The sequence below is a fragment of the Mercenaria mercenaria genome, chromosome 2 (genome assembly GCF_021730395.1).
Source record: "Mercenaria mercenaria strain notata chromosome 2, MADL_Memer_1, whole genome shotgun sequence".
Classification (NCBI taxonomy): Eukaryota; Metazoa; Mollusca; class Bivalvia; order Venerida; family Veneridae; genus Mercenaria; species Mercenaria mercenaria.
In genome coordinates this window covers 103,239,450-103,383,628 of record NC_069362.1, presented here as the reverse complement: position 1 = coordinate 103,383,628, position 144,179 = coordinate 103,239,450, and the positions used below count along the sequence as shown (strand labels likewise).

Genomic DNA, 144,179 nt, shown 5'->3' with positions numbered 1-144,179 from the left:
TTAATGTCTCTGAGTGTTTTCTAGAGTAGTATTTTATTACTCTGAAGGTAAATTTTTTTTCTACATTAGGTATTTTGCTAAATTGCATAAATTGATCTATGCTAAAACAGACATCTCTGGAAACAAGATATAACTAAAACTGAACAATATGATGAAATAAACTGTTATCAATAAACTTGTGTTATTTGAGCTTTATCATATGAAAATATAGTGTAAATACTTATTTGAAGGAGGAATCTGTTTGTTACATACTTTACACATGTTACATTACCTTTCCAGGAATCTTGTTTTATGGTATCGTTATTTTCTCAGAAAATAGTAGAGGAATATTTAGTTATCAAATTATTAAATACTCTTACAAAATAGTAGAGTTCCATACTTCTCAAGCAATGAGATTTTTTTCCATAACTGCGCTTTGAAATACGTTACCACTGTATTTTGCTATATTTAGAAATATGTAGGAAGAAATTTGAATCATTGTTATCAATATCATGATATCATTGATCTGTTAAAACTTTAAAGTATTAATTCTAACATTCTTTCTTTACTTTTGTTAACCAAGAAATCATCTGAAACATTAATTACACATTCAATGTTCCTTTTTCATTTTGAATTAATGCATCTATCAGTTTACTTATACTATCAGTCTCTTAATAATGATATTCTTTTATTTGATGGTTTCAATATTGTTGTCAATAACTACATTTTACATTGATTATGTATTTTTATGTATATATTCTGTATATATTAATTATGTATAAATCCCTGCTAACATCCATACACTGATAATAGGATTACAATTTGGGGCTGCCTTACATGAAAAATGTTTTATAATGGAATATTTATCTTGTTTTGTGTGATTGTGAAGTGTATCTATGCAGTTATTTACGTGACAAACAAAGCATTTTGTTTTTGAGTTTGAGAAAAAACATGCATTGTATTGAGATATTTATTGGCTTATTAGTAAATTATTCACTGTTGAAAATCAGAACTGAACAAAAACAAAATGAAATATTCAGGTACTTTAAGTAATCTTTAGATTTAAACTTATGTAATTGCAAAAAGCTGTCAAGAATGTGAACAATACTAAGTGTTTGAAAACCAAAATTGTTAAGAAAACAATTACATAATGCTATTCAAACTTCAGTTGGCATTACTTGCGGAGAACAGGTTTGTACTGGTACAGAATCCAGGAACACTGGTAAGGTTAACTGCCCGCCGTTACATGACTGAAATACTGTTGAAAAACGGCGCTAAACCCAAAACAAACAAGCATGGTCCAAAAGGGCCTACAAGGAGACTTTTTATAAACATCACATGGCATTTAAAGACTTTTTTGTGATAGTAAATATCTTTTAGGATGATCCTTTGGAAGCATAACAACAAAACCAAGCAAAGTAACGGCTGATTTGATTTGATTGTGTCTGTTCGTTGGTTGTAGTGAAATATCAAATTGCCCTCATACCCCTAGCACTAGCGTAAACAGCGTTCTGTAACAGTGAAATTGAATGAATTAGTTAAAATCTGAATCTAAAATTAGATGAAATGTCTGAAAAATATGAACTGCACACAATTTGAGGCAGCAGTGTTACGAGAAAATCACATTCTGCACGTCTTGATTAAGATGTGACTTACGATGTTTTCACTTTAATGTTACCTAATATAGCATATTTGCTCTCTTGTTGGTTAGCTGTTATTAATAATATATTGCTTTATAACATTATTTATAAAATAGAAAACAATTGACAAAAGAAGATCATACTTATATGCCTGGGCTCTCAAAAATCATTTTATTTTTATGAATGACATTTGATTACACTTTGATTCTTGAACAATTTGTATCGTGCTCTCGAGTTTCTTGCCACAGTTTTGAACTTTTGATAAAGACGGGTCATGCCTTTGTCATAACCTTTGGTATGTAACTTAAATGATAATCAAATTTTATTTGTTATGATTGATGCATAGCTGCTCTTAGTAGTGTTTCTCTAAATGTTCTGGTATATCCAGGAATATTCCATCACATAATACAATTTTGTCCTTGTCTGTACAATTTAAAATATTAAAAGAATATTTTGTACATTCTGTCATTCTTGTAAATGTTTCAAAATGACAACAATAGTTTTCTTTATTTCATATCTATAAAGTTCTATATACTTCTTATATCTTGATTTAGTATCACTAAAACAGTTTTGTCAGCCTGGTAAAAGTTTTAAATCTAAAGTGTTTACTTAAATACCTGCATATTTTCTTTTGTTTGTTGGTTTTGTTTAGCACCGCTCTGCAACAGAAATTCAGTCATGTAATGTTGAGCAGTTAACCTAACAAGTGTCCCTGGATTCAGTACCGGAACTACTCAGTTTTCTACAGGCAAGTGCTAAGTTCTCTGTATTATACAGGTATAAGTCTATTGACTTCAGACACAATATCTTTATTGACTCGTCATGGAGAGCAAAGGCCTCATCCAGATATCTGACTCAAGACCCTAGGATTCGTCCTATCGAGCTAGGGTTGGTTTTGTATATGTTCTTACTATTTCTGAAATTAAAAGAAAACTTTTTATAGAACTTGATTTTTACTCACATGACTGCACATATCACCTGTATGATCATAATATTATGAACGCAAAGATGGATATTATTATGTTTTATTGAATTCCATCTAAAATTATAGATACATGGATGTTGCAATATATTTTTAGGCAGTTTCTGAAATAAAAGAAGAAACCTTCTTAAAACTTACCACTAACAGTTTAAATAAATCAGTATGTGTATGGCCAAATTGCTTTAATAATTGTTAGTAATGACGTCAACGAACCATATGAAAACACACAGACGTTATTGTTTTACCTAACGCCTGTACAATATGTAGCACAAACTTCTAGCTTTCTTTCTGCAGTGCTTAGACTTGATAAATAAAATGGTGATTGTGTTAGCGATACAATTATTTTTCGTATACACTTGATTGATGAACTGTACAATAGCATGAACATATTTAATTTAATAATTTAGTAAAGGCATATTTAGTATATTCATAAGAAATTAAGTGTTATTGATTAATAAAAGCTGTTTTACACTGAAGTAAATTGTTTTTCTGAAGCGAAAGAAATGATTGTTTTACCCGAAAGTGCAATAATGCAATTCCGTTCTTTTCAGAAATTTTCAGAATTTACTTTTTATCATATCTATACATTTTTGTTCTGTCATTTTGAATGCTACTGGTTTTTAACTTTCGAGCAAGCTCTATGCATAACTGATTTCAATTTCGAAGCATTTCATGAAACTGGCACACACAAGATTATTCATTTAACATGATCTGTTGGCAGTTTCATCGACCATAATATTTTGAAATATTATTGCTGATAGCGATAATTTGATCCAAACCACCCTTATGAACTCCTTATACCAATCATTTAACCTTTAGCCTGCTGCCAGCACATGACTTTGCCTTTGCGACCAGTGTAGACCAAGATCACATCCGTGCAGGCTGATCATGGTCTGCACTGTTCGCTATTTAGCCATTCAGTCAATTTTCAGTGGACACCTCTTTGAATAATAAATGGTACTGCCCAAGCGGAATGAATGACCAGTCCATTTTAGAAATTTAGCAGTCTAATGTTTAAGGGTAGGACAGGTGATCGATCACCATTTTGTTATCGAAGATGCGTATTGTTTTATTAATAATAAACTGTTTCTTTGTACAACAAACTTAATTTACTATCAACACGAAGTACTCTTTTTAATTGCCATTTCGCATTCAGTTTTGAATTCCTGCCCATTTCGACTTTTAATTAATGTATGACGAATAAATAATAATCATTAGTTTGTAAGGTGACAGGAGAAACTGCTGACACACCTTACGTACTGGTAAGCCCGTCCGTCCGTCATGACATTAGATGCTAAACTATTTCTACATTTCTTGTCGGAATTTGAACACACCTTGTGAAGTGGAAGGCCAACACTCATAACTCAAAACCTATATAGTGCAGATGATATTGACTGATTTCAATTAATTATAATTATGGCATGCATACGTTCTTAATAAAGGAATTTTAAGAACGTATGCATGCCATTATTATAATTTGTTGAAATCAATCAATATCATCTGCATTATAAAGGTTAATAAAGGAATTTGGGGGCCTCCGTGGCCGAGTGGTTAAGGTCGCTGACTTCTAATCACTTGCCTCTCATCGATGTGGATTCGAGCTTCACTCGGAGCGTTGAATTCTTCATGCGGGGAAGCAATCAAGCTGACTTACGGAAGGTCGGTGGTTCTACCCACGTGCCCGCCCGTGATGAAATAATGCACGGAGGGGCACCTGGGGTCTTCCTCCACCATCAAAGCCGGAAACTCGCTATATGACCTGAATTATGTCGGTGTGACGTTAAACCCAACAAAAAATGATAATAAATGAATTGGGTGTCATTGCCATTTTTAATTGTTCAACTTTTATGAGGACAGACTGTTATTCTAGTGTATAGTTATACTCTTTAAGTTGATGTTCTTCTATGGCTGAAATCGTATAAACAATCTACTTTCAGAGCTTCTAATTCACTAACATAATAGGTGTAATATCTCCTACAGACTGTCACTGAGTGTGAAACGTGCCAATGGCTGCATTGTCTTAATGTAGCTGTCTTTATGGAAAATATTTTGACTTCAACATGAACGTTTTGCACGAGACGCTCGAGTCAAGGACCTCATATTTGCCCGAATATTATATTTCACAGTTGTATCTGACATTTATTTGACATAAGACAGTTCAGGATTATTGAAAAATCATGTACTATAAACATAGCATTGATTAAAACATCACGACTGAAGTTGATTAATCCCAAATTAATCTAGACGATTCACAGTGCGCAATTTGTTGCAAATTGTCGTCGGTATCTGTTTCAGATAAAATTTCTAGACACACCATCGGTGATGATAAACCATGTGAAAGCACACAGGCATCTTTGGTATGTATATATGACGAGCATAGCAGTGATTAGAATTGTACAACATATTTCAACCCTGATAATTCATATTTAATTAAAATTTATTAACATTCAATTCAAAAAATGATACTAGTATGTAGAAAATCCAATTAAATTTTCAAAAGATATTACTGGTATTGTCATCTCATAGCATGGGAATTTTCTTTTTGTTCAGCACGATTCAATAAAACAAAACGATTTTTATCAGAAAACTTAAATAGTCTTTACCCGATGTGATGTTAACTTTTCGAGCTTTTTCGTATGTAACAATTAAGTACATGTAGTAAACTAAACCACTTTAAGATGACACGAGAATGAACCTGTTCATATCATAATAACAAATAAAAGAAGAATACCAGGAAGTGTTTTGAGTAATGAATTTTTATAGACATTGTTTCTTTCACCTCAAAATAATATTTGACGATGCATTTCTTTGCGTTATACAATTATTTACAGAAATGATTATAAAAAAGGGTGTGGGGCAATTACAATGTGGGGCAATCACAATTAATATGTAATGAAAAAAAAAACACCCAGTGCATTTAAATGCATCTGACAGCATTACAAATATCTGAATTAATCTACCTTTCATTTTAAGCATACACGATGCCGTTTAATGTCTTTCATACAAAAGACATCGTAAAATGATTTGTTTCTTAGTTTTCAATAAGCACCAGTAACTAAACCATATAGTCCTAACTTGAACAAAATATTAGCGAAAGTCAGTGTCATGTGAATTCTTTTAGTTGTTGCTATTTTTATTTTTATTTTAAAGCATAGCTGGCATCAATATGAAATATTTCAGCGTTAACATTCATAATTACTTGTGAAAGTATGATATGTCTATTTGTTGCTGCTATCATTTTGATAAATTTCTATCAGCAACTTCATCGCCAGTATTCCTGGCGGAAGATTCAAGAGCATCACGTATTCTATCACGCGTGTCTCTCTCTACAACAACAAAACGATGTGTGGGTGTCAATATATCTTTCTCTATTATGTGCAGATACACTCAGGACATGCTAGAAATAGCAAAACATCGTAACTTAATGTATGTAGAACAATAATTTTCAGTTCAGAAAGTTTCAGCCATAAAGTTTTTGTAGCCAGATATATATTTTGAAGCATGATAAATTGAAAACAATATATAGAATAACCCAGTAGATATATTTTACCAATGCCAGTGAACACAATGTGTTCTTTTAAGTAGACAATATTCACATTTTCGTTTCTTAATACATACAGTGTTATTTTGTTTGTTAACATTTCAACAATCTTGGTATAAAACTCAAAACAATATTTTAGATTCAGTTTAATCTCACCAATTCACGACATCAAACATTGTGAAAATAACTTTTAATCACATTTTAAATAGATATTGTGATATTTGAAATTGATTGCTCATATGCATCAACAATCTTTTATCCGATAAGAAAGTACTCGGTCCTACTACTATCTGATCCTGCTATGAAAAAACAAATCACTGAAAACTTAAGAGTGTGCATTTAGATAGGGCGCGTTACCAAAAATTATGCATGTATAGTTATTTAAATTCCGTTTATGAATTAAATAAAAAGGGGTACCTCTCGGCTAAATCGATACTATTGCTCAGTAAATGAATAATTAAATTCATGTCCGTATGATAACTACAGGGCTTGCTGTCTTATTTATAAATATTCATAAATATTCATAACTTATATTGATATAAATTTCATCATTATTTAAATATCACAGAATTGAAAAAGTTTTGTGTTTGTGAATTGCATAGGTTAAAGAAAATCTGATTTCAAAATATATCTTCAGAGAAACGTTTTAAATAGTGCGATTGTACATGTATGCGCATAACAGGCATCTATCTCGAATCTAATATGTCCAACTGAATTGTTCAAAAACTTCTACATAATCTGCATCAAGATACAAAGAAGTGAAATAGAAATCGTGCCATTGATATCCAATAAAAAGGAAATACCCATGTTGTTTCTTAGATAGAAGCATCACCAACAGTTGATATATTATAAAACATAAAATAACAAACTGATGCTAAATTTCAACACGTATAGAGTGTTCCATAGTGTGTGATACCTTTATTATATATTATTACCTGTTAAGGTATTAGACCTCCTTTCTGAAGAGTATTCCATTCCTACCATAAACCTACTTTGACTGAAATGTTCATGGCGGCGTAGGTTCAAGCCCCACTGTGACCATTTTTTTTTCTTTATTTTCCTTTTTTGCTAGCAAGGTTTTACTCCTTTCAGTACTTATTATTGTTTTAGTGTACAAAAGTGGAAATGTTTCATTTGGTACGCAATTTTTTGCTGTTCAAAGTGAATTTACCTCTGAAACAGAAGGGCGAGAGTTAGACATATTTAAAAATACTGAGTTACATGCGGTAAAGGTTCTCTATTTCGCCTTCACTCTTTAGATAACATATTGTGGAAGAAATGTAGGCAGGTTTTACTTCTGCCCCAATGCTATTTTTGAATAAAATGAGCAAAATTCAAAATAGTTCCGCAGGACTCGACCTTAATTTTTCAATGTTGGAGTTAGAATTCTGTCTCATTAAATCCGTTTACTTGAGGCACCCTAGAAAAAATGATATTGGCAGTTTTATTTTGTGTTTTATAATTGATTACCAATAGTCTGATGTTTCTTTCATCAAAATTAATGGTAAAATGAACTATGAACTATCTGCAAATGTTTTGGATAGTGGCCATCACTTTGAAATTTGTCTCTACTTGAGCTTGAGGAAATACCATAAATTATACAAAATTTATAAAAAACGGCACGGTAAAAGTTTTTTTTTTAAAAAAATTGCAACACAGTGCGAAACACGGTCAACTTTAAGAATATACCAAGCAAATGCCAATTTTTTAAACATTACTGGGTCCAATACCTTAATGCATTATATATGTATTTATTGTATTCTCTTCAATGTACATATTCAACAAAATACTACAAGAATAAAGTACATATTATTAAGATACAGTATACTGTCATTCATTTGTTAAATAAAAAAAAGACTTTTCACTTTTTATTAACAGTTTTCAATGAACTGTTGATAAGGCTATTTTATTTGTTTACTATAACCGCACACGAAAGAAACATGTGCGTGAAAGTCTGAATTAGTAAACCAAACTTTTCATTTCCATATTGAAAGGTTTATAGCAACATGCTATAAACTTTAAATTTACAGAATAGTTATGTCTGAACAATCTGCTCGTTTTTATAAAACAAACTCTATTAATGTCTTGCACCAATGTACCCATAACATGACAAAAGTCAGCCGTCTAATCTTAGTTTATCATTTCGTATTTTTATGAATTGTTAAACACATGCCTGCATAATTATACTATAACCTTTTCCAGTCTCTAACACAGAATGTGTAATTTTAACTTATAGCATAAATATATTGAATTTCTTAAGGTAAAATGCTTCGCTAAATTATATAACACCTAGAAAACTTTCGTACGGGTAACGGTTATCTCTAAGCGATCATTATGTAATTGATTCGTTTTTTCAACATCCATTTTCTTTTGTCATGTTGGCATACTCCTGATCAAGTTATGTGCGATCTTAATACTTTCTAAAACGCCGATCAGCGGAAGCGGCTAGAACGAACACTAAATACCAGAACTTGAAGATAAGTCTTTTACGTGTGTAGAATACGAACATTAGGTTTGACGTGATAACAGGTAGAAGAACATAATGACGCCAGATTTTGTCGTATGACGTCATGTTCATTACCTCACAGTGACTGTAGTTTAGCATATGAATGTTTTTTATCATATCATTTCTGATGCCATTTTTAGAGTGAAACTAACTAAGGTTAATAAATGCCAAAAAAGAAGTTAAAATTTACTGACGTCTTTCGTTTTAACTCGGTTCGTTCGAACACTCCCCTTCGGTGAGACAAAATGTCCAATCTCAGCAAATCACTGCACAGCAGTTCTACATCGGATAGCACGAGTACGGAGGGAAGAAACACTCGAATCGTACCCCTGAAAATCATAGTTTAGATAAAGCAAAAACAGATGCGAGTCAAATCTCATTTATCTTATGATGAATATTTGCTAATGAACAACAAACAATATTAAATTATCATTAATATTATTATGCAAACTCTCATATAAAAATATATGATTATTATAATTTTATAATAGAACATGTAAATTATATAAACGAAAAATTATGTTTGGAAAAACATTGATTGCCAAGAAAGTAACTGTTTATGATCCAAATATGGTAAAGGCGTCCTAGAAATGTCTGCCAAAAATGAAATTACACGGATTTGTCTCCTAGCATAGCTCCTGATCCTGCGAACCCTAATCCCTGTTACTGCTGAAATAGAATATTCCTGATGGAATTTCTCCTCAGTCCAGTGAATAAAGATCAGTGGAATTAATCTATCAAAGCCCTAAAAGAATAAATATCGACTAAATGGTCTCGCTCAACGGTTGGCTAGAATCTTCCGCCAAAGCAAATATCCATTAAACTATTGTAGGACTATTGGCGGCTGTAAAAAGTCTCGCCGTACTTGGATTCAGCGTTGTTATATTTTCTGGTCCTTTAGGATCATGGAGTCCATTCAATTGATGTGTAATAGTGTTCCGCTAAAGCCGGTGCTAGGGGCGTGAGAGGTGTTGCATTTTTCATAACCTTTCACGAACATACTGAATCAAACCAAGTCTGCTATTATTCTGCTTGGTTGCATAATTTGCTTCCAAATGATCTTTTTACAGATTTTATTTAATGCAGTTTGTCGTCCAGTATGATTATTAACAATCAGTTTGCACATATCAGCAGTGCAATTTTAAACACATCGTAAAACTATTAATTAAGAGAAATTAGATAGTCAATTAGGTGATATTCGCTCAACTGACAGTTTGGCGGTCCTACAACCTTAATCATTTTCGTCTTAATTTAATTCTTAAAATGAAAAGTGGAAACTTCACAGGTAGCCCAACACCACAAAAATGATAATGTTGCCGCCTCGGTTTGATTTAAGCTGTTCATGGACAGTTGTGGAAATGCAAGCTACCGTTCCGAACTCAATATTTGAACATGTAACAAGTATAAAAAAAACAGTTTAGAGACATCTACGGCAGTTTACATGGAACCTCCAACGACACAAAGTGTACAATCCCATGAAAAGCGGCGTATGGTCCCCACATAATATGATCGACACAAATAAACCACAGATAGCCAATGCATATCATTCTTTGAAATATTTTGATTGTGTACTATTTTAAACCGAATTCATATAACTGTTAACTTGTTAATTTCATGGTTATATAAACTGTTTTTATTTTCAAACATGGAATTTTAGTCTAGTAGATCTTCAAATAAAAAGTCCTATGATTCGTTTCTTTTGATAAGTACAATTCCGTATTCATAATATGTTTGCCTACAAGTTTAGTACGATTAAACTGTGTACTCTGAACACTAGCACGTCCTACTTTAAGAACTTTCAGAATACTGTTTTACTGGTTTGTTTCGGTATGATCATTTCAAATTGATAAAAATATATAATTTTTTTTTTAAAAAAATCGAAAATTTCTTACTAGTTAATATATTTAACACGATGTGGAGTACATCTTCATGTTATATGATAAACATATTTCTAAGATAACTTAAACATCTGAGGCTTTAATCAAACTTGGAAAGCTAACGATGGCTCGAACTAATCTGACAGGGCGGACGAATGACATTGAGGACATTGCTAAGATAATTTCGAAATAAAGCGTCCTGAAATTAGAAGACATTCCTTGAAAATTAACGTAGAGACTCCAATGCGAAAACAAAAATGCCTTAATGGAGTAGTAATAAAGACTAAAACAAGAGAGGTATGTTCCAGTCGCTGGTCATAACTTCGACATTAAGCAGAATATCTTATATCAAAACTGGTAGAACGTTGTATCTGACATCGCTTTGACGTAACGCAGTCCACTAATATTGAACAGTCGAGTATTATAAACACTACATTGATTAAAACGTCACGAATGAATTTGATTAAGTCAAAATTGATAAAGAAGATTCATAGGGCCAATTTGTTGAAATTTGTCGTCGGTATCTGTTTTCAGATAACATTTCTAGACAAATTGCATATTAAATAACCACCATCGATAATGACAACGAACCATATAAAACATACAGGCAGTATCTTTTTTGGGCTATCCATTTTGAATACGTGGCACGAATTTCTTTTATTTTCCAGCTTAGTAGTACTGGTTATAATAATACAACACATTTTTACTCTACCAGTTTATATTTACTAAACGTATGACTGTCTTTAAAAATCTTAAGTATTAATGATAGATAGAAAATGCAATTATTTTTCATAAATATGACCTTTATTTTAAAGTAAAGAAATATCTAATTAGACCTGATAAAAATAAAGTTTGTATTTTCAGCAGAACACTTGATCAATAAACCAAGTATTAATCATGATAAACTCATCATTGATTCTGTTCCTAAAATATTTCATAATATTTCCAATTATCTGTTATTTATATTAAACTCCTGGTAAATATGTCATATTAAGTTACAAAACAAAAAGAATAATTTCTGATCTAGATGAACACTCCGACTTACTGTGAACGTAAAAGTTTAAAGTTAGCTAATGCCATCAATAGTCATTTTGACATAAAGAAAGATTAACGGATTCCTGATTTATTTCCTAAAAGACCCAAATACAGAATTTCTTCTGATACTGACTTTGATGCTTAATCAGATAGCGGATTTCTTCAAGATTTCCCCAACTGGTGCACCCCTGTTGCAGATATTTTTTTGTATTGTGATGAAAGAGATATTGTATTGGAGGTTGCTCATCCTGATATTTTTGATCATGAAACCAAAATTTCAAATTATATTAATTTTGATAAAGTAATAAAACATTTTATTTAAAGAGGTTAAGGCCCGACTATATTAAGACATACTGCATGTTAGTTGATTAGTATCTTTTCAGTCGGACATTACGTTTACCTTTCTAGTTTTGTCAGCCGACGCCATGGCAGGCAGTAATTTTGCCGCATCGGGACTGAACCATTTTGACACATGTCTTCTATCCAGTTTCGTCGAGTCCTTGATATGATGATCTTTTTTTTTTATACAGAAGCATTCGCGTACAGGGCTTATATGGCTCGTAAGATTTGTTTTTATATAAATTTACAACTGCATATTTGTATTAAACATACCATGTGTAAGGGATTCAAGTATATGGGATTAATTTATATTTACACTGTTCGTTTATTTTGGAAGAGAGTCCAGGATTCAGAGTAATGCTCGATTAAGAATTCCAGTCTGAATGAGCTTCGTCCTGTGAACGTTGATTGTTTTGCTCTTTTTGTCCTGGTTGGTAAGTACTCTGTCCTTGCTACAATGTATTTCACTTTTGGCTTCGTATAAGACCAAATGCTTCGACAAAGGGTCTATTGACAGTATAACATTTTGCTGGCAACAGTAATGTCATGCAATATATAATTAGAAGATTTCAGAAAGTATCTGCTCTAACATGAGTCGTGAAAAATCTTTCTGGAACTTTATGCACTAGTTATTATAAAACATTTTAATTGCAATATGTTTTAAAATCGAAATACGTGTATATAAACCTTAAGGTATCCGACCCATAAACAGATAACATTTTGATGCCTGGTGACCCATCATATGAAAGAGTTATACCTGATGAACAACAATTAATAAATAAGATGACCATAAAGAATATGCAGAAATCACTACAGCAAAATTATAAATCTCACACTGTAATAACTGGATTTCTGTTGAAGTATCATTGAAATAATAAAGTAAAAAAATTATAGCATGTTTGTCATGTAATTTATATTTTTTACTTCAGTAAACGATACACTTTCAAATGATACCAAAATTATATGAGCTCACCAGGCAACAATATTTGATATATTTTAATAGCACTGTTAGACCTATATACAACTTGCTTATTTGTGGACCGGATAGCCTAAGTGACGCAGTTCTCTGTTTCAGCCTAATATATCAAGAAAAAAACGGGGGTTGAAGGCAACTAGGAATATTAATTAACAGAAAAGGTGATGCATAATTTCAAAGTAAACAACTTCTGTAATAATTTATTAAAACTACTGGCTGTTTACAACTGCACAATATACTTCTTTTGATCAAAAGTCGCACACTACAATTTAATTGTCTACGTGAAATATATATTGTATGGGCGCGAGTCTGCATGTATATATATTTAGTAACAAGCACACAATTCATTTCATGCATGCAAAATAAAATGAAATAGATCTAGTTATTCTAAAAGCAACATAATATACGCATATATACACATTATGTAAAATATGTGCCAAACCTTCCTTAAAGATAGTCCAGGTTGTCCGGACCGTTTGCTATTTTCAATTCAACAAATGCAAACTTCATTTATGCTGTGTACTTATTGTGTACATTAAGACACTGGAAAATCGTAATAATGGCAGTAATATAATAGACTAAAATTTTCATTATTCCGATAGCGTTAAATTATGACAGCTTCTTCCAAACCAGCTTCAAAGGCAAATTTACAAAATTAACGAACATTTTCCTTGAAAGATGATTGTTTTGTTATTATGAATAGACACTACCGTTTTCTTGTCATTTTCAGTCATGTGTTCTTTAAATCTGTTTGAGTATTTATGATTATTTGTTTGGTTTAGAGGAGTACTAACCGGAACCAAGACATTTAAATACATGAAATATATTCTCTGCATGGAGTGTAATAGTATCTGTTTCCTTAGAATATTTGTGCCATGTAAAACACCTTCATGCATACCACCAGAATCCATTTGTGAATCTATTGGCAATTTTAATCGTGTTCTAGAACAACACTGATATATAGTTTCTGCAATACAGTGTACTTGTGAACTTTTCATCCCGTGCTGTCCACACTAATTCTCCAGAACTAAGCTCTAACCGACGAATTCCACTACAATTTCCATTAAAGTTCTCCGATTATAAAGTCATTTAGCGTCTTTCCACAGAATGGTGGCGCAATCTGTATAGGCAGAAGCTCTGCAACACATATGTATTGTATTAAATGTTACTGACACAATTTCAATTGTCAGAAATAAACTACATTTCCTCCTATGCATGTAAAAACCTGATTAATATCTTTAATACAAAAGCTGTGTAACAGGTTTCCATATTATTGAATTGAGGCATTTGTGCAAATGTGATTTCAGAAACTACTAGAAGAAAGTATTATCAAGTTGATAAGATTTTAAATTTTCTGTGAAAGCATGTGCGGCAATAGGATCTAATTTTTAACATAAATTCAAATAACACACGAATGCTGTTATAGGTTTATTTCACGTTGCTTTAAAACTTTATCTTTTGGCATGTCAAAACTATAAGTGTTCCCGCCAGTAGATGAAGATCATTTTCCTATGTAAGAACGCATTATATCATGCATGTCAATCTCTTCGACATCAAAACGATGTGTGGGTGGCAATAGGATTTCTCGTTTATATAGAAATACATTTAGCGCATTCCCCATGATAGAAGCAACAGTAACATCGTAATTTTTTGTAAGTAAAACAATAATTTTCAATTCGGAGAGTTTCAACAATAAAGCTTTGATAGTCAGATACACTTGGCAGGATGACAAATTGGTATAATTAAGATACTTTTTTACCTTCGAAAACAAATGCTAGTGAGCACTGTGTGTTCATTGTTGTCAGCCGGTCAAGATAGTCGATCAGAAACTGTAGTTGTTGAAATAAATTGCAACCGAACAGAGCGAAAAGCATTATTTCTAGGAAGACAGGAAAGCAAATTGATCTTCCTGACACATGTCCAGTTAAGTACGACTATATTGTTTGAATTACTGTGTATTTGCAAACAAATGTCAAAGGAAACGGCCAGTGCAATAATACTCTAAGAATATGAAGGGCGACGGCTTAGATATTTACACTGTTTTGCAATGTTAAACCAGTAGTCTGTTCAGACAAATAAGTACAATATGCCTTTAAACAAGTACAGTTACATACATTTCAAACACCTCTAAAGTTAAAAAGAAGGATAAATTATACTTAACTGATAAAAAGCAACATAATGCTGGCTTTTCGTGCTAAGTAGTTCTTTAGAAAATCAATATGACATAATATTCTACATGAGCATATTATCGACAACTGAAACATCTTTTCACTCCGAAAATCATAACGAAACCCGCTTAGCTCAGTAGGGAGAGCGCATTTATGGGTCGCGTGGTCGTGAGTTCGATTCCCAGGAAAGGCGTGTGTTCTCTGTGATGATTTGATAAAAGACGTTGTGTCTGGAATCCTTCGTCCTCCACCTCTGATTCTTATGGGGAAGTTGGTAGTTACTTGCAGAGAACAGGTTTGTACTTTTACAGAAACACTGGTTATATCAACTGCCCGTCGTTATATATAACTGAAATACTGTTGAAAAATGGCGTTAACAACATTGACTACTGCGATAAGTGAAATTTGCCATTTAACTAATACAGACATTTATCTAAAATATGAAAGTTTATGACATTTATTGACATTTATTTCTGCATTTAGGTATTTATCCAACAATGGCTGTATTAAGAATACTGAAAAAAGATACGTGCATTACATATATATATATATATATATATAGATGTATGGAAAGAATAATATTTTATGTATAAACGAACTAATTACTTCCATCCAAAATATGAGTAACTTTCAGCGAGCAACTTTTCATATATTCACGTAGTTGATTATTATTTGAGCCGCGCCATGAGAAAACCAACATAGTGGCTTTGCGACCAGCATGGATCCAGACCAGACTGCGCAGTCTGGTCAGGATCCATGCTGTTCGCTTTCAGAGCCTATTGCAATTAGAGAAACTGTTAGCGAACAGCATGGATCCTGAACAGACTGCGCGGATGCGCAGGCTGGTCTGGATCCATGCTGGTCGCAAAGCCACTATGTTGGTTTTCTCATGGCACGGCTCATTTGTAGTTCAGAAGCAAAGTTATACGCATCTGAAGGACGAAAATGACTTTTTCTAGAGAAAATCCCTGTTTAATATATATCATTTCGAATTAAAAACGATATCAAGGATTATTATCCACACATTTGAAGACACTCAAGTAGATCTTTGATGTAATGATCCTCAAAACATTAGGGTATTAACTTGACAACAGATATGCATAGGTAAACAAGCTGTATAGTTTTATGACCTTAGGGCTTACTTAACGTTCTCTAGTTATACATTCTAAAGCATTTTAATTTCAAGGCCAATGTGAACTTCACCTTTAACCTAAACATCAATCGGTGTCATCTACGGACCATAGGCATTCATTCAATAAAATTTGGTAGCAGTAGATCCAGACATTCACCAGCTAACTATAGATGGGAAATTGTTTCTATCTCAGTGTCGTCTGACCACCTGCTGTCATTCTACGAAGTTGGACAGTCCTAGTTTAAAACAGTTTCTCGTTGTTGATAGGAAATAAATTTCGAAAAAAAATCAAAATGTTGTTTTGTTAAGCTTAAATTCACACCAAGTGCTATTAATTTAATTCTAGATCATAGCAACATTCCTCGTAAATTAATAATACGATTTTCATGTTTAAAACTTGCTAATCATGCATGCAGCTCTAAAGACAAATCCCTGACAATCAGCAGATTAGACCATTCCGATTGCACCGATGTCGTATCTGGCATCTCTCTGACATAATACAGTTCACGAATATTGAGGAATCGAGAATTATAAACAATACATTGATTAAAAGCATTACGATTGAATTTGATAATGCGCAATTTATCTAGAAAATTAACAATACCCAATTTGTTGCAAATGTCCATCGGTATCTGTTTCAGATAAGTTTTCTAGACAAATTGCTTTAATAATTGCCAGTGATGACGTCAACGAACCATCTGAAAACACACAGACGCTATTGTTTTACCTAACGCCTGTACAATATGTAGCACAAACTTCTAGCTTTCTTTCTACAGTGCTTAGAATTGATAAATAAAATGGTGATTGTGTTAGTTATACAATTATTTTTCGTATACACTTGATTGATGAACTGTACAATACCATGAAACTATCTAATTTAGTAATCCAGTAAAGGTGTATTTAGTATATTCGTAATAAAAAATATCAAGTGCTATTGATTATTAAATGTTAAAGCAGCATGCCTCCAGATTTGGCTAAAAAATAATCTTTCTTTCAAATTGAAGTTTGGTCTTATTATGAACATTAGAATTTGTATTTTTGTTTCTAAAATATTTGAAAAGTTCCAGATCAAGAAAAAAAGATGACCACGTCTGTTATGGAACCCCGGACAGCCGCGGCAATAAAGACATTTTCCCTCGTCGTAACCAATAGCGCTATAGTTGAAGTAGTGAATAATGACTTCAAAATGTAGATATTTATAATCGAGACAGTTTACATGGAGTAAAAGCGTGACAAACGCTTTTCGATTTTCATCGTAAAAAGTAGTAAAAAACAGCAAATTCGCATGTGTTTCCGTAACATAAAATTTGTCAGTAATTAAGTTTTAAAGCCTTCTTAAGAAATATAGCATTTATTTTAAGATATCCAAAAAAAATTTTTTTGTTGTCGAACGATCTGGAGGCATGCTGCTTTAATTGTACTGAGAAATTGCAAAACACTCAATTAAATTATTTGTCTGTAACGAATGAAAAGATTGTTTTATCCGACAACCTTTTTGAGAAATTGCAATAAAGCAATTCCGTTGTTTTCAAACTTTTTCAAAATTTATCACATTTTATCACATCTACACATTTTTCTGTCATTTTAAATGCTACGGGTTTTTCACTTTCAAGAAAATTCTATGCATATTGCTCGTTCAATTTCGTAGTTATTCATGAAACTGGCATACACAGGATTATTCTGCTGGTCTGTGGGCAGTTTCACCAACCAAAATATTTTGAAATATTATTGCTGATAGTAATTATTTGATACAAATCACTCCGTATCTATCCATGTCAAACGTATTTCTTAAAGCTGATGAATTATGAATTATGAAGTCCTTACTATAATGTTGAAAATTCATAAACCAACACAGTTTTGTCAAAACATGTTTCGCTTTAATAAGCTTCTTCAGTTGACAATAACATACACAATGATAAAGTCCTTACAAATAATTTAAGGGTAGGACACGTGATCGATCACCACTTTGTTATTGGAGATATGCATAGTTTTATTAATAAACAAGAGCTGTCTCCATAGGATGACACATGCCCCCGATGGCACTTTAAATGAATAGTTATGGCCGATGTTCGAGTTTAGGACCTTTGACCTACAGAGCCGGGTCTTGCGCGCGACACGTTGTCTTACTGTGTCACACATTTATGCGTAGTTATTTTAAAATCCATGCATGAATGACAAAGATATGGACCGGACACGCCCATCAATGCACTATCATGAAAAAGTGTGACCTTGACCTTTGAGCTACGGACCTGGGTCTTGCGCATGACACGTCGTCTTACTGTGGTACACATTCATGCCAAGTTATTTGAAAATCCATCCATCGATGACAAAGATATGGACCGGACACGCCCATCAATGCACTATCCCTTAATGTCTAAGTGTGACCTTGACCTTTGAGATACGGACCTGGGTCTTGCGCGCGACACGTCGTCTTACTGTAGTACACATTCATGCCAAGTTATTTGAAAATCCATCCATCGATGACAAAGATATGGACCGGACACGCCCATCAATGCACTATCCCTTAATGTCTAAGTGTGACCTTGACCTTTGAGGTACGGACCTGGGTCTTGCGCGCGACACGTCGTCTTACTGTGGTACACATTCATGCCAAGTTATTTGAAAATCCATCCATCGATGACAAAGATATGGACCGGACACGCCCATCAATGCAATAACCTTTAATGTCTAAGTGTGACCTTGACCTTTGAGGTACGGACCTGGGTCTTGCGCGCGCCACGTTGTCTTACTGTGGTACACATTCATGCCAAGTTATTTGAAAATCCATCCATCGATGACAAAGGTATGGATCGGACACGAAAAATGCGGACAGACCGACCGACCGACAGACGGTTCAAAAACTATATGCCTCCCTTCGGGGGCATAAAAACTGTTTCTTACCTTACTATCAACACGCAGTGCTCATTTCAATTGCCATTTCGCCAACAGTTTCGAATTCCTGCCCAATTCGACATTAATTAATGTATGACGAATAAATAAATACGTTTGTAAGGTGACAGGAGTAACTGCTGACGCATGTTATGTATTAGTAAGCGTTAGTCCGTCCGTAATGACATTAGGAATTTGAACACATCTTGAGAAATGGAAGGCCAACACTCACAATTCAAAACCGATATTGGTCGATTACAACTAATTATGATAATAGTATGCATACGTTCTTAATAAAGGAATTAGGAGGTATTGCCGTTTTTAATTGTTCAGCTTTTATGAGGACAGACTGTTATATTAGTTTATTCAAGTTAATGTTTTGTAGTGTAAAAAGAATAGCTGAAATCGTATTAAGAATCTACTCTCAGAGCTTCTAATTCACTGACATAATATGTGTAATATCTCCTACAGACTGTCACCGAGTGTGAAACGTGCCAATGACTGCATTGTTTTAATGTAGCTGTCTCTGGGGAAAATATTTTGACTTCAACATGAATGTTATGCACGAGACGTTGAGTCAAGGACCTGATATTCGCCCGAACATTATATTTCACAATAAGCGGTAGAACGTTGTATTTGACATTTATTTGACATAAAACAGTTCAGGATTACTGAAAAATCTTGTACTATAAACACAGCATTGATTAAAACATCTCGACTGAAGTTGATTAATCCCAAATTAATCTAGACGATTCACAGTGCACAATTTGTTGCAAATGGTCGTCGGTATCTGTTTCAGATAAGATTTCTAGACAAACCATCGGTGATGATAAACCATGTGAAAACACACAGGCATCTTTATTATGTATATATGACGAGCTTAGCAGTGATAAAAATTGTACAACTTATTTCAGCTCTGATAATTTATTAAAATTTATTTACATTCAATTCAAAAAGCGATACTAGTATATAGAAAATTCAATATTTTCAAAAGATATTACTTTTATTGTCATCTCATAGCATGGGAATTTTCTTTTTGTTCAGCATGATTCAATAAAACAAAAGGATCTTTTATCAGAAAACTTGAATAGTCTCTACCCGATGCGAGGTTAACTTTTCGAGCTTCTTTATTTGTAACAACTAAATAGTAAACTAAACCACTGATGACATGAGAATGAGCCTGTTCATATCATAATAACAAATAAAAGTAGAATATCAGGAAGTGTTTTGAGAAATGAATTTTATAGACATTGTTTCTGTCCCCTCAAGGTAATGTTTGACGATGTTGCATTTTTTACGTGCTTAACATTATTTTGATTGTATATAATAACCTTTAATGACTTGCTTCTGTATTTCTGTACAGCTAGAAAAAAGGGTATTGGGCAATAATAATCATAATGTAATGAATGAAACTATAAAATGAAACAGTACATTTAAATGTCCCCTTTTACTGACAAAGCTCTAATTCAGAGTCAAGCACTTGGAAAAGTCGAGCGTACTGTCATATGGACAGCTCTTGTTAGATTAATTGTAAATGTTACAGTTGAGAAACAATATTTTCTACCCACTGGTTTAACAAATGTTTTATGGTCTTACTGTGAATATTGTAAAACATTTGAGTTTTATTTTACACAATAATTTTAATAGCAAACAGATATTTTAGATTAATTGTAAAATCTAAGATAATATGTGTTGTAGACTATTATAAAATGTTGTTTTTTTAACAAATGTATATAATAGTCTTTTAAAAATCTTTATAGATTGGCTTTGTGGTACCATATAGATATTATATGTATTATATAAATGTATGAGATGAGACTCAAATAAAATGTTGAACTTCAAATGCATCTGACAGCATTACGAATATCTGAGTTAATCTACCTTCCGTTTTAAGCATGCATGATGCCGTATGATGTTTTTCATACAAAATACATCTTGAAATGACTTGTTTTTTATATTTCAATTAGCAAGTATCAGTAACTATACCAGACAGTCCTAGCGTGAACAAAAGTACCAGTGAAAGACAGTTTCGTGTGATTTCTGTAAGTTGCAAGATTTTAATTCTTATTAAAGCATAGTTGGCATCAGTTTGAAATATTTCATCGTTAACATTCAAAATTAATTGTGAAAGTATGATATGTCTATTTGTTGTTGCTATTTTGATAACTCTCTTTCTGCAACTTCATCGCCAGTATTCCTGGCGGAGGATGCAAGGTCATCACGTATTCTATCACGCGTGTCTCTCTCTACAACATCAAAAGGATGTGTAGGTGTCATTATATCTTTCTCTATTATGTGCAGATACACTTAGGGCATTCTAGAAACAGCAATAACATCGTTACTTAATGTATGTAAAACAATAATATTCAGTTCAGAATTTTTTTGCAGCCAGACATGATAAATTGAAAAAGTTATATAGAATTACCCAGTAGATATAGTTTACCAATGCCAGTGAACACATGTGTTCTTTAAGTAGGCAATATTCACATTTTCGTTTCTTGATACACACAGTGTTGTTTTGTTTATCAACATTTCAACACTCTAGATTTTAACAGTATTTAGATTCAGTTTCTTCTCACCAATTCACCACATCAAAACATTGTGAAAACAACTTTTAATCATATTTTAAATCAATACTGTGATATTTGAAATTGATTGCTCATGCAACTGTTTAAAGATAAGACTCCACGCTATGAAAATAAAATCATTGAAAATTAAAGAGTGTGCATTTAGGTAGGGTGTTCCACATGCGTTACCAAAAAATATATATTTATTTAAATTCCGATCAAACCTTGACATGTAGTTTACACATGAATTACGCTTATGAATTAAAAATGACAAGAGGTACTTCTCGGCTAAACCGATATAACTGCTCAGTGAATGAATACCGCCAAATTAGTAAATATACAACCAATTCATTAACAAGACAGTCGGTGCAGTACATTTTAACGCCGTCTAGTCTAAAATTCCATCCCGTTCAGTAACATTCAATACATTGTACTTAGATACCATTCAATACAACACTTAATTCCATCCATTTAAACATTAAAAGATACGTTAAAAACTTGTTGCGATACACTGGAATGTGAAATCGTCCGACAAGTTATGGTGCCATGCAGCCCAATGCGATGATGTTCGTCGCAACATACTAGGTAACAATTCTTCAACTGCCGCCACGTTAGACAGGTATAGTTTGATTTTGCGGGTCCAGTTTATAGACCCGTCTGCCAATTAGGGAAATCAGCATTTCCCTTGCCTTATTGAGGTAAGAACCACTATCAAACTGAATAACACTACCTAAATAGCGGACCGTTCCATTATTTAAATTTCAGAAACATCGCTGACCCCACTTACTGCATTGCATGGACTATTACAACGCGATATCAGTAATTATGTGTACAAATTTACTTGTCACAGGTATGCAAGTAATTATATTTACGTGCGTTTCCATATTAAATATATATTTTTACACAAAGGTATATCTATAAAGTTATATAAGCAATTATTTGTTCAATAATTACAACAGAAGAGAGAAAATTGAGCTTAATTATTCGGGATAGTCCCATCTTAACTTGGACATAATATTTTCGTATTTGAAAGGTAAAATGATTCCTGTGTTATAACAGCTTTTTGTCATGCAATATAACTATCATGGCTGATATTTTGTACAATTATTCATATTTTTGTACTTTTACATTTCAGGTGCAAATTTGAACTATTGGCTGCAGAATAATAGTGTAACCCTGCCTGCCTAAAAGTTGCCATGTCTAACTTTTTGTACTTTTGTTATCTCCTAATTTCTATTCAGTGTTATTTTAAAAACATATTCAGCAAAAGAATCACACTGATGTTACATTAAAGTATTAGTTAAAAGTAAAGTAAAGTGAATTCCTTTTCCTACATGACACACCTTTGGGCATGTTCATAGGCGTAGGAGCTGCCTGGGGATGTTTGCATGTTTTACAATATTATATCCCTTTTTGTTGCAGGCTTTTGGTGTAGTTTTTGTATGTAAGCTGGTATCTCAGTACACACTACTAGGAATGAATTGAAACTCCACACACTTGTTCACTGTGATGATTTACATTGCATAGGTTCCATAACTCTTCTTGGCTTTTTACCTAATATTCCCCTTTTTCGACATAGCAGTTTTTGGTTAAGTGTTTGTATGTAAGTTGGTATATGCTGTTAAGACACCCACGTAATACATCCCCGTTCTAGGTAATATATTCTGATCGGAAGATGTGCCTAATCTGTTTTACTACATTTACAATAGAGAAGACCAAATGTTTCAATATTTTGTTTTATAAGAAAAGCTTAGGTTCATATTTTCAACCTTTGGCCGACTTGCATATACTAACGGTGTGTCGAACGGTTTCATGAGCTGCGTGGCATCAACTTTTTATATGTTGCTCCAAATTACACAAAACGGATTCATGATGCTCCAAGTTGGACAAAACGGTTTCAATACGCATTAGACGGCGCCAAGTTTTAATGAATTGTTCAATTTTACACTGCACAAACTCATGTTGCGTTAAAAGTTTCACATTGGACTGCATGGTATCAAGTTTTTATACGCCGCTCTTAATATCACAAAACGTTTACAATATGTACTAGACGGCGTCAAATTGTAATAAGTCATTTCATAAAACACTGCACGCACTCATGTTGGTTTAAACGGCTTCAAATTGAGCTGCTTGGTATCATGTTTTGTCGGATGATTTCATATTTCGATGCGTTGCAAGAAGTTTTTCAATGCATCGTTTCACGTTTCAATGGGTGGCATAAAGTTTTGTATTAAATGGTTTCAAAATACAATGCATTGAATGCAAATATATTGGACGGGTAGAAGGCGTTTAAATGCACTGTACTGACTGACTTGTTAATAGATGGATTGTATAATTGCAAATTTTGGTAACCATCGCCCAAAGAAGTGTTCAAGAACTTTTTCATAATCTGCATCAAGATACGAAAAAGGACAACGAAATCGTGCCTTTGATATCCAATAAAAAGGAATTATCTATGTTGTTTCTTAGATCGAAGCAACAGCAAACAGTTGATATATTATTAAACATAAAAATTACAAGTTGAGGATAAATTTCAACAAGTACATAGTGTTCCATAGTTTGTGATACCTTTTTCTATATGATTATCTGTTTATACATATATATACCCGGTAGAGATGGTACCTAAGGCCACGTATTCAACGACAACAACAACAAATCAAGTGAAGCGCATATTGCTTATCTCACGCTAGTAATATTTTAACGTAGCACCGTTCAGTAAATACGGGAACTTTTGACAGCGAAACCGGCTTCGTTTTTTTTTATGGATTAGCTAAAGAAAGGTGATTGTCATTTCTTTTTAACTAACACAACTATTTCATTTCTACTAAAGGACGTCTGCATTCTATTAACACAAGTTTCTGTAACGGCAGATTCCGCAAGGTAAATGCGATTCCGCACGCCTCGGTCAAATATGCAAATTAGGTACATTTGTAAACACAAGGTGCGTGTCATAAAAAGTGAAATAACTTCTTTCGGCATAGTTTTTGGAATGGTTTTGGTGTGAACATCAGATAGAATATACATTTTTATACCGCTCTGTTTTAACTCAATCATTTTTAGGCCTTGATTATTCTTGGCAAACGTATTTTGTAATATGTTGAGAGATTCGATGTCGTGAAAATCTTATAGTCTATTTATATTTTTTCCCACGTATAATGTTTTCTTTCCTATGATCATACCATACCTGTAAATTACCGGCAGTAATGAATAAAATAATTGTCTTTGAATTATTTCGTTCGAAAATGAAAGATAATGCTCAACTTTTTTGTTTAAATCTTGAAGTAAACTATAATTTTGGTAAACACATCCGAATCTATGCGTACTTTGTTCACATAACTAAATAGTCCTAGAAGAGTTATCTGTCACTGGCTTCACTTTTCCAAGTAGGACCAAATTTTCAGATTAAATATTGCCTTTCAGCATGAAAAATGAAGTATGAAAGTTAGACCATTATATAGTTAAGGTACTCCAGTATTAAGTTTTCAACAGAAAATAATATCAGATGCAATTTGAAATTTTGGGTACCATCTCTAATATATATGTATTTATTACATTCTCATCAATGTTCATATTCAGAAATTATTACGATGATAAAATACATAAGATACAGTATATTGTCATTCATTAGTTGAAATACAAAAGACTTTTTTACTTTTTATTCACAGTTGATAAAGATATTTTATTTGTTTTCTATGGCTTTCAAATATCCACACAAGAAAGAAATATTCGGTAGTGACAATGTACGTGAAGATCTAAATTAATAAACCAAACTTTTCATAACTATTAAAAACCTTCCATAATGAAGTTATGTCTGTTAAAGTATTATACATGTGTGTAAAACTATTTACGGTCTCTCTGTAACGTATATTATAGTATATCCATGTGGTTTACAAGCTCTCGTTTTTATATTATAAAACAAACTCTATTAATGTCTTGCACCAATGTACCAGTAACACGACAAAATTCAGCCATCTTATATTAGTTTATGATAAAAATTATCATTACGTTTTTTTCTGAATTGTTAAACTTATAATTCTACAGAACTTAATGACCGCTTCAGTAGCCTAGTGGAAGAGCGCCCGCTTCGAGTGCGGGAGGTCGTGGGTTCGATCTCTGGTAGCAAACTACTACAGATTATAATTAATATTATTATGCAAACTGTCGTATAAATTTAAAGTATATGAATATTAAAAGTTTCAAATAGTACATTTTAATTATATAAACGAAAAATGATGTTTGGAAAAATTTGATTGTACAAGAAAGTGATCGATTAAATCGCAAAGGCGTCCTAGAAAAAATGAGGATACACGGATTTGTCTCCTAGCATAGTACCTGATCCTGCTAACCCTAATCTCTGTTACTGCTGAATTAGAAGGTTTTAGTTGGATTTCCTCCCCACTCAGGTGAACCAAGATCAGGGAAATTAATCCATCAAAGCCCTAAAAGAATAAATATCGACTAAATGGTCTCGCTCAGTTAACCTTAAAGATAAACTTTAAATAGGAGACAAAGGACAATCCGACCAATGGTTGGCCAGAATGTTTTGCCACAGCAAATAGCCATTAAACTATTGTAGGGCATTTAATGCCGTTTGTCGTCCAGTATATTTATCAACAATCAGTTTGCACATATCAGCAGTATCGTAAAACTGCTAATTAAGGGAAATTATATTGTCAATTAGGTGATATCCGCTCAACTGACAGTTTGCCTATCCTACAACCTTAATCATTTTCGTCTTAAATTAATTCTTAAAATAAAAAGTGGAAACTTCACAGGTAGCCCAATACGACAAAAATAAAACTGTTCATGGACGGTTGTGGAAATGCAAGCTACCGTTCACGCCTTTTAGTTCCGGGTTAAACAGAACTCAACATTTGCACATATTACAACCTTCACATAGTGTACAATTCCATGAAAAACGGTATATGGTCCCCACTTAATATAATCAGCACAAATAATAAACCACAGACAGCCAGTGTCCATCATTCACTAAAATATTTTAATACTATTTTAAACCGAATGCATATAACTGTTAACTTCTTAATTTCATGGTTACATAAACTGTTTCTTTTTTTACAAACATGGAATTTTGGTCTAGTAGATCTTTAAATAAGTCCTGCGATTTGTCTCTTTTGACAAGTACAATTCCGTATTCATAACATATTTGCCTACGAGTACAGTACTATCAACAAGTTCTAGATTAAGACTGGCACGTGCTACTTGAAGAATTTGTGTAAGCTTAAAACATATTAAGAAAATACTGTTTTACTAGTTTGTTTCGGTATGATAACTTCAAATTGATATAGATATAATAAAATCAGAATTTTGTTACAATGTTTCGCAAATTGTTTAGTTAATATATTTAACACGACGTGGAATACATCATGCTTATATATAAACGTGTTTCCAAGATAAGTTCAACATTTGAGGCTTTAATTAAACTCGGTTGACTAAAGCTAACGATGGCTCAAACTAATCTGACAGGTCCAGCGAGATCGAGTGGACGAATGACATTGAGGGCATTACTAAGATAATTTTGAAAGCGTCCTGATATTAGAAGACATTCCTTGACAATTAATGTTGGGATTGCCAGTGTGAAAACAAAAATGTTTCGATGCGATAATGAAGTAGTAATAAAGACTTAAACAAGAGAGATATGTTCCAATCGCTGAAGTCATATCTTTGACATTAAGCAGAATATCTTATATGAAAACTGGTAGAACGTTGTATCTGACATCGCTTTGACGTAACGCAGTTCCCTAATGTCGAGCAGTCGAGTATTATAAACACTACATTGATTAAAACGTCACGAATGAATTAGATTAAGTCAAAATCGATAAAGAAGATTCATAGGGCCAATTTGTTGAAATTTGTCGTCGATATCTGTTTTCAGATAACATTTCTAGACAAATTGCATATTAAATACTCACCAGCGATGATGACAACGAACCATATAAAACATACAGGCAGTATCTTTTTGGGGCTATCCATTTTGAATACGTGGCACGAATTTCTTATTTTTTAGTACTGGCGATAATAATACAACACATTTCTACTCTACCAATTTATATTTAATAAACGTATGACTGTATTTAAAAATCTAAAGTATTAATGATAAATTGAAAATGCCATTATTTTTTCATAAATATGACCTTAACTTTATCTTAAAGTATTGAAATATCTACGGTGGTATGTTTAGGACATGCCATTATTTTTTTAGGGTTAAATTATCTTGAGCGATCAACATCTTATCTCGAGCGATCAACATATTATCTTGAGCGAGCAACATCTTGTCTTGAGCGATCAACATCTTATCTCGTGCGCACGACATCTTATCTTGAGCGATCAACATCTTATCTCCAGCGATCAACATATTATCTTGAGCGATCAACATATCATCTTGAGCGATCAACATCTTATCTCGAGCAACCAACATATTATCTTCAGCGATCAACATCTTATCTCGTGCGCACGACATCTTATCTTGAGCGATCAACATCTTATCTCCAGCGATCAACATATTATCTTGAGCGATCAACATATCATCTTGAGCGATCAACATCTTATCTCGAGCAACCAACATATTATCTTCAGCGATCAACATCTTATTTCGTGCGCACGACATCTTATCTCGAGCGATAAACATATTATCTTGAGCGTTCAACGTATTACCTTGAGCGATCAACATATTATTTTGAGCGATCAACATATTATCTTGAGCGATCAACATCTTATCTCGTGCGCACGAAATCTTATCTCGAGCGATCAACATATCATCTTGAGCGATCAACATCTTATTTCGTGCGCACGACATCTTATCTTGAGCGATCAACATCTTATCTCGAGCGATCAACATATTATCTCGAACGATCAACATCTTATCTTGAGCGATCAACATATTATCTTGAGCGATCAACATCTTATCTCGAGCGATCAACATATTATCTTGATATCTTGAGCGATCAACATATTATCTTGAGCGATCAACATCTTATCTCGTGCGCACGACATCTTATCTTGAGCGATCAACATCTTATCTTGAGAGATCAACATATTATCTTGAGCGATCAACATCTTATTTCGAGCGATCAACATATTATCTTGAGCGATCAACATATTATCTCGAGCGATCAACATCTTTTCTCGGTCATCTTATCAATATCTATTAAGGACTTTTGTGTGAATTCAGATCATTAGTAAAAACAAACGGCTGCCACCGTTTGTGTTTTTATTTAGATTATACTTATAACCGTTTCACATGTTTGCAGGGTTAGAAATTTAAATACGAAACTGATAAAATAAAAGGCAGCAAAGAAATAAATTTAAGTCCTTGACAAAAAAATAGTATGTAGGCTTCGCTATGGAAGCCCTGGAGGGACAATTGATTTCCGTACTTCCAACTTCTGACTTCTAACTTTTGCACTTCTCACTTCCAACTTCTTGACTTCCTACTTCCTACTTCTAACTTCCACACTTCTGACTTCTAACTTCCGCACTTCTGACTTCCAACTTCCCGACTTTCGACTTCTGATTTCCAACTTCCACACTTCTTACTTCTGACTTTTGACTTTTTACTTCCTTCTTCTAACTTTCGCACTTCTGACTTCTAACTTCCGCACTTCTGACTTCCAGCTTCCTGACTTCATACTTCCGACTTCCAACTTCCACACTTCTTACTTCCGACTTCCAAAAAAAGAAAGTTGGCAGTCAGAAGTGCGGAAGTTGGAAGTCGGAAGTCAGGAAGTCAGAAGTCAGAAGTGTGGAAGTAAGAAGTGCGATAGTTAGAAGAGGAAAGTAAGAAGTCAAGAAGTCGGAAGTTAAGAAGTGTGGAAGTTGGAAATCAGAAGTCGAAAGGCAGGAAGTTAGAAGTCAGAAGTGCGGAAGTTAGAAGTCAGAAGTGTGGAAGTTAGAAGAGGGAAGTAAGAAGTCAAAAAGTCGGAAGTAAGAAGTGTGGAAGTTGGAAATCAGAAGTCGAAAGTCTGGAAGTTAGAAGTGCGGAAGTTAGAAGTCAGAAGTGCGGAAGTTAGAAGAAGGAAGTAAGAAGTCAAGAAATCGGAAGTAAGAAGTGTGGAAGTTTGAAATCAGAAGTCGAAAGTCAGGAAGTTGGAAGTCAGAAGTGTGGAAGTTAGAAGTCAGAAGTGCGGAAGTTAGAAGCAGGATGTAGGAAGTCAAGAAGTTGGAAGTGAGAAGTGCAAAAGTTAGAAGTCAGAAGTGGGAAGTACGGAAATCAATTGTCCCTCCAGGACTTCCATACTTCGCCCATATATTAAACGATTTTCCTTGTTTTCCCTTAATTCATACATGCAACTTTTCTGCGCGAATTTATCAGTCGAACTGAAATTTGTTGCTGTTCTAACATGCAGTATGCATCATTGGTTATGTTCATTTGATTTTGAAGATAGGATGACCAATTATATGCATTGCTTTCCCAATTGATGTGATAAACTTGTACATGTACTTATGGGAAGTTTAAATAACAGCAGAATAGGCGAGACCCTAATTAACAACTTGTCCGTATGTTTTACTGATGACCTAAATGCACACACAAAGGGCCTTAATATATATAAATAAGATGTCGTACGCTCGAGATAAGATGTTGATCGCACAAGATAAGATGTTAATCGCTCAAGACAATATGTTGATCGCTCGAGATAAGATGTTGATCGCTCAAGATAATATGTTGATCGCTCGAGATAAGATGTTGATCGCTCAAGATAAGATGTCGTGCGCACGAAATAAGATGTTGATCGCTCGAGATAAGATGTTGATCGCTCAAGATAATATGTTGATCGCTCGATATAAGATGTTGATCGCTCAAGATAATATGTTGATCGCTCAAGATAAGATGTTGATCGCTAGATATAAGATGTTGATCGCTCGAGATAATATGTTGATCGCTCAAGATAATATGTTGATCGCTCAAGATAAGATGTTGATCGCTCGAGATAATATGTTGATCGCTCAAAATAAGATGTTGATCGCTCGAGATAAGATGTTGATCGCTCAAGATAATATGTTGATCGCTCGAGATAAGATGTTGATCGCTCAAAATAAGATGTCGTGCGCACGAAATAAGATGCTGATCGCTCGAGATAAGATGTTGATCGCTCAAGATAATATGTTGATCGCTCGAGATAAGATGTTGATCGCTCAAGATAATATTTTGATCGCTCAAAAAAAGATGTTGATCGCTCAAGATAATATGTTGATCGCTCGAGATAAGATGTTGATCTATCAAAATAATATGTTGACCGCTCAAGATGATATGTTGATCGCTTGAGATAAGATGTCGTGCGCACGAGATAAGATGTTGATCGCTCAAGATAATATGTTGATCGCTCAAGATAAGATGTTGATCGCTCGAGATAAGATGTTGATCGCTCAAGATAATATGTTGATCGATCGAGATAAGATGTTGATCGCTCAAGATAAGATGTTGTGCGCACGAGATAATATGTTGATCGTTCGAGATAAGATGTCGTGCGCACGAGATAAGATGTTGATCGCTCAAGATAAGATGTCGTGCGCACGAGATAATTTAATCTTAAAAAAAATAACATATGTCCTAAACATACCACCGTAAATATCTAATTCGACCTGATAAAAATTAAGTTGATATTGTAGTGTAATAGTATCTGTTTCCTTAGAATATTTGTGCCATATAAAACACCTTCATGCCTATCACCAGAATCCATTTTTGGATCTATTGGCAATTTTAATCGTGTTACTTCAAGAAAAACTCTGCAATACAGTGTACCTGTTAACTTTACATCCGGTGCTGTCCACACAAATTCTCCAGAACTAAGCTCTAGCCGGCGAATTCCACTACAATTTCAATTAAAGTTCCCCGATTATAAAGTCATTTAGCGTCTTTCCACAGAATGATGGCGCAATCTATGTAGGCAGAAGCTCTGCAACACATATGTATTGTGTTAAATGTTACTGATACAATTTCAATTGTCAGAATTAAACTACATTTCCTCCTAAAAACCTGATTAATATCTTTAATACAAAAACTGTGTAACAGGTTTCCATATCATTGAACTGAGGCATTTGTGCAAATGTGATTTCAGAAACTACTAGAAGAAAGTATTATCAAGTTGATAAGATTTTAACCTTTATGTGAAAGCATGTGCGGCAATAGGAACTAATTCTTTAACATAAATTCAAATAACACACGAATGCTGTTATAGGTTTTTTGACATTGTTTAAAAACTTTATCTTTTGGCATGTCAAAACTATAAGTGTTCCCGCCAGTAGCTGAAGATCATTTCCCTATGTAAGAACGCATTCTACCATGCATGTCAATCTCTTCGACATCAAAACGATGTGTGGGTGGCAATATGATTTCTCGTTTATATAGAAATACATTTAGCGCATTCCCCATGATAGAAGCAACAGTAACATCGTAATTTGTGTAAGTAAAACAATAATTTTCAGTCCAGAGAGTTTCAACAATAAAGCTTTGATAGTCAGATACACTTGGCAGGATGATAAATTGGTATAATTAAGATATTTTTTTTACCTTCGAAAACAAATGCTAGTGAGCACTGTGTGTTCATTGTTGTCAGCCGGTCAAGATAGCCGATCAGAAACTGTAGTTGTTGAAATAAATTGAAACCGAACAGAGCGAAAAGCATTATTTCTAGGAAGACAGGAAAGCAAATTGTTCTTCCTGACACATGTCCAGTTAAGTACGACTATATTGTTTGAATTACTGTGTATTTGCAAACAAATGTCAAAGGAAACGGCCAGTGCAATAATACTCCCAGAATATGAAGGGCGACGGCTTAGATATTTACACTGTTTTGCAATGTTAAACCAGTAGTCTGTTCAGACAAATAAGTACAATATGCTAGTAAACAAGTACAGTTACATACATTTCACACACCTCTAAAGTTATAAAGAAGGATAAATTATAGTTAACTGATAAAAAGCAACATAATGCTGGCTTTTCGTGCTAAGTAGTTCTTTAGAAAATTCGTATGACATAATATTCTTCCAACGTCAGTTGTGTGATGCGATACATGAGCATATTATCGACAACTGAAAAATCTTCTCACTCCAAAAGTCATAACGAAACCCGCTTAGCTCAGTAGGGAGAGCGCAGAGTTATGGATCGCGGGGTCGTGAATTCGATCATCAGGCAAGGCGTATGTTCTCTGTGATGATTTGACAAAGGATATTGTGTCTGGAATCATTCGTCCTGCACCTCTAATTAATGTGGAGAAGTTGGAAGTTACTTGTAGAAAACAGGTTTGTATTTCACAGAAACACTGGTTCTGTTAACTGCCGCCCTTATATAACTGAAATACTGTTGAAAAACGGCGTTAACTACATTGACTACTGCGATAAGTGAATTTTTCCATTTAATTAATGAAGACATTACTTTATCTAAAATACGATAGTTTATGACATTTGAAGACATTTATTCTGCATTTAGGTATTGCATCCAACAATTATTATTATATACGCATTTGAACGACGAAAATGATTTTATTCAAGAGTAAATCCCTGTTTAAAATGTACTATTTCGGTATCAGGGGATTATTATCTACGTATTTACACCACCAAGTCTTTGTCTGTTTATATGTGGTTTTCTTTTCCAGCGAGCCGCTATGACGATTTGACGTAACAATTGTGACATACTAACAGTGATTTTGTTGAATGACAGCACACAGTTTCAGTAAGAAATTGGATCGGGCCCTGTAAGAATCTTAAGTAGACCTTTGATGTAATGACCATCAAAACATTAGGGTATTAACTTGACAACAGATAAGTATAGATATAAACATACTGTATGGTTTGATGACCATAGGACTTAACGTTCTCTAGTTATACATTCTAAAACATTTTAGTTTCAAAGCCAATATGAACTTCACCTTTAACCTGAAAATCAATCGGTGTTATCTGGCCGAAGACACCCATTCAATAAAATTTGATAGCAGTAGACACAGACATTCACCAGCTAGCTATTGATGGGAAATTCTTGCATACCAGACGGGGATTTCCGGTATTTTTACCGGTGCTGGAAAAATCCATCTTATACCCCGGGGTGTAAGATGACTCTCGTGCTTTAAATGACGTATTACAAACTACATATATGTAGAAGATTTATGTAGTTATTTATGTTTTATTTTAAAAAAAACGGAAAAAATCCAATACCTTGACAGTTCCTCTTTGTTCCTATTCAAAACACATTGTTTTATCAAAAATACATAACGTTACGCTGCAACTGATGAAACAAAACCGGAACTAAACATTGTTATATGTCTTTGAAACGTCATGACGTCTTTCCTGTTTACGGACGTTGCTTTCCCGCGCTTTGTTTAAATTCGCTGCTATAAGAAATAGATCTAAAAAGAAAGCTGTTCGGTTGATTTTATTTCCATTATAATTTCTTGATATCGTTATGGAAGAAAAAGATTATGTCACTGGTTATAGGTGCAGATGGGAATATCCGGCTCTCGGGTAACTGTTTAGGCGGTTACTCGACTGGAGCCTCGTTACCGCCTAAACAGTACCCCGAGCCGGAAATTCCCATCTGCACCTACAACCAGTGAAAAAATCTTATATTGTTTCCGTCTCAGTGTCGTCTGACAACATGCTGTCATTCTACAAAGTTTGAAAGTCAGTTTCTCGTTGTTGGTAGAAAATAATCTGTCACTTGACTTGCTGATCCTGAAGCTAAAAGGAGGACTTTACCACTATACTGAAGTTTGATCTAATATCCTAAGTTGTTTTTTCTTGAAAGAAGCAACATGTTATTTCGAAGGGCAAAGTAACCTTGGGCTATTATCTACCATTCAAACGATCATACTGAGTGTACGACATACTGAAATTTTCAATTTAAACCAAAGCCTCTTCAGTTTCCGAATGCAATTTCAGTCTCCGGCACCTACCCTAAAATTGGACATTTGAGTCCGCAGGCAAAATCTTTACCAATGCCTTTGATCACCAATGACCTCAAACAATTAAATAATTCTCGATCAACACTAATAATCCTGTGAAGTTGTTCATTTAACAAGCGTTTGCTTGTTATTGACAAAAATCGACCGACCAATTGCATCTTTTTCTAGGGGGAACGTAAATATGTTGTTTCGTTTCTATTGTTAAAACTGGAATACCTTTTCAATATTTTCTTAAAATGCCACATTATGAACATACATTTTCTGCAATTCATTTTATGTCTTCACAGTTTCATTTTCTTTATATCATAGTTTTACTTAAAGTATGCAACACTTTGATGTTATCTAGAATTGACATGGCTCCAAACATAATATGATGCACTAGAAAATTGGTGTCAAACATCTCATTGTTGCTGATCGTTTTGACTCGCATAATTCTCGATGTTTCAAATACGTCTATAAAACTGTGTTACATACTAGTATGAAATTCTTCATTAGTTAGTTTTACATTAGCTGATCAAATACGCAAAATAACGTCAAATTAGGATATGCCAATGCTTTATGAACAGAGTTGTGAATGACCAAAAACCAAAAGATCAAGAAAGGAAAATACAACGTTATCAGGTCAGTAATTTTTCCGCGTTGAAGTACTCGTAGGGTAATATGTATCCTCACAATAAATGATGCAAACAGTAGCATAGGCACACTACGTGAGCAACAATAGAAATACTAATAGCAGAACTATCTTAACATACGAACGATAGAAGACGTAGCCCATGAATATACATTCGCTATAACTGATCGAATTTGAATTATCAAATATGTTTTACTATTATTATTTCGATCTAATATGTCTTATGTAACAAGTAGATTAAATAGGAAAGGTATATCTTTTGTATGAAGGTGTAGATCAAATGTAACACCATTCTTTCTCGTTGCATGTATGGCGCAAAATAAAATGCCGGTTGCCGTATTCTAACGGAAATGGGCATGTATATTTCATATTGGAACTAAGATTATACCATCAAAGACTTTAAAAGAGAGGACATAATAAGGCAGACATGCGTCTTGTAAAATACTAATTTGTTCTAGTTACTGGGAACTGATCAATTTAACTTATTAGGTTTTTGTATAATATTATACAAAAGTGTGTTATTATGAAGTCACACACTAATTATCTCAATATGCTGATTATAAATCAAATTGGAAGCAATTTGTAATTTAATGCCGGATTCCATTATCAGACTCTTTCTTAATGCAACTTAGGCAAATATTCCGTCTGTACAAATACAAAAAACAGTTGCCAAGAACAAATCGCTGTTATTTTACGTCCATTTATCATATTACAAAATACTTCACTTGCTAATTAAGGTTTGCAACAAGGAACTTCTGATGTGTTGCACGTAGTCATTGCACTTATATAGATATCGTTAGTATAAGTATTTATAGCACGTAATGTGCTTGTAAATTGTCCATCTCTCTGAAAATAGCTTATATCTGCGTGTTGTGTATTTAATGAATCACCTTTATTTTTGATAATATGCTGTTACATATTAAAAGAAAACAGAAGAATGTGAAGTTTTGTTCTCAGACGCTTATGTTAAAAGTCATCTTAAATGGACAGTTGAGCACTTTTTATTAATGTCTGTTTTATTCTAGAATGCAAAGCTTTAAATCCCACAGGTCCGCATATTCCAAGGAAATCCGCTCATCGGACAAACATAGTGTATTCAATCTCTTTATTTCTCGAACGGTGACATCTGAGCCGTGCCATGAGAAAACAAATATAGTGCGTTATCGACCAGCATGAATCCAGACCAGCCGCGCAGTCTGGTCAGGATCCATGCTGTTCGCTTTCAAAGCCTATTGGAATTAGAGAAACTGTTAGCGAACAGCATGGATCCTGACCAGACTGCGCGGATGCCACTATGTTGGTTTTCTCATGGCACGGCTCATTTACTTCTCATAACGGAAACAGAATATGTCCATTAGAGGAAAGCCACAACAATTCTAGATCGGTCACCAGAAGTGGCGTAAATGACTTTATCTAGCTACAGTAGACTAATCCTGGTATCTGTATTTATGATATCTATAACATAAATTGCCTCATAACTTGAGCACTATGCGATCGTTTCTCTTCTCTCAACAATGTTTGATCAGTAACGTATTTATGACACAAGGTTTAATCCCGACTGCCATTCCGTCCCTACAAAACAAACAGCTTGGAGAGATTTCCCAACAAAGTGCTCTAAGATTGCAATTTGACTAATCGATTCTCGTCCGCTATACTTGATTCTCAGGTCCTCAAATTTGCCAGCGATTTCGAATTAATCCAATTTCTTACAAGATGCGTGCAAAATATATCGTCGGTCATGAGTTTATTATAGCAGGATGATCATTTTAGTTTGGGATCGTGGGTGGTTGTAATCGCGCTACGCATAATTAAGTCTATGAAATTCATTTGCTCAAATGTTTTGTTTTTATATGGAAACTGATTTATTATACATTATAACAAAATGTAATCTCATTTCAAATAATAAGCATTAATTATGAAAATATTTCTTGATACTATTTCTATTACATTGAATATCAAATACTTTATGACGTAAATCGAAATTTTTTTATCTATTGTTTCAAGTTAACGTATTGCAAAATCCGCCAATCAAATGCGTGATACATTTCATGTTACTTTTTCAGCATCAAAGAGGCGCGATGTACATTGGTTAATTACTGCAACAGTTTTTGAAATCGACTGAGCTAAATCATAACCACAGTGTTCAAATTACTCTTTCATCAATGAATGCCGAAGATATTTTCTAATAGTGTTATACAGTGAACATGCGAGCTGCGAAAAAGCTTGTTTTTCATTGCGTATTGAGAAGCAGAAATAATGCTTATTTGAACACGGACTTTTTCTTCATAAATTCTTTGATTTAAAGACACACAGATAGTGCCACATACTGCAGTAAAATAATAAACAGATGTTATTTTTTAATTTGTGGAAAAAAACTAGCGATATTTATGATAGAATTAATGAGACATGTATGATGACAGATACTCAGTTCGCTTAAGTGGGGACATTACAGAGTTGGGTGATAGTGAAGAAGTATTTGAGAGGAAATGTCCGGCGGAGCTTGCCGGTTTAAATAACAACAATTAAAATGATGATAATGGAAGACTTAGAAGAGTGGGAAAAATGGTGAGTAGTTTTAGAGTTTCCTTCGAGCTGAATTAAAGACGTGACATACAGATGTGCGTTAAGCTGTTTCTTTGTTTAAACTAGATCTAAACATTAACAAATTATCAAAAATCATATTTAGCTTGTACGAGCTGTATAAAACTGAAATCTATTTTTTTTAATAAAACGACTTAGCCCCGTGACTGACTGGAATAAAGAGATATATTTTGGTATAACTACTGCCTATAAAACTTACTGCATTACACAATTTCTACTTTGTGCTACTGAATGTGCTTTTCCGGTAAAAAATGAAATAAATCAGAAGCCTTTTGTGAACTCATCTTCATTTTTATTTCAAAATGATTAATGAAATCAACTCATATGAATATTGATTCAGTTCATACAATTTTACAGCACATGTAGACGATGTATGGTTTTTATGCATACAATTCTAGAAGAATGATCAGAGCTGGATGTTTGTAACCAAACGTATCCGTCTTACTTCATTTATTACGCACGTGCGCATTAATCTTTGAAGTTTAACTTTTATTTTCATTATACATGACGGTCTCTTTTCTGGTTTTAGAAAACGATGTGCTTGATTTATTTTCATGACATTTGAATTGAATATTTTTAAATGATTTAATAATTTTTGGAATAATAAATTGGTGCTGTAACTTTATAAGGTTTCAGTGATATAATGTCTGGAGAAGAAAGTATTTTAGATACAATCTTATAAATTGACTTTATGCTGTGTTTACTTTTTTAAGGAAATCTAGTGCCAAGGCTAAAACTAGAATGTATATTCAGGTAGAATCCACCAAAAACGATTTCAGGCCCATAGAGGAAAATGTGACATTTTTATATAATAACTATAAGGAGGATTTCCAAAATTAACAAATGCAAATACCTGTAGAAGAATTTACCTAGACCGATCAGTTATAGATGTGCCGAATATCTCTTCAAATACACACTATTTTAATGAAACAGTTATCTGAACATTGCCCCTGAATTATTTTGAGGACTCTCACTATTTTGTGTTACAATAATGTCGGTATAAAATGAAACGATACTGTCGTAGAAGCGGAGAGAGGCCAGGCTGAGCGTTGCTCCTGCATAGACATGCCCAGCTATTATGCATTGCCCCACCTAAGTTATATCTGTGCATGTTTTGTCTTTATTGCCCCGTTTTTTTAAACGCAATTTCAAATGACCATAGATCACTTTCACACTATGTAAATTATATGATAGAAACTATATTAATCATTCTCCGATAGAAACCATATATAACCTCCGCAAAAACTTTCATAATTCGACATGCAGTAATGCATCAGTAGTATGCTTGTCAATGTAATGGTCATTCAATTTATTCAAATATTGTGTCTTCCGCAAAGGATGGTATGTGGTAATTATATCAGATGGATAAAAGTCAGGAAAATGTATACATTGAGATAGGTAAATTAATTCAATCCCAGCTTGTCAATATTTTGGAAGGATAGTGTACCATAATTTCAGGAGAAAGAACTTTAGTGTGTATGAAAACCTTGATTTTTTTCCAAACTTGTAAAACTTCATTGGTATACACTGAGCAAAATTCAGTGATGCTATAATCAAGTTAACCACACGCAGTTCTTTTAATACACTTTATGAATTGCTTTAACAGAATATTATATCTAAAGTAAATTAGCAGTTGCTAAAATTGTATTTCTCTCTGAACAAAAAGACCCATTACCAAAAAGCATCACTTATAAAATATTTCAGGGTATCATGGCCTTTCTCAAATAATAGAATTTCGACACCTCGTTCTAATAATGCTGGCAAAAATTTGTAAGGAGTATTTTGTTTAGGTAACAAGTAAAAACAAATCTGTGGTCAGGTAAAGGTCCCGATGTCAAACAGTTTGGTAATTGGCACATTTTGAAAGGGCATATTAACATTAACCTTAAAACATAACATGGGAACATCACATAATGACAATTAGATCACAACAATGGCTTTACACATTGTTTTTGTCGTTCAAATAATTGTCCTGTTATGGCAGCAAACATTGTCATACACCTTTACTGTTATTGCGATATTATCAAAACAAATGATATGATGTCATTACAAATGAGTACTTCAGTAATTGAATAGGATTTCTGGAAGTTCTTTTCCATTTAAGTGCTTTAACCCAGACTGTCGATTATAAAAAAGTAGTGGAAACATTATTTCTTGTTTTATGTTTGTACAGTAGCATGGCCCATCAGCCAAACGGCGGCAAATAGTGGAAATTCACGTTTTCACAAAACAAGTAAACACTGTTAAATAACATAGTAAACGCATTTACCAAATATAAAAAGACCGATCTACACAGAATCAGATTATATTCTTTAGCACTAGGCGTAACAAAAACATCCCTTAGTCCATTTTTACTTGGTCGCGTTTCTGTGAAGATTTGTTCACGGGTCACGTTATGATTGTGTAATAAACACATTTGTTAAAGAAATAGACGTTTACTACGCATGTGCAGGTTTGGCAAGCAACCAGCACAGCCAGCATTCTTACAATAATCAGAATTCTATCAAAATATGTGCAATCTGATAAAAATGTTACAGCAAATGTAATAGTGAACGATAAAATATGTAGTAGAAACGTTATATAACCGACAGAATCCTAATTTGACTTATAAACAGATTAAAAACTCTAGTACTTTACAATTCGTGTCTAGCCAGTGTTCTCAAGACTTGCCAGGTTATAAGTTCTAAATACTCATTACTTGCAATGCTAACGTTATTACAGGGCATCAGGGTAGAATTCGACATACTTCAAAAAAAAAAAAAAAAAAAAAAATAATAATAATAAAGACATCCGATTGACAGAATATGCAAATACTGATTTTCTTTTCAAAAATAAAAACTCAAATATCCGGGTTATAAAAAGTATTTAATTACTTCCCCAAATATGATTTTTTAAATTTATTTTCGAACGTTTTACGTCTACGATAAAAACCATGGGTAGTCAAGCTACATGTTATGAAAGGTAAAATTTGAACTTCTAAACACAGACAACTGTCAGAAAACATCTACTACTTGTTCTCAGCAATTTCATATAAAATGCTTAAATGAAACTTCACTTTAAGGGGAGATTAACAGATATTTCAACGTTTAACCAGACATTACTCTGACCAAAAATGTATATATGCCATATTTGTAACATATTATGGCCATAGATCTTAAATAATAGAGATTTGTTCTAAAACCGCATTACATGCGTTACCGCTATTTGAATCAATTATCATACAAATACATATACATCACTCTGTCTATCCATTACTGTTCAGTTTGCTTTGGTTGACGAGAAAGAGAAAACAGTCTCTTTTCATATAAGGAAAAGATTGAACATAAAAATTCCACATTTATGTATTATTTTCATTTAAGAAATTCTTGAAATATTTTCAGACACTAAAACATGTACATCAAACATTTTATGTTTCCTTGATAATATAATGTGATTTTATTCAAACTATAGAAACGGCATAACATTAATTGTACAGCTATATTGACGTATATTATTATATATTAAGTTTAGGTCGACGTATCGGTTTCTTTTTCTACAGCTTGAATATTGCTGACATATGATTAAAATCAAAACAGTAATAATGCGCGTCAACAAAATAAAGCATTAACCTTTAGCTGATTCTGCCAGACCAAGATCAGCCTGCACACGGATATGCAAGCTGGTCATGGTCTGCACTGTTCGCTATTCAGTCAGTAAATTTTCAGTTGACACCCCTTCAAATAATGAATGGTATTGCCCAAATTGAAGACAAATTTCATTTAATACTGATCTGTAAAATACTATAAAGCTATTTAATGTTCTGACAAAAGCTTGTTAGTGCAAAAAGGGTACAGCGAGTATTAACAGTTCGACACCAATTACCATTGTCACGTTGTTTTGGCAAATGGAATGGTTTTTTGATTTACGACACTTCTCCTGTTTGAGTACGACCTTACTGCTTGAATAACTGTGTATTTGCAAACGCCGGTCAGCGGAAGTGGTCAGATCATTAAACACTCAGAGACTGAAGGACAATAACGTACAAGAGCGTAAGATAAGGCTATATGCGAATTGTAACATTTACAAAACAAAATCTGTTGCAAGTTTTAAGAAACGACACAATAACAATTTCACACAGCATCAAAGTGATAAAGAATGATAAATAATACTTGACAGATAAACGGACATGTAAAACTGCTGATTAAAAGGATGCCGATTTGTACAGAGAATACGATGCTTATCCTATAAAAATATATGTTTTAGATATTTCCTGAGGAAATTATCAAAACTAATTGCCTACGATTAAGTGTATAATTCTAGCGTTAACCCTATCGTTATACTCAAAAAATTATTTTAACATTCGCAACTGTGATCTGTTCTTTCCCCTGAAATAACAGATCAGGAGCTTACTTATTAACTATGGTCTTACTTTTGCATTAAACATAAATGTTTGTAAGTGCAGATCATTTAAACGGCATTTAATGGTTTGACCATTACATTACATTACATTACACTTTTTAGGTCAAGACTCTTACAGAAAACTGCATAATTATGTGTGTTATTCAGCTCCAAAGAAAATATATAAAATTGTTCCTAATGTTCCCATACGGTCTCGATCTTGTGAAAGTATGGTACAAAAAATAAATCTAGAGTCGCAAAGAGATTCTCTTTTGGAGTACATATATTGGCATTAAGGGTTATTGAAACCAGTAAAGTGGCATCTTGACAGCAACAAAGGAAACATTTCTGTGTCCAGGTTAACTAAATTAGTTGGCGTAATTGCACGTTGGACATACATCATGCGTCCCCATATTGGTTTACGCATGAATGTATACACAGAACCGCTTGATAGAAGGGGACTTTGGTTAAAAATTTGGATCGTAAGTATTTTATAGGCTCTGATGCGGTTTTAATCTCGAGAAGAAATTATTTTTCAAGTGGAATATATTTTGGAATACAAGACAAAGTAGACAGTCCCTTAAAGAACAGGGTCGGGGATAAACATGCTAGATATAAGTATGAGACTCGAAAAATAACATGTATCTACTAGTGTCTTATTCTATTGTAACGTATTTTGAAAATGTGTACTCATTTCTACAGCATAATTAAGATATCATAAATTATTGTTTTTCTTGTTTATATATAAGTAACAACATTGGTATACAAATATTAAGACGCCAAGCTCAGGCAGCTTCTGTTATTTGTATTTAAACATTCCTGTAATATTTCCAAACACCTGTTATTATTGCAAATGTTAATGCTTCACGTTGTCTATGTACTGCTCGTTGTTAATGTGTTTTATAACAATATACATTTTCACATCTATAGTTTGCTTGTATATTTAAACTATTTAGCAATTTATACCTTTAATTAAATGTTTAAATCAGAAAATGGACCAGTTCTTACTGTAAAACAATGCTCTCTTCCTTTCGCAATATTGTTTTGTTATTAACTGTCAAATCAAATAGTTGTTCAGTTCCAGTAAAAAAAATATCAGATTTGTTACATTTCAGTAAATAATACCATAATATTTGATAAAATCAGATAGCCAGCATATCTGATCATAGTGTCAGTGTAGTTCTTGACACTACGAAAATAGAGCAAAATGTGTATCGCGGAAACAATAAAAACTAAATTACATATTTTAGATCTGGAGCCGTTATGACACATTTGTTTCAAGGAAGGCGTATTCAACCGAAATGCACACGAAAATGGATTACAATGCGCAAAATCAAACATCTTGTGCATTATTATACCGCCAGTCTGTTTTCTTTTTCTGGTGGCTTATTTTTCATAACCTAGCAACGTTTGATCTTAATTTTATACCCAATTTGTCTGCCATACAGAGAACTATATTAACATATTCAAATAAAAGTGACTTTTATAAGTAATAAATCCTTCTCGAGCCTTGAAATCAAACTTTTAATTTAACATTGACTTAATTAGGTTCTTTTGCTGGAAATATAATGTTGGAAATGGTACTAGTATGTAACACACAGAATGTGACTTAATTATCTTCAGTAGTTCTGAAACATGTCACATGTTTATTCAATAATGCTACATTTTGAATGACAAATGGTGAATATTTTATTTAATCAGTTCGTTAGCATTAAACAAAGCCCACGGCCTACAACAAATACAAACAGTTTGATTCACTAATCGTAGCAATTTATAAAGCAAGAATTATTCTGTTACGTTGGCTTGCCTCCGTCTTTCGTACTTTTACAATTCAGTCTTTGAGAAGATTTTAGGAACAAAAAAGACACAGATAGTTTTCAGCATTATTTTTTATATCATTGTTTACAAATACTGTGAAGTCATTTAATTCCGTAGACACATGATTTCGTGGGTTTGGCGGAAATGGTTATTTTGTGGGGATAAGAATTAACGGATTTGAAACTTTGAACATGAAATACTTGTTAGTTTGAATTAAATTTCACGGATTTCCTTAACAACGAAATCTGTGACAATTAGTCCACATAGAATAATAATAATTTCATTTTACTGGGAAAATGAAATACAGTAACGTTCAAATAAATGCGTAATGGTGTTTGGGTGGGTGCATTCTGTGAACGCTGCATCTTAAAATTTGTGTCCTTCATTTTGATAAAGAAATGTCATTAAATTGTTGCTGACTTTACAGCTTGATTTGTTGTGAATGGGTTTAAGAAATGAAAACTAATTATGTTTTAGTTTCAAACAATTATAATTGAGCCGTGCCATGAGAAAACCAACATAGCTAACAGTTTCTCCAATTCCAATAGACTTTAAAAGCGAATAGCATGGATCCTGACAAGACTGCGCATTAGCGCCTGCGCTGGTCTGGATCCATGCTGGTCGCAAACCCACTATGTTGGTTTTCTCATGGCACGGCTCAATTATAGATTTATAGCGCCTTTAATTATTATTGTAGTCGATATAATCATGAAATGAGAAGAATGTCCGTGTACAAAACAACTAGCTATGTGACTACCAAGCAAACACAACAGTTCTGGTCAAGATGAAAGACAATCTGGCAGTGTGAAAATCGTATTGTGTAAAAATACGGTAGTGAAAGGTAAAATTCATATAAACAATATGAAAGACATTTGAACAATGATGATGAAATTTTAATGAGTTTAAAAGTCATAACTGATATTCCAAATTTACTGTCATGTTGTAAAACTGTGTTTAAATGGTAAATACCTATAACTGTATTTACAATAATTATAAATTTTATTCGGATTTGTTCTGTATTCGCATAATCCTTTGTTACATAAGAAGCTGTTTCAACACTTTAATGTTCAAGCATTTGCATTTTATAGATCTAACCTGCAGGCATGCTAATCGATTTCTTGTATGTGTGATTGTGGTAATGGATAACTGGCAATTTCAAGTGCAACACGCGCCATATTGCAAATTATAATATACACCAAGTAATTAAATGCAAGTGTTTTATGCATTGTAATTAATTTGGATAACAATATCTTTTTATTTACTGAGTTTATGTATTTCAAATAGCATCTTATACTTTTGTAGAACGCCTTATAATTCTTTTGATCAATGTCGAATAAACGCTTTGGCAAATCATAAGGAAAAACGATATGTACCTTAACTTTTTCAGGGATAAAAATAAATATCAGTGTCTGACAAGTATTTCAGGGATAGTGCCATGCGTTAGTGTGAGCGATCAGCTGCTAATGATCACGGAGTAAAACCTGGCAAGAGTCACAAAATAATGCTTCCTAATGAAATATCTGAAAAAGTAAATCACCAAATATCACGATCAATCGGATAGCATTGGAACATGTGTAATTCTAATATGCTTTTTTCCGTTAAGACACTCTTTTGCTATAAATTATTCCTTAAATATTCTTAATGGCGAAATGACATTAAATTAACTGGATACTCACAATTTTAAAAGAAATATTGCAGATGTATGGGGTGTCTTTTACAAGTGAACAGCACAATATATTACTCATGACCATTTTATAAGATATGTATTGAGTGTTAGCACTTAGCGTGGCTGGTGTATAAAAGAAGAGTAAACATTCGTGTTGCGGGAGACTCCGCAAAATGAAATTAAAATTAATCATTATAAACTGCAATATTCAGATTTGCGACTCAATCTTTTGCCTGCACACTGGATTCAGAAAGAACCTGAACATCAACAGATTCTTACATTTGCACATACAGGCAAACATGCCCCAAGCAGTCTGCAAGGAGAGGGAAACAGCCTTTTTTTACTTAAGGCAGTTGACTGCTTCAGACAAGTTGAAATTGGAATAGAAAGTCTGTTATGGAAGTAACCCAACTGGCTGCTTACGGCAAGTGATTGCTTAATATATGTTAAAGCTTGTAGTATGCAGAACTGACAGGCAAAAATTGATAAAATACTGACGCAGTTTCTTGATTATTTCTAAATATGTTAGAGGCATAAATGCAAAATGCCGAAATGCTTTCAACTTAGATTAACAATATATTCATGCTATGACAATAATGAATCCGCACATATGTAATTATCATTCATAACTAAGTTAAGACAGTTCATCAACTTGTCTAATAAAACATTCAGAGGTATTTCAGTGGTATCACAACATATCTTACAGGTAAAAGTCTTCGTAAATGACTAAACAATTTATGGCTAGAGCTGGATGGGTAATAATCATCGCCACTATGACACTACCTCGCAATATCCAAGCCGAAATCGCTAACAGAATGCACCGAATTGCAAACGAGAACGTCGATATTTTGTGTCACATAATACCGAAGAAAACTGATTTTTTTCTTGTATGCCACATGTTTCATGGCTTTTGTAACTTGCAACCCCTTGCCTAGATACATGTAAACTCTTTGAAATAATTACTGAAAATCGATAATACAAATGAAAAGTTTAAGTGTTTAACATTTATACTGGATGTACGCATTTAAGTACAAGTTTTCTTCTGTTGTAATATTTGTTGGAGTGCGTTTGGCAATTTTCAGTTATCTATTTATGTAATGAGTACCCGACATGTAGATTACAATTGCAGCAATCTATGGTAACTGACTTCTTTGTTAAGCTCATACATGATTCACATATATGTATAGGAAAGAGGCAAAACTGTCTAATAGGCTGAGGAGCAGTGCTTGCAAAATATCAGCAAACGCAAATTTAATATATTATGATTTATTTTTAAAACTAATGTACATAAAACTTATAATATACTTTTTGATAAATTGTAGAAAATAGAATGAAGTCATTGTTCATTCAAATTTATAGTCTGGCGTCAACTTCAATACAGCAGTATATTAGCCTTCGTTATTATAATCAAGTATGGTAAGCCTTATTGATGCCTTAAATTTTCAGAGTTACTTTTATCTCCATTTAACACTTCTGTGTTGGTAGTCACAATCGCTTGAGTTAAGCACCATTCTTCAATAGATAGAGTTCTTTATGTTGAAACAGCAATCATAAATCAGTCCATCAAACTATTCTTAATGCCTAGGGAATCGTAATTGACACTACTTCTGCTTAGAAGCGAAGAATATTTTAAGAAAAATCTTGTAAAATCGTATTTAATATTTTCTTGTATTTCTGATAGTGCGTTTACAGAGTGCTTTTTCTGTCTACTTTTGTGTACATGTATAATGAGGCGTATACATTCGCTTAATATCTATGGAGATTTTTATACCAGATTTATGGAGGCCTCCTTTCATGATAAATACGTTCAAAGGCACTTTACATAAGCCACACATAGCACTAAGTTCACCCCGCCATTCAATGTGAAAGTGAAATACATTTGATATTTGAAGTTGCATTGCTTACCAAATTTTAGTTGCTAAAGTGTTTATTAATTAAATAGATTAATTTTAATACAAAAAAAAAGACGAAAATACAAATGCTCTGTGCCCTTTCGTAATTATATTAAGCGTTGACGAATTCAAACAGTGTATGACAGATGTTCAAATAATACAGAAGATTTGACATTTATCTCTTCTCTATACAACAAAATACAGGTAAGTCATAAAAAACATGTTGGTTCTATGACGATCAAAATATGAAACCATTTGCTGTCCTTCAGTTAAGATCGCATTTTTTTTTGAGGAAGTCGGTGATTTAACCTAGGTGCCCGCCCATGTCTGAAATAATGACCGGATGAGCACCAGAGGTCTACCTTCAACACGAAAAATAGAAGGTGAATGCGATCTATTACTGTGTCTTTGTGGCGTTAACCCAAGAAAAACAAACCAAGTTCAGCTATAGACAACATTGAGTTTGGATTGTGTACAGTTCAGTAAATTTTTTGAAGATTAGATGAACGAAATGGTACAACATATAATCTGCAAACAGAACATGAAAATATAATGATTGACTTTTGCATGCATGATTTTATAACCTTCTGTTATCATGCACTTCAGTTCTTTTATTGCAAGTTTAGTGAATGGTTTATTTGATCTTTTCACAAGGTGTTGTTTGAGGTAGCCAAAAAATACCATCACTTTAATTCAGTACCCATGACCAGGTCATTTACGAAACAAGATAGAATTATTCTGGTTCATTTCGGCTCTTGGCTTTTATGTTGGTTTAATTTAGTATAAAAATGAATCCTTTGAGAATCACAAAATGTTTTCAGTAACAGAAATGCTAGAAAGAATTATTTGCGTTTATCAATAAAATGGCTTGTTTAGGAATATTGGAAAAATGAAATATTGCAATATTCAAACAGATTGGATTTGTTGAAATACGAGTGGCTCCTTTTCATGTAAGTTTCATTCTGTATTACTGGTATTTCGTTTATTACAAATGGCAAATAGTTTAAAATTCTTGTCGGCTCTGCTACGAGCTCTAGCACAGTTTCTTACAAAAGGACTGTGAAATCATTTAAATGTAAGTTATAATTCGGATATTCATTATATGAACAGTTATTATATATTATAAATTGCAAAGTAGCGATAATAATTTAATCTATACGTCAGTTTAAAATAATCCGTGTTTTGGATTTTCAGTGGACCTGATCTTTTTTTGTGGTTACACACGATAACGTCATTAGTGTTCATTCAGACAAGGAATCGATTGTCTGGGGACAGAATGTGTTAAATGAGTTAATGCATACGTGCATACGTTAAAGAAGTTACTTCTTGGAATACAGGTGATTAAATCTGTTTTCCTGGTAAAGTAACAGTTCTTAGAATACAGCAACATCCAGATGGGCGACTCATTCTGTTTAACCATACACCAAAGCATGCGCTTCTTTAAATACTGCCATATTTATATGGTTGTCACTCAATCTGTTCCTCATACTTTAAAGCATGCTCCTCTTTAACTAATGTCGTGTCCGGGCAAGAGATTCAATAAGTTACTAATACTCTAGAGCAGTCGCTTCTTAAAATACAGCCAAATTCAGGTAAATACAAAAATTTGTTACTAATACTTTAAAGCATGTGCTTCCTTATATACTGACAAACCCAGGCGGGTGGCTAAATTGGTTACATTTACTTTAATGCACGCGCTTCTTTAAATACTGCCATATCCGGGCGGGTGACCCTATCATAAAGTATGTTTTTCTTTAAAATACTGCCGTATTCGGGTGAGTTGCCCTATCTGATACCAAAATTCGCTTCTTTAAATACTGCCATATCCAGGTAAATGCCACAATTTGTTACTAATACTTTAAAGCATGCCCTTCTTCAAATACTGCCATATTCGGGAGGATGACTCCAATACTTAAAGCATACGCTTACTAAATACACACTAAAGTTTTACATTTGAGATAACTAAATGAATTAAATAGAAAGTACTGACACTGATATAATATCATTTCTAAACACATTAGATGCATTAATGCAAAATGAGATTTGGTTTGAATGTTTATTGAATGTATGTTCTTGCAATTATAACAATGACTGCACACGTATGTAACAGAGAAACACTTCTGAGACAGGAAATTAAATTAAACAATCTTCTGTCCTTTTATCAGCCTTTCATATTTTCGGAGATATTCTGCAGGATTCCATGTGTTATAGGTAGTGGAAGAATGTTACGTTTACGATTAAAATGTTTAGTTCGGACTGGAATCAACATCCTCACAGCGATAGCACCCATCGCCTAACGTATCAAATTACAAACACGGAAAAGCATACGGGATACGTGAGAATCATTTTATAGGAGCTCATACCTACAGAGACTGAGTCTTGTAATTAGCCATATCGCTGTATATTTTATGCAAAATACTCGTTACATTCTACCACGACGACAAAGGCTGGACTAGTTCCAAATTTAGCTTACGTTATCACTGCCTTATGCTAGATAACTGGCGTCTCACATCATGACATGTTATTACCTTCCTCCTACAATGTCTGTTAATATAAAACCTCAGCCTTTTGTCTATACAAAGCTCTCTATAGATATTCTTGACTGTTTGTACACGAATTGACCAATATAGCCATTTCTCAAAATGGTAACTAATCTGACATTCGACTACTTTGATACATTCAAATCTGGTGCAAGGGAAATGACATCAAATTTGTCCACTGACACGAGATGCCATATACCCTGAATGCATGTCACCAAAAGCAAATGCTTGCAATTCTTCAGCTTACGTCTTCATGTTTTTTTTAAATGATTTTCAAAAAGTAAAAGTTCATTTGAGAGATACTTTAGAATAGAACATACAACACACATTTACGAAAAACTGTAGACGAAAGAGTACAGGACAGTTTTTATGAATTTAGAAAGCACAGCACAATTGACTGAACCTAAAGTTTGATTATAATTGTATACTTGTATTCATTTATTTGAAACTTTATTATATTCAACAGTTCGGTTCTCGTATGCTTTCTGGGGTAAAAAGGGATGACAACTGCAATTTAAATTCTTTACAACGTTTAATTTTTCTATAAAAGCTAGTCAGTGGTTTGTTTATTATGCTTCTGATCAACATGATCTGTGATTATGACCTAATTTTGAAAAGTATTTGCATTTACTTCGAAGACAAGTCAATTGCGAAATATAGGCAGTCATGACGTAAATAAACTCCTAGTCAAATAAATAAAAACCAATAGCTACATGTTGTATATTACACGTTTGTGAAACAAACCTTGGTTTCGATTTCGAAAATTTTCTGCGACAAGTGTCTTTCCTACATTTTTCACAGATCTAGCATAATTTAGATTTGAAGTTAAGTTTAATGCCTTACAATCTGACTAAAGTACATATCCTATACGCTACGCATAGGATCTGAGAACGACCTATTCATTGCCTCGTTCTGACGACCCTTCCGCTAGCCAATCAGTGCCTAACTTACAACATCTTGCAAATCTACCTGTAGCCTTGACTTTTGATATTTATAATTCTTATGTCGTAATTTATCAGATAGCCGGTTAGCTCAGTCGGTAGGCCACTTGCTTTGTAAGCGAGGGGTACCGGGTTCGAGCCCTGGAATGATTGCACATTTTTCTTACTCTTTGACATTCGAACAAGTCGTCTGATTGGATAAAATAAAAATAGCAATACTGGAAATCCAAAATATACAGAAGACGAATGTGAATGGGTCGTTCTCAGATCTTCGTTTAGAAGATCAAGTACTTCAGTCAGATTGAATGCCTTATAACTATAATCAATTATATTACATGTAACGAAGTATAACACCACAGCAAACAATTAACATTTAGAAAGAGCCATCTTAGAGCTAATGGTTGTGGTAACTTGTCTCAGCTTGCACAGAAATAATTTTTTAGAGTCAAGATAAAACAGGTATTTGAATTCGAAATATTAAATACCTATATTAGGTCTGGAAATAATGTTAAGATAAATAGTTTTTGTTGATTTCTCACGCGTCAGTGCTTTCGAAAAATAAAAAGGTTTTGCGTGAGAATTTACGGAAAAGGAAATTTCTATGAATTCGAGTAAGCCCCAATTAATTTTGACAGTTTCATTTCTCAAAGACTCTAAATTGGTATTCAACCATATAAACAAGTATGATAAACATTATTCCTTGATAACTTTAATCAATAACTCACATGCGAAAGCTTAACTACTTTTCTTCGGTTAACATGTTCTGCAGTATGTCTGGATGGTTCATAATCATTTTGATTATCTCAAACACAAAAATTTTGTTTGCTTTATTGTTGAATTAAGCTCTGTTCTTTACACATATCTTGGATCGTAAGTTATTCAACAAGAATATCTGGATGTGGTACTCGTGAAAACTTCAAAATAAACGTTTCTTTTAAAATTAAAATCAAGCGAATTTCCCTGATTACACTTTGCTAATTTTTTCTTTGTGTTTCCACGTCAGTCATAAATCAGTTGATTTTTCTTAGAAGCAGAGCATAATTATGTACAAAAATCTATCTTGTAAATCGTAAAGTGTCTTTCCCTTTGCTTTAGAGGGTTCATTTATCAATGGCTTTACTGTCTCAATCTGTATATATAGACAATAAGAGACTATCATTAACAATTCTATATCATATTTCGACGAAAAAGCATTTTAGCTTATAAGAAAAGGTAGTATACATCAGGTATATTACAGGTATCTCTACGAATATGTAAATACCTATCATATAATTAAATATTCAGTTAGTTTTATGCGCACCTATTAGTGGAATAATTGATTTTCAGGCATATAACAAAACAATGATATAAATTAGAAAAAGTATAAACAATTGATTATAGAAGAAATGTATTCCAAAAAGGGTAAAACAATTAAAATTGGATGTTTACGGGGGATATTCGGAATGTATCAACGTGATGACAAGCAATTTCAACGTCAATGATACAGTTGAATACCTCTATCCGATATCTACACAGTGGTATATACAGTGGTATATACATGTGAATTCTGTCAAAGGTGATGAAACCTGGTTACACTAATTTGAATAGGTGACAAAAATTGGCAAAAGGCCAGTTATTGCAAAACGAATTTAATTGCAAAGACGGTTTTGTTCGCTGTATTCTTCTCGTAGAGAAGGCATAGCAGCACAGAAACCAATAAATTGCAGTCGATTTGTGACCCGAAGATACTGTCGTGGAACTGTTTTGAAAAAGATACCACAAGATAAGTCGACCAATCAAAAGTTTCAAACATGTACGACTGTTGCATGACAGTGCTCCAACAGTTGTTTAGAAATCGGAGAAAGTTGCTGTGGTACTGCATCCTTCTTATTTCAAAGACCTTGCACCATGCAACTCCTATCTCGTTCCAGAGTTGTAAAACTATATACCATAATTTCTTTCTTTCCGTTATGAATTGTAACTTTCCTTCAGCATTGGATATCGTAGAGAAACACCGTTTGATGAATATCAAGTAAAGCATTAAGCAATACATATAAATATGTTTTGTTGCATTGTAAGTCAAATGTTAGTTACAGAAGTGTATATTATTTTCAAGATATCAAAATCAGATGGAGACTCCAAATGCCTATTTTCTAATATTGCTCATTCAACAGGTTCGTTGAACACACATCTTAACATTTAGATATACTGAAGAAAGATTCAACCAATGAACAAGAGACAACAGACAACACTTTATTCCAACCCAAATCATATTACATGATGTATGAGCGAACAGATGCTCTCAATACAATTCATTGGTACGTGACATGGTGTTATTAATTTCAAATTGAAAATATGTTAAGAAATAGACTACATTTTCACTAATTGGACTGTTTTAGTTCTGAAACCTGTGCAGTGCAAGTCAGTTTATCATAGTGAATAAGTGTGTAAAGTTTCATTCCATTCTCATAAGTGGTTACTTAGATACAACCTTATATATATAAAAAAAACGTAAATAAATCATGACGTGAAAGCTCTACCTGTTCTTCATAAGTCGAGCTAAATTGAAGATATCTTCACGTCAGTGTGAATCTGGATAAGTATTTCTTTATTTCAATGCACTGATCCACTTATTTCGTTAAGGTGACGATATTGACCAACAACGTCATTAAATGTTCATGAAATGCCTGGCAATGTCAGTCTTGTAAGACTGCGTTGATGGCATTTCCTGTTGAGTTATCAGTGCCTATGTAATAAAGATGTGAGCGCGAGAATCTCTCTATTAACATTTACTATCCTGTTGAACATTTACTCTCCTGTTGAAACATCCCATCAAAAACAATAACAGCAGTTTTATACAAGATTACATAATTTTGTAGAAGATAAACATTTAATATACAATCATTACAAGAAAATAGAACATTTTGTTATGAAAGTATTTTCATGGCATCTTATAATACTTCAATTTTTATTATTATGTTTTGTGAATACTGTTTTTATCTTTCCTAGTTATATTTCACCCTCCCACCCCCAACACACACACCAAATGGGAAAGGGTTGATTCAGAAAAGACGGGCCTTCATTTGCCTTTAAATACTACTTTAATTTAGTGTAAAAAATGATTCCTTAGAAGGTTTCAAGGACACCAGTAACAGAAACGTTTAAGAATTTGCGTTTATCAATCAAATGGCTGATTTAGGGATATTGGAAAATGAAATATTTCAATATTCATTGGAATTGTTGAAATACTGCTGGCTCCGGGTTTGGAAGTCGGCTGCTGAAGATTTCACTTCGTAGCCTCTATGCGACAAACAGGTCTAAACAGGACAGTCTCTGAAAACCACTTTTCATTTTTGTTTGTATTTGCATTTATCTATATTCCCCACCGACATCCAATATGGGTTTGTTATTTTAAAGTGCAAGATAAAGAGACGCTCTGATTCCAGAATCTTCCCTAGTATTTTAGGGTGTAGTATAAAACACCCATACAAGAGACTCTTTATCCAGTATTTGTAATTTTTAGTTGGCGGATCTCACAACCCCTAGTTTTGTAGTCAGACAGTTTTACTGCACCACTGCGCCCGCTCTTCATGGATATTGTACCTGTTATACACTTGTCTATTCGTTAACAAATATTAGACTGCTTTGAAAATTACTGACATGTGATTGGTTTAAAAAGTAAAAAAAAAAAACACTTAAGTTCATAATAGCTTTATTCTGTGTTCTAAGGAAGTAGTTTATTACATATGGAAGAAACGTTTAAAATGGTTGCAAAATTTGTTGAGGGCATTCTCTTGATTTGATACGGAAGGGTTGTGAAGCTATTTATAATTTGGATATCTATTACATAAATACGAAATTACAAAAAAAAACAACACTAAATGCATTTCTACAAATATGACCTAAACGGCTACAAATTTTACGGGGAAAACACTTAACATTTTGTAACGGGAAGGCCTTTTAGAGTGCCATTTATCTCGATGTTATATGACGAACATGAAGAATTTATAGCATGTGCAGCCTAGTAGAACAGTAATACTGAAAAATACAAGTGTGAAATGAGATACACGGAATTGCAAAACAAGTAACGTATAGAAGATACATAATTATCATTTCATCGTTAGTAATACGACTGGAAAACGAAGTATTAACGGCCATATTTCTTATAACTAACGAAGTATCATTTCAAAACGATGCCTTGCACAGATACAAATTATATAAGCATTAACAGCAATTACAAGCAATACGTTCCTAGCAGTCAATTATGCAACTCGGCTGTTTATGTATTTTACACTTGCATGAGATTTTTTTTCTTTAGTTGCAGTCATTGCTACCAATCACTTTTATTTACATAGCTCGCAGTATATTTTGCAACGTATTTGCAAAATTATGCCAGAACGAAAAGGACTATAAGTACTTCCATGTCTAGCATACATGCTAGATTGCTGTCAGGTCTCGGTTGGCATCCTTCTACAATGTATGTTAATACCCAATCTCAGTCTTTTACATATGTATGGCTCACTCACTGAAGTAAATCTATGACTGTATATTCGCAAAGGCGACATTGAATGATATCTAATATCTTTTTCTAATTACATTTAAATTATAAAGATAACAGTACTCTGGCATTCCATTGAAATCGGAAAAAAACTTTGATAAGCTCAAATTCGTGCTTCCTGCGAATGCACACTATTCTAATTGAAATGTTTGATAAGCTCACATCAGATACATGCACAGGATATTACATGATATGTCCTTTAAGCTGAAAGCATCTCGCAATTTCCAGATTTGTGAAATGTGTCAGTTTATTTGTCCATGCTTATACAAACTACTCACGGCCATAAATTTATTTCCAAGATAGGCAAGCTAAAGAAGTTTTTATGCTTTTGTCTAATAACGAAATTTGCTCGTTTGTAAATTATAGGCATTTATGTGTATTTCTTTGACTTTTTAAAATTGGAAAGAGACCTTTAAATACATAAAGTGATATTTTTATATGTCATTAAGAATACTTTCTCCTAAACGTGTGTTAAATTTCATACATGTGTTCTTAAAATTGTGAAAGAGATTGGCAAACAAAAGATTCGGGGGAAGTTAGATGATTATACTGGTATGCAAATTCAAAATGATAGAAATTTAGAAATAGATTAAAACAAACATTAAAACTGACCTTTTGAAAATACACAAGAACAAATTTATATTTTATATTTTAATGTTATTGTACTTTAATAGCAGTCATTAATAAGTCGATAAACCTATCCTATATTCCTGGATAATTGGCTGGCCTTTGGAAACTTTGCCTAGAACTTGTCAATTTTCATGTAGATCTACGTCTCATGACGTGTTCTGTCTAGATTTGTATACACAGGGCTATGAAGAATATTTGTATATGTTCATTCATTAATCCAGTGTCAATTTGTCGACCTTATGAATTTGTTCAGTTGAACCTGTACGATAAGTAAAGTCATTATTATATATAGTGGATAATAGATACTGCCTTAGTAATGCAACCGACCTGTGCTTTAGTTTATAAACAACATTAATAAAATAATTTGAACGTGAAGATACTTACATATTTAATGATAATGCATCAAACCGGTTATAGTATCGTATACAAATAAAAAGTTAACCTTAGAATTACAGATCGCGACAGTTTAATGGGTGTCACTTAGTAAAGACCGCATAATTCCCATATTCCATATGTACGTATATAGTAAAATATGACACCTTTTTGAACAGTTGGAAAAAAAACCTGTGAAAAAAAGTTCTATTTTGATACATTTCATGTTTACTTATGAGTATTAGTGAACATTAATCTCTTATTTGGTCTTAATGCTTCTACATACAATACCAGTTGTCGGTTTTACAAGACTAAACATCAGTTGTTATGAGTTTCCTAATATTTAACAAAATTGCCATCCTCGCTACTGTCCATTTAATCAATTGAAAGCTTTTGCTCCTATCAGGCTTAAAATAAATAGAGGATATTTGTTTGTTTTGAGTGAATATGGAATATATCTCACTGAGAAGTGAGAAAATTTCAAATATTTTCACGAGCGCGTAGCGCGAGTGAAAATGTGAAAATTTTCTCACTTTGAGGTGAGATATATCCCATATTCACGAAAAACAAACAAATTTTCTTTTTATTTTATGCTCAATTACGCTGAGAAATGCATTTTTCAACTGTTTTAATCTCAGCGCGGGAAACAGACGCGCGTAAACAGACATGACGTCAGACGTGCTGTGACGTTATAAAGACGCATGCAACATAAAGTTCAATTTTGTTTTATATTTTGCTGCATAACGGTATGAAATTCTCTTTAAGTAAAATAATTTGAATCGAGAAATATATTATAAAGAACAAAGTGCGACTATAATTTTCATCCTGTTTTAAGCAAATGATTTAAAATTCATACACAATGTATGAGGGGGCGGAGCTCATATCTCTCACAGTGTGAAAATATAGATTTCATATTTTCACAGTGTGAGCGATGAGATATGAAAATATTTAACTGATAGAATACAGTATTTCATTAGTTAGCATAAAATAAATTACTTTTGTAGCACTCATAACTTATGAAGAAGAAATGGAGTACGTGACAAAACTCTGAGTGACCAGGCAGATAGCGATATCTGCCAAAGGACATTTAAATGTTAATATAAATATTATCTCAGCTGTCGAAAGAAAATAAGTTGTAATTTTACTTCAGTTTTTCACATTTTATCATACACAAAATGACTTTTGATAAAGAAAAATAGTACTCTAAACCGCATTTTTTTGGTACAATTTAAGTTTACAATAAAAAATAGCGTAAATGATCTGAAAACAAGCTTTCATTGAAAACCTATATAATTTCATTTTCTTATGAAGAAATGAGCCGTGCCATGAGAAACCCAACATAGTGGGTTTGCGGCCAGCATGGATCCAGACCAGCCTGCGCATCCGCGCAGTCTGGTCAGGATCCATGCTGGTCGCTTTTAAAGCCTATTGAAATTGGAGAAACTGTTAGCGAACAGCATGGATCCTGACCAGACTGCACTGATGCGCAGGCTGGTCTGGATCCATGCTGGTCGCAAACCCACTATGTTGGTTTTCTCATGGCGCGGCTCAAATACTGTATGAACTAAATATTGGTATGTCATTGAAAAGTTCTATGTTGCAGTATTCGTTCAATTCCAAATATACAAATGTTAGGGAAAATACGAAAGCTTTATTCCCTTTCTTAATATTCAGAAGGTTTAGCTTCCACAATAATGTGTTTTGAGGTTTGAATTAAGAATGCACAGAAATAGACACATAAATCCTCCCTGTCAAACAATGATACAGTAGAGTCAATACGTCCATTCAATTGCGATATTAAATTTAAGACCATTTATTGCCATTTATTGCACTTTCATACAAGAAAATTGTATTTGATTCACAGTCCTCCCAAACAATTCTATACAAACAAACGAACGAACGAACGGATGAACCAATTTATTTTCGCATAAACTATATAGGATAATTTATATCAATTAGAGTACAGACATAACTATTAAACGTTACACTCCCCCCGCCCCCTTAACCCCTTCCTGTTCCTTTAATTACTCTGTTTTGTTTTAGTAAACGACATTGAATTCAAATTTTAAGAAATTCAAAGTTCAATACGCATTCTGTAGACAAATTGAAAAAAGATATAATATTTAATCTTCAAACATAACGATGGAAATAAAATTAATAATCCTTGCATGCATGATATAATAAACCCGTTTTGAATCAATAAAACCAGCATGGTTTCGGGAAATCTTTACATTTTGCATCGTTATTTTTATATTGCGCGTTCAATTCGTTTTCTTTCAACCGCCTAAGACGTCGAACACTCTATACACTTATAACTGTTGCTGATGCATGTGAATTCCTTTGTTGGTTAAAACCATCCACTCGCATCCTGAAATCCACACCGACGCCGCTTTTCGCGAATGTTCTAGACTGCTTTTATGTTTTATTCATTTTGTCAATATTTTGATTTTGTGTTACTCATTGAAGCATGGTTTGTTAGTTTATATCAGTTGATCTCTTGTCCTATATATAACCATAACACGTTGTTATTCAACTCATTACGATTTTATTACCTTAATGATAACGTAACCTGTAAAAGAATATAGTATCTGATCGATTAGCTTAACCAGGTTTCCAACGCATGCATCGAATGGTGCAAATATTTCTGTACCTACCAGATTGTTTAATTATTAACCACAGTGAAACATATGTTGAAGTGAAGGTGTTGGAAGACAAAATAAAGCACGTATTAAAGCGTATTCTTAAACGTTGTTAAGTGTACATTTTAGGCAATAATGAACAGGTTAGAATGTTTGGCTTGTACCAGAAATAAAACTTTAATGAAGAAGTAAAAGATAATATGTGAATGTTGTGCTCATTTACTGAAAACTATTATAGCACAGCAATATAAAATACAAAATTAGAAAAATCCCACTTTGCTGCATTATGATTATATGTTTTAATTTAAGTTTTTGGAGTGTTTATATAAAAAAATGAAAATGTTTTACATGTAAATAACAAAACATCAAAATAGTCCGTCTTACTGATAAGTGTTTTACAGATGTACTAAGAATGCGGAAACATGTGCAACTGTAAGAATCATTTTATCATCAGATTCAGTTATAACCACACAGATATGAAATGCATCTACTTTGTTACAAAAAGAAGGAAACTCTCTTAAACAACTTTCAATAATTTTACTACCAACTTGTTGGCTTCTGTTCTTCTTGTTTGTTAGGTTTTATTTCAAGAGAATAAATGGAATTGGTATTATGATAGATGTTCAAATTCAATAAATCGTCTGCTGATGAAGATGAATGAGTGGATATAACATTTAATATGCGAACATTACAAGATGATGAAAGTAATAACTCTTGCTTGCATGGTACAATTAAATGGCTTGAATCAATACAATCAGCATGGTTTCGGGTCGTATTCAGTAGAAACATACACATTTCTTCTATTAAGTTAAATATTGCGAGGTCATTGTTTCGTGCGAAGAAAAAGCTGCAACAAAAACTCACAAAATTACAAAAAATCACTTAATAAAGTTTTCATCTGATGATTATCGAGTCATATGCATTTTTGTTAACTTCTTTTCCTTAAGTTCGGATCTGCTCAAGAACATACTTTATTGTTCTAAAAACAGCATTACTGAGCATTGTGAAGATTCTCGTATTTTGCATAAAGTATGATCACCAATGACCTACAAGAGTTTATGTAACAATCATTGATTGAATTATCAAAATTAAAGATTACAAAAAGCTAACAATATTGCTCCAGATATATTTCAAGTCTGATTGAAATCGAAACTCAAATTTTTAAAAACATTCGAATTTCATTCTGGTATCGAATGTCGAACTAGCCTGACAATCGAAATATAAATTTTGAAATAGCTGAATTTCGATCTTGCATTGACTTTGATTTCGAGCCTGCTGAAACTATTCAAAATCTAGCAATGCATTTCAAGACAGCTTAAACATCGAAATTTTCAAGAAGTTGGATATCAAGCTGGTATTGAATTAAGATCCCGCTTGAAGACAGTAATTCAAATTTTCAAAAAAGAAATCGAACTGATAGCGGACATTGAAAGTTGATCTAGCTCAAAATCAAATTTTGAAAAGCATTGAATTTCAGCCTAGCTGCTTAAAACTGCTTATTGACTGTAAAAAAATCAGATTATGTTGCTTCTATTATTCCTCAAACTGCACATTTATGCAGTTTAGCAGGTCAGACAAATTCCGTCTTTACCGTTAGGGAACTTAAATTCTTTGAGAATAGAAGGAAGTATGTGAGAATGTTTGAGTTTTACTGATAACGAATAAGGACATATACTCATTTACAGAACACTAAAGATATCTATTCAGCCTGTTCAAATTATACTTCTACTAATTATATTTGTTTTTCTTATGATCATGATAGTGGATCAATTGACTGACATGGGACAAAACCAGTGAACAATTTTGAGTCCCTGTATAAAAGTTTTACATGCAAAGTATTTTTGATGTAATTCAAGGTTAATGCATTATTTAGCATGAAAAACATGATGGCTGCAATATTGTTTTTTTTTTTCTTTTTTTTTTTTGTTATATTAAAACTGTATATATTCATAACTCATTGGTTGTATATATATATCTTATATTGATGATGAAGCAAATAAAGTCTTCTAACTTACACCTACTTATGGCAAGAAGCAAGCACCAAAACAAATATGTCACCTGTGTTAACTGCAGTTAGAAACTGTGTTTTAGTGTACACTTTGTGAATTGCCACGCGTTTCTAGTTGCATAACACGATAATTGAAACAATTTAAAGCAAACCCTAGAAAACTGTAGTTAATATGATACAATAAGTAACTGAATTCATGTAGATGAATAAGCCGTTCGCGATTGTCTTAAAGTGTAAATAATAAATCACTTATTTCCTGGTTAAAAAGAAATTATTTCAACACGATTTCCGTATTTTACTACATATTTTATTCTACGTAGGCAGGTGTACTAAATACGCAAAAGACCATTAAATTAATTTTTAAAATACAATTATCATAACATAGAGAATATATTGAATATTGGCATACCGTTCATAAAACTAGAATATTTATATTTTTTCATAAATTTAAACAAAGTAAAGGACACCTTAGTGTAATACAAAATTTGATTCACTCGTGCGAAAACTCAATGGGTCTGAATTTTACATAATGATGAATAACATCAACGTTTACAGCATCACATATTTAGTTAGGAAAAGTATTTATGCAGGAATTCACTATAATAAATTACATCTACACCAAGAATAGTCGCATAATTTACTATTAATTGTAATAATGCAATGAATTACGCCTACACTAAGTTAGAACACTCGCATATTTTACTAATTGGATTTATGCAGAAATTCATTACAATGAATTACACCTACACCAAGTTAGAATACTCGCATATGTACTAATTACATTTATGCAGAAATGGACTACAATGGATAACACAAATTAGATCTTTTTGATAAATTAATTGTACCTATATTAAATTACGGGTGTGAAGTGTGGGGCTTCCATAATGGAAACGCAGTAGAAAGAGCACATCTTCAGTATTGTAAGCGTCTGTTAGGTGTCAAAAAAACAACCCAAAACGATTTTGTGTATGGTGAATTAGGTAGGGTACCATTGCAAAATTATAGATATTATGCAATAGTTAAATTTTGGTTAAAAATTTTACAATCAGATTCTAAAAAATATATCAAAATCATATATAATATGTTGTATCAAGATATTACAGATAAGCCAAGGACGAAAAACTGGTGCTCGTTGTTAAGAGATTTGTTATTTTCACTTGGATTCCCTGATGTTTGGTATTATCAAACAGTTGGTGATATGAATATGTTTCTTTTTTTGATTAAACAACGAATAAATGATCAATTTATGCAAAATTGGAGAAGTAGACTAAATGACTCTAGTAAAGCACTTTTTTATAAAAACATTGCTGATTTTAAATTTCAACCATATCTCGATTTAATAAATATATCAAAATTAAGAATAAGTGTAGCTAGGCTACGATTATCATCTCATAGACTTTGCATTGAAACCGGCAGATGGAATAAACCAGTCAGTACACCTTTAAATGAACGTAAATGTATAATATGTGATAAATTAGAAGACGAATATCATTTTGTGCTAGAATGTGTTATATATTCTGAACTTAGAAAACAATTGTTACCTCTTTATTACTGGAAACGTCCAAATATGTTTAAATTCATAGAACTGTTGAATTCGGAAAATAGCCGAACATTAAAAAGTCTTGGAAGTTTTGTTAACAAAGCATTTACTATGAGATCAGACTTTTATTATAAAAACACATAATTTAGAAATATATATGAAACTAGTTATATGTAACTTTAATGTTATGTAAACTAGTTATTACTACCTGCACATTTATTTCTGCAACAAACACGCGTTATTTTCCACCGTCTTTTCTTGTCTTTTTCGTTTCGGACAAGATAGACATCAGAGTGGAATATGCTTTTTATTGACTTTATATAAAAATGATCGTTTGATTAGTACGTGTATTGATAATAGCGTAACATATGTTATAGTAATCAAATACTATTAAATATGTTTATCAAAAACCACTTGTGAATCTTACTTATAAGGTTTATTATGCAGTGGTATAGTATAGATCACATTTATAAATTTTTATAAAGTGCCTCAATAGTTCTGTTGTTGCAACATAATATGTATAAATTGTAAAATTCAGTGCAAATATGAAATTACATTATATGTACATGTCCGTCATATTCGTATTATTTGTATGTACAATGTACTAAAATTGCCACATGGGTCTATGACCTAATGGATATATGAAATAAACTTTGAAACTTTGAAACTTTAACACATTTAGGTTTGTTTTTTTTTAAATAATAACTGGAGTTTTTATATATCACTTCCTTAGAATTTCCCAAAACTATTAACATCGATGATAAAGATATTTCCAGTAATAAATGGTTTAATTGTACGAAGGTTTTTTTGCAGTCTAATACAACTCAAAGAATAACATTTTCGTTGTAAATGGAAGGCTTCAGAAATAAAAAAATGTACTTCAGTCGTTTGCATTACTACTCTCATGATATCTTAATTTCAATGGATGATAGATATTACCAATAAGATATCTACAAAACTAGAGCCCAAACCATTTGAATATTTTTACGTCAAGAACATGTTACGATTTCAAACCTTTTTTTTATCGTAGTTGTACTAAACGCTGTTTTTCTTAAGGCTATTCTTTCATAAAGTATTTGTCACCAAATCCTCGAACAAAATAATTGCAATTGATACTATTGTAATTACGTTAGCTAAAAAGATTTCAGCAATATGAAAGTCGCTTCGAAGATATTTCATAATAGTCAACTATCAAATTACTGCTAACACTATAGCCTAAGTTTTCATTAGAAACTTGAAATAGGTTTAAAGGATAAAACCAGTACTATGCTAAAACTCCCATATGGATTTGGTGTCAATTTCTACAACGTCGCACGTAATAAACAGTTATTTTCGTATACGGTTGTTACATTTAGAACATATGAAGTCGCACGTATTCACGTTATTTGCAATTCCTACATTTACTGGCGTGCGATGTCGCACGTACTTTTCATGTACATTTTTTTTTTCATTTGAACGAACATAATAATGTAGCAAGGGGATGGTGTTCAGTATTCAGTAATATAACATGTTCCAAATGGGGACAGCACAAACTTCGTCACTATTGTATAAAATGGAAATTAAAAGTGTAACAATACTTAAATCTCCTCCGTATCAAATACTGTTTTCAAAATAATTACACAAGTATAACAGGCAGATATTATTTTCGTTTCAATTTGACAAAAACAGGTGCAGTGCTTCACTGCTCAATCAGATGCCCATTTGATAGTTAAGTTAGAGGTATTGCATCTGTATAAATGTGTTATAAAATCAAATTGTGTCTTATTTTGCCTGATGACTAGACTTTGCAATGTTCAGCCACTAAAGCATACGCTAGTTTCCATTTCAGTATGATATCAGGTGGGAGATATTTCCGTTGCCTGTAATGACAAACAGTTTTAACCGATGCTTATGATAGAATATATGTGAATTTTCACAAATCTACAATTTAAATATTACATATTAACTGGGTATCGTACAGATGAAGTCCGATGCTTGCTAGATTGACTCAAAACTTAACAAATTAGAAAAAAGTATTTTTTCCCATTATAATTATGAAGGAATTGCTACTGTTAATAGATGTATTTTGTCTTGAAGTATTCGAGATATTGCCAAATATTATGAAACTATGCATCTGCAAGCATAAAAGTTTTTAGTTATGTGTTGCTTTAAACCAAAGAGTAAATGCGAACATCAAATTTGGACTCTACATAGCTGTGCAAGTGTCAGTTTTTCTTGTGGGATTGCAATTTGACAAAATATACATAAAAATCAAGTTAGACTTATGCAAACGACGACAGGGAAACTTTCAATGTTGCATTGTGCCTCTCTAAAGACATTCAGGAGTGATTGACATACTTGTTATAACGTCGAAAATTACAAGATAAATTAAGCAGACCGCTGATATGGTTTGATTTTTACGTGGCAAAAACGTGTTGTTTGAGTACCAAAAAATAAAACAAGATGATATTCTGTTCTTGCATTATTGTCATCGTTACAAATGAATGACATATGCGCAACTTGAATGTTCCCAAACACAACAAACAAATTAAATTTTAAGCTTTCTTGACTTGTAAAGGATTTATCTAAATCGTTTCTTGCTAAAAACGAAAGTATAATAATCCCCTCCTTTTATAGTGTATTTGTTGGCCATGTCATATAGAAATAGTTTTTCTTTTTATCTTCGAAACCATAAGAAGACCGGCTACAATGTAACATAGTTTTGAGATATCACTCATTACAAATATTGAAAAATTATGTCTACAATGGAAGTGACACTTCAAGTTGATAATTCTAAATTCTACAAACGTAATAACATGACACAACGATAAAATTTCCGGACGTATACAAAGAGGATTTTCAAGTCATTTGACTTTTTTCATTTTCTTCGAAAGGTATAAAATATTGTTTTATTTTATCAAATGAATAGAAAAATATGTGCTTGATAAAAACTTTAATTTTCTGTTACTCGACTATTTGACAAACGACATTGCATTAGTATATATTGAAGACTTAATTTTCCGATTATCTAAACAGTTGTATGTTTTATTGTTTATATGTATAGTCAGGAATATTTTGATATTGCAATAATGTTAAAAAGCATGCTCTTAATCATTTTCAAGTTTAGTAAAATAAAATAGCTAGGTGGATTAGTATCAATTATCTAAAACCAAGGAAATGCTCATATTGGTCGAATTTGGAAATTTACGGTACATTCAAGCAACACACATAGCGTGTTTTCTTTCTTCTGTAATACTCACTAGAAAGTGGCTGATTTATACAACCTCTGTACGCGCAGATTTTATATTTAGAAAAATAATATTGAGAAATTTATTAGCTAACAGTTTTTATATTTATTGAACTGCAAAACGTTCAGCTTCTAACATCAGAAATTTACTGAAAATGCATCAGCGAACGTTTGACTTGTTTATTGATAGAATAATTTTATTCTTCTGATATTGACACAAAAATAAGCCACCCACACAATCAAAACGGCTAAGAAGTGATCATCATGTTATCAAAACTAGCTTACACAGACATGGACGGAGTCTTAACGGTTATAGTTACAATCTAACGTAGACGTAAAACAAGTTTACATTTTTAAATCTCATAGTTTTTAGGTCTTTTTCATAAATGTGTTGTACAGAGAAAATGTTAGAAAGCAAGCGTGTTAAAATATGAAAGATCGAGTTCCCAGTTCGAGTATAAAGCCATTTAAAATATGAATTAAGATCTAGTACTTTTATTTTGTGATATAACAAAAGTGTTTGTTTCTGGATGCCATTCAACATTTTGTGAAATGTTTGCAAACAAAAATTAATTTATTTGTTGCTGAAAAGCCAATATTCTGTTTTCTATATCGCTTTTGGCAGCAATACTAAGATAGTATAAGATTATAACATTTACATATAGGAAACGATACTTCCAGACAAGTCCCTACGTAATATCTAAAAATTCGCTATAAATGTGGTAACGAGTATTAAGCAAGTTACAAATTTTTAATTATATTTTTTCGAAGAGATCCGAATAAATTCAGATACTAAATCCTCTGTAGCAGAGAGATTCTTACCGCATCCAGGGAATTATTTGTTCAACATCGCTATTTTTGTCATTTAAGCCACCTATCTAAAAGATGTCTTTCTAATACCTTGAATTTGCCAGTGAGATGTCTAGGTTCTGAAATAGTCACATGCCATTCAGTTGGTTTGACGAAGTTTAACCATATATAGTCAGAGGTACTAATAATATGTGGCAAGACAACATCGTGTCCATTCTATTCCTGAGAACTACAAAAATATTCGTCATGGTCTATGTATCAGGCTTAATACCAGTCAGTGTTTAAGTTTAATTACGGTCCATCCGCCCTTTCAGACACAGTGTAACATAAGTGCTACGTAGAGTATAGACCGCATGGTCTGTGTATCCCATCTTAACAGCAATTTCTAAAAAGCACTTGACAACCGTGACCGGATGTTTTCAGACGTTTTCATCAAGAACTTACTAAATAATGAACAATCCTATATATTTCTGTACTCTAGAACATAATGTTGCAACGGAGTTGTAGATTATAACTGATATGAATGAGTACAATAAATTTGCTCTAATAGAAATGCAATCTCCACAGTGTGCATTTCTATGAGAATTGTACCTGTTAATTTGACATGCATTACAAATTCATTAGGCATGTACTAACTAACTGCATACAATAATGCAGCTATGTTCTCTAAAACATGTTCAATTTTTCATTTTTATATGAATCTCAACAGTTACGAAAAGTTACAATACATACCCTTGCTCTGAAGAGCTGTTGTTAACGACTTGTTCCGAGCTTCAGTAACACAAAGAAATCATATTATCAGCAAAATACGTAAAATAATATTATTAAAATGTATTTCAGCATAAACTGCTGTCGTTTTTGTGGGGTGAGGGGATGGGGGTGTAAACAGGAGTGTAAATGGTTATTAATACGCGCTGTTAACACATCTTTTTATATATGCACGTTACGTGGCAAAGCGTAAACGTATATTCAAAAGAAATGACTTCAATAGAGCGAGTTCGTTTCGTGTTGTATCATCTGCAGGACCCCTCTGGATACGTAAGTATTCTTGCCATAGTGCAAAATACCGAGGGATTGCTGGTGCTCGGCTACAACAAATTCATTGTGATTCTGCAGATGTTATAACACGGGCGTTATTCCTGCATTGATGAAACTAGATCTAATTTAGAAATAAGTTAAGATGAATGGTTATTTGCAATGAAAAGGGATCATCTTTCTTGTGTTGTCAGTGATTATGGATGGGCTTGTATTAATTAATTATGAACATTGATCAGAATGCATTATTACCGCTATTGTAGAGATACAATTATAAAATGAAGTGCATGCTTTTAAAGATGAACTATACACTTCGTATTTTTAAGATAGAGTATGCAACCTGAAACAGCTTTCTATCATGGTATCCATTTATTCTAGTTCTAACAAGCTACTGTTACAAGTTCTTTTCACATAATCTTGAACTGTAGTAATGATTGCAATTAATTTAGCATTTACTTTCCACAACTCGCATGCTACAAAAATGCTAAATGGAGAGGACTTCAATAAGCCTATTGGCTTCCAGTCCAATCCAAAATTTATGTATGTAACTAATTATTTAAAATGTACATATTGGGAAATAAAAATATGTTTAAACCAAAAATGCTAAAGGAATTTAATTCAGTAAATAAAACATTCAAATAAAGATCTTTCTCAGGTGGAATACAACGTTACATTCGTTTGACGATGAAAATCTCTAAACGACAAAGTGGTCAATATGTAGGTTGTTACCTAGAGGATCTAACGTTGCGCCACAAAACATACTTCTTATGGGCAACGTCCGTAAATATGTTCGAATCTCATATATCGACGGGACGTATACAAACAAACGAGGTCATTTCATAAATCCAGGGTTCAACGCAATAAGGGCGTATCTACATATAATTATTATATGTAGATACTCCCTTATTGCGTTGAACCCTCGAAATGGACAATACTAATTCATAGGAACTGGAATGTTATATACGTGCATAGTTTCATCTGGCATCGAAGTGACTGTGAAAAAGCCGCACACCATTCGTACTGAAATATAAAGCAAAGTATATCAATTGCATATAATTACTTTGCCTTTTTCAACCTTAAAGCGTGGCTAAAAATAGCAAAATTTAAAAAACGGACAAACCTTTTTTTTACATTCAAGCTGTTTTAGTGGGAACGAGTGAGTTCTTTAAACTCTTAAGTTGTCTATTTTCTGTATAACACTTTTAACAACTATATATGTTATATATAGTAAAATAAATTGAAATCTTTATATCTAATATATAAATAAAGATAGAGCTTCTGTGTAATTGCTGTATGTGTGCACAAATAGTTAACCGAAGAGTATTTATAACTAGTAAATCATGAATGCTTGACATGGGTTTAATAACATAACTTGAACTGGCTTCTAATGTTAAATGCAAAAAACAAATCAAAACACGGACCAAAAAAAACAAACACAACTGGGTATACTTTATTTTGATTTTTTAGCTTTTGCATTATTTTTATATTTCTTACTTTTTCGGGGCATACAGATTTTAATTAATATGTACAGACTACGTTTGATATGCAATAACAATGTGTTACGAGTTTGTATAAAGACAAATCGAATAGAATATCTTTTTGAAATGCATACGCGAAAACTGATAGATTTTGTTATTGTCTTTCCTATCAGTATGATTATGTTTAACTCATCTTGATAGTTGAAGAACTATTTAAAGATAAACCATCCTGTAAGTTAAGTATGACATTATGACTGCATTGGCGTTAATGAATTTTAAATAAAAACCTATCTAACTTAAAGAAAGTCAGTACCATTACTTATATGACTGCTGGCGCACACAATTATATTTTGAGTCAGATCTGTTGTCCTGCTTAAAATGGTCATATACAATTTGGTTTCATCTCCACATGAAAACGCAACAAAATGAACAAAATATTGAGATAGACAAGTTGTTGACTGGTAAACAAGATTGTGTCCTTCGGATTATTGACTTGCACCGAAATGTTATCAGATTTAGGTAATGAGTCATTGTCTAGGTAAACGGACCCTGGAACATGAGAATATTACTGGTGTGCACATCAGGAACTTGAAGTCTAAATTTAATAGATTTTTCCTGTATCAGCATAAAACGTCCGCATAAATGCAATAGAATTGAATGGTATTTTTGTAGCTTCTCTGTATCTGTGAGAAAAATATTCAAATTACAGTTTGTGAACTCACATTTGGTTAAACTTAGGGACATTTCAATATTGATATAAATCGTTTTCATAGATCAGTAGAGAAGAAAATGAATGGTTTCCTAATAGTCCGGACGAAAATACCTCACAACGAAAGGTTTATGCAGAACAAAGAGAAAATGGAAGTATTCATTCCCACACTTAATTCATTCAATAGAAGATTTCGCAAGCATAAAACAGAATCCAAATCGCAAGATATTATTTTAGATGCATGAAGTATAATACCTGCGGGGATAGCGTTGAACTCGTACCTGCAACAATAGCTTGTTACCTTTCGTTTGCAGAACTCACTAGAGAGTGACTGATTTATACAACAGACTTTTTTATATGTGTATGTAATTGTTGAGAAAAAAAATACTTTTCAGCAGTTCAAAAGAATTATGCCTTTGTGCTTGACTGAAAAAAAAACACAACACTTTTTGTCACTGCCTTCATTGTGTATCTGTACATGCGTATAAGATGACATATATATATGAGACCAACAATCTGACATGACTCGTCAAGTTAGGAGATTGGGAGTGTTTGCTCACTCTGATTATTACATACTCATTTAATAACTCTGTTAAGTTTCAGTAGAACCTGAAACATCAATATTTTTCCATATTGACGTTCAAATTTCATATCGGATGTGTGACGTAATTTGTGACGTCAGTTTCATGTATGTCGTCGCGTTTAAAAGTTCTTTAACGACGATTATTTTAATTTTACTCAGGCTTAGTAACAATTTTTTATTATTCATATAATAATTTTAAGCGTAGATGCGTAGGTAATAAAAATATTATTAGATTTGCATCAAGAAATATGAACTCGTTCTTTCGCGGAATAAATTGCGTTCCTAAAGTCGCGCAATATTTCCACTGCAGAACTCGTGCATATTTCTCCATACAAATCTAATAACCTATAAGTATTAACTGATGACATTACCTCTAACGCCTTTTATTCAGTGCTGTTAACAATTGTGACAGAAATTATCAAGAAGCTTTAGTTTTAAACAAAACATGTGTTTGAAGAATGGGGTTTAATTCTAGAGAACAGGCTTAAAACCTGGAAAAGGACACTGAATCCAGTAAAACAAGCAAGGAAACATAGATTACCTGACATCAACTGACAAAGAGTTGCACGCAAAAAGGAAATAGACCAGGAAAAGTATACATAAAAATATAATTCTCTCAAAGTTGGCGGGCTCATTGTCGATTCACGGTCTGGATCTTACACATATACCAAACAACAAGTTAATAATATGCTAAATGGCTCAGAAACAAAGTGCCAAGTCAACAAAAAGGAAATGTTTAGATAACTGACATTATGTGAACTACACACCTTTCAACTTAAATCCAATTTTTGACGTAACTTTGCTTTTCATTTAAGTTTGAAATAAAGTACGCAACATTAGGGTAGGTAAAGACTCCCGTAAAGCTAAGAGCTCTTATGCCCTGTTCTGTTTGCGCTGCCTGCCTTCTTTTAAGTCATTTCATTCGTGTATATATTGTTTGTTAGGCTTTCTTAAGATTAGTGCTGAATGGAAAACTGTTGTAACTCAGACTAAATAAAAACCAAGGTATGACATTTTCCGTTCAGCTCTCGATATACAAGTATTTAACATTGAAGTCTGTGATTACCATTCATTTCTGAAAAGATTTGATCAAACCGCGACTGTCTCATTTTGTAATCCTTTTTACTGGTGTGCAACTTTTTTCTTTTAATGTAAACAACCACTGTAATAAGGAAGTCTGAAATTATTGAACATTGACGAGGTGTGAACTTATATGTTTATTTAACAAAGGTTAATAATATAGACGGATTTGTGGATAATCCTGCAGTCTGCCATGAAATCTAACAGACATTATTTCAAGTTACAAAATATGCTCAAGATTAAAGTTTGCTGAAATACTGGTGAGATCAGAACTGTTTTCCTGTGTCTAATATCTAACAAAATATTTTCACTTTAATTACAAATCTACATTAAATATGGCGTTATGTAAACCCTTTTCATTTTAGTTTTGAGATATGCAGTTATTGTGCTTTTATATTGATTTAAGCAACAAACTAATATTATGTTTTCAAATTTGCAGTTGTGACATATATTTAGACAAGGTCATCGAACTTAAGTTCATTTAACACCTTCTATTAATTGTAAAGTTTCTCTCAAATTTTAGAGAACAAAAGGCATTTAAGATATTCATTATGTTTTAAGTTAAAATAATAGTTCGTCTTGAATCAAATCTTGAAAATAACATTGATCAATATTCAATCGCGCAATAATATGTATCCTTCGTGGGTATCTTAGAAACTTATTATACAAGCAATGACGCAAGAAAGTATAGTAATTAAATGTAAAGTAGATCCCGAGCAATCGATCAGTTTTCTTCACACCCAAAGCAAAGCTGACGAGCTGTTCAACAAATTCTGTATATTTTCAATGTAAAAGGCCGGCGGCAATCGATCACAAATTTTGATTAATGTAATGGTCAATATTTTTGTTTAATTTCTGTGGCTAATCAACAGATTAGGTCGTAAAGATGCTTTTACTAATCAGTCTTTGATCAAAACTTGTCAACGGGAACTAAAAGCACCTTAGGGAACTGTTCGTGAACATTGCAACGGGTCTTGATTTCAAACAGTAACACCGGATATTTCAGTGAGGGGGACAGTTTATTGACGGACAATAACACTTAATAGGCGAACGCTAGAATTTGTGTCTTTTTTTTTTCTAAACACTAAAGGGAATGCAGAATCACGTACACGAAAATCACATTGAACGGTAAGTGACAATTTTGATTACAAAGAGTTGTGAATGCGGCTTTGAAATTAAATGATACGTCATCATTAAATGATGTCTATTTGAAAACATCTCAGAATTATTCCGCAATTAACAACGTTTTATTCAGAATATTTTCTTATCACATTTTGTTCTTTTTCCAGAAATATTCTCTTGTTAATGAAACTTTTGTTTTATCGGACTAATCAAAACGAGTAGAAACAAACTTTTCATGAGTTCGATGTAGCTGTGGGAATACAACCGAAAGTTTTGGCGATAACAATTAACATAGAGGCATTCCGAACACTTTATCAGAATGTGATGAATGTAACAAACACTTGTGATCCCCGCAATTGCATGTTTCTTCCAGATAAATGGGGCAAGATTGAACGGGAAGATAAGCTTCCTACATAATGTTTTGTGTTTAAAGTAGATACTATATTTGTTAGAAAAATATTCATTTTCTACAATATGCATTTTATGCAATATTGGTATTATGTATGTATTTGAAACACGTGTACAATATGAATGATATACGCAACCCTATACATGGCAACAATAGTTTACACGGTAAAGAGAAGAAGAAGAAAAAGTTAAGTATGTTTCGAAGCTCTATGTAGATTTATTTCGACATTTGTCAGTATGAATGCATGCATTACAATACACTAATGGGGTTGATATTTTTAATCAGTCTGATCAATAAAACTTAATGTAATTATGTTAATGAAACAATTCCAGACAATATTTCCGGGTGTAATATTTATTCTTCTTCCGCCGATTAAACCCTTTGATCAAAAGTCACGAATTTTGTAAATTGAGGAAAGTTGCTAATACATACGATTATACCTCAACAATATTTTGGCAATCACTCTAAAAACTAAATATTGCCAATGGTGCAACAAGATCAAATTTAAACAATATTTCCAAATATAAACAGAAGATTTCCATTTAATTTCTTTCAACTATTATTCTCTTCAGGCCACAGTTACAAAAATACTTTACGAGTACGCTATATCCTCATTGAGATGTGTTGAAAGTAGTAAGTTCAAATTACGTGTGGCAAGGCATGGAATAGTCAATGTTAACAAATATCTGACACGTGTATCAAAAAGTAAATTCCATCAAAATATAAAACTTCACAATTTACCGTGGAATGAGTCAATTTTGGAGAAAAAACCTGTTCAAACTGAAGAAAATTAGGACAATTTGCGACATTGACAAATGCACTAGATTGTTAGGACACATTACAAAACAGTGAAAGAAAGCGGTCCCAGACGGATACTTGTTAGTATACCAAATTGTAAAGTCAACCGAACTAAATATTACAGTTATTTCTTTGTAAACTTATGTATCGTTTTTTCTTTTGTTTTTTTTATTCTGAAAAGTTAAATGCATTTCTAAAATTTGAGATCTTATAACCTATCGCGACAGCAGTCGTTTATTGTCAAATGGTGATCATAAGAAGTCTCCCATCCTGTACTATTATTCGTCTGGGTCTTTGAGGTCATGTAGCCCATTTAATGAATCTTTTTAATTTGACCTCCGTTAATGAGGAGGCTTTAGGGGCTTGTGGGTGTTGCAGTGTTCTTTACGTGTAAGGAACAGGCGTATTTAAACCGAGACCGCTATTTTTTTTATTTAGTATCGTTCTTTCAGTTTGGTAAATTTTAAGCTTAATGTTTACTTTTCTGCTGTCAAAATTGTACCGGTAATCTTAAAAATGTACATCTCAAAGATGTTTCACCGTATTTGGATTTAGTGTTGTTATATATTCTGGTATTTCTTGAGATCATGGAGTCCATTCAATATCTTTGTTATAGAATTCCTCTAAAGCCGATGCTACAGGGTGTCAGGGTATACCACTTTCCATTACCTCACATGAACAGACTTAATCAAACCGAGTCTGCTATTATTTTGCTTGTTTGGATTCTGTGCTTCGAAAGAATCTACTTATAGATTTTGATAACTATCACAATGTGGCGGCTGTAAAAAGTCTCCACGTACTTGGAATCAGGATTCAGGATTGTTACTTTTCCGGTCCTTTGCGATCATGGAGTCTTTCAACGTTTGTGTTATAAAATTCCGCTTAAGACAGTGTGTGAGCGATGTTGCACTTTCCATTACCTCTCAAACCAAGTCTGCTGTTATTTGCTTGGTTGTATTATATGCTTTCAAACGATCTTGTTATCCCCCGCCAACGAAATCGGGAGGGGGGTATTGAAATGGCGTTGTCAGTCCGTCAGTCCGTCCGCAGCCATTTTTGGATTGGTCAATTTTCCATAGAGTTATTGCCTTGATTTCATGAAAAATGCCCAAAAATGTCCGTCCGCAGTCATTTCTCAGTAACCATCAGGTAGAATTTCATAAAACTTGAAATAAACATGCACCAACATACTGCGATGATGCCCGTCAAGTTTTTTTATCGAATTGGTCAATTTCCCTTCTCAAAAATCCATGTCTGCAGCCATTTCTCAGTAACAAGCTGGTAGAATTTCATGAAACTTGAAATAAATATGAACCAACATACTTCGATGATGCCAGTCATTCTTTGTTCAATTGTTCAATTTTCCTTAGAGTTATTGCCCTTTAATTGTTTAAAAATCTACAGATTTGTACATTACAAACCAACCCATTGGTAGAATTTCATTAAACTTCTTTCATTCTTTTCCATGAACATTTAGTATATTAGTATAAACATGTGAAGTTTTGTACCCACACCTGGTCACCACCTTGCCTTGGTCACACCCCCCTCTCCCCCCCCCCCCAAAAAAAAAAATCATTCCTTTTTATTTATTTTTTTCAAACCCTCCATGAATATTTATTATCATGCAAACTTGTACCGTTCCCCCACCTCACACTCCAATCGGTCTTGCCCACCACCCCGATCATGCATCCCCATCCCCCACCCATTATTTATTTACTTTTTTTTTAATTTTTAATTTTTCATCAATATTTATAATTAACAGGTGAAATTTTGTACCCTCACCCGGTCACCCCGCTGCCCCCTCCCCCCAAAAAAGCATTCATTTTCTGTTAAAATGATTTTGACTAATGAAATAATTTGCTTCTTAGTAACATCCTTAACATTTTGCCGGGAATATTTTTTTTGCCATTCCCCACCTCAAGCCCTTTCGGCGGGGGATACCAATTCATCGAATTTGCTTGTTATAGACTTTGTTCGGCTTACAGGTTATGATTTTTTTCGGGAACCCTGTACATTATTAGCTACAATTGAATTCTAGATAATCGAGTAGTTTCATATGAAATAGTAAGAATATAATATTAGGATCTCTAAATTTAATTGTAAAAAGTCCTACATTGTGGCCAATGTGGCGGCGCTTTAATCTTTAAAGTAACTCCTTTCAGCTGCTTGTGTAATGGTATTTGTACAAAACTGAAATTCATTTTAGGTTTCTTCGTCCCCTAGTGCGCGATACTGAAGTCAGTAAGAATGTTGACCGACCATTTTTCTTTCTGTCCGTCCGTCTGTCCAGAAGTGCCAAAGATTTATTGTATGATATTAATCTGAGGCGACCTACTGTAAAATGTGAGTATACTGATTGAATGTTACTTCTGTTATGCATTTATAAGCACGGTGGTTCTTCTGGCTAATCATACAGTGGTTGCCAGCGCAACATTTTTGTTACTACTGCTGCGCAAAGTAAGTCCATTTTCTAGGCGGCTTTTCCTACCCTGTATCCAGTATTATAATCATAAGGTTTTAAATCGACATAATGATTATGTGAATTAGAATTTATTACAAAATCGCAAAATTTTCCTTTTCTTGACTTTTGTTGTCTCTATGACCAAGGTCATATGGACATCTGGAAAGCAAAGACGCCAATGAAAATGCAAATTTATATCGGAAAATGTCCCAGTCGTTCCCTTCGTAATAATGAAAACTGCAAATTCTTGATGTGACATTGCTTTATTTAAGCGTCAGAGACAGAAGCAATTATTCACGACAAGGTCTTATTACTGCAAAATAATTGGAAGGACCTCCACCTCCCCCAGAAAAACTGTTAGACTATTTGCACTTGTATTTTAGCATATGCAACAGTGCCTAACAGAATTACGTTATACTATGCCGTTTGTTGTCATGGAATACCGTTAATAACAAGTCATTGTCCAGCAAAAAAGGCCCCTACCTGAAAGGATATTTGTCATAACTGGTGCCATATGAACAACATTTTGATATTGAAATATAATTGAAGAACCCAAATATTCTCCACATAAACTACCATATATAAGACAGGTAAAAAAATATGTGTGCTTTGAAAGTTAACAAAATAACTATCCTTTGTTAGTGACGGATGACATACAGATAAATGAACAGAATATAATGATCTGTGCATTTTACATGATGCTATCTATGTCCCAGATTTTTTTTAAGAAATCTGTTGCCCTTCCTAAATTATGATAGTATCCACTATTTGTTACTGACAGAAAGACAGAGAGAACGTAAAGAGAAAATTAAACACATGTATCGTGCGTATTCTTTACATTGTGTTCTACCTATTTACCACTTTTTAGTCTTACTTTTTACTATTTGTTGCTATAGCAACGATTTTTATTGCCATAGAAACAAAGTGAATGAACATACATATTCTTCATATTGCAGTCTATCAGTGTATCAAGTTTCGTGACAAAGTATTTTATACTTTTAGTTGATTATAAAATTCACCATTTGTGACTGACAGAACGACAGACTGACATACGGACAGGTAAAGGGCGAAAAAAAAATAATGTTCATATTTTTATGCCCCCGGCATATATCGATTGAACTGTCCGCTGTCCCTTCGTACGTCCGTACGAACCACATTTTACCCTTTGGCTTAAAGCCCACTTAATATCCCGATTAACTTCATACAATCCATGTGGCAAGACCTACAAACTGACCTATATATAAATGACCTTGACCTTCATATTATCTTTACCTTTATACTTAGATCCTCAAGAAACATCATCTTTGGGCATAGACCCGGGGAATGATTTTGTGTTTTGAAAACTAAGCTCCTTGTTCACATTCTTTTATACCTATTTACCAGAATGCATGAGAAAACTTCTTGAACTTCAAAAGTTATCGAACAAACTACGTTGTTGTCACAGCAAGAAAATAAAAAGGTGTACATTTTTACTATATTGCTGTCAACCTAAGTATCGAATTTCATAAAAAAAATACCTCCTTTTTTATGATATCGCATGGTCTGACTTTGTCATTTTTGACATATTTTTGGACTATTGGTTGTCATAGCAACCATATATTGCCATATCAAAATTTAAAAGGACCTGCATATTTTCCGTAGTACCAGCTGTATGTGACCTAAGCTTATGCATACTGAGTTAAAAGGACTTTGCAGATTCTTGATAATATATTTTAAGCTTTAAACTCATAATTCTGTAAGCTCCTGGACAATAATAAATCGAAAAATTATATATTTAGAGTATCCGATCCATAAATAGGTAACATTTCGATACCTGGTGACATCATGTTTTTGGTATCATTTAAGAGTTGAGTTTGCTTTAGAAGATTTACTAAACAAAATGACCATAATAATATGCACGAATCATCACATTCATGTATTTTGACTGCAAAATGATAAAATCTTACACGGTAATAACTGGATCTCTGTTGAAGTATTATTGAAAATTATTAAGTAAAAATTAAGAATTCTAAAACATATTTTTGTCATGTAATTTATATTTTCCTTTTCAGTAGACACTACACATTCAAATGATACTAAAATTTTATGAGCTTACCAGGCATCAATACTTGATATATTTTAACAGCACTGTTATACAGAACTTCCTTTCTTGGGGACAGGATACCTTAATTAATATATACGGTTTTTTCCGTGTTTTTTCTTGTCCGAGATGAATTTTAGGGGGAAAAAACTAAAAGTAGATAAATTCTTGTAACGGCCATGAGGTCGTCTACGTCTTTTTCGTCAAGATAAAATAAATCGAATACCTAAATTAAAATACTAAAATACTAATTTGTCATCTCATTTACTATTTTAATCCCATGTAATTAGTTTAGGATGTAGTTTAAAAGTTCAGGATGATGCTGATCAAAGTGCATCCGCCATGTTCTTTGGACACCAAAATCAGAGCTAACTTTTCATTACAGGATTTAAAACATGCGGAAATATTTTTTTTTGTCGAATTTTGAATCGAAACTGCGATCATCGGATAGGTAATAGTCGGAACCTACACTTATATGTTGTTGTCCAGGTTTGAAAAAAGATATCGCCGTAATTCGAATATTACTGCTACACGCCGTAATTTACGTAACGCTGATATGTACGCGAATAAATACAAAAAAAAAACTGATGATGGGTAAACAACTTAAACTGCTTGAATTAATAAAAAACAAAGACAAATATCAAACAGGGAATGCCACGTACCAAAATCGCAGCCTCCCCAAAACAAAACCTACAGCACGCAGACGCGCACACCACAAACACACACACCCACACACACACACGCGCGCACACACACAAAGCCAACACACGAGGACAAAACGAACAAACAAAGGAACACAGTGGGGCACCGCCTTGGAACGGTCAGTGGCAAAAACACAACTGGGGAGCTTAAACCGGTTTATGGTGCGCACCCAACCTCACTCTTACCCCCACCATGTTCCAAAGACACGGGACAGTGTAAATAAAAGTAATCCCCTCCAGGTGAATCTCTAACACACGTAATGGAAACAAAAAGGCATGGCATGTAAAACACAAAAATGTTCGTGTATAAATATATAAAAAGCAAACCTTTAGAACCAAAAACGTATGTACTCAATGCCTTTTCAGAAGACAGAGCAACAAGAGAAACACCCTTAAGGGTCCGACGAAACATACTGGAATTATGTAAAGTATATAAACACCTAAATTTCATATATAATCAACTATCTATAAGTTCACAGATAACAGAAGAAATTCAAGTCTGTTTTTTTCAATTGAATATTAAATGTACAAAAATTCAAAGAGCTGGCGAGAAAAGGGAATTTTCCTGAAATATATTAATTTATATTGATCAAGAAGTACACCCCTTGAAAAATTGTTATATTTTACTTTAAAAGATGTTAATGTATCCAGTCTCTATCCAATATTGTAATCTTATCACCGATTAAGAAAATTTCTAAAACAGACAGATTGTTGTTAAATAAAATAAATAAAAATGTACAAAAAAATGCAATTTGCAGAAAGTTCTCTTTCATCAGTCTTATGGCTAGGTTAGAGTAATCCCCGACATCCTGCTCACCATAAACAGTGGAAATTGTTAACAGAATTGGGTACCACTGTTTCCTCCAAGACGAAGATTACATTTGACATAAGGTGAACACATCACTCAACGGTGTGTAAGAAATCTCATAACACTATATTATATAGTGTTTGCAAATGGAGTTTTATCATTCACAATTTACGCAGGAAAGAGGAGAATAACCGCAATCGTTCGAAATAACCAAGAAAATGAACTGAATTGTCGTAATACTGTCCATCTTCCTCTCGCTCTTATTGAGTTTGAAATGGCATAGACGTTCTTGAAATTAGGAGAACGATTTTTATGCATGACCTTCCCTATGTACTACAGTGGAAGACGATGCCTGCCTCAATTATAAAGAAGATATATTGCACATTCCCGAGACAAATTCGTCAAAACCCATGCGTCAATGCCACGTTCCATAATTAAGTCGGAAATGTTTCGTCTCCATCTAAACACGCGTCCAGTTAGATGGCCGAGATTAACTTACTGGTACTCAATCAATCCTGGTTTTCATTTTTTTGCGGCAACAGGAGTTTCATATTGGTGAAAACAGGTTTGGCAGAATAGACAATATGCGATGATGAATGAGTACAAAAACAGCCATAGGCGACTTAAAAGTTTTAATATTGCCTTACAATTCCCAATTAATTTAAAAGTCATAAAGGAGTTATGATAAATGCTATTGTGTCAAAAAAAAGGGGTTTTCAGACTGGTAAATATATCACATATTTTCTCATTAATAATGATTGGCCATATTTCAATGAATTTATATGTCATTGAAGGATCTTTTGTTTGTAACATAAAACTTTCTCTAATTCTAGGAACACAGTAAAGTAATCGAGATAACTGTATATTGCTTTAAATTGGTCAATACATCTCTGTGTATTGATCACTAATTAAAACATTTGTTTAATGATAATGTAGTTCTACTAACAGTACGTAGCAACGTGTACATAAAACCGGTGTTAATGCTATTCAAGGCGGGTATGACACTACAGGATTTTCCTGAATAAGTTTATGTGATCAGACATTATACTTCTCATAAATTTTGTGAGTAGAATCTGAATTTGTATATTGCTTAGGTAATATGCAAAAAAACAAAACAAAAAAACATCAGAACAACTCAACTCAACTGCTAGGGATCCATATCAGCCTTTCAATATTCCATTTAAACAGCTTCACAGTTTTAAGGTCTAAGAAGCAGTAATGAGGTTTAAATGACTTAAACATGTCAAATACATTAAAGAGGATAACCTTGTTTTGTACGTTACTAAAAGTGCAAGTTATATTGTTTTCGTGGCAACAGGCTGTCTCTAAGCTGGCCCATATTCAATAAGTAAGAATCAAACCAGACTGGAATAACAGGTGGTTTCAGCTGCATAGTGATCTCGTAAATGTTTTGTCTATGACGACAAAAGTAATCAGTATACCCACTGCTGGTATTGATTTTCAAATTTATCTTGTTTAATGTATTTGACAGTCACCTTTGGTATCACCGAAGTAGGAATATAATTGCAAAAAATAAACAAGTGAACATTAAATTTGTGGATGCATAACTATAGTTAAAAGTTTAGTAGGTTTCTCACCACTGTTTTTGTTGGCTACGATGCATTTCTTGTGATTTAATGAATCTAACTAGAGTTACTTCTGAACATATTGTAAAATTAAAAGAGCACGTCATCTGTGTGATTCGTAAAAGTGCTTCTAAATCTATCAAAAATATTATTGTTTTGTGTTCACGACAGTCAAAATCAAATTTGAAGCTGAAACAATTCCCAGCCTTCTGAAACTGATTTCTTTGAAACTGGTCTTAAAACAAAGTGAAACAAGTGTACAATCCACACTTAAATCGTGTGAAACAAGTGTACAATCCGCACTTAAATCGTGTGAAACAAGTGTACAATCCACACTTAAATCGTGTGAAACAAGTGTACAATCCACACTTAAATCGTGTGAAACAAGTGTACAATCCACACTTAAATCGTGCGAAGCAAGTGTACAATTCACACTTAAATCGTGTGAAACAAGTGTACAATCCACACTTAAATCGTGTTATTTTTAACACTTTGTCAGTCAGATTCCATTTTAATTTGCTATTTTCTATTTATTATCATCTACTGCCAAGCCAAGAGACAAGGATCTAAAAGCCTTCAATACCAAACTAATGTCATATGTGTTAGAAACATTAAATACCAATATAATACAGACAACATGAAGGTTATTATGAAATTGATATTCTAAAACTTTTAAGATTTTTTTTATATAAACAAGGAAGGATTTTACCATGTATTGTCTTGAAGATTAGAACACGTTTTGCAAAATGACCTACTTTTGGCTATTCCTGTTTACTCCCTCGTATTCAAAACCTCATTTTATTCCAGATTAGTATCCCTTCCTGGTGTAATTCGATCGAGTTAGATGGAAATAGATTTTAGTTTTGAGTGCTTTGTTGACATCTGAACTCAAAACCGTGTTTTATTTGCCAGTAAAACACGCAAAACTAAAATATTTTTCCCAATTAACATATGATTTCAGTTTCAGCAAAGTAACCTCTTTTATTATACTTATGGTCAGAAAGAGTAGGCATACTGTTTAGGATTTTCGCAAGGATTTTGTTAGATTGAGCGAAATTCTTTAAAAACTTTGGACGAAGCATCGTTGTAGCTATATGCAACATTGGGTTAATGTCCTGCAATGACAACAACCATAGAAGCAGTTCTGAAATTGCTGCGAACCGACATGACAGCATACTAAACATTCTTTTGCCCCATGTGAATCTGCCTCATTGCACGTGTTATTTTCGGTACACCATGGAACTATTTCCTCATATCTTCTTGCACGCATAGAATGTTTCAGATAATAGGAACTAGATTACAATAATTACCTTCAGTAAAAAATATAGCATTACCGGTTCATAACTTGCCATGCACATGCATGGTGTATTAAAATTCTTTGCGCTGTTAGAGCGATTTATTAAACGTTTCATCTGTGAAAAAATGTTGCGAATTCGAATAATCTGACATTTATCTTCGGTTAATCGAAAAATACCCAAGGGCTATTACGTTCTTTAGCTTCAATAAGAGATAAGTTTTCTTTCATTGTTTGCTGCGCATCTAAGATATTTCTAATTAAAACTTGTTAGTTATTAAAGCAAATTTATCTTTAGTATACTTTTTATATATCATACGTATAACCTCTGTTACATCTGAGCATTAGCACTTCCGGTATCGTTTACACTAATACACCAATATGAATTAAAAGCCTAATCCTATATCTAAAGAAAATCTATGAGAACGCTTTCCTTTATGAATTTTCTTAGCAGATTGAATGAAAGTTTCATTAATAGTATATGTTCGAACTTAATCCTTATATTTACACATGTGTTCAAAACCTCTGTATGTAAAGAAACTTCAAAGCTCCGTTTCTCAGTATGTGAGGTCTGACTTTATAAAATGATTTAGCAAAAATTACGTCATATTTCCGATTACTGTACATTACTAGTAATATACAGCGCTGAAATGATAATCTATGTTGGTGATTTGCACTATCGTAAACAAGGATTTCAATCCATGTTCAAATCGGGGATTTCTTTTTTTTTTTATGTCGTTTGATGAGATTTTGAAAATTATATTCAAATGCTTGTTAACAGGACATGTGAATAAGTTACTCAACGAGGTTGAAAAAATTATAATAAACATAGATCAAAGGATTTACCATGCATTATTTGATATGATTTCAGATAAAGTTCGATCACAATCAAAACGTAAGTTGACAATGTTCGTGGGTTTATTTCTGAAGTATTTTCTCTGTAGTTGAGTGATATTTTTAAATTGTTCTGGTAGTGTTTGACTTTTCGCCAAGTAATTATTGAGACCAGCGAAGAGAGAACTTGTTGTTTGTAACAAAATATTGAATTTCCTCTATGATGTTGGTGAATAAATTTGTTTTTCTACCATTCTCAAGTTCCTCAGTAGTAATGAAATCATTTTAAATAAATCTAAATCATGATGGGGGAAATTTGCACTTCTACAATTACCAGACAGCGGTCGGCCAATTTCCTGTTTTGTTGCTTTAGCGTCAAATGAAAAATACCATATTTGAACCTCTTCCGATGATAAATTCTGCCTTAATCAGAGCCAGAAATTCATACGCTAAGAGAATCAAGTCAGTTGTCTAAATTTCTGTTGGCTTCCAATGTGGAAAGTACTAAAACTAATGTGAAAGACTTTCTTAAATAAAATGAGATTAACTATTAATTGAATTGGCTTAAAATAGAGGAACGTTTAACACATAATGACACCAGAGGTAGAAATGAATGGAGGGAGAGGTTGGAAATCAAGAGGCGTTCTTCGTTCGTCAAGAAAAAGAAAACAGGTTCTTTACCGTTTACCGTAAGTAAACTTTTTCGTGTACACTGGTAGACTTACTCTATTAATTGACGCACTGCTAAGTGCGAAAAAGATATAAAGTGAATAAAGCAAAGCTATAAATATGTGAAAACATACAGAGGAAAATCTTAAAATTATGATTGCACTTGAGTTAAAAAAGTTGCAAGCTTTTTTTCAGGTTGTCTTTTAATAGCCGCTTTTCCATTTTAACATCTGGTACTTGATAATTGATTACTGTATAATATACTTTGCATTCGGATATGTAAAAGGTCGGTAAAATCAAAGACAGTATTTGAATTTTCATATATTTCTATGAATTCAACTGTATTTTTGTAACAGCAAAATGTCAGAATGATTCATATAAGGTATGTCAATCACAATAGTTTCATGAACTTGAAAGTAGGTAAATATGACATATGTCTTTGTATTGAAAGTAAACCAGATCTAAGATATTAGATCGAAGAAGATAAACTAAATAAATGTCTATATTTTCGGCTTGAAAAGAAATTCATTTGTTTTGAACCAATGAGTAGCTCATTGGAGAGATACGGAACAATTGTATACATTTTTAGATTGTGTTTATCTATAGTGGCCCCGCAATTATTATCGGTAAATTACGTAATTCTCCGTATGCAATATCGGCATTCTTCTGTTCTTACGGAATGCCATATGCCCGTTGTGTTATGAAGAATGCCGATTTGCCTCACGATAATCCGTGATCACACGGAAATTTCCGAGTGTCATTGCAGGTCGACTACCTTAAGGTAAACAAAGAGAGCAATTTTTTATTTTGTAAATCAATGGGTCATTCGTGCTGTCTCCTTTTGCTTAACTTCTCACATCAACACGCTGTAATAATAGCTTGTCGCAGAGAATGTTCCATTAAACATCCTATATTTATGCTTGTACCAATGTCTATATCTGTATATAATCAGTCATGTTTCAGAATGGTTTTATTTGATCTCAGCAAAAGAGGTAGTTAACGTTTAGACAGTGCTATAGTTTCTTAGGAAATAGAGCTATTATCCTATTCTTTACTCAGTAAATGAGTTTCACTCCATTATTTCATTTATTTCATCATGTCACGTGTTAACTCATTTTTACAAGATTAGTTAAGAAAGCCAAATCAACAGGTCTCATTGCTCAACGTGCCTAAAATAATTGGCTTTATTCACGCTGCCAAGAACGCGGTAACAAGCAATTGTTAAGTCTCCGCTGTCAATTCTGTAGGCAGATTTGATTGAAGTTCTATTCTAGGGATTAAAGAATTTCTTCCTTACATTTTGATACTTTGATAAATGAATCAATGTCTTTTATATAATTATGAATAAGATTCTTCTCTAACATGGTATTTTATCTCTTACCAAATCGACCTATACGTTGTTAAAGAAAGGTTTATTGTATTTGTATCGTTTTATGTAAAATATTAATATTATATAAAGAAAATGGTGGCAACGTTACTATCACCAAGACAGCTTGTCTGAATGAACCTATTGTGTTATCAAACTCTGCATTATTATATCAATAGTTCACTCTTACAAAGTATAAACACGACGTACTATTGCGGGACAAACACCTGTGCAAACCCCTGTGTGTTTCGATTATAAAGAATAAATGAGAAAATTGAAGAGTCCGAAAATGGACAGGAATCTTTTTTTAAGTATATACGTATATCAAATTTGTAACTGTATTTAACTATAACCATAGATACAGTGTAATTTTAACGGAGCGACTAATAAAATCTTCATTTTAAAATAAATTTTAATGATAAAATATATCTGCTTTCGTAAAAGAATTGATAGTTTTGAATAACTCATAAATAAAAAGAAAGCTTTAATTGCTATGGTGTTTATGATTGCATTATTAATTCATAAACCCGAATTTTATGCGAAATGAATTGTCAGCTTCTTCCTACAGTAAAGAATAATGTTAAAACGTTTAGCATACAAAACGCAGTTGGAAGCAGCCGTATAAAAATCTGAGCAATGATATTTTACAAATTATTAATAGCTTTACCAAATGGCGAAATCTAACATATTTGCACTGCGAAAAGACGTATAAATTAGCTGTACAGGTGATGACATATGCGAAATGTATGGTGTAATTTTCTAAGAGTGTTAAATGAAAAAGAAACAAGAACCAACTGGTATAATTAGTCAAACCACTAGTTAAGACAAATGCATTTTAAGAAAAGCATCTTCTTTATTGCATGCCTCAAATTAAACAGCCTAACATAGAACATATACAGTTCTCGTTCAATGCTTTACTGCGCAAATTAACACTGGTATTAGGAAGAAAGCGTTACGAGAGTAACATTTTCAATTTATATAAGTATTTAAATCGCAATGGATTCTGGGTAACATCGACGTCAGACAATGTAATCAATGTTGTCAATATATGTGTTGTAACTAGTAAAATAAACAATATTTGACAATTTGTTATCATTACTGAGGATCAGCGCTATAACGGTCATTCTTGTCCATGCCGGTTTTTAACAATTTTTGCCGTATTGCCCCGGTTTATACCGTATTTTAATTTTCACAGTGTGTAGTGGTAACTGCGCTGTGAATTCTGACACAAAATGGTCATATATCGCCTAGGTGTTCTGTCGGTGACGGATATATAAATATTACGCTGAAACAAACAAATGCCCTCTATTTCTACATAATTTAATCAAAAGTTTATTGAACGAACAGTAGTGTTTACGGTCGTGTAAATAACGTCTGCGTTGAACACAAAACAAAACGTACGCATACAGGAACACAGTGAGGAACTTGACAGAAATACCACTGGCGTGTTTAAACTGGTTTATTTTGCATATGCCATCAATCCTAAAAAAAATAAGGACATATATAAAACAGGGAATGCCATGTTCCAAAAACAAAGCCTCCGCAAAACGAAACCCGCAGCACTCAGACGTGCACACTACAAACACACGCATACAAAGCAAACACACGAGGACAAAACGAACAAATAAAGGAACACAGTGGGGCATCGCCTTGGAACGGTCAGTGGCAAAAACTCCACTGGGGAGCTTAAACCGGTTTATGGTGCGCACTCACCTCACTTTTACCCCCACCATGTTCCAAAGACTCGGGCCAGTGTAAATAAAAGTAATCCCCGCCAGGTGAATCTCTAACACACGTTATAAAAACAAAAGGCATGGTATGTAAAACACAAAAATGCTCCTGAATAAATATATAAAAACAAACCTTAAGAACCAAAAACGTATGTTCTCAATGCCATTACAGAAGACAGAGCAACAAGAGAAACACCCTTAAGGGCCCGACGAAATAGGCCAGAAGACAGATATCAAAACAGTTCAGTCTTGGTGGGATTTAAAAACTGCTTATCATAGAGTCCTTCCCCTCTTCCGTCAGACGCAATCAAAGAGGGAAGCGTAGTGTCCAACTGTAAACGGGTTGAACACTAAACATGCGGTATGTCTCAAAACAGTTTGGTCGTAACCTCTTTTAATAAAACGTTCGATAATTTTACCAAATACAGTTGGAAAATTACCAAGACCCATAATCCTTACCACATTCTAAAGTTACAGGACAGTGTAAATAAAAATCACCCCTGCCACCAGGCGAGTCTGCCTTTCCACCAATACTTAAAATTCAGACTTGCGTACGACCAGATTTCTTTGGCTGCTGTACTTATAGTCATAAAATGGCAACAAAAAAGCAACTTATTTGGACAATACCCTCTGGAAATTGCAGAGAGGTAATCCTTATCCATATTTGACAGTAAAAACACCATTTAAGAACATGAGAAGGGACATGTTCGCGGTCTATACTCTACTGGGCATTTATATGCTTCATTGTGTCTGAAAAGGTCGATGGACCGTAATTAAACATAAACACTGACTGACCGACACCAGGCGAGTCCCTAAAACGCACAACGGTGACAAATACCTGGTCCAAGGTATGTGCATATTTTACTGAGTATAGGCACTGAGAGCCTTTATTGTCAAAGTTATTTCAGTATTTTACAGTAAATAGACAAAAAATAAAATATTTTGAAGCTGAAGTTGAAAGATTTTCAATTGTATTTGAATTCATACATTGCTTTTCTATTTCAGGGGTAGCGAATACGGTACGACGGCGGACCATAAAAGGTCATCAGCCATGCCCTCCCAAGGGTCACTCTTTACAAATTTTGAGGACGTTCAGGTAAGAATGTAACCTTAACATATAGCCTGCTGGCGGTAAGTGATTTTGCCTTTGCGACCAATGCTGACCATTCGCTTTTCAACCAGTTAATTTTGAGTAATCACCCATTCGATTATTAAAATTTTATGGTGCTGTCCAAGTTGAATGGTAGACCAGTCCATTTTAGAAATTTAGTAGGGTAAAGGTTAAGATAGAATTAAACCTTTGAGTATGTTCTTATAACCATCATAAATTGATTTTGTTTTTATTTATGTTCATTTTTCTCAAAAAGCGGGTCTAAATTTATAATTTTTATGATGATACATTCAATGTTAAAAGGTTAGTGTGGATGCAAGTGAATAGAGAGTATGGGCATACGGAACTACAAGTGGTTGAATAACGACTGAAATATTATGAGACTTGATATCATTAGTTATTACATGTGTGTGTGTGTGTGTATTTTCTGTGCATATCCTGGTGCCGTTACCAGTATAACTGATGATATTGCACTTTTTGTAACATATCGTCATATTTCGCATGCATTCATAGATTGCTAATTAATAATGGTATGCTTTGTCTAAAGTGATATACGATTTTATTTTGTTATCACTGCGCAACTGCAGAACATATTACTACAAAAACAATCACTGCACTTATCATTTGTTTTGCACAATAATTAACCACAAAGCTATAAATTTTCTTGACCCGGGGGATATAGTTATTTCCGCATTCGCTCACAATGTTAACATAAATCACACAGCTGAGTTCTATAGTACTTGGGCTGTAAACACTGGCTCCCACACTTTATGGAGGTGAGCTGAAAAAAGAGCCAGTGATGCTTCCGAGGCGGCGCTAATGACCGGAACTACACGAGAAATGTAAACAAAGACGGAGGGTGAGTTTATTTTTCACTTTCTGTAACAAAGTCTTTATTTAAAAGAAGGGCAATATTCCTCTCAGATTTTGTTAAACTTCTTATGTATGCAGGTCGATCTGCAGAGCAAAGGCATTCTTGACGAGAGAACTTTTGAAAGTTCTAAATAGGACCTAATTAAACTGAAAGTGGACATATGTCTATGTATTTCGACCTAATTTACACAAGTCGGAGATTTCAAAGTTATCGTTCGGATGTGGTTGAAAAGAGTGTCTTAATACTGTATAATCTACGTGATTTGTTGGCGGATTACTACCGTCTATGTGTATTTTTGCACTGGCGCCAGATCAGAAAGAAAATGCCTCTGTACATATTATACCCTACCCCTAGGTATTCTATAAGAACCATGGTCGTGAACGGGAAAATATACTAACCCGTTTCAATCGCGCATTTCATACCTAAAACACGCAGTGGGGTAAATGTGTACTATGGATATCAAACAAGTGGTAATTTATCTTCCATTGTGCACCGGTCACATTTTTCAATACATCTTATCTTATAAAAACAACGCGTAGTTTATAGTAATTTCAACATTACACAAAAAACTTGCTTGAACTTCCCTGGTGAAGTTCCGTTCTAGATTACAAAACCATTCTGATTGGCTGTTGTAAAAATGTATGTCAATCGTCATTTTACTACACGTGTTCGCTAAAATGTGAAAATGCAGCAAAATGTGCAAAATGAATAAAATATACAGAACAGACGCAGACCAATGTACGATTTCAAATTAAAGATCATATACAAGATGAATTTCATTCATCATTTCGAGTTTTAGTGTAAAATTTTGATTTTTTTAAAATCTGTTTTTGTTTGTTTACGTTTCGCCAAACATGTGCGCACTGCCGTGACCTCTAGACCGGATGTTCATTAGGGAAGTTCAAGCAAGTTTTTTCTGTAACGTTGACGAAAGCATAAAATATGTTGATAATCTCAGCAATATGGAATATTGAGACAATGTGACTGGTGCACGATGGAAGATAAATTATCGCTTGTTCAATATACTAGGTACCCATTCACCGAACTGCGCGTTTAAGTTGAGAAATGTACGATTGAAACGGGTTAGTGCACTTTCCCGTTCATGACCATGGTTCTTATAGAATACCTAGGGGTAGGGTATAACATGTACAGAGGCATTTTCTTTCTGATCTGGCGCCAGTGTATTTTTGGCCAAGAAGATTTATTTATTTTGTTGGGTTTAACGTCGCACCGACACAATTATAGGTCATATGGCGACTTTGCAGCTTTGAAAGCGAAGGAAGACCCCAGGTGACCCTCCGTGCACTATTTCATTACGAGCGGGAACCTGGGTAGAACCACCGACCTTCCGTAGGCCAGCTGGATGGCTTCCTCACTTGAAGAATTCAACGCCCCGAGTGAGGCTCGAACCCACATCGATGGTGGGCACGTGATTTGAAGTCAGCGACCTTAACCACTCGGCCACAGAGACCCCCTTTGGCCAAGAGGAGGAGCCAGCAACACAGAGGAGGCGCTTAGAACCAGAGTGGGAGCCAAGACACATTTAATAACAGGGTGCTCAACGCTTTTAAGTTATTACCGAACGATCTGCTTTCCTTAAACTTCATTTAGATATATATCATCCACTTGTCTCTATTGTTACATGTGTAATGGAACTCGAACATAGCGTCATTAGTTGTATACATTTGATATTTGCAATGTAAGGGGTTTTCCCATACGACAATCGTCTTCATAACCAACGAACTTTAGAATTTGATTGAGTAGTTAAAACTATTTAGCAATCGATATAATTACAAATTTTGTTTATTCTTGGAAGAACACTTTTATTTTCAATATTAGCTTTGCTGTGTTTTTAGTCCCGCTTTTAAACTTAAAGGTTTTACTGAAAGTTTTACTGATGGACTTGTAAAATGCCTTGTTTTAATAAGAAAATATGGAACGACATCACTAAATTTTACAACTAAAAGTTATTATCCCACATACTAGTATTCGAAAGGTAACAAACAAATTTAAAACGGCATGGTTTGGAGATATCTATTCCTCAATTCAAATCGAAGGAATTTTGTTTTGTCATTGTCCGTATCCGTTTGTCTGTCGTTCTGAAGCCATGTGTATTCAAATGTACTATTGAGTTACATATTTTGTTATCGTTTGTATATACAGCTATAGAACGACAGAGAAATGGACACGGACAATGTCAAAACTTTATCCCTCCAATTCTAACGGTGAACAAATAACTAAAAAAAAATGACATTTTCAATTTGATTGTTATCTTTTAGAACACGTGTGATAATAATTTTAGCTGTAACTTTTTATAATCTATTTTCATATTTCCTTAGTTAAATTGTACTTGACTTCTGTAATGAACATGCCCATCCATAAGACTTTCAGTAAAACTTACACGTGACTTATCGCACAACAAAGCAAATATTGAAAAAAGGGTTATTTCAATCATTGCCACATTTCTTACACTACCGAGTTCAATTTCAAAAGTCATTGGTCATGAAAACTGTTGTTGAATGAGAAATTCCCTTTACATTGAAAATATCATATACAACTAATGATCCTAAATACCTAAAACAACATGACATTTTCAATTTGATTGTTATCTTTTAGAACATGTGTGATAATAATTTTAGCTGTAACTTTTCGTAACCTATTTTCATATTTCTTTAGTCAAATTGTACTTGACTTCTGTAATGAACATGCCAATCCATATGGGAGATTATGATATTTGAGAAATTCCCTTTACATTGAAAATATCATATACAATTAATGACCCTATCTTTGAGAGCAATTACACATGTAACAACAGAGACAAGACGAAGATATATATCTAAATGCAGCTTATAAGGAAAGCAGATCGTTTGCTAATAATTTAAAAGCGTTGAACACCCTGATATTAAATGTGCCTTGGCTCACACTCTGGTTCTAAGCGCCTCCTCTGTGTCGCTGTCTCCTCCTCTTGACCAAAAATACACATAGACGATAGTAATCTGCCAACAAATCACGTATATTATACAGTAATAAGACATTCTTTTCAACAACATCCAAACGATGACTTTGGAATCTCTGACTTGTGTAAATTAGGGCGAAATACATAGACATATGTCCACTTTCGGTTTAATTCGGTCTTATTACACATCTTTCAAAAGTTCACACGTCAAGACATGCCTTCGCTCTGCAGATTGACCTGCATACATAAGAAGTTTAACAAATTCTGAGAGGAATAGCATTGCCTCTTTTTTGAAATAAGGACTTAAATTTGTTACAGAAAGTAAAAAAATAAAGAAAGTAAAAAATAAACTCACCTTCCGTCTTTGTTCACATTTTTCGTGTAGTTCCGGTCATTAGCGCCGCCTCAAAAATATCACTGGCTCTTCAACTCACCTCCATAAAGTGTGGGAGCCAGTGTTTACAGCCCATGTAGTATACAAAATAAAACAAAACGATATTCAGCTGTCAAATAAGTTAATAGCAATTATGTCTGTTATTTTGTAAGCTTCCGCTGCATTTATTAACAGCTGAATACCATTTTCGCCTTGACTAACTTACACGCTTGAAAGGGCAGTTTTCTCGTAATATTTGTTAATTGCGTTTTGTGTGTGCACCTGCGCGACCACTGCAATGGTTTAGAGCCTTATGAATTTCTAAGACGATTTCAGCAGAAAAGTTTTATGGGTATTCATTTGCATATGTACTTGAAATGTTGTCATAATCACTGGTTTCAAAATAAGGCATTCATTTTGCAATAACTGATCGTTTCTAATTTATTGAGCACGCAACAGATCTTTGTCATATGGTGCTAAATTGTTTATATTTTTAGCTGACCGATGAGGAACGTGTTTACCTAAATGCCGCCTACCTTGGTGATCTGGGTGTCCTCCGGCAGTCCGTAGAAGATGCTGCAGAATCTTCTCTCAATGTCAACTGCCTTGACTACATGGGAAGGAGTGCGCTCCATATTTCCATCGACAGTGAAAAACTCGATGTGATTGAAGTCCTTCTGGACAACCTAAGTTTTAATTGCATCGAGGAGTCACTTCTTCATGCTATAAGTAAGGGCGCCACGAAAATCGTCAAGATTATTACTGAGCATCCAAACTTTATGGCTGGCGAGGACAGACTAAAGAGACTAGGTGTTGGTGAGGCATTCTTCCGGACAGAAGAAAAGAGTCAGTTTTCTCCAGACATTACCCCTCTTATATTAGCTGCTCATTATAACAATCATGAAATCATACAAATGTTCCTTTCACGTAATCATAGAATAGAAAAACCTCATCCAATTTCATGTACATGTAACGATTGTGTGACAAAACAGAATTATGATTCACTCAAAAGGTCAAGGTCTCGACTAAATGCCTACCGGGCACTTGCAAGTCCAGCATATATGGCTCTATCCAGTCCGGATCCCATCATGACAACGTTCGAATTGAGGCAAGAAATGATGAAATTAGCAGAAATAGAGAAAGAGTTCAAGGTGAGATATTAATATGAGCCGCGCCATAAGAAAACCAACATAGTGGCTTTGCGACCAGCATGGATCCAGACCAGCCTGCGCATCCGCGCTGTCTGGTCAGGATCCATGCTGTTCGCTAATGGTTTCTCTAATTGCAATAGGCTTTGAAAGCGAACAGCATGGATCCTGACCAGACTGCGCGGATGCGCAGGCTGGTCTGGATCCATGCTGGTCGCAAAGCCACTATGTTGGTTTTCTTATGGCGCGGCTCATTTGTTTATTTAACATTTAAAATTCAATAAGATAGTTTCAACTAAATCCGTATTGATACCGAATTACCTTTGTTGTGCTCTGTCATAAAACTTAACACTTACGCGTTGAAAAGGGAATTTATACACTTTTACAATTTATTTTGGATATATTTCTTAAATACAGTACAATTTATCTTATGACAGCGCACTATACGATACGAATTTCTTTTTGTTTTACATCACTGAACTGTGGAATACCATTGCTGATAACCGTTACTGTAGCTACAATAACATTCTCTGACACGGATCATGGTTATTGTTTTCAGGAGAACAAAAATATTCTGCACATGGTTTTCAATGTCTTGGCTGAAAAACTTTAAAAAAAATAAGTTTAACTGATCTGTTATATAAAATTACAAAACATTTGTAAAATTAGTTATCAAACTCTCAAGGCGGGTGATTAAACGTACCTAATATAATAAACATAGAGACGTAATTTTATCATATTGTTTTGTCTTTCTGACTGTCTCGGTTATGTTTTAAAACATACATATTATATTGATGTATGGTAAGGCATAATATACAGTAACAAATTTTACAGTTATATGCACGTTATTATTACATAAAATGTTTGGGTGATTTTGTCAAAAATCGTTTTATATAAACAATTGAAAGACGTAACACTAGTTGGAGACTTTAAAATTGATTTATTTAATTAAAAAGCCAACTTTGGTGTTGAAGCATATTTAATCTGAATCACACAGTTGGGTCACCACAGTAACGCATAACCGCTACGGTAATACTTCACCCGAGACACACACTTTGTACATTTCTAAATGAACCATCTGTATACTTTATTATTTTTTGCCTACATATAAAACTGAAGCTTCGTTTCCATGCTGATACAGTAATATGTGATATGCTACATACCTGCCAGAGCATGATAATATTGATAACAATTAATTACCTGCCCGTTTTTCTATAAAACAGAAATATGCCAATGTGAAAATATACAACTGGAATGTGAACAATGGGAGTCTTGGAAACGTGTTTAGAGTGTACTAATATTTGGACGTATACATGCAGAAAACATTAGCCACCCCGACGCTCTTGTTGCACGTGTATACCTTCCGCTAATTAGTTTCATTATCAATTTCATATCAAATTTACAGAAATCGATAGTGTAACTTATCTTTGCTCCTAAGTGAATAAAGCACGAGCAATTCCCGCGAGAAAATTTACGAGAGGAAACTTGCTATACTTTAATCTCTATAAGAGCGGTATTAGAGGGGCAAAGCCTGCAATATTATTTGAACTCGTAAACATCTGTTTCGTATTGGAAAATTATTGTTCATGAACTTTTATCTTCTTTTACAAATGTTTTATCATAAATTGTTCTCGTTTAATTTAATGAACCATGCCACGAGAAAACCAACAGAGTGGCTTTGGGACCAGCATGGAAACAGACCAGCCTGCGCATCCGCGCATTCTGGTCAGGATCCATGCTGTTCGCTAACAGTATCTCTAATTCCAGTAGGCTTTGAAAGCGACCAGCATGGATCCTGACCAGCCTGTGCATCAGGATCCATGCTGTTTGCTTTCAAAGCCTATTGCAATTAAACAAACCGTTAGCGAACAGCATGGATCCTGACCAGACTGCGCGGATGCGCAGGCTGGTCTGGATTCATGCTGGTCGCAAATGCACTATGTTGGTTTTCTCATTATGCTGCTCATATATATAATCTGAAGTTTTTTGATTGAAACATTTTTCTCGTCGTTCTGCTTTTTTATTAATTGAGTGAAATTGTGAAACTATAGTAGGATTTTTTTATAGTTTAAATCCTTGAATCTCCATTTAAATTACCTGCATTCTATAGACATAAGGGAAGTTGACCATTTTTAAAATTGAGAACGCTTTAGAGCAAAAGATGTACAGCAACATTTTTGGAATTTCATGTTATAATCCTAGTAATTTTGTACCCTATATGAGGCATGGTTATTGTAATTTTTTAGTTATAGATTGAATCATATAAAGATAATGCCTAAAATTTTAAATTATGAAACACCATTAAAAACTTACGTCGAGTTGTGCATTGTGTGTATATATAAGCTGTCAGTGTGGCAAGAAACTTAACGACAATAATACAAACAAGACCTTTGTCAAAGTTTATACAAAAGAACCAAATGATTCCTTTTCCCAAATTCAAAATAGGCCCAGAGTTGGTAAAATACATTTATATATTTGTATTTTGTTGTAATTAAACAATGACTTAAGTTACTTATGCTTTCTACATTTGTGTCATTTACACTTAAATCTTGTATTTGCTATACATGGTGTGCCTGAAGTCGTTGGTTATAGTGTTACATATGTGGCCGGTATGCTGTCACAAAATATATTCAAGCTGCAGTTAGATAGTGAAAAAAAAAATTTGAACAAAATAAAGAGAGAAGCTCATGATAAACACAATCATTTTCACAATTATGATATGACTTTCAGCTGATTTTGAATTACAGCTGTCCGATATCTATTATTTGTCAACAAGCACGTGTATGCTGCCTGTTACGGAGATATTTCGAGACTCAAATTACCAAGTTAATGTCTTAGTTAGTAGTTATAATTATGCCTTAATGATTAGATTAACGCCCAGAAGAAGGGTTTTACCGAAAAAAAGTTGTAACATGATATTCGACGAGGCTTATAATCTTATATTTGCGTGAAACCATACACAAATTTGCGTAATTATACAATTATTTGAAATTAAATATATTTTAGGTTTTCACGTTCGCCTTACGAAACAACATATTTTCGAGACAGTTTCGTGATTAATGAGATAATTCTTGTAATTTAAGAGTGGGTAATATTACAATCTTAGTCATATTGATTTTGAATGACGTCTTGAAAAAACTTTAAATCGACGCTACGTGCAATTACTGTTATTATGTTATTGTAAATTCTGCTATTGAAAAATAATTGCTATATAAATTATTGATAATTATAGCATAATTATTCGCTTGCAGGATGGTCGCTGTAAAATTAATTGAAAAAAAATGTTTTAAGGTGTATATATTAAAGCCTTTGTTATACCATAACTGGAATAAATTTTCATATCTCTTTTAGTTTTCGACCATCGTTCTGTTTCAGTATCTATATATGTAGAAATTTCATAACGTTTTCCTTAGTTCATTCGTAGTCTTCGCTGATAAATAAGCATTTATGTTCTTGCAACATGATGCTACCAAAAACTCTCACTTTGGTAAAGATGTGTTAGACTTTCGAAGAGGAATTTTTTATAATCTACTTTAAAGTTCTTTACGCAGTAGTTATCTTATCGTGATTAAATAGGTATGAATTATCAAATATTCCTGTTTGATTAAATATATATGAATTTATTATTAATTTACATAATACAAATTATTTATTATTTTATACATTATAACACAGAGCGAATACCTCAGTTTAGTTGAAAAGTGTATGAATTTTGCATGCGAGTTGATGGACTTGTGCCGAGGGACACAGGAGGTAGAGGCCGTGCTCAGTGAAGGAAGTGATTGCTCCTCGGACAATGGCAAGCGAGATCCACTGGCGAGATTAAAAATGGCCATCAGGTACCAGGAGAAGAAGGTAAATCAGTTTCAGTATGTCTTTGATGTAAGAAAAAAATATCAAGAGTATGGATAGTTTTCATGAAATGATTTTATATTGTCACAGATTTATTAGCTGTCACGACAACATTATTTTCAGTGTAAAATGTCTCCAAATACTTAGACTCAGTGTTGTTATATTGCCTGGTACTTTGGGATCATAGGAACGGTCTAATCATACTGTAACAGACTCAATCAAAACGAGTATGAAGTTCTGTTGCTTGATTGTGTTCTTTGTTCCCAAAGGATCTTTTCACAGGTTTTGAAAAAAATTGCTAAATTCCTAAGAGGAGTATTTGCTTCTAAGGGGTTAATGCCGACATTTACAACACTAACTGGGTAACAATATATTATTTTACTGTCTTTTAAGAATCAGAGGTGGAGGATAAATGTGACAAAATATCTTCTGTTATATTGTCAGTGGTAGCCAGATTACCTGTTCACAATTTAGAAAAGTATAAGTTTACAAATACAAATTCATTATTTTGAAGAAATTAAGTTTGGTATCAAGGATAAAGCTGTCTGACTTGGACAATTGTATCCATTATATTAAAAGATAAGTATGTTCGTGTGTTAATGGTTTTGGCAAGTATTACATAAGAAAATGCTTTTGCTTCAACAATCCATATTTCGCATGAACCAGTTCACTTCACGGAAATCTCATGATTGGAAAAATGGCAGTCATGATAGCGCTGCTGAATAGCGATATTTGTTTTCAACCTATTGGTCTCAAATAGGAAAAAAACTATCAATTAAAATGAGTTATGAAGCCACGTGGAGTGTTAGACCAATTAATAAAGGAAGTAATAACTGCAAGGGTTATCGCTTTTATATATTGCATTCAATCAATAAATCAAATCGTGCTGCATGAAGTCAAAGACCTCACAAAATGAGAAAAAAAAAACAACATTTAATTCCTCAGTCACTATTAACAATATGATTTACGGGTTATTGGAGCTAATCAAATCTAATTGATGGTTTAAAGCAGTTATCTTGTATTGTATAATTGGATAAAATACCAGACTAGGATGTGATAAAAGTTCCAATTTAGCGAGATGTTCGTTAATAAATGTTTATTTCAGGTACTTGTTTATTTTTTTCTTCACTGTTAATAACAGATCTGGAAGGCTGTCAGTATACCAAAAAGGTTGAACTTTTGGATAATAGACCAGTACCAAACCAGATACGCTGTAACTGAAACTGAAACTAATTAATTTGATTTAATGACTATTTCCAGACAATGACATATTCAATGGCGTTGTACATTTAATTTAACAAGCCTTAAAAATATTAATGATGACATGTAAAAACTCACAAAAAAATCAAAACTGACACCTGCTGTTATCGCACTTAAAACGATTTTAATTTTTAAAACAATGCCTTACAGTAAAGTCTCTAAAATACAGTGTCTTAAGATTTTGTTTGAATGTAACAAGTGATTCACTACGTTGTTATTATAACTAAACTAGATATTATTTCCTTAAATATTATCTTAAATATTTTCTGAAATTCTGTATATATACGGATATATTATTGAACCTGTTTTTCGTCTTATTTATTATCCCTAGCCGAAAGCCGAGGGATATAGTTTTGGCGTTATCAAACCGTCCGTCTGTCCGGAGCCATATCTATGGTTTGTAGTATTTAAATGAAACATGGTAGAAATGTCACCAACAAGTTTCAGTCAGATTGCCTGATGAAGGCAAGATTTATAGTCCTATATATACTACACATATATAGTTTGCAGTCAAATCTTATGTCCATCCGGAGCCATATCTAAGACATAGTTTGAAGGAATTCAATAAAACATGGTCAGAAAATGTTACCTGCTACAATGAAACGAGGCCATGCAAACATCAGCCAGATTGCTTGAGGAAGACAATATTTTGACCCTTTGTTCTTATAAGTGTTGTGTAGGCATAGCAGTTCGCTGAATTTGCTTGTTTGCAACATACTTATTTGTAGAATCTGTACCATAAATAAAAGATCAAACGTAATTCAGTGCCCGTTTTACTCATAGTTAACTTTTATCTGAACTTTTCTAATTACAGCACACGGCATGATACTTCTTCGCAAAAATCGTTCGGTCATTGGTCCAGGCCTTTAACCATCCCCGTTTCTCCATATTTAGCAGTAATTTCGACATCATATTATATACTCGTCATTCAAGAATGACAGCCGATGAAGGAATATCAACACTTTCATGTTTAGATTGCCATTTTGCTTGGCTGTAATATTGGGCAGTCGGAGCTTGGTGTCTTTAATTAAAGTGAGATACTGTTACAAGATATGTTTCATAACACGTTATTATTCAAGTCAATCATTCTGTGTGTGGGAGAAGCCATGTAAGGGCTTGGCTTGCACTTTTACATGAAAGAGTAAATATCATATACCCTTCCCACCCAACGTCACTCCCCATGGACACACACACGTGCGCGCGCGGGGGCCTACACACTTTATATTTTGGTAGAGGGACTTAGGATAAGGGTAATGCATTTCATTTTTACTTCTTTAGATCTAATATATTTTGCAAAATTACAATGAAATATAACAGTGCTATTAAAATTTATCAAATATTGATGCATTGTAAGCTCATACAATTTTGGTATCATTTGAGAGTGTATTGTCTACTGAAAAGGATATATAAATTACATGAAAAAATATGTTATAGAATTTATTATTTTACTTATTAGTCTTTATTGATACTTCGAAAGAAATCCAGTTATTACCGTGTAAGATTTATCATTTCGCTGTCATAAAACATGATGGAAATGATTTTGTGCATATTATTATAGTCATCTTATCAATTAATTTTTGTTCAGCAGACACAACTCTTTCAAATGATACCCCCAAAACACCCCACGGGATCACCAGGCATCGAACTATTACCTATTTGCGGATCGGATACCTAAATGAAATATTGGCAGTTAGCTAGAAAAAAGGGTTCTCTTTGTTGTATAGTAATTTCTTCTAGAATGACGGCCTTTTTCTTTGGTTTACAAAATGTTCAACTTCTCATACACTTCTTAAAGGAATAGATTCAAAGTTGCTCAGATGCACAACCTTACAATTTGCTTCAACTTTTAGCCGGACATCCTTCTTGTGAAGATGGCCTGTACTAAACAATTTGCTCTTTTATAGTATGGCGCAGTATGTGGAGGCATCCGTGTCCTATTGACACAATGCAAGCTTTTTAAGTATATCTAATCTGGCTATTGTTATGCTATGCATATTTTATTACACGTGTTTCTGTTTATTCAAAAACGGTCAGTTTGAGGCATCAAAAAGGAAACGATAAAATAAAAAAAATGTTTGAACTATTTATTATTTGATTAACCCGTACCCGGACTATCTAAAAATCTTCTTTGTTGCATTTTATATATTGAGGTTTATCTAATACAACTTCATAGATTGTAACAGGACCCGTTAGAATTAGCAGTAAGTTGTTTCACAACAGATTCATCTTAACTATTTGGCTATTCTTACAATCTGAGTCAAGCAGATGTAAGATTGATTTGACATAAAATGAATTAAAGATACTTTTTGGAAAGGATACAAGTTGTATCCTATGAAATAAAAATGTTTTAAAAGTTCAGACGTTTTAAAAGTTCAGACTTAGGAAGAACCTTAGGCTGAAACTTAAAATACACTTCCGTGAATTGGGCCCTGTGTCCTAAGTTACCATCATGGCAACGTACCAGAACTGTGTATTTTGAAGTAAAATGTTAGCATTAATTAACAACATTTAGCGTTTTATAATGTTTTAGTTTTCAGCCACTTACCCTACTTTTATGTTTGGTTATTACAACTTCTTTTAATGGATTTTAATTGTTAATTTTTTTTTATTACATTAAAGTAATAGATAAAATTAGACTGTTTGTTTTTTGAATTAGCACATTATAGATAGACTAACAATTGTGAACAGCACTATGGAAGGCCGGTGCGCCATGCTAGTTGCCAGATGTTAAATGCCAAATAACTTACAAAAATACTATTTACCAACATCTGGCAAATAGCATTGAGCATTTGCCTTCCATAGCAATCTGTAAGTATATCATTTTTACAAGTAAAATTCTTGGGCTCCGTTTGGACTCCACAGATTGAGATTAGGGTTAAAGTAGACAAAAACGCTTTAAGAAATTGTATTAAAGGTCTGTATCATATTTGTAATATATGGAAGACACAGTTAAACAATGCTATGAAATTTCTTGTAATCCTAGTTGTTCGTCTTGTTCAAGAAATGATGTTGTGTGTTGTTTTTCCCCTTAGTAAACTATATCTATTTGTGATCAGTTTTGTTTTATGATTATAGATTTAAGAGATCTTTCGACCAGAATTTCATATAGAGCAATAGCTAAGATAATAGATCAAAATATGGTGAGAGATGGCTATTTTTGTCAATGCCGCGACGGAACTAATTCGCCGGCACCGGCATCAAATGTCTCGTGGATGTAGGCATACGCACACTAATGTATGTATCTGGCGTTTTCAAGTGTGTTGCTCATCCAAAATGCCAGCAGCACATTACGAGTGTATGGTACGGTTCAGAGATGGGATTCCTTCAGTCTCTCTTAATTGGCGCATACGCATAAATTGTATGTTTTTGACTGTTTTCCAGTTTGTTGCTCATCCAAATTGTCAGCAGCATATGACAAGTATATGGTACGGTTCAGAGATGGGATTCCTTCAGTCGTTTAACTGGCTCAGAGAGAGTGTATATGCTATCCTGTTTCTACCTGCGATACCCTTCCTCTGTGCAGTATATGTTATTTTTCCAAATTCCAAGGTATGCCACTTTGTTTATAAAATCAACATTGTATCCAGATTTGTTTTAACTTTCATCGTTGTTATAACTAATAACATTATTATAACATAGAAGTTAGTTTCAGTAACAATTAAAGTTTAATAAAAAGATGACGTTTACTTAACGCAAATTGAGTCTGAAGTTCAAATAACAATGAATCTAATTTGACTACGATAAGCGCTGCAATAATTGTCTGTTTCACATACTATAATAATTCCTCTCTCATAACATATTTCATTTTCAAAGGTTGATGAATGCTTGTTAATTGATAGATGCTCTGTCTTTGTTTCTTTTCAGCTCGGTTCTATTATGCGATGCCCTGTGACAAAATTTTTCACTCATACTACTTCACATATTTGTTTCCTTATATTACTGGCTGTGGCCACATTCCGGCTCTCCGAGGGTAATGTATCCATAGGGTCAACTAAAGACATGAAGGATTCGCATTACTCCCATCTTTCAGAGTAAGTATTATATATCTCTCGCGGAACTGCGATACAATTACCACAGATCGGTTCTTTTTACTTTAGGACAAAGACTGCTACCCGTCAACAGTTAGTGACTTAGAGAACGAAAATATACCGATTTCAGAGAACACTGTTTGGAAATTGCAAAGATGTTGAAATTACCTTGGTTATATCCCACGAAGCCTACTTACGACTAAATTTGAACTTTGGTGTAAGATGTTTCAAGAAAATGATTTAGATTGGATTCATTTAATCATACGGCTAATAGCTAGTACCTGATGTGTGTGCGTGTGTGTGTGTGTGCTCCGGTTTAACGTCTTTTTCAACAGTTTTTCAATCATATAAACGACGGTGTCTACTTGTAGCAGTGAGCACAATGCCCAAGCAGAAAGGAAATATGACATTGAATTAAGCGCATCATATTAAAATGACAAAGAAAAGTGTTAGAAGAGAACTTAGGATAAAACTTGTGACCATTTCCGAAACTGGCGCATATTAGGTCGGGTCACTTTTAATATTCTCATAATTGGGCATACACTTTAAGAATTCACATAAACAAAACAAGATTGATTATAAAATAAATTGCAATATCATTTTTCTCACCAAAATACCAAAGTCGGCTTCAGAACAAATGCTAGCAATCTATAGCTTGTTGCAAAGTTCATATTGTAAATAACCAATCTCTCCGTGTTTGTGTGTGTATGGGGGGGATATTGATTGGAGTTTATACATGTATTGCTTTACTAGACTTGATTAAAACAGTGAATATTTATGAGCTAGGTACCGATGTTGAGACCTCACGTGATCTTGGAACTATTTTTGACCTTTGTTGAATGAAAACAGTTCATTGCATTTTAATCTATACATATGATCTATGCTGTTTGCGACAACGGCGCAATAAAACTGTCATAGAATATATTGATTGTCAGGTCTGATTAAGAGAAATGTCTGCACTGTTTTTGAGTATAAACGTAAATCAGGTTGCAAAGATGTCTGATGCTGTCTTGCCCATTTCTGCTATTTATGATTATCGTTAAATATCTGTAATTCAAGAAGCTATTCTGGTTGTAAGATTCTGCTGGCTAGACATATATATCATTACAGATCATTCAACAATTATACTATGAAGCATTGCGTCTGAAAACTGTCAAAGTCGCGCCATCGGAGACACAGCAATAACATATATGTGTTTTTTATCTATGTGTACGTTACTAACATAAGCAATATTATGTACAAATAAGTATTACCTATAACTACTTTAAGGACAGCGTTTCTTCTTTGCGGTTACAGTAACCAATATGTGAAAGCTCTTTCAGAAAGGGATGGACATGTAATGTACGATACTTTAACGCAATCTAAAACCTGTCTGGCATGCGCCTATTTAATAGCTTTTATTAAAAACAACTGTTCCAGTAATATCCAGTCTTCTGTTTCAGGGAGGAGAAGATAGAAAGTTTATTAAAAGAAACTCTCAGACCTGCAAGCACCTTATTAACACATGTACAAATTTGTATTGTATTTTGGATATTAGGTGAGTATTCATACCTATATGAATTTATACTGTTTTGTCGGTATTTAGAGAGTACAAAAATTTACGGATCCTATGCGAGTCATTATCGTCTTAGGGGTAATGGATGCGGTGAATATTTACACATTTCTTTAAGATTTTACCTCAAAAATGAACATGAACAAATTGGTAATTTGTATGAGCATTTAGTGAATATAACATATGCAATCAACATTTATATTTGTGCATTTTGGATTTAGGTAAGTAAACAGGCATACGCAAATCTGGATTTAGATATTGTATATGTTTTGGTTTTTTTTGTGCAAATGCTTACTTACATATGTGTTTAATATGCTCGCCTAAGTGCAGTGTGCTCAATGTGAGCTATCGGAATCATTTACCATCCGGTGTGCGTCCGTTCGGGGGCTTTTACTGTCATCACTACGCTGTTTAGTTTAAACGATCTATCTTATGAAAACCTTTGGTGGATCGCTATGAAATATGCCATGGAGAGAAAAAACTTTAGAAACAATCTTCATTTCAGAGGGCATCAGCAAGATTTCAAGTTAATTTCACAGAAATGTTCCTTTGGTGATCCCCAAGCTAGAGTATTCAAATTATGTCAGTTAAGGATGTACGAGCGTTAGTTTTCAGGATATCCGCCATTATGAAAACATGTTTCTTTCAATATTTCTTTCTAATAAAATGTATGCCGAAATAAATGCTAAATCATCTAAATATGGCTCAAATATCTATTTTAAGTGGAAGAGGTTTGGTTCTGATATTTTTCTGACTGCTATATTATATTAAATAATGAGCTACAATCATATTTAAATTTTTCAACATAGCACTTTAAAATTATCAGGCAAGTGTCAATTAAAACGTAAAGAACTAAAAATATCAAAAATCATAGTCTGTACATTTTTTTTCTAGATATATCTCATAGATGTACGGCGACGCCAACTTCTGTCTTTCCATTTTGAAGCATACATTTGTGTCATTAATGCAGCAATATATTTTTTAAATCTTAAAAATAATAGAATTTTAGTAGATTTAAATACGATTTTCCATTGAAAAAAGTGGGTTGGTCAATTTTGTCAACATATGAAAATGATAGAGATTTGTAAGTGACATTTAGGCTTAAATATTACATATATAACATGTATTCATAGCAACCTGTAAGATCTGAAATCCTTACAACATTAAATGGAATATTATATGTTTGATAAAGTACACCATTTTAAAATTTTGTTCAATTTCCGAAATGCTTAAACAGTGGGTGAAGAAAATGCCCCATAAGATAAAATCAAGTCCGGTGGCCTGTGTTTTTTTTTAGGTACTAGTAAACATAAATGAATTAGCGCTAAGTTTCTTTAGCACCTAATCCATTATGCAAACCAAAGAGGAGGGCTGTCATGATTCTAGATCGCTCACCCGAGTTAAACAGCTAGAATAATATATAACATACCTTATTTTTATTTACAGGAGAAAACAGCAACGTCTAATAACGATCATGTTTGTCGACAAGGATGTACGATCAAATTTTTTCTATATTCAAGATTTTCTTGTAGTCTGTGAGCTTGAAGATTTGTAGTTTCTAAGAGATGACAGCCCTCCTCTTTGGTTTGCATAATGGATTAGGTGCTAAAGAAACTTAGCGCTAATTCATTTATGTTTACTAGTACCTAAAATTTGACGCATTATATCTTGATTCGAGAATATTTCGTATTCATAATGCTCACTCTGTTGTTCTGTTCCCGAAATCAAGACCAAACTGTAGAGTATCGCAGTTCTGAAAGTTTGCAAGGTTTTTTGCATGATTAACAAGTTCAAAACAAATCTCTGGTGTATAATTTAGTGTTTGTCTGCATCAGTCTGACGTGATTTCTGCTGATAATGATAATAATATGGTGTGAAGTCGCACAGATATGGTACGACATAGACCGTATTTATCAACAATTCAGAGCTTTTCGTCTTCACAAACTTGATTGTAAATATTTATGTTACTAAAATACCGAATTTAATGAAAGCCTACATAAAACTTAAAGTATTAAATGGCAAAGTTCAAAAATTCTTTTTAATACTAAAATATTGAATTTAATGAAAGCCTACTGAAAACTTAATAAAGTATTTAATGACAAAGGTCTTATAAAATTCTTTACATTATAACTGCTAAAGAAATATATGAAATAAAACATAGTGAATCAAAATTTTCAAATATTTGCAAACGAATACTACTAAATGTCAATTAAGTTTAAATTCAGAATTATTTCCTATTTAAACAGTTTTCATGTTTTGCAAGGAAAGTTTTCAATATGGTCTTTCAATATAGAAAAAAGTTGATCTCGCCAAAACATAAATAGCTTATGGCTATGAAGTACATTATGGTTCACGTCATAATAATTGAGCCGCGCCATGAGAAATTCAACATAGTGCGTTTGCGACCAGCATGGATCCAGACCAGCCTGCGCATCCGCGCAGTCTGGTCAGGATCCATGATATTCACTTTCAAAGCCTATTGCAATTAGAGAAACCATTAGCGAACAGCATGGACCCTGACCAGACTGCGCGGATGCGCAGGCTGGTCTAGATCCATGCTGGTCGCAAAGCCAATATGTTGGTTTTCTCATGGTGGGGCTCATGTGATTCATCAATAATGATATAAAGTATAAAAAATGTATACTGCTACTTTTATGGACGGTGCTATTTGAAATTATTACTGTACAGTGTGGATCATAATTGCAATGATAGATTCGTGTTCAATCGATTGTATTATAATGAAATGGTATAATGTTATTAAGCCAGCATTGACGGGTTGACATGATGTTAAAGATCAGATGTAAATGAACGGCCAATGCCCTTGTTGTACTTTCTTGATTCTGAAGATTGTGCCGATAAATAAATAATATCAGTTACATATCTTCACAAATAGACCAGACACCGCTTTTGATATGCATTTAATAATTGTATTTAACCCTCTAAACCAGTTTAGAGGAAACTTACAACCTGTTTAAGACACCTGAATGTTTAAGTTTGATTTTAATAGAAGTAAAAGTAGAGACAACAGTTTGTAGACGTTGAGTGCTTTTTTAAAATGCATTGCATACCTTGTGTACTATATCGTATCATTTCTGTTATAATGAAATAGTTTGAAAGTAAGCGAAATAAAACAAAACAACTTTTCAACGTACTAATAGTCCTTTGATAACATATGTTTCAGTCTTATTGTGACTAAGTTTAATCATTTCACAGTTTTATGTAATTGAAACACTATTTATTAAATCTTGGCAGGTAATAAATACAATATCATGTTTGCCTGTTATAGTATGAATAACTTGTATGTTAAGTAAGGTTTTCCAAGAAATAATGAATTATGTTTGTTGACCGAAACCACTAACAGAGCACTGAATATAAAAAGACATACTTTAAATTTTAAAAGCACCATGGCAGTTGAAAATGAATGACATTAAATTGTCGCTACATAAAACCTATACTGGAAGCACGTATTGTGTAAAAATTCCTGTTTGCTTGCATGAGATTTGTGCTTCAAACGAGGCGCTTGCCCGTGCCTTCATGTCTTTTGATGATGTACCTGGAGAATTTCCAAAACCATGAAAGCTTGGAACTAGCCATAGACGTTAACCATATCTGGATAACACTGAAGGAATTAGAAGACAAGAGATTGCAGTTATCTCAATTTAAAACTGTATTATGTTTTCTGACATTGTTGATTCACCTAGCTGCACGCAATGTTTAACATTTTACCAAACTGGTTTTCTTCGGTCTTGCTTTCACCTCCGTACATTGAATTTTATAAGCTTAAATACTGTATTTTTGCGATCTTATATTTAAACTTATTGCAAGCTAGAAGTCAACATTATTGACTGTTTTATTTTCGTGTACTTATTTACGCCAGCTACAACAATATTGGCTCCAAAACATTGTGCAATATCCTTTTCGTAAATTCAAGGAAGTGCTCCGGTTGAATTGTCAATCTTAGGTCAAAATTTCTCAGAAACCAATTTACTATATTGATCTTGAGTAGAATTCTTCACAAAAGCAAATGAATATAGCGAAATTGCATTGCAATTCACATTTTTCCATCAAAAAGACATTTATACGATATTTCTTAATAAAAGACCACATCCGATTTATAGTTGAAAATTTACCGTAATTGTGTTTGAACTGGCTGCTGTCGTCGAAATTAATTGAGAGATGCTAAAGAATGGGTTTTGAATTGACCAACTGCTGCCTTAATTTAAATACTGCCACTAACAGGAAATAACTTTTACATTTATATTAAGGCAAATGACGTTGGACTTGAAAACTCTTTTCTCATTTACACGACAAACTTGAAATCTTCACTAACTTATATTTAAAAAGATATGTGACCCAATTACCTTTTGAAGCAGCAATATACACGTTTCGAGTGTGCCAAATAGATTTTCTTTTCTTGAACATGAATTGAAATGGTTGTACAGGTAATTAAAGGAACAATAGAGGCTTCTGAATTTTTAACACATTTTCTTGTGTGCTCAAATATCACATCGGATACAAGCAATATATTAATTCACACATGAAAATGGCTAATGTTTTAATGATGTAACATTGTGTTTTTTTTAAGAAAATGAACAATAGCTTAACATGCAACATTTTGTATTACAGGCTTATTGTGGATAGAGTGTAAACAGATATACAGCTCAGGGGGTCTGTCTTACTTCACAAACTACTATAATTTTATGGACTACAGTGTCTTATCCATGTATCTAGCGTCTTACGTGCTCAGATTCTTTACTGAATACGTCGTATCAGACGCTGACAAGTGAGTAATATCTGACAATATAGCAGAATATTTATTTTTCTGCATCTGCTACTTATATGTCAAATTTGTCTAAACTGTGTCATCATTTTATTTGAAAATAACAGTCTATTAACAATCGCATATGAGTGTAATTGCTGTGCAGTTAATGTAAGTGGGTACTTCCTTTTTTATTGTAATATCTTGCAATGATAAGAGAGCATTTACAAATGGTTGTCTGACGCTTGTATCAACTGAGTACTTACAGTAGAAACTGTTATATCTGAAAATATGTCAGTCCATGAACAAATCTGTTATCTGACGGAAGAAGTCAAGATCATTCTTACAGCATAAAATAAAAAGTTACGCATAATTTTAGAATGCTAGTAAGTAACGTTCCATTGTCCGCATGTCTAATTCAGATGAGAAGGTAAGGAATAAAAGTTTGTTTATACAGGGTATCCAAAAGCCTTGGACTTAAACCACCTATAATTCTGTTAGTTTTCAAAAATGCAGAAGTGCATTACACTCCATTGAACTAAGATGTACACGCTCATAAGGTTGCAGTCAAAACATAGGTCTGAAACCATGACTTAAACACGTGCATAAGCGACCAAGCACGTTTCAGAATAACAATGGATGTGAAAAACATTACCTCATAAAACCCTGAATATATGTTATACATCGTTATAATTGTCAGTTTTGCAGGCATGTTTTGGGGACACCATATATGTCAATGATATGTGAATTTTAGATTATGTAATATCTTTACAATTATTGATGATGACAAGACTGTTTTCTTTTCTTTTTGTCGTAATTTCTGCGGGTCACAAATTATTTTAAGACTGGCAAGTTTTGTAATTGTTGATTACAATGTCAAATGCATATTTTGACGGAGAGATAAAGTATCACTGCAGTGCTTTTATATCAATAAAGAATGCTATAAATATGATTCTATTTTGGCAGTCAATACCCTGTTTTGTGTTGAAAAGAAGCTATTCAATGTGAATCTTAAATCAAAATGAATCTAAAATATACATGTAGTTTTATATTCAATTACTGGTAAAAGAAGAAACTAAATTCTTTCTTTGGACTTCCCCAAGGAGTGCTTCATTAATTATATAAAAAGCTGTTAATGCATTACCGCATGGTACAGGTCATATTTATGACATTGTTTACAAAGTCTGTACTACCTTGATAATACAGATTTGGTGATTTTAAAACAAGTAAAAAGGTACAGTGCTTTATATGGTTTATGTCATAAATACCACTTTGTATTGTTGTACAAAGATACTCCTTTGAAACTATTTAATACTTATGTGTCTATTTTCAAGTTTTTTTCAAGGCACCTTGCGAGCACGTGCCCTGTTAAGGCAGGGTAATCACTCTCATTTCAACCTACTGCTGGATGAAATCAAAGATTCCAAAAATCATCCAAGAAACTATTTCATGGAAGCATGTAAGTATATGTTACCATACATAATTATTTTTCCGTTTATCATACGTAAAGACATAACATTTGGGTTTTTTTCTCTCAAAAGATATTACTCTGACTTTCAATCCTACTGGCAGCATATGTTTAGTGGTGTGAAATCCTGAAAATTATCGTCATAAAACAATTATAATTGGAAAAAAGAAATATATTCCGTTTGTTTATTTTATCATTTTAACACTTCCGTAATTTTCTTTCACCACTTTGTCTTTCTGTATGTTTTCCTGTGTCTGGGACTCAATTTCTAGAGCATATCTTTGGAACTTTGCAAGAGTCAGATCTTCTCACGCTTTCAAGATGACTTTGAGTGGAAACAAAAGTACAAGAACAATAACATTACTATGTTTGCCTTCCCAGGTTATGACCTAGCTCTAACTTAGCTATATCCTAATCATAACATAGCCAGAACCTAGCTAGTCCTGCTAAATTCATCTTTTCATACATTCAAAGGAAGAACAGATGTGTGTTAGATGATTTCCTAATATAATTATCACTTTCAGGTATTAGGTGCCAGAGTGATGGATGGTCTTTGTAATATACCATTTGTTAATTGTGCATTATTATTTTCTCTTTATTTTTTTTTTTTTTTGCCTTCTTACGCACTTTCTGTGCCAGTTTGTTTCTGATGTTTATTATTTGCCAGACGTTTTAATATTTATGTAATAGAGCTTGTTACCTTCACTTAAATTTTACTTCATTGCCTACTGAAAAGAGGATTTCTACTGAGGTTGCTTTGTTTGGCAGTGTAGTATATTCATTGACTACCTCGCGAAATAGTTCTCTAAATTTACGGAAGTTTTGCAGTGTGAAAAATATCAACTTACAGATCAGGTTTGTACTGGTACAGAATCCAGGAACACTGGTTAGGTTAACTGCCCGCCGTTACATAACTGAAATACTGTTGAAAAAAGGCGTTAAACCGAAAACAAACAAACCAACCAACCTTTCGCAAGCCCTTACACTGTTTTAGAAACAAATAAACAAATATAAAGATGGTAAAAACACTAGTCTGTGACGTTTGAAATTTCAAACTGAACATTTAACTGAGGGGGGTGTAATAAAATCTATTTCAAGAACCTAAACATAAATAATTTGACAGTTCTTTCCCAACTTTATTATCATAATTATTATTTTGCAAGCGCGTTTCAAGTGGAAAATGGACGACCCGGAGATAGTTTCTGATGTTTTGTTTGCCATTGCTAATGTGATAAGCTTTGCCCGAACTACCTACCTCATGCCAGCGTTCGAGGTGCTGGGACCTCTACAAATATCGCTGGGCAGGATGATCGGTGATATCACTAGATTCATGGTGCTCTTCACACTTGTAAGTTTCTTTTAGTACTTCCGGAAAGTTCGTTGCTTATGTCATCACACATGTTTGCGATTTCATAATTATGTAAGAATGTAATTACTCAGTTTGACTCATGTCTAATAATGCAAGTTTAAGGCAGTAGAAGATTTATATAGATATATGTAGAAAACGTCCACATTGTATGAAAACAATAACACGAGTGTCTGAAAAGTTTAATCTATATTCTAACAACATCGGTTTGGTTTCTGTTAAACAGTTCAAACTGAAAGTGAAACGTTATTGTACGATAAAATCATTGTTTATACCACAATATTATGTCACATACTCATACGCTCTGAAAGTAAACTGTATTATCTCCCTGAATAGCTCACACTAAATATTTTTAAGTTTACAATGATACACCTAAAGAGCAATGCAGATATTATGTGTTCAAATTATAAAGATTTCCACGGACCAGAAAGAAACTCTGCAGAGCTGTAATGGTGGAAGCTTACTGTCCAAATTGATTGCATATGTTCTGTTTTAGGTACTGTTTTCGTTCATGGTAGGTCTTCACAATTTATACTGGTATTACGGTACACAGCGGATTAAGATGAAAGTGAACGATCATACAGTGTTTGTGTATGCAGCGGAAGCATTCCAAGGGTAGGTTACAAAACGATGTAACTCATTGCAAACTTGGAGCGTTCTTCTGCGCATGCCTGAAAGTGATTATCAATTGTAGCGCACGGCAAAAATATGCATATTTTTGCATATCCGCATGCATTTAGTGTACAATATGCATAAAATACTGACTAAAGGTTAGGGTTAGTATCACCATGGTTACAAAATATATACATTTAAGATATTTTCGTTCAAATTTAGTTAATCCGGTATGTACCGGAGTCTGTAATTTATACCGGCGCTCCAAGTCTGCATTGAGTCACAGTCGTTACAAAACTGTACATTAAGACTTGTTTTGGCAACCTCTAATATATAAGATTGTTTCCTCTACTCTGGAGTCTGTTCAACTGCTATACCTTTCCGTTATGTAGCGAATATAAGATCTTATTGATGCACGGCCACTTTGTTCTCCTGGAATCAAGACCAGACAAAGTTTTGGGTAGCTTAGCTAATATCCATCTTGCAAGAAATCAAAAAGACCTATTTCGGTTTGAACAAATGTCTGTACACAACAAACGGTCATGGCTAATATACAACCGGACATTGAATTGCAATTTTTTAAACTTAAGTTTTGATTGCGATCAAAATCATGTTTATTCTAAAATATTTAGAAGGTTTATGCCGGATGCATTTAGCGCTATTCATTTCTGTGTTTAGGGCGTTGTATGCTTCTGGGAAATCTACTCTTACTTTTTATTTAAGTTCATTTCGGAATTTGTGTCTGGTCCGTTGTGGTTCCTTCAACTTATTCAAGCCCCTTTTCGAACCTTTGAGGGGAATGACAATACAATTTAAAAGATGTCCTTTTACATAAAAACTGCTATAAACCGAGATAGTAAATGCTTGGGTAAATCGATCTTCATGTATATCAATGGCTTATGCCTGCAGTTGCAGTAAGCCTGGTTATTATCTATGGTTGCAGGTTAAAGCAAACGTTTTACAGCTTATTTTGGTCAATATTTGGACAAGTTAGCATTACGGATATCAACGTCAAGCATCCAGGACCAGGCGGAGGTAAGCATTGCAAACGAATATTAAGTTTTAGATCAAAAAATGATATCCATATCATTCATGTTTTGGCTTTCATTTTCACATATTCATTCGGTATTCATTCGATTTATATTTCGTTATTACAGTTCAAACTGTAACGGGGACTGTTCAAAAGTACAGTAGTCTGTATATTTGCAGTGAATTGTGACAAAATACAATATAAATATATTTTTTGGGTTAAGATAATATGTAATTAGCTAGAAAACGACTATTGACTACACTGAAGAGAATTCCTTCGAAGTCGAAAACGCAACAAACTTGAATATTTAGTCTTTGCGCTTATGACTTAAACATAATTATTGAGAGAAGTGTCAGTCTTTTATATTAAGATGTAAGATGCCTATATATTCATCCTGTATTAAGTTTTGTTTAAATTTCTTAACTATAACTGTTTTGTTTCCATTTTTTCTTCAATGTTAGAGTATGTGTTCAACAAGTTGAAAGGTCAGGGCTCGTCTAATTTAAATAGAATAAGTAAGTTATTGATAGAGTTAATTTTGTAACATCTAACAAAATAATCACACCTTTCACTACTAAAACTAACAACAATCTTAACTCTTAGTAGATTTTGATACTTCAGTTTTTCGCTGACACGATTAATTTCTCAGTCATTTATGATCGTCTAATATTGTTAGTACTGCAATAAGCGGGAATGCCAGCATGTTGTTTTCTCAATGTGTTTTCGTATAGTTCGTTGTCGAAGTTATTGGTGTTTGTTCAATCAGAAAGAAAATAATATGAGCCGCACCATGAGAAAACGAACATGGTGTATTTGCGACCAGCATGAATCCAGACCAGCCTGCGCATCCGCGCAGTCTGGTCAGGATCCATACTGTTCGCTTTCAAATCCTACTGCAATTTGAGAAACCATTAGCGAACAGTATGGATCCAGACCAGACTGCGCGGATGTACAGGCTGGTCTGGATCCATGCTGGTCGCAAATGCACTATGTTCGTTTTCTCATGGTGCGGCTCATTTATTGTATTCTGCACTCCTTTCTCTTTCCTACAATTCTTCAGTAGCAGTATGATCTTATTGTTTATATTTGATTCTTATTTGACATAATTAATCAATTTTAAAGGTGGTTAACTAAATTTTTATTCTAAATAATGGCATCAAGGTTTCAGACGAAAAACCTTTATGACAATTGTCTTATCAAGCATTACCTCATTATTTTTATTAATAATCATGTTGTCAATTTACTTCTTCCGTATTATCATTAGGTCACACATTCTTAAAGAATGGAGGCCGTACAAAGGCACCCCTTCCTTAAAATCAGTGTTGTTATTGTTTGGTCCGTTGGATTGATGCTTAGCCAGTTGTACATTCAATTCATTACCTCTCATGGAACCGCGTCTGCTAATATTAACTATAGTAATTATTTGAAGTGAAATTAAACAGTTATGTTATGACATTTTGATCAGACTGTTTGAACATTATGGTCGTCTTTTTTCAAATATCTGTTGAAATGGGATTCTTTCCATTTCAGGTCCAGATCATTTACCTTCTAAGTGGCACCTATTGTCATTTTCTAGTATCCATAGTACGTTAAGAAAAAAAGACTATACATTTTACAATCTTAGCAATGTACAGACAAATGTAAAGACAAAAACCAAAACTTGTACCATGTTCACATCTTTTGAAAACCTATGTACTGTGTTTTTAAGCATGCACTCTATACATTCTTGCACTTGTTTCCTATGCACGCCCAGTTCGTCAGTGTATGCTTCTGGACAGTGACCGTAACAAAATCCTTTGTACGGACGGACCAATCAAAAACGGGTCCAGGGCAGGTATAACACGTGGTGCATGTTGTTTGTAGGTAGTTTGTTTTACATACTTGCCATATGATATCTTGCTGTAAGGTAGTATAGTAGCGATTTATATCAAAGCTTTTAAAGAAACTCTGAAAAGATTTATGCGCATGATAAAAATTTTATGTATCAATACATGTTTTTATGTTAAATGCATTTCTGATGGTCGTCATTTTGATAATTATTTTCGAAAGTCTAGAATCTTAAAATTCCTTCAAAATACTCTGAATTTCATTCACAGTATATCGCTTCCCCATTTATTAGCTTCGCTTTGCCGGTGATTTTCTGAATTATGAATTGCAATATGCCAGGGTGTTCTAAAAGATTTCATACAAGCTCTATTACTTTGATATAACTGATCGAAATACAGGTAAACGTCTTTGTGCTGACACACTGCGAATGTAAAACATCGGATCGGTAGTTGCATATTTATAAGGGTTTTAAACGTATGATACTACAGAGCTTGTAATAATAATAATAATTGTTAAATCATAGTTTAATCGCTTTTCAAAAGAAATTATCAAACAAATGAAAGTAAAGTACCAGCTTTTAAAAAAGCCAACAATATTGAAAAAAGCCAATAATATTGATATACTCATATTTATTACATTCCCTGATATACAGCCAGCACCTCATTAACGAATACAAAAGCTTGTATTCATCTCCATCAGATACGTAAAAATATTCAATGCTGGGGCTATTTGTTTTAGTTTTTACCTCAAATATGACGTTAGAATGGCCTGGACGTTCAACGTCTCAGAACGTTCATACTTCCAGATGTATTTTCATTATTTTGTGGTTAAAATTATAGCATCATAACACTGGAAATAGGTATATAGAAAGGTCAATAAATCAGTATCTTGATCTGCAAAAACGCATCCGGCTTGAGTGAATTTTGCCAGGCTGGATTATAAACTGTGCAAGTGTCTCATGGTATCAAGGCCTGGCAAAATCCGCTCTGGCTGAATACACCATAGCAGATCAAGCTACTGTTATAAAACCCTATTACTCGTTTTAGAGGTTAAAACGTACCTTTCTATTCCGATCAGATGTAACAAGTTTATGAGATTTGGATATTAAAACGTAAAGAACACCCCTGTTATCTTGCTTATTTTACTAACAAGATTAACCATGGAGTTTTGTAAGTATTTGCATCACAGAAATATAGGATGTTGGTGCGGATTTATTGGGATGCATGTTTTCTTTACCCCCTAGAGACATCATTAATTAACTGAAAAATGGCAGTCAATTTGCCAGGAGACGGTATATTTCAACAAAACATTAAACCACATTCCAGTGCACATTATCATTTTCTTTGGCTTTTGACGTTGTTCACGTTCATTAAGTATTTCATATTTAATAACATTCCTTGCGCTATTTCAATCGTTATCTAAATGTGTGTACGTTGGAGAGGTTGGAATGTGATATAATTTACATATTAATATACTATATGATAACATGATTGAGCTGACATGTAAATGGATTACATAAGAATTCTAAACAATTCCCTATAATTTCGTTAAATAAGTATTTCTATACGGTAAAATTAGTTAAGAAATGCAACACTCGTTTTATAATCTGCGTATTGATTTTTCATTTTAGTATTTAGTGCTGGGCAGGGTCCAGGTGCCGCCATGACAGAAAATAGCACCGATATTGTTGAAGGTGTCGGTCTTTTCCTGTTTGGAATCTACCATGTCGTTATAATAATCGTCCTCATTAATATGCTGATAGCTATGATGAGTCATTCCTTCGAAGCTATTCAAGTAAGGGATTTTAATTTAATAATTGTCCTCATTAATATGCTGACAGCTATGATGAGCCATTCCTTCGAAGCTATTTTAACTTCTTTATTTCACTCAGATCATGCAAACAAACATGTAAACATGAGGTAATCACATAATTACTAATAGCATACGTGATTAAAGTAAACAATCATTACAATATATACTTATTGCGTAAGAGCAAATAATTCTGCAATTTTCTGCTCGCAAGAGTGATATAAGATGCTAATTACAAATTACTTAAATGGATAAGACTGATTTCATTTGAATTTTCAGAAATTTACTTAACAATCAAACATAGTTTCTTATATTCTGAAAAGATTACAGGATCCGTATCCTCGAACAAATCTAGGCTATGCAATTAATGGAATTTTTGTCATGCAATTAGGTAGAGCGTGACATTGCCTTGGTAAAATGGAAGACTTTGCTGAAGAATTTAAAGATATGACAAAAAAATGAATGAACAATGACGGTTTGTTTCTGTCTTACACCAAAATATCTTTCAGTCACGAAGGCCAGGTCTTAAATGTAACTATCTTCAAAACATGCTTTTGATATGATATTTGTCTCATTATTTTTCATCTGAAAATACTTCCAGTTATAAAGGTTTCTTTTACATGATTATTGTGTATAGGGTGACTGTGATGTGGAATGGAAGTTTGCGAGGACAAAGTTGTGGATGAATTACATGGATGACGGGAGCACATTGCCAGTACCATTCAACATGATTCCCTCTCCAAAATCATTCTGTTACCTGTGGAAGTGCGCTCGAGACCTGTGCATAGGCAACAAGAATGGCAAGAGAGAATATGAAAGAAAAATAAGAAAAACGTTTATAAAGGTGAGACACAGTGTTGATATATGAATGGTGTAATGTAAAAGTAGGAAATGTTGTTGGAGTAGTGTCTTGGTGTCTTGTATCTTGTCATATGTGTTTGCTAAGTCATAAATTAAAGAGTATTATTGCTCGGTAATGTCTTCTGGTGAATGTTTATAACAGTTGATTTCATATGAACGACATGCGATTGTATAAGTACGGAAGATAATATAGTATTTTGGATACTACTCAGGGAAATGGAATGGTACTAAAATTATTTTACTTTCAGAGCACATGGCAAAACAATGTCAACATGAATGTTTTAATGGTAGGTATAGCATTCAGCTTAGGTTTGAGTTACGCAATTAACAAGAAATATAATCCTTATTTGTTCAATGTATGCAGTAGACTTTTCGAAAAAGTAGACGAAGATGTAGGCAATGTAGCCTGTTACAGAAAACACACAACAGGAGGTGAAGCATACAAGAACTTACCAAGAAACATGTCCAGGTGAAGACGTTAGAGAATACGGATAAGTGCAGATTGTTTTACGATAAAGACATTTTTTGGAATTGCACTCACTGTACCAGAAAGGTGTTTCATGGGCGCTACAGGGCAATAATCGTGGCGCCGTGGAAACATCCTTCTCGTGCTGTGCAGATATCTACTGACCTTTCATGGGTGATACAGGACAATAACCGTGACGGGGTGGAAAAATCCTTCTCGTGCTGTGCAGATGTTCTGTTCTTTCATAGGCGCTGCAGGGCAATAATCATGGAGTCGTGGAAACATCCTTCTCGTACTGTACAGATGTCTACTGTTTTTTTTATGGGCGCCACAGGGCAATAATCGTTGAACATCCCTCTCGAGCTTTGCAGACATCTACTCTTCTAGTTCTACAAGCACAAACTAGTGCTGAGTATCTACAGGAACCTCTTTAACTTTACTGTCCGGAGTTTTGACGCTGGACAACACGCAACTGAAAGATATTGAAAATCTTGCAATGCTGCAACTAAAAGCACATGATCAGTGTGCCTTCGTTTTAACATCTTCTCCAGTTTTGTTTGAAGAATAGCATATTTACAGAACGCTGAACCAGTTTGAGAGTAGTTTGGAAGTACTATCCTTTGTGCAACTGTGCATTATATGAACTGTTCTTACGTTATTGTTTGAATTCATGATGGACTGTATTTTTTCTAGTTTATCATCATACTGGGTATTTAAAATGTTTGAAAGAGGGTTGGTCAAACTATTTCATGTAATCAAATTTATCTATAAACACAAAATGCATCAAGGCAAAACAATAACGATTTTGATTTGATTCAATCTGTTCATGAGAAGTAATGAAATATGCAGAACGCAACGCTATGCACCGGAACATCTAGTGGACTAGACCAGAAGTATAAATATGTTAAAAAGCGAATCTAAGACTGAAGAACGAGTTTATGTTTTAAGGCCATTTATAGCACTTAAAGGCTAATGTAATGTTGTAAAGATTTATTAAATAAATAAGAAGTTCTTTGGAAAGCATAGAACACAATCAGTCAAATTAACAACATACTCTATTTGACTGTCAGTTTATTTGGGGTAATGAAATGTACGATACCCGTACATCACTGTAGCCTGTATATATGTTGTAAGGATTTGTGTAGTCGAAGAAACCTTACTCCGTATTATTACATTTTTTGTTAACATAATTATTCATTTTATATTTGACGTTTTCCTATATTTCAATCATCCTGTGCGCAGTTGCCAAAAAACCTATGCTTTTTGCCTTGTCTTTCGTGCAATGTGTAGATTATGAATTGGAAATATTTGCTAAATCGAATCGTTCAGTCTTGTGAAGTGAATGTTTGAATGTTTATTGTACTAACAAGGAATTACTAACCTATACGCAATGTCTTTAATTCTTGTATATTGCAAGGTGCAGAAAAAACTCATATCAAAGGTATTTGTGACCACGAGTGTCAGTCTTTGGAAGAATATTCTGTATGAGCCGCACCATGAGAAAACCAACATAGTGCTTTGGCGAATAGCATTGATCCAGACCAGCCAGCGCATCCGCGCAGTCTGGTCAGGATCCATGCTGTTCGCTTTCAAAGCCTATTGCAATTAGAGAAACCATAAGCGAACAGCATGGGTCCTGACCAGACTGCGCGGATTCGCAGACTGGTCTGGATCCATGCTTGTCGCAAATGCATTATATCGGTTTTCTCATGGTGCGGCTCATATATTGTTTGAAAGGGATCACAGATCACGTAAACATTTAAACCAATATTCCTCGTGATCCAACTCTCTTGAAGTAAAATTTAATGCATTCACACCGTAATTATTTCGTAATAAAAAATAGAGTCTGCAAAGCCGATCCCTAAATTGCTTCGAAAGAGCAAAACGTAGAATTACGAGATATGTACTTAATTGCACACTTGTAAAGCTTTGTTACAAATATAAATTAAAAATAAAACCTTAGATTGTCCACACACAGCAAATTAAGTTCCCGCAATTATATTAGATACTTTCTGTTTTTATTATTCTGATAATTAGCTATTCAGTGAATACCAAATATTAAACCTTATCATTAACATGAAATTTATGTTGAAGTTATAGCAAGAAACTATTTGCTAAAGTGTATTCTTTCTTTAATTTTAGCTTTTCTCTTGTCTTGAATACTACGAAATAATTAATGTCGATATACCTTTAAACAAAAACAAAAAAACAAAAAACATAAAAACATTTCTATCCAAGTGGAATTTAGGCTAAAGTTATGTTAAAAATACATTTTATTTTGAGTTATTTGAAAAGATGCGTAGCACAAAATTTTAAGAATAATTATAGAAATATACTCAAAGCTGTGATATGGATAGGTAATCATCCCATACACAATTATATTTGACCACCATTTTTAAACATGTAAGAGAATATACAAAAGGGTCGATGTAAAATGTGGCGAATAGATTGTTGGAATCCTTTATTTTGTTATTATTTTGTATTTTAGTTGCAATTATTTCGTTTTCCAGAAAAATCATGAAATGGAATCAAATTTCAAGTCGAGTAGTGCCAGTCTACAGGTACCTAGCACGTAGCGCAACTATATAATCAGCCGTGTACACGTGTCTTTCTAATACATCATGTCTGTGTTCTTCCTACTATTGACGAAAATATTAACAAAAACAGATGATAATTATGTTTATAGTATGTAATAATAATAATGGACAATTTATTTATATCGTAATAATCGGACTTGTGATAACATGGTAACATGTCCCATCATATCTTGCTAATGCTATATGGAACCATTTTAAATGTTGTAAAACGTGACTTTTATCAGTCCAGCTTTAAATTGTGCTTTTAGAAAAAAAAAACTTGATGAAACACCTGAGTTTAGATTCAACGCACTTTGAATGCCTTCAGTTAAATGCATCAAATAGTTTGTAGATAGCAGTTTTAGTGAGAAAAGAATGTGCATCATAATTGTTTGTTTTATGAATGTTTTGTGTATGAAAAATGCAATGTTGCTGTATGCTGTTGATGCTGTTGTATTTGAGCACTATTTTTCTAGTAACATGGACTTTCATTTAATTTGAACGAATTGTTCAGCTGATTGTTTTGTCACATATCAAAGAATGTAAGTTCTCGTTATCAAACAAATACATCCGCAATACCTAAGTGCTTGACTTGACTTCTCTTTCTATATCATGTGTACGCTGGGCTATTCTTTGGAAACTTTAAAGTTCTAAAATTGGGCATGTCTTATTCTCAAGATTGACGGGTCCCTATGACCTCCGTTGAGAATTATTAAAAAAAATATCTAAATATACACAACAGTACTGACTGACTTCAACTAACTGACATGTTCGTTCAAATTAAATTCGTATGTATATTGTCCTTACCATAATGTTGTATTTTGGATTGGACAGAATACTGTGTAGAAAATACACTGTAAGTTTTAACAGTAGCATAAATAATTCTTTGCAATAGCAAGGATGGTTGTAATTTCACTGCAGTTGATTATGTTAAAAAGAAATAAAATTGAGCTAATTATCAGGTTTAACAGAATATCACCAAATGAAAACTGAACAGCAAATAAAGCATGTAAATAATACTATGCAAGAACTGTCATTGTATTGGCATATTCCTTAGAATTTGACAAATGATTCCAGGAAGGGGTCATACTTCCGGATTGGATTGTGTGTTTTTGTTGCTTGTCTTTTTCATTGGATACTACATCCTTAAAACTGGAAAACGTGTACATATTCATATATTTGTAGTAATGTCCGTTCCTTTCAGTTGAAAAATAAATTGTTCGTTGATATAGACATTTTCGCTATATAATAGGTTTCACTATGAAATCTAAGCAATGACTGTTGTGAAGAAATTAATATGAGCCGTGCCATGGGAAAACCAACATAGTGGGTTTGCGACCAGCATGGATCCAGACCAGCCTGCGCATCCGCGCAGTCTGGTCAGGCTCCATGCTGTTCGCTTTTAAAGCCTATTGGAATTGGAGAAACTGTTAGCGAACAGCATGGATCCTGACCAGACTGCGCGGATGCGCAGGCTGGGCTGGATCCATGCTGGTCGCAAAGCCACTATGTTGGTTTTCTCATGACACGGCTCATATAATGCCTTAATATGAAATCGGCATGATTCATCCATACAAAGAAAATAATTATTAAAAGTAAAATGAACTTCTAACGAACAACATTTAACCAACAATTTACCTGTCCATTGCATCTTTTATCGTTCATGGGACCTCCGTGGTCGAGTTTATAAGGTCTCAAAGCGTTAATTTGTCTGGAAGTGTGGCCCCTTTATTCAATATTTTTCCGAAATTCAACGAATATTGAAATATTTATATGCTGTTCAATTTAGAAATTACTTTACTTTAACGTTTGCAAATCTATTTACCTTTTGTGAAAATATCAGCAGTGCGTTCTGTTTTTAATTTGTATTATGTAAAATACAGTGAATGTGCCTACAGGGTATTTTTTTCTTCCAGAGGCGACGGGAAACGGTATGCAAAACATTAGAACTGAAACCGGATGATACCTCATATTCGGATATTATGCAGCGTCTGGTTAAGAGATACCTGTTCAAACTGGAGAGAGCGAAGGATGAAACTGAACGATGTGAGAACATCTCCAGATTTAACAGATATAATTGTGTGACAATTTTCATATTTCTTTCTGTTCATTTGTGGGTAAAATAAGCTCAATATATACATAAAATCATAAACCGCAATGTCCCATTTTTTATATAAGTCTGTTTTATGTTACCTAAAATATAGTAGACACTGCGGTAAGGCACATGCCTATGCAGTGTTCCTTTACACCAATCAGGATTTCTTATTAAGTTTGGTGACTTGACTCAAAAATGTATCTTTGCCATTTTCAGTTTCAAATTTGAATTTAGAAACCGGCAATCAGATGTTGATTGACCTTCTAACTGTAAACTTGTATAAATATCCTAATGTGTTTGAGTGAATTAATAATTGGGTCGGTCTACTTACAAGCATATTGTCACTGGCTGTCAAATACGTGGTATTACAATGCTATTGATAAGGTGATTTCGGCTTGGGTGGTTCCAGTTCTATCGTTTTTGGTACTTGTCCTAAACCAAGCAAACTTAATGCCTGATTAAATTTCACAGGACAGAGCGTCACTTAATTAAGAAGTAAGCACGCGTTCATTAAATACGCCGACCAGGACAATGTGAATTCATCTACATTTTTTCAGAAATCCAAATTATTCTAAGCTGAAATTTTGACCAACATTAACTTGATGTACACTTCCGTGTTTTAACACTTTTCATGATCACAAGTTACTGTAGTGTATAGCAAACTACATATCTTATCTTCTATATTCGTGATGAAATTATATCAGTAAGGTTATTCAGGTTATCAAAATGCGTTTGGGCTCGAATCATGTGTTTGGACTCCATCTTTTATAGAAAAGAATAACATGGCGACATCTGATAGCGAAAACATTCATCGTGTGTACAATTTTGTTTTATTTGCAGTAAAAGACAGTGCAGCAAATATTCAGAATATACGGACGGAAGAGATTGAACTGATTGATGAAGACGATGTTCCACCGCCAGTTCCTGACACTCCTCGCCGTATACAGTTTGATCGGGCATACGACACACAACAGCCCATACCTGAAGATCAGGAGACAAGTCAAAACAATTTCAGAAGTAAGCATAGCTTTTACCATGAAATGACTACGGTGAATGCAAGAAACGATTTTACAATATTTCATGAGGTAGTAACTGTTGGCAAGATAATCAAATAAAGGATTGCGTTAGAAATGAAAATCCAAAATTTTTCGCAACAGAAAAATCTCAGTTTAATTCACTTCCTAATCGTAGCAGAAATGTGCATATAATATAGATAATGCTTGTAACTGCGAGTAAATGATCTTGTTCTTAAATGTTTATTCTAAACCAATAATGATACTTTATCTACAGATACTAGAGGGTCGTCCATGCGCAAGCGCAAAGGAGGAGGGCGTGGTCAAGGGAGAAAAATTTCTCACGGTGCAACCCAGATTGCAACAACTTTAGCAATACCACAACTTGACGCTATACAAAGACAACAGAAACTGCTGGATGTAAGATTACAACATCTTCAGGCAAGCAGTAAAGAAAACAATAGAATTATTGACGATGTTGAATTCCTACGGCGTGTTATGACTGAAAATCAGAAAGCCATGTTTAACATTATCCATGCACTTGGCAATATGCAGAGCGAGATAGTGTCGCTGGTAAAGTGTCTGTCCCCGGCGGCATCGACTCCACCGCCAACAGCTAATGCTCATAATGTATCGAATTCGGTCTCTAAATCAAGTACATCCAAAAAGCGCATGAGCGCACAAGATGACGAGGAAAGTAGATTTTAAGATGTTATTAGCTTTGATATCTTTTGAAGTTATGGTTTAACGTTAGTAAATCGATCACTTAACATTTAGTTTATAGTCAGCTCACCCCGTGATTCCAGTACGTATAATCCGTTTAAACACAAGTGTTTTAAGTTCTCGCCGAGAATCGCATCAAAGTTGTTCTCTATGGCATACTTGCCAAGAGTTTTAAGATATAAGCGATATTAACAATAGTCAAATAAGAACAACACACTCTAGGGCATTTATAAACTAACGAACTGAGCGTTACTGTAAGAAAACCAGCAGAAAGGTTTTTCGCCCAATGTGGATCCAGATCAGCCTGCACATCCGTGCAGTCTGATTGGGATACATACTGTTCGTTAATCAGTCAGCTGAATACAAGTGCTGAAATTGATAAACTAGCAGTATGGATGTGGGCATAAATGAACAGAATGGCTATGCACTGACCTGGATCATTCATGGTCGCAAAACCTTAACGTTGGTTTACATGCAGGGTTCTCTCTATATATCAATGTTCTGGAAAAAATACATGCATATATGTATTCTTGCCTTTCAGTTCAGTACTATTACTCGTCACAACATGAGATCAATTGTCAAGCAACATTTAAGATAGTGATATTGCACAAACTCTTAAAATAGCTTTTTCTGAAAATTTTGTACAGTTATTTAAGAAACTGTTCAAGATGACTTGACAAGTGTTCAGTATGATCTATTTATTGAGTAAAATGACATGGATGAAAAATGATACAAATATGTTGCGATATGTGTCTCAAACATTCATTAATATTTTTTAATCTTGACTAGATAATCACTATTCACTTAAGATCTATTTATTAAAATAAGGTTGGATTTTTAGGGTGTGCTTTATGATGTAATGGTGTAATATTTGCTTTGGTCAGTATTTTTGTTTCTTTCTGTCTCATATCTCATCTTACTGCACGTACAATTAATGGGCACTTGCTCTGGTGTTAGGAAAACGTCTACATTTTTGTGTTAACGGTGTTTAGCGTTACGTTTGGCTTTTCAGTTTTTGTTGTTATTTTTTGTTATCCTGAAACCAATGAAAACATTTTTTTTTCAGTAACTTACCGCAGTACTTTATTGTTTAATTAAATAATAAAAACGAAGCAATCCATCTTATGTTATACATGTACTTGCTGGAAATATGTTGAAGCGTTCTATTTTATTAAAATGACTAAATTGAGACTTGATATCTGTGCTATTTTTGTAGCAAGTGGAAATTAGATTAACGTACTAACTAACGTTATATGAAGGTGTATGCTACATCAAAACTGTTAGTAGGTATACCGGTGATGGACATTTTTAGGTTAATTGCTTTTCGCCCCGTCTTATTTTTTTTTTCTTGTTATCTAGCGCAATTTACAATCCGAAACAAAGTTATGTTTGAGCTAGACGTAATACCCGGTAACTCTTACTGTTGTTTTGCAATTAATCGACAGTTTTCGCCAAAATCTCAAATTTACAGCAGTGTATAATATATAACTTGACAAGTTCATCGTAATACAAAATATCAGCATAACTATAAAGTGTCGCTTTAAGGGAACTTTATTTCTCCTTTAAATGGAGATGTTGGGGTCTAATTGTCCGTCAGTCTGTCTGCCTGTTTGTCCGCCTATCTTTTACAATTTCTTTTCCTGATAATTCCTGTTGTTATAATCTGTTTTTGATCAAACCGGTGTGGTCGTTCGATTAAGTTTTAGCGGGGATGTGGGATTTATTTATCGCTTGTGGAATCTCCTTCTGCACCTACCGTCAGGTTTTGTTTAAACTCAGTAGAAATGATCAGTCTATATGCGCATAGTGCAAGGTATTTTGGTGGTTTGGGATTGATTTTTTTTTCATTTATTTTTTTCGTTTCCGGTAACTGCTTTTACATATTTAATCAGATTTTCTTGAAACTTAGCAGAAACGATAATACAACGTAAAATTGTGCATATTATCAGACGGTAAAGGTTAATTGATTTCATGTTGTTATGACCGTTTTAAGAATATTTATTTTCGTTTTCGGAAAACTTCACCAATTTTTTTTCTTCGGTTTTGTGTATATTTGGTACAAAGCAAGATCTTGTTTTGTTTTGTGAATGTTCTTCTCTTGAATGACTGTTTACATTTCTTCGGACTTAATTAGATTTTTTGATATGCTGTGACCCGGCTTACATTTTCCAAATATTTTCATCCTCTTGAATTTGCAATTACTCTTTTGAGAAAGGAAGGTAAAACAACATTTATTTTGGTGTCCCAGCTTCCATTTTCCAAATAGTTTCATACCCGCTATTAATCTTTTGAGAAAAGAAGAGGAAACGTTACATTTATTTGGAAAAAGAAACTATTTTTATGGATTTTCTGTGACGAAATGAAAGTATCTAGAAATATTATTTTCTAATTATGTAACAAAAGCTCAAGGAAACGTCCTTGTAAGAATGGTCAACAAGAATGCATCACGTCTCAGAATATCTCTACATATGAGACTTTAATTATTGGTGAACATGCGAAATTTTGAGATTATTTCTTAAGGCAAAAACTACTTAAACATATTTATTCTCATTTCATGAATATCTTATTTCTAAAGTAATTATTTTGACGTATAATATTCCTATTTTCTCTTTAAAAAAACGAAGAGGAATGGCTTTGTGAAAATGTTCAGTACCCATTACATACCTCAAAACTGTCAATAAAATATTACTTTGTTATCATTAGGAAAAAAAAACAAGTGCACGTAGAGACTGGCTTTCTGATCAATCTAATCTGAAACATTGTTGTTCGTGAATTGCATCTTATTTTGGTAGATCAAGAGAGACAACATAAAGTATCCCAATTAAAGGTCTCCGAGGGTGGTAGTAGGATGTCTTGAATTCTTAAAGAATACATGTTTATCAAATTAATACCAGTTTAATGACCAAAAATGTAAATTTCCCATTGAGACAGTCACAGTTTCGAAAAATATATTTTAAGAAAATTGCATGGAAAAAAATGTTACATGTTAAGACAACTAAGATAAGACTGAATGTTCTCTTTTTCAAATGATACCAAAATGGCTGCCATTTACAGTGGCAAAATATCCAATCTAATCTTTTTATGCCCCCGAAGGTGGGCATATTAAAATCGCACTGTCCGTCCGTGCGTCCGTGTAAATTCTTGTTCGAGCTGTAACTCTGCCATCCACGAAGGGATTTTGAAATAATTTGGCATAAATGTTTACCATAACGAGACAATGTGTTATGCGCAAGACCCATATACCTAGCACCACGGTAAAAGTCACATTTAGAAGTCAAAGGTTATCAGGGTCTGTTTCGTGTCCGGATCATAGCTCTGCCATCGATGAAGGGATTTTAAAATTCCTTGGCATAAATGTTCCCTATATTAAAATAACATGTCATGAGCAAGACTCAGACCCCTAGATCCAAGGTCAATGACACACTTTAAAGTAAAACGTTAACAGGGTCTGCATCTTGTCCGGTCAATAACTCTGCCATTCATCAAGGGATTTTAAAAGTACTTGGCACAAATGTTCCCTATAATGAGTTGATGTTTCATGCGCAAGATTCAGACCCCTAGCTCCAAGATCAATGTTACTTTTTGAGAACATTTTTGTCCAGTCACAAAACGATTCATACCTAAACTATTTTGGCATATTTTGCGCAGACAACTGTAGCATTCTTGGGCACGCTTCGGGAGCATTTGTCACTAAGTGACAGCTTTTGTTTGACAAAAAATTCAGAACTAATCCAGATATTTTGAAATATTACCACATACACACAGACCACTCACATACTCTTAATTAGATATATGTAAAGCATAATTTACTTGCTCATAAAGTCTGTTTATTTTACATTTATCCGACTGCAAAGAAAACAAAATAACATTACAATGTTTTGTACAAAAAAAGAAAACGTAATATAGTTCTGAATATTGGAAACTGACTGTGAAATTACCTCTCCCTGGTTCTTTATTCATATTATTCCTAGAATACTCGATATATTATATGTCGTCCTGTTAATTAACAACGGTAATAATTGATGGATTGGAATATGTGTTTATGAATTTAAGACTCTCTCTGCACGTCGTAAGGTGATACAGAATGCGTTATTTGAAATAGAGCTTTATGCCTTGTGATATTTTAGGTTGTTGATTGACTTTTCAAAAATGACTTATAATTCTTAATGATTTAGTCTAAAAATAACAAAATAATCTAAAACTGCATTGCACGTATTAGTTTTATTTTGACGAGAAAGGAGAAAGTTTCCTCTTCACGTTCCTGCATTTCATGAAAATAACTTGAGACATATTTGTGCATCTTGTTCGGTGATAGTTGAAAAAACATATATCACAATTTACGTACATAGCATATTTGCTTTGAGGGTTTTGCCACTGAATTACCATTTTTGTCACTGCGTTTGTATTTTCATATGTATCATTGTAGCTCTCGTTTGTTATTAGAAAATTTTCCAGGCTTCTTTTTTCTTTATTTCTTCTTTATTTCGCTTTAAGAACAATGTGATAATGGAACTAAAGAGAAAACGTAATATTATATGGCAGTCTGATTAAATCAATATCGTTACTTCAGTTAGGTTACATTTCATGGCAATATCCATACTTATAGTTTACAAGTAGTATAAACATGCAATTAAAAACCAGACACTTTCAAATTTTTGACTCATTTATTGATTTACTATGTCAAATTATGCAGTATCTATTTTATGAATCAATTAAATAGATCATTTCCTTGGTTACATGAAGGTTGTTTATAGTTACTTACAGTTTTACTTGTTACACTTTATCTAAGTTTTGTTATATGACTTTTTCATATAAATTCCCGGTCCATAGTTTGCGCAATTAGCAGGTCTATTTTTCAATCTCAATTTTACTCATTCTCGCATACCAGAGGTTTACCATGGTTCCCTAGCTGATTTTGACGAACCTCTGTTGAATGAGATTGAATTCTACTGGGTTAAAGTCAAAACTTAAAGAAAAACAAAATATAAAAATCAGTTTCTGGTGATATGTAATAAAATATCTATATGACTTTAGACAACAGTTTTGACCTTTGGTTGTTAAGCCATTCAATGAGTGTATAATAGATCACATATTTTAGGCTTCATTTTCACTTTGCTTCGCTCCGTTGCTGCAAAACTTAATAATATTAGAATGTTAATAAATATATTGATCTATATCCTATACAAATGTATCTTCACTAACATGTATAATGATACAAAGTATAGTACCTTTCAGTCATAGGCTTATAAGGCATAAATTGACTTTGATCTGGTTCCCATGACAACAAGTTCTAAAAAGGTAATAATTAACCTGTATATAAACTCGTCTGTAAATAAATTATTTAAAGTAAAGAGGACATTTATCACAGATTGTTCTGGAATAATTTACAAAAATCGAAATTTAATGCTCTCTTTAAGTTGTCGTCGTCCAAACAGAAATTATTCTCTTGCATAAAATAAGTAGTTTTTACAGGCAGTAGCAACATAAATGTTATTTGTTACCAACGTATGAAATGAGCCAGACAGTTTATGCATGCATGAAAACCTAACATAAAACTAATTATAAACGAATGTACTTTGTAGAATTTTTGTTGTGCAGAACTACCTTAACCTAATGATATTTTCCCCATTTATTCAGTCTAAGAAATGTTTATGGTAGTGGGATTGGTTGTTACTTAGTTTCAGCACTTTTGCAGTTACTGCACTATTCTCTGATGTCTTTATAAATGCAATACATATTAAGCCGCATAAATTCTTTGGAAAGTGTGTCTTGTTTTATTCATGTAGAATTTCTATTTGTATGCCTTTAAACAGTTATTTCCAATTACAAAGTCAATGCTGAAACTGTATTTAAACAGCAAGTTTATCCTTAATGTTGTTATATAAAAATTAAAAAAAAAGTTTTCTGAGTAATAAAATTTGATAACGTCTATATTCATTTTGTTAAGTTTGTTTGTTGGAAACTAGTTTTATCATAACTTACTGTACAAATAAATATTTATTACTGCTTTTTCCGTCTTGTTTTCGTATTTTTGAATCCCAGATTTTCTTTATCAGGTTTCTTTGATTATAATACAAATTTCCGTGTCAAGTAAAAGATTTCAGTGCAATCGTAGACCGTATAATATATAATAACCATCTGAAATTATTTATTTAGTAAAACAGCAACTCGATCTTTGTAAAACGTCCAATTAGACGTACGAATCCCAGCCACTTTGTGGTGAATGAAAATTAACTCGCAAATGTCCATGCTATGAAAATAAACACACGCTTCCCATCTGCCTCTGATTAACCCAGTGAGTAAAGCCGGCTTCAAGATAAACACTGAGAGACCCACTAGCCTAATTCTAAACACTGAATCCAGCGGGGCTCATGATAAACTCCGGGTCCTGCTAGCCCCAGAGTGCGTAATAAATACGGCATTTTGATTTTGTGTTGCATCGTATAAAATAAATATTCAGTCATACGAATCCGTACCGCCTTATAGTTAATAAAAAAAACTAGTCCCTACCGCCTCGTAGTAAAAAACTAAGTACGACTGAGGTGAAGTTAGTTAAGCTGAGTAGTTTGGCGGCTAATGACATTTTGTTATGTTAGAAGGCTATTTCTATAGCTGTCTTAAACCTCTCTTGGCCTGTTCAATAAAATTAAAGCAGACAAAAAAATCAGTGTACTTATTATAAATTCATGGAATGTAGAACCGAATTGATGAAATGCTGGTGTCATAAATGAGACTTTATTTGCTTAATGAGAATGATTGAAGCTGAAATCATTTAGTCAAGATTACAGAGTGCAAGGGAACATCTAATCAGATTGGTTTTGATTATCACGCCAAAGATCTGGGCGATCAAAAATGGTACACAAATAGTCTTAAAAAGGTACCTTTATGGAAAACTGTCGACTTGCCGGTGAAACTGCGAATTACGGAGGGGATTTCTTCTTTCTTCTTCATCAACATGAAGTGGATATGCGCATATTTGCTGGACTTTACAATATTGCAACACCATCTTTACATTGTGCACTCAGTTTCGTCCAGAGATGTCATCCAATTCAAATGAAACTTGATATATATCGTGAAAATGAAGAAGACATGTGCAATAACCGGGAAATTCATGTCTGATATTTTTACAGAGTTATGCCGACACTTTTTTTTCACTTTACAATATGACAACTTTATCTGTACCTTATGTATTCAACTCCTTATACAGTTTCCAACTAAGTATGACGTTAGACTGAGATCAGTCATCAGAGGCCTTTTAACCTTTGTCCTGCTAAAATTCTATAATGAACTTGTCCATCTTTCAGTTTGGACAGTACCATTAACTCTTCAAAGGGGTGCATACCAAAATTATACTGACTGAATGGCGAATAGTGCAGATCATGATCACGCTTGTGCAGTCTGATCATGATTTACACTGGTCGCAAAGGCAGAATTAGTCCAGCATGATAAGGGTTAAAATAAATAGTTCTGCTTATAGTTTTTATTACATGTCTTCATAATCTTTTGACTCGCATTCTGAAGAAATAAGCCTAGACCGATAAGGAATTTTCATAGAAATTCTCAATATCAGTGGAAAAAATAAGTTTTAACCGTATTTGGATTCATTCTTATATTTTCTTGTCCTTTTGGATCATGGGGTCCATTCAATACCTACTCAATAGAATTCCGCTTAAGCAAGTGCTAGGGGCGTGAGAGGTGTTGCACATCTCATAAGCTCTCATTAACAGATTCAATCAAACCGTGTCTGTTATTTCATACTTTGCTTGTGCATTCTATCCTTCCAAAGGGTCTTCTTTTATATTTTGTAATGTATGTTTTTTATATCAACAGATTTTTAAGTCAAACATAAACGTATAGTTTTATACCATTTGTCATGTTAACGCGCATTAAGTCTACCGTGTTCTCTATGTGCAAAATACCCTGAAACATACAAGACATCTAAATAGGGTGTTGTTATCTTGAGGTTAAGTTTTCTAAGCTTGTGTGAAAACAGGTCACCTTCAAAGCGCAATATGACTTTGTTGATAATGTGACTGCAAAACTTTTTGCAGTCTGGCTAGATTGACAGATAAACACTACTACAGTACAGTTATGAACATAAAATATACAAGTTTTCTTGTTAAATTTTACTTTCAATAATTCTTTTTACATATATTTGTGAAAGGTTTGAATTGATCTGATTCAATCAGTAGTAAGTATCATTTAATATTTTGTGATTGATTACCTCCCTTTAAAGCGCTAATCATACAAGGTCATGTGCAATGTTGAACGCAGTGATTTTCTAACCATGTCATTATGTATACTCCCTGTTTAGACAGCTGCATTATCTGTTATTAGTCTGAAATTAAAATTCATATGAAGACATGTAGTGCCCATTGTATATTCATTTGATATGTTCAACGATGTGTATCGTATACTTGACAATTAATCTGATTGATTTTGCGCATATATTGATTTCTCATAACAATCAATGTTAATTAACTATAGAAATAAATAATTGAAAAATAGTAACATTCGAACTATGAAGTAAAATCTATCTTTTGAACACATTACAATATTCTTAGATTCGGTTGGTATTCACGCATGAAACTGACACTGAAAACGGTAGCATTATTCAAATTTTGCTTGGTCTAGGATTTATAAGATAAGGTAAGAAACAAGCATGACTACGCAAGGCAGCGTAAGCAAATAAATACGTATAGAAGGAAGTTCTGAACGGAACTGATGGCATAATACAGAATAAATCTCGGATCCAACATAGGAACGCATAAATCAAACCACGAATAAAAGATAACTTTCGTGTTGAATGATCGGCAACGTATCTATCTTTCAAAAGCTGAAATATTGGCACCTGAAAAATCCAAATTAGGACATGATATAAGTCTGAACTTTGCATTTTTTTTAATCATTTGCAAATAATTTAAAAATAAGCACATCGACCTAAATATTCTGTTTAACCAAATGAAAGGCAACAAAACTTACAAATATGAAAACTGTCTTTGATATCTAAATTGTAGATTTTTCTGTTGGCAAAAATGCCGCAAAAATTGAGATTTTCTCATGAAAACTTGATTGAGGTCAATATTTTTTCCAAATCAGTATAGCTAAAAATCAGTAATATGAGCCTATCTTTTTATTATTTGAATTTTCTAAGTATGAATTGACGTTTTAAAAAATGTGGTTTAATCAAATTCCACATTGTAAAATAGTTCCTTCTGAACATGCAAACTACCTTAATTAACAAAAAAAAAAAATGAGGCATTATTTGAACCATCTACCAAGCTGCAATACTACGGCCGTTGACTAAATACTATAGTTTAAATAAAACTATTTGGGTGCGTTTACAGAGGTCATTTATACATAGTTTAAAAGTTTATGAAAACATGATGTCAACAACGAAATATAAACTTGCAATAGCTATGTCAATTTTAAACCGCGTTAATGAAATAAGAGATATAATCGACATTATTTTTAAAGAAATAAGAAAATATTTCTTTATAGAAAAAAATGTAAAACACTTATCCCAAAACAGTTCAACTGGTAGTGACTGTACAAGCGAATAATAGAACAGTATCTGATAACAAAACACAGTCAAGTGTGTCGTCACATTTACGTCTGATCACTCTTAAACAATACCCATACTTTCGACAGTTAAACCAAAATTTGGTATTAGGACATTATAAGAAAGACATTCATTAATTAAATAAAACCATTTATTCAAGTTAGATTCGTTAAAAATGGGCGCGGTCACATCGCAAATAGGGCAGACAAATTTGAAGGTCATGAATCCACCATCATTTAAACATAATGCGGAACTAGAAAAGCAGAAAACACAGCCAAAAATATTAGTTAGTATTAACAAAGATAATACAGTGAGAATTTCAGAGGGGATATCTATTGCAACACAAACACCAAGGGATGAATACGGACTGAACGGTGTCAAAGAAAAAGTGCAAGCAAAGAATGAAGAAAATCAAAAAGAAATAGAAGCGTTGATGGCAGAAACCACGAAGGCCCGATCTGTTCAAACAGATATTACGGGAAATGAGTATACGGAACATAGGAAAGGTCGTGAAAATGTTGATCAAGTTATGATTTCTCCAGTACGATTCAATGGAGAAGAACAAGAAAGTGTTGGCATAAATGAAAATTTACAGGAATCAAATCAAAATACTTCAAGCAGTATCGAGGCTGGAAATAGTGAGACAGAAACCAGTTTGACAGACTACTGGAATATCGGTATACAAACGGACGATGATGTTGATCATAGAGAAGAAAAGAAAATTAATTTAAATGATGATCAAACTATAATTCCTCCAATACGATTCAAAGAAGAGGAACAAGAAAATATTGCCAGAAAAGAAAATTTGCAGATAGTAAATCAAAATAATTTTAGCAGTGTAGAAGCTAGAGAGAATGGAAATAGATTTGATGGGGTAGATAATTCGAGTGACACTGGTTTACAAACGGACGAAGATGCTGATCATGAACAGTTAGGTCCACGAATAGCTTGGGGGTATAAATCGGTGAATTCAGATAAAAGTTTGAACAACTATTCTAAAGAGGCAAACAGCAAGGAAGAAAAAGAGGTGGATACAAAGACTACATGCAATACTCCAGCCAGACTCTTTGAACATTTGTCTCTAGAAAGGTATGGAAAGTATAAAGTTCGCCTATCTAGTGACGAAGAAAAATGTATTATTTCGTCAGCTTCATTTCTTGAAACAGGAGATGTAGTTATAATAGACAGAAGTAACCAAAAGATGAAGTTTGTTGATAAGGATTTTCAATTCATTTCTTCCTTCGATCTTCCAGCAAAGCCATGGGCAGTCTGTTCAAGAGGGATAGACATTTATGTGACGATGGGAAACACAAAAATCCAACATCTTACTGTTGAAGATATGATAATGGAACCAGTAGAAGTATTTGATATCAAAGGAAGATGTCTCGGCATTTGTGTATTCGGGGAATATTTAGCAGTTGGCCTACAGGTTGGGGAAGTATGCCTGCTAGACTTAAAAGGTACAAAGCATGGTGCTATTAAATTGCCAACATTTAATGGAAAGCCTTGCAATCCGTGGCATTTGACGGTAACTGCAGAGAACAATATTCTTGTTACAGATTCAGACGCTGGTGTGCTATATTGTGTAAATGATAAGTCTGAACTTGTTTTCTCATTTAAAGGATTAGGTTCACCTCGAGGTACTGCTATAGATTCTGAAGGAAATATTATGTTAGCAGGAAGGGATAAAGAAACTGGTGCTGTTGTAACAATACTTCACAAAGATGGAGAATTACATCATATGTTACATATAGAAGAGCAGTGGGAAATGAAAAGTAGGGTTCTGATGACCTGGGAACAATTAGAATTTGTTCCGTATTGCGTTTGCTTTAGAAAAGACCGAGTAGTGATATTGGGAGGTTTGCAGGACTCACTAAAAATCATGAAACTTTGATGACACGTATGACGTTCACAACATTGGCACGTTTCTTAAGGTTCCAGTAAACCTTTCTGCTGATTGTTAATCACGTTTTATTCTTAAAAGACAAGATTAAGATCTGATTATATTTCTGACTTTCAAATACTATTCATGTGTTAGTTTTTGTGAAGTTTTTTACTTATTGTGATAGTTGAGGTCGAAATGAGAATTTCGGTACCCTGGTGGTACAGCGCCCACTTCGAGTTTGCGAGGTCATGGGTTCCCTCCATGGCCGCGGCATACCTTTTGCACGACATTCAGCATTTAAAGGGAAACACCCTCTTAGATAGATACCTTCAGGAATGAGATGTCTAGAGTGATTAACGACCTAAAATTAAAAAAAAGAAAATATCTATTTCACAATACGGAAATATATTTGCTAAAAATTAATGTCTGATTTACTAAAAACAATCAAATAGCGAGCTTTCAATGGATCGTTTTATTGGTTTTATTAAAACTCACGACAGCAGTATTAAATTGCCATTTTGTTGGCGTAAAAAGCATCTCATAGTTGGACTCGGTGTTTCTATATATGTTCTAGCCTTTGGAAATTTGGAGTCCCTATTATGTTTAAGAGAATAGATGTGAAGCTACGAGGGATATTGGACATTTCATGATCTCTCAACACATAATTTAAAATAAAACAAGCAGTATCTTTAAAAAAGATACACGGCCACATTAGTCAGTGCACACTTTAAGCAACGGAACGTGAATGCACTATGCACTTTTACTTATGATTGAAGCAAAACAAAATGTACTTTTTAAAGTATACTTTTCAAGATTTTTATGTAGAACATATTTTACAGAACACATATTTTACATAATAATTATATAAATCTTAATCTAGGACACAAAAAAATAAGACTAAAAAGGATGAGCCCAAAAGTGTGTGTGTGTGTGCGTGTGCGTGTGTAAATCACTCACTTCATTTTTATGCATGCATGATTTCAAAATTAAATAATAGTAATTGCATGAAATAGGTCCAAATTATCGTTTTACGACATTTTTTCCACAAATACTCTTCATAAGGTTTTACTTAAAAATGTGTTTTAAAGCGTTTCAGCTTATGTGTATGCAATCCACCTTTTTGGTACATACTCTGAAATTTGTTAGACGTTATCAGACCGTCGGGAAGAAACAGAAATTTGAACTACTGGCATTAAATCACAAATATATGGTTGTATAAATGACCCAAGGAAAGATATGATAGATCTATGAATGATATATATTTGTGCGAGCGGAACGAGCAAAACACTTTAATTAGATCGTACAAAGCCATCGGAGATAACTTGTTTTACGGTCACAAATTGGAACCAGTAATATAGCATACTCATGTGACATTATATTTACTAAATCCACTCCTGGTCAGTTTTTGTCGCTTCTTACAGTTTTTAGCCTTTATATTTTTAGGCTTGTATTTCTAAGTATAGCATTTAACGTGCAAACTAAACATAAAAAACGATCGGCAAAGATCGCGAGCGAAATTCATGGGTTTGCCGAACAGATTCTCTCGTTCATTTCGACGACAAAAATAAATACATTTCTTATTTGATCTAATATAAACAGGCATTTAGTAATCGGTATTTGAATTCTATATCGGTATCCTATCGAATTGCAAGTATTGACGATAATCGATATTGTTTCCTACTCATATGTAACTGATCCGAACATACAGGTGAACTTCTTCGTGTAATTTTTAAATGTTTCCTTTCATTATATTTATGTCTCAATCATAAACTTTGTTGTGCACCCACATGCCACAATCTTAATGATATTCAAATATCCGCATGCACAAATGATCCTAAATAAAAACTGTTTTTAAATGAAAATGAAAAACCAAATGTAAGATGAATGAAAAAAGACAATTACGTATTTATCATCAGTACGCAAAATGCAGCCCGTTGAGTAAACCAAATGAGCCGTGCCATGAGAAAACCAACATAGTGGGTGTGCGACCAGCATGGATCCAGACCAGCCTGCGCATCCGCGCAGTCTGGTCAGGCTCCATGCTGTTCGCTTTTAAAGCCTATTGGAATTGAAGAAACTGTTAGCGAACAGCATGGATCCTGACCAGACTGCGCGGATGCGCAGGCTGGTCTGGATCCATGCTGGTCGCACACCCACTATGTTGGTTTTCTCATGGCACGGCTCAAATGACAATATGGAAAAGTATCACAGAAATATCGTTATAACATTTTACTATAAACAATTTATGTTTGTATATATCTCGGAATCTAATTCGTGCCCATTTCAGAGCATATCAAATAGTTTATTTGCTTTAAACACTTGTTTCTTTTTTTTCAGAACTATATTAGCCAAAAAAAAAGTCTTTTTAGCATTTGATATTTTTGTACATCGTTTTTGAGCTGGTGGTCTCTTACCTTATAATTTCCAATATCATGAAGAAAAGTTATAGCCTTTAGATCTTCAAATATATAGGTACTATATTTGTTAATATGTGATAGATATAACGTGTACGTCAAGACATTTATTAAAGCATGCATTTACAAGAAAACATGATGATAGATTCACAGCAGTCTCCAAGTGTTCCCTAGAAATCGCAATTATATTTTAGACAAAAACGGGTATACTCAAGGAATCTGCGTATTTATTCCTTTACACAAAGGCAGAACCCATTCCCTTCCTAATTAATGAATCTGGATAGCCATCTGCTTAATTTTAGTTTTCTAACGCTGGCTGACAAGGAAAAATATGATCAACTTTCTGAGAAACATGTACATGAAAAGGAGCTATATTAGACTTTTAATAAGGTGTTATTTTTCAAAACGTTATTAAGGATATTTGTTCGTATAAGTGTATAATCGAAATTTATTTAATGTTTTTCAATAGTTTATAGCTACACAGTAATATAAGTGTGGATTATTTTTTAATCTTTCCTCGGTTTAAACAGTGGGATCTTTATTTTACACTACAGTTGACAACCCAAGAATATGAATTATACACACATTAAACACCAACAACTGCTGTTTTGTTAAACTAATATCCCCGCCAAGATGTCCTGTCGGAGGCAATTGGGCTTGGAAATTTAGTATGTTGTGACCTTAAAAGAGGATCATTTACTGACTCCTAGCAATAATACTATGGAGTTTAAAGCCATAAACCCAAGCTTTTTACAGTAAATGATCAAATACCTTTTCCAGTGCAAAAAGCCAGTATGACTTTGACCTTTGACTAACTGAACGCAAACACGATAGGGGTCATTTACTGACCATAGGCCCTCGTCCTATTAAGTGCGGCGATGGTAGAATGGGTCTAGCTAATCGTCCGCTCAGGAAACATTTGTACATTCATTCAGTTGTGTGAAAACGTTGTGTTGGAAACTTGTCAAAACTACTGCAAATATACAAAGTCATACACAGTTCTTGGGAAAATTGAGCTTTGTCGAGAATTAATGAATAACTATCAATTTTGAATACTTTCAAATATGCTAAGGCTATAGCTTATCGGCATCGGGATCCAAAAAATTAAAGGCGTTTTAAATACCTAGTTATGTGAATTTTCTGGACTTGGACAAAATTATATGTTGTTAAATTTTCGTGCTAAGTAACTCTTTTAACAACGATTTGTCGATGTTCGAAGGTCTTCAAAGATATGGACCTAACTTAAATAAATCATTCGTTGAAAAACAGATATCAACATATTAATTATTAACATCGGAATAAAATTTAACTTAAACATATTCCATATTTTCCCTTCAACTTTTTGACAGTCATTCAATTACAATTGTTGTTAAAAACTGATAAAACCGCAGAAAGATGGCTATTTAATCCGTTGATACAAAGTAAATCGCAGAGACTAAAATCTGATCAAATCATCCGCATTATATCTGACGACAGGCTATTGAGACTCACCTTCACCAATGGGATTCTTGCTTTCAACATTTTGAAAGAGAAAGTAGATTTTTTTAAATCTATATTTAAGATGTGAATATCACGTACAGGTTTAAAAATCTAATAAGAAAACACATAGAAATTAATTGTTTTCTTATTTTTCCATTCAAAATTGAAAAGCGTTGGTAATGGGTACCAGAGGTGAACTGCCTTAATTATGAATCTTTATTTAACCATCGATAAGTACGTGTTCCTCTGTGGTGTATTGGTGAAGAAGACAGGAAAATATTTTTTCCGCGGCGGCCCCGGTTCGATTCCCGACTCGGGCGTGCTTTTCTCTTGATTTCGCTTTTTTAAATATAGTTTAGAAACAAATACTCATGCTCTTATGTTCATAAAATAATGAAACTTTTATTCTAAAGACAAATTATTTTAGCCAAACTCTGAGTCCAGCCCCTTTTAGCCTTGTTGAAACGAGTCGTCTGAAATATAGAGACGTTGGAAATCCGATTATACAGATGGGCTGTCATCAGATCTACCTTTTAAGAAGATCGAGAACTTTAGTAGGAAAATATTTTGCCTAGCTTTCTATGCAGTAAGCAAATGGCGAGTTGAAAATTAGTTGAACTAACTTTGATTAACCAAAAAACACTGTTTGTAAATGCAAATTGTTTGCTATCGATGGTATGCCACGGTAGTACACTATGTGCTTCGACATGATTTTCAGTTGCAAGTTATTGAAAATTAAATTTGAATCTATTTCTGTTACGATGATATACGCTTGTTGACGAAAATTTTCTAATTCCTGTCACACATTAATAGGACTGATATTGTTTTTATCAATTTGGCCCGGAGTTTATTAGTCTCCTGCTGGTAGAAAACCAGTTTCGGGAACTATTCCGTCCATCTGTTCGTCATTCTGTCCGCCCGTCCGCAGTTTATTGTCCAGTCCATTACTCTGCCATCCATCAAGGGTTTTAACATTACTTGGGACAAATGTTCCCATGAATGAGAAAACATGCAAGGCCCCTAGCTCAAAGGGCAAGGTCACACTAAGAGGTCAAATATCAAAAGGTTTTTTTTCCTGGCCGGTCTATAGGCATAACTCTGTCATCCATCAAAAGGATTTTAATATAACTTAAAATATTGGTAACGTGTTAGAATCGAAATATTATATTTCATTTAATGAGTTGGTCTTGAATAGAATAGATCTAACTGTTTGTCGTTCAGACGCGTAGATCTATTATTGTATCACTCGGACTGCGCCCTCGTGATATAATTCCTTCGCATCTGAACTCCAAACAACCATTTTATTCAACGACACATTTCTTAATTGCATATATAGCACAGTACAATGTATTTTATATCGTTTTGTTACCTCGGGGTAAAGTTTAGTAGTAATGGATCAATGGCGGAAGCAATTAAATCTTTGTCCGACCAGGCCCTCAAAGCAATAAATGGTCTATATTCAATCTTTTCTAGACTTAAATTTGATCTGAAAACTAAGCTTTTATTATTTGATCGCATGGTTGAACCAATTTTATTCTACTGCTCAGAGATATGGGGTGTATATGATACCAAATCTATAGATAGGGTTCACTTGAAATTTTGCAAAAAAATACTTGGGGTTAAACCCCAAACTCCTAATATGGCTGTTCTTGGTGAATTAGGAAGATATTCTTTGTCTATACTGTGTAAGGAAAGAGTTTTGAAGTACTGGATGAAACTGATGAATAATGAAAATTCACTTATGTACCATGTTTTTATTATGCAGTGTAATAATATTGACTCCCCAAGATGTTTAAATTGGGCTAAACATGTGAAATCATTATTGAATGACTTAGGTTATAGCAATTTGTGGAACAACATTAATGAAAATATAAATTATTTTCCTATGTTACAGAATCGTCTCCGAGACCAATTTAAGCAAAACTGGCACTTTGATATCAACAACATGGCAAAACTTGATTATTATTCAGATTTCAAAATCGAATTTAGATATGAGCCTTATCTTGATATTGTAGAAAATGACTGTCTTAGAAAGTTGCTTACATGTTTTCGTCTTTCAGCACACAGCCTGGCTATAGAAACAGGAAGATATGTTGGTACCGATAGAGCTAATAGAATTTGTAGAAATTGTAATCATAATGTTGTAGAATCAGAATATCATTTTTTGATGACTTGCTGCAAATATTCCAATATTCGATCAAAATACATACCACATCTTTCATGGCCTACTATGCAAAAATTCAACAGATTAATGAGGTCAAGAAAAAGAAAAACTGTAATAAATATTTGTAAATTTATCAACGAGTCATATAAATTAAGGGCAGAAACGTTATAGTTAAGACCATTGATATGAATTTCTTTTATTATACATATAATTGTAATGTTTACTCATGTGCATGTAGATCTAGTTATTTATTATAGTTTTATCTGTTCATTAGCCAAAGACATGTTATGTCGATATTGCTAATAAAGTTTGTTATTGTTGTTGTTGTATTTTATATACATCATTAACCGATATCGGATCAATATGTCATAATGCAGTTGTGATAATTACTGTTCAAAATTACCTAATAGCTACATATCTTTCAGTCTCTTTTATGTTGAACAATAGCCTAATAAACGAGTCAGAGACCAGCTTTTACAGAAAAGCTAACCTTGCCTAGAAAATGTCATGACAAAGTACTTTCAATGAACATTTGTGATAAAAAAAATCTCATTAACCACGCATGCGTCGATATATCACACCCTTTACAATAAATAGTATATAGTGCAAGGAATGATACAGCATACATCTGTTCGCGGTGATTTTGTCGTTACAAAGTATAATGATATGTTTTATTTATTTTTTATAACTAAAATTGTAGATAAAGTTTTAAAGATATGAATAACAACAAATATGCAACAATTTGTTTGTTGTCTTTTTGTGCTGCCGTATCAACTCAGAACGTTCCTCCTGAAATTAAGGAATTTTCAGACGTTATGTTGAAAGACAGTGTGCGTTTATGCCGGACAGCTAAAATATGTGAGAGAAACATTTCGGAAATCGAGTTAACTCGTCAGAAACAACAAAATACTGCCTCATGTTGCCAAGGTATGTCAAATTATGGGGTTCGACACTTGTATTTTAAATATTACATTTTGGAAAAAACAATATACTAGTACTCTTCCGTAAATCTGTACTTTATTTTTATATTTTACATTCTTTGTAATTTCGTAAATTTGAATACATCGTGAAAGCAAAATATCATTTTGTACAAAAGAAAAAGAATGGGTAATATCTAAAATAGAAGTGTTGGATGTGGCTCCGTATTTACTGCTTGAACATGCTTTTATAGTACTGATTTCTTTGTGGAAAAATATGCTGTTTGGTTGAATTGATTCAAGTTCTAATAAGTTCATCCCACAATACTCCAAATATAATAGGGAATTATACAATTATCATCGGGTTTATTGTTGGGAATTTTTGCAGGAATGAACTACCTGAAAAAAAAAGAAATTTAAAAAAATCTTAAACAAAATGCTAAAAATGGTCAAATCTAGACTTTAGCATAAACTCGGTCTTTAATG

At 33.4% G+C, this 144,179-nt stretch overlaps 1 protein-coding gene across 6 annotated transcripts; it reads left to right on the top strand.

The window, feature by feature from the left end:
• Positions 1-37,240: 37,240 nt before the first annotated feature.
• Positions 37,241-131,282, top strand: LOC123564762 (short transient receptor potential channel 7-like). Of its 6 annotated transcripts, none has more exons than XM_045358558.2 (20): positions 37,241-37,738; positions 88,519-88,609; positions 93,325-93,978; positions 97,651-97,830; positions 102,469-102,636; positions 102,952-103,118; positions 104,558-104,652; positions 109,294-109,450; positions 110,761-110,885; positions 112,058-112,242; positions 112,757-112,875; positions 113,816-113,907; positions 115,656-115,736; positions 117,360-117,523; positions 118,176-118,382; positions 118,648-118,686; positions 121,376-121,426; positions 123,358-123,520; positions 124,377-124,553; positions 124,827-131,282. In XM_045358558.2, exons 1-20 carry the CDS (start codon positions 37,701-37,703, stop codon positions 125,255-125,257), a joined length of 3,384 nt encoding a protein of 1,127 aa, XP_045214493.1. In that variant the 5' UTR covers positions 37,241-37,700; the 3' UTR covers positions 125,258-131,282. The 6 variants fall into 6 exon arrangements, with proteins under 6 accessions (XP_045214493.1, XP_045214497.1, XP_045214494.1 ...); XM_045358559.2 differs by lacking the exon at positions 115,656-115,736 and adding an exon at positions 114,364-114,417 and having other exon boundaries at positions 37,242-37,738; XM_045358560.2 differs by having other exon boundaries at positions 37,243-37,738; positions 123,358-123,487.
• The last annotated feature ends 12,897 nt before the right edge of the window (positions 131,283-144,179 follow it).

Bases quoted from the DNA above. Each gene is read 5' to 3' on its own strand.
- LOC123564762 (XM_045358558.2), top strand. From the start codon at position 37,701: ATGATGATAATGGAAGACTTAGAAGAGTGGGAAAAATG. The intron at 109,451-110,760 runs GTGAGTAATATC...TCTATTTTCAAG, and splicing joins GTCGTATCAGACGCTGACAA to TTTTTTTCAAGGCACCTTGC. The intron at 121,427-123,357 runs GTACCTAGCACG...TTTTTCTTCCAG, and splicing joins CGAGTAGTGCCAGTCTACAG to AGGCGACGGGAAACGGTATG.